At 42.4% G+C, this 103,916-nt stretch overlaps 2 protein-coding genes and 1 long non-coding RNA gene across 5 annotated transcripts; all 3 read left to right on the top strand.

The window, feature by feature from the left end:
- The first annotated feature begins 8,239 nt into the window (after positions 1-8,239).
- CUL3 (cullin 3) lies at positions 8,240-57,683 on the top strand. Its single transcript, XM_069864805.1, has 16 exons — positions 8,240-8,640; positions 27,673-27,870; positions 34,795-34,908; positions 40,922-41,082; positions 42,339-42,453; positions 43,741-43,969; positions 45,584-45,729; positions 47,490-47,666; positions 48,482-48,652; positions 50,073-50,180; positions 50,995-51,119; positions 51,453-51,549; positions 51,885-52,019; positions 54,183-54,369; positions 56,045-56,190; positions 56,869-57,683. The coding sequence occupies exons 1-16, from the start codon at positions 8,575-8,577 to the stop codon at positions 56,998-57,000; spliced, it is 2,307 nt and encodes a 768-aa protein (XP_069720906.1). The 5' UTR covers positions 8,240-8,574; the 3' UTR covers positions 57,001-57,683.
- Positions 57,684-68,939: 11,256 nt separating this feature from the next.
- FAM124B (family with sequence similarity 124 member B) lies at positions 68,940-75,427 on the top strand. 3 transcript variants are annotated; one of them, XM_069864746.1, is made up of 3 exons: positions 68,940-69,133; positions 69,596-70,335; positions 73,335-75,427. In XM_069864746.1, exons 1-3 carry the CDS (start codon positions 69,079-69,081, stop codon positions 73,968-73,970), a joined length of 1,431 nt encoding a protein of 476 aa, XP_069720847.1. In that variant the 5' UTR covers positions 68,940-69,078; the 3' UTR covers positions 73,971-75,427. The 3 variants fall into 3 exon arrangements, with proteins under 3 accessions (XP_069720847.1, XP_069720846.1, XP_069720845.1); XM_069864745.1 differs by having other exon boundaries at positions 68,963-69,137; positions 73,335-75,426; XM_069864744.1 differs by lacking the exon at positions 68,940-69,133 and adding an exon at positions 69,233-69,369 and having other exon boundaries at positions 69,462-70,335; positions 73,335-75,426.
- A 24,111-nt stretch (positions 75,428-99,538) lies between these two features.
- LOC138724542 (uncharacterized) lies at positions 99,539-101,910 on the top strand. Its single transcript, XR_011338068.1, has 3 exons — positions 99,539-99,622; positions 100,714-100,906; positions 101,383-101,910. It is a non-coding gene; the product is annotated as an uncharacterized lncRNA (long non-coding RNA).
- Positions 101,911-103,916: the final 2,006 nt, after the last annotated feature.

Here is a 103,916-nt window from a genome sequence, read left to right on the forward strand (position 1 = left end):
TGGTTTTGATCTTGTTTCACTTTCCAACCACTTTCTCAAGCTGTCTTTTCCTACTTGGTTCAAATGGCCATAGTCTCAAAAACCACTTTCCCATGTGTGTGCTTTGTCCACCAAGATCAGGTCACTCCCAACCTTTCGGTAAATGCTTGTGCAGTATGATGACACTGGTGCAACCTTTTAACTTTCACTCAGATTTGCACATGATGTTTTCTGTGGTTTGTAACAGAAACTATTTTTTTTCTCTTCTGAAAATTTGCCTTGAGCGTTTTGAAGCATCTGGCTCTTTCAGGCCATCTTCCGAGATGCTGTGTACACCCTTCTTCCCCTCTGCAAGCAAATTGTTGTGTTGCGGTAGGAAAAGTTTCTGAACCTGAACCATTTGTCTAACCACACCAGGGCAGCTTTCACTGTTGGTTGCAACTGCTGGAGCATGGTTGGGTTTGTTTTTTTTTTTTGTGATGTAAGCATTGTACAAAAGATGTGTCCAACCAAATCTTCTGTCACACTACTGACAGCACATAAAAACTCTCCACTTGGCAGTGAGGCAGTGGTGCCACAGCTAGAAAATGGGGTGGTGACAGAAGAATCTGCCTTTTCTCAGTGTGATAGCACCCCCTGTTCTGGCAGTAGCAGAGTAGTGAGGACACAGGCACTTACATTGTACTGCTGTAGGCCTTGTTTGACATAGACCAACATAGAATGTGAAAGTAGCCCATGGTACAGTAGCTACAGCAATTGCTGCCATAAGAGAAGCTGCAGTGCTGGTGAATTACAGGCCATCAGCTGATGTATTTTGCATTCATATTGTGCAAGATGACTGTTAATAGCATGTATTAGAAATGTGAGTTTGCACTTAAACTGCAACTGGACTTAGTCTGTTAAGGGCTTTGTTATTATTCTATGTATTATTCCAACAATCTTGAAGTGGGTCAGGTGCTGAAAGGGAAGCCAGTGCTGGTTGGACAGCATTAATTTTGGTTATTATGTGCAGTGTCTGGTTAGACCTGTTTTTAAAATGTGCCACTACATGATGCGCTCATTACAGCAACCTCATCATCATCTCTCCTGCCCATCCTCAACATGCTGCCTGTAAACAGTCCACGCCAAGTCTGCCAGTGCTAGGGGCAGATCTTGTGCAACACATGGTGGTGCAGTCTGCTGTTATGTTGGTTGATGGGATGGAAAGTGATACACAAAGCTCTAAGGGAGAGCATGGGTTAAGCTGTGCCCATCAGCAAGGGTTTTGTCTGTTAAGTCAGGTCAGCAGTAGAGAAAAGAGCGTTGAGATAGCACCTTAGCATCTCTTTTTCTTCCTCCTTGCAAGAATAGTTGTAAGTACATGAGTCTGTTTTAATTTTGCAACTGTTGGGCTGTTTAGACTGTCATATTTTAGTATTTTCTCTATTTGTTGTGCATTTAAATGCAACAGAAATTAAATTTAAACACAGCCCAGTGAAATGTTTTAAGCAATGTGTTTCTATGAGGGAATAAGCAAGTAACTTTCTGCTGCCTGTTTTCCTTCTTGCCTTCCACTGCACCCCCACGCATCTCAGCCACCCCCTACTGCCTCCATCATGTCAACAAAACCTCAAAACCAAACAAACATTAAAACCCAACTGTGCTGCTTTTTGAGGAAAATAAAATAGTATTTACATTACTTCTTCAGAAGGGAGAAAAGGAGAGGAAAAAAAACCCAAACCCTTCAAAATTACAGATCTACCTGATACACTGGTAGCTTTCCTATTTTGAAATATTCATCTCCCTAAAGTCTTCTGAAGCAATGATGGAGGAAGATTGGGAGGGAATAAAAAAAACAAAAAGGTTTTTCTTCATCCAGGACATGCAAGGGAAAAAAATAGGCTTAGAGTGGATAGAAATGATGTGAAACAGTATAGCTTCAAATTATTCTGTTTCTTTGAAGAGAAATGTAATAGTGCCCTGGTAATTCATGATCCTAACTATTTATCATGGTTCTACAGGACCCTATTGTCATTGTACCTATTATAATCTATGCATCTTGTACACAAGGGAGGAATTGAGGCACTAAAAGTATAAATTTATGTGGTTGTCCTGAGCTTTGTTGTTCTTCCAGTAATTTTCCCCATCCCTGGAGGTGTTCAAGGCCAGGCTAGGTGAGGTTCAATGCAACCTGATCCAGTGGGAGGTGCCCCTGCTCATGGCAGGGGGTTGGAGCTGGATGATTTTTATGATCCCTTCCAACCCTAACTGCTCTATGATTCTGTGATTTGCAGTAAGATTCTGCTTTTGTAGAACTACCTTTGGAAGAATCCTCAGTGTGATGCATTCAAAAGCACCATGTGGTTCGTTCATTGGATGCTTGTTTTGCTGGTGGGTATCTCTCTGTTGTTACAAAAGAAATATACATTTTTTCCTCAAGTTGTAGAAACTGTGATGAAAAGGATGATTTGTTTACTGCATCTCCCAAAATAGTCGCATGGGAAAGTGAGGAAACTGCCTTATACATATGGTTACTGTGACACACATCATTCATGCAAATCTGAAAGCCACCACCACATGCAAATTAATGCAGGCACTTACAAAAACAAAATAAAAAAACAAAACCCTCCTGCTGATGCTGGGCTTTAAAGGGAGAGAACTCACTGTTTTCCCCACCACAGTATGCAAATGATATTTAGATTCTTTGTGTTTGTTTTTTTTTTCCTGCAGTGGGACCTTACAGTGAAGCCAGGCCCAGAAACACTCACCGCTGTGTTTGCAGTGAGGTGTCCAGGTGCTCTGCAGACTAGGATGTGGTCATACCTGCTATGAGAGAAATACATCTTTTTCTTCATGCTTGTGTATTCTCATAGATACAGAGAGAAGATTTTTCTCTAAGTTAAACAAGCACCATGTTCAGCTTCTAAAGGTCTGATTATAAAAAGGTAAATTGAGATTGATTCTAATGTAAGGACCTCTTCACTTTCTTCTAAAATTTCTACTACCTTTCACGTGATTAATGTATGTCCTAAATCAGATCATAAAAACAGTGTTTAAGGAATTGAAGATTTGTTGCCACCTTCAAGACACAAATGTCAATAAACAGGGTCATCCTTCTTGTGCTGACAGAAAGACAGCAACACGTCATTCAGATGGAAATATCTGGTATGGATTAGCAGTTAGCAGCAACCTGAGCAACTTCCACTACTATTTAGTGATAACATCAGTATTTAAAAATCAGAGGACTGATAAGACCTCAGGAAAAAAAAAACAAATACACTCTGTAAATAACAGCTTTGGATAATGCTGAGCTCTTCTCTGCACAGTGTAAGCTATTCTGGGGGCCTTCATACCCTTACATGTTGAGGTTGGTGTAAGGTGTGTTTAAGGCTGCTACAACTTACTGGTGTGAACTTCCCACAAGTGACCATCCTTCTGCACCAGAACTGTTACTTCCCTGCTGGACTAATAGAAGATAGATATGTATGTGAGATAGCTGAGATGACCCAGTTAAGCAACAGGGTGGCTCACTCTTCCTATGCTAATATGTCCTTCTGCACCTGCCTGTCTTCCTTCTGGCTTTGACCCACCTAGAATTAGCATTATAAGCATTTAACAAACCCCTAAATTCATTCTTTGTGTTAGCTCAAAGGCTAATTTCAGCAAAACTTCGTTTTGCAAATTATGTATGGAAATAGAAGTTTTGCACTATAAAACCCAGTAATCATCTTCATCTTGGACAGTCAAAAAGAGACCTCAGACATGAAGTGGGGAGCTATGGGTGGATTTCTATAAAGCAGTGTCCCCACTGGGTCATAAATCTGCACAAGAAGAAGGCTCAGACTGTAAATTCAGCTTTCGGTAATAAAGTCAGAACTAGCAATATACTTATGCAAGTGTCTTGTAGTTATAAGCTCACAGCGAAAAATAAAGCTACTGGACATGAGAAATGAGATCACTTGGTAGGAGAATAATTTTATTTTCAGTTGAGTGTACTATGCTGAACTGAACAGTGTCTGAGGGTGACTCGGCACTTTTCTGACGTTTAGCTAAAAACATGTATTATTAGCAACTTAGCTGAAGAGAAGGCAAGAGGCTGGTGGCCCAGGGTTGCTATAAGGCCAGTATCAGATGAAGCACAGAAGCAGTAATTACAGAAGTTCATCTACAGCAACGTGCAGTAATGGATACAGTAAAAGTTGTCCTTTTTCTTCTTTCTTGAAAGAAGAAATGCTAGTTTCTCAAAACCAGTTTATGGGAAAAGTTTGGGGTTTTGAAAACAGCAATAAATTTGTTGAAAAGTACTCTCGTAACAACTTCAAAATGAAAACTCTGGCTTTCAATCCAAATTTACTTTTTACTTTAGTAAAAAGTACTTTAGTACTATTTTTGCAAGAGTCAAAACTAAGGTTTTCCAAGTGACTTGATCTTAGCTGTCACAGAATAGAAAAATAAGGCACATTAACATAAGAGGTTGCCCTCATTTGGTGGAGGAAGTACTTAAGAGAAATAAGGCAGAAATTACATTAAAAAATGTGGAAGCTGTGTTCTTCATATTAACAAATGGTGCTCTTTCCCTTCTCATCGAATCTTTGTTTCACATGCATTTTGGCTATGCTGTAATTTTGAAAAGGACTGGTTCATATTGCATACTCATGTTGCAACCATCATTTATTGTGTTGCTGTTATATAACTTCTTCTCTAGGCATATATACTTAATTCTGATCAAGAGATTAAAAAATGTGGCGTATATCAACATGTGTAGTTCCAATGGGAAGTGGTTGTAAGCAGGTCAAGGGAGGTGATTCTTCCCCTCTATCCTCCTCTGGTGAGACAACACCTGGAATACCGCATCCAGCTCTGGAGCACTCAATATAGGAAAGACATGGACCTGTTGAGTGGGTCCAGAAGAGGCCACAAAAATTATCAAAGGTGGAACACCACCACTATGAAGACAGGCTGTAAGAGTTGGAGTTATTCAGCCTGCAGAAGAGAAGACCCGTGGAGACCTTATTGCAGCCTTTCAATACTTAAAAGAGGCTTATAAGAAAGATGGGGAAAAACTTTTTAGCAAGCATGTAACAACAGGACAAGGGGTGATGCTTTTAAACTAAAAGATAAGAGGTTTAGACTAGATATTAGAAGACTTTTTTTTTTCACTGAGCGTGGTGAAACACTGCACATGTTTCCCAAGAGCTGGTAGATGCCCCATCCCTTGAAACATTCAGTGTCAGTTTGGATGGGGCTCTGAGCCACCTGATGTAGTTGAAGATGTTGATGATCCAGTGGGTCTCTTCCAACCTGGTTATTCTATGATTCTATGTCCCTTCTCACTGTAGATGGGTTGGACTAGATGACCTGTAAAGGTCCCTTCCAACCCAAACCATTCTATGATTCTATGAAAAGCAGTGAAATTACTTTTACGGAAAGTAAACCGGCTCACAGAAGGTGTGTTGTGTCTGTCCTGAGGGCACATGGAGGCATCTACAGAGAAAACAGTAATAGCAGCGGTAAGCAGAGCTGGATGCAAAATGTATATCACAAGATGTCCTGGTATCCAGAGTCTGGTTTACAATTCATCTAAAAGAAATTCCCTTCCTGGCTAAGCCACCTACTTCCTTTGGGGGATCTTGAGCAAGGCATGTTTTGACTCAGACTGCGATTCCATCCACTAACTTCTCAGATAGTCACCTGGCAAATGGGACCTGTCTCTGGCTGACCAGTCAAACTTTCAGAGGAACTATGCTACTAGGAGCATAAGAATCTCACATTTTAAAATCATTCTTTCCTTTTACAGCAACTGCCCTTTCCTGAACAACCTATATTTAACTCTGGGAACACATAAGCCTGGCCTCAGGTGGCACCCTCATATCTCAGGCATGCATTGCAACGAAAACATGAAACACAAGTACATTGAAACACCTTGCATCATGCCACTCTGTGAGCTTCCACAGAGAGAGTTGGGATTGTTCAGCTGGGAGAAGGCTCCGGAGGGACCTCATAGTGGACTTCCAGTACTGAAAGGGGCCACAGGCAAGCTGAGGAGGGGCTTTTTACAAGGGCATGGAGTGATAGGATGAGGGGGAATGGCTTTAAATTGGAAGGGGGAACATTTAGACTAGACATTAGGAAGAAATTCTTGACAATGAGGGTGGTCATGCACTGGCACAGGTTGCCCCTAGAAGTTGTGGCTGCCCACTCCCTGGAGGTGTTCAAGGCCAGGTTGGATGGGGCTTTGAGCACCCTTATCCAGTAGGAGGTGTCCTTGCCCATGGCAGAGGGGCTGGAACTGGATGGGCTTTAAGGTCCCTTCCATCCCAAACCATTCTGTGATTGTATGATTCCATGGTTCTGTGACATGATTCAGAGGGGCACGACTGACATCTGTGAGACTTCAAAAGGCAAGGAACAGGAAAAGGAAGAAACTGCCCTCCCTTTTTGAGCAGTGTGTGGCAAGGTTGATAGCAGGCAGTGAAACTTTGGCAGGTGCTGTCTGTCAGGGGCCAGGGCTAAGGCCATGCCCTGTTCCCCACAGCCTGGTGGGGCTGCTCAAGCCACACTCAGTCCTGCGAAGCACCCTGAGAGGGTGCCAAAACCCACCCTTTAATCCTAGCAGAACATCTGGGACATTGCAACCCTAGTTGTCCATACAGACTAGGGATCTATGGACTGGAAAGCAGCGCTGTGGAAAGGGATCCAGGGACTCAGTTTGATGGCTAGTTGAACATGAGCCAACAGCGTGCCCTGGCAGCCAAGAGGACAACCGTGTCCTGGGGTGCATCAAGCACAGCATCGCCAGCTGATCAAGGGAGGGGATTGTCCTGCTCTACTCTGAACTGGTGCAGCCCCATCTCAAGTATTGCGTGCAGTTTTGGGTGCCACAGTATAAAAAAGGTCTCAAGCTACTGGAAAGTGTCCAGAGGAGGCCACAAAGTTGGTGAAAGGTCTAAAGGTGAAGTCATGAGGAGTGGCTGAAGTCACTTGGTCTGTTCAGCTTGGGGAAGAGTAGGGAAGACCTCATAACAGTTTACAGCTTTCTCACATGGGGAAGAGGAGGAGCAGGTACTGATCTATTCTCTCTGGTGACCAATGATAGTGATACTGAAAATGCTGGCAAATGAACTAAGACACATTTTGGAGTTTTAGAAACCGAGCATTCTTTATCAGGCCTGGTCCACATGAGGGAGGGATCTCCATCAATCGTGTGCAGCCAGACAAGGGCTGGGACAGAAGATATTTCCCACTTACATGCATATGTGTAAATTTTCCCAGAAATCTTATGCATATTCTATAACCTTCCAAGGTCTAATTGTAGTGTTACTATGAACTTCACAAGAGTCAAATCTCTTGCTAATTTGCAGCTGGCTCCAACTCTCCGCTTGACCTTGCATTTGAGATGGGGAAAGACTGCAGAGGTCCTACAGTAGAAGACACCTCTGTTCAGCACAGATCACACGAACACAAGGCGTTAGCATCTCCAAAAGAATGAACAGCGTCTGCAAAAACACTGCTCGGAAGAAAACCTGGTCTCAGAGGGACATCCCGCCTAACTTTCAAAAAATACAATTACTTCGATGAAACTTAACTCTGCTTTAGCTTAAGTAAAAAAATCTTCTGCTTTTTGTAGTAGTAACTACTTATTGTATCAAAAGGCTCAGAAGGAACGGCAGGAAGATGTCTCAGGAGAGGGTTAGGTTGGATGTGGGGAAAGGTCCTTCCCCCAGGGGGTTGTGGAGCACCGGAGCAGCTCCCCGGGGAAGCAGTCACGGCGCCGAGCCTGACAACATCCCAGAAGCGCTTGGACAACGCCTCCAGACACACGGTGTGGGTGCTGGGGCGTCCTGTGCAACAACAGGACCGGCACTCACCTCACCCGCGCCCCCCGCAGCGCAGCCCCCGAGACCGGCAGCCTCAAGCTCCGCCCCCGCCCACAAGCCCCCGCCCCGGCAATCAGCACCGCCCTCTCCTCCCTCGCGCCCTCCCCTCTGCTGACAGCCCGGCCCCGCCCGGCCCCGCCCACCGCTGAGCGGCCTTCGCGACGCACGCGGAAGTCTCGCGAGAACCACGTTCCTTCCCCCCTTCCCCCGCCGGGCCCCGCCCCGCCGCTCTCCGCCAATCCGCGCCGCGCTCTTCTCCCGCGCGCCCTCCCCGCCCTGCAGGCAGCTGGGAGCCGCCCGGCCCCGCCCACCCTCACCGCCCCCTCCGCTGGCGTCTCGCGAGAGCGGCGGAAATCTCGCGAGATCCCTGCTCCGCCCGCCTCCCGCCCCGCCCGCCGCCGCCCGCAGCCGCCGCCGCCGCCCCCGCCGCGGCCGGACCCGTGTCTCTCTGGCTGGGCGGTGGGAAGAGAAAGGAAGCGAAGGGAGAGGAGAAGAGGAAGAGCGGGCGGGGGAGGCTCCCGGCCCTGCGCACTGAGCGATGTTTGTCCGCCATCGCGGCGGAGGAGGAGGCTGAAGGAAGCGCCCGGCCTGCGCCGCCGCCTCGGCCTTCGCCGCCGCCCCCCCGCCCCCCCCGCGGCCCGGTTCAGCCCCGGGGGCCGCAGCACGCGCTGAAGGTCGCCCGCGGCCTCTCCAGCCCGGCCCCTCCTCGCGGGAGGCGCCGCCGCCGCCGGCCCCGAAGATGTCGAACCTGAGCAAGGGGACGGGCAGCCGGAAGGACACCAAGATGCGGATCCGAGCCTTCCCGGTGAGGGCCGCGGGGCCGGCCCGGGGCGAACCCCGGAGGGAGCGCGGGGGCAGCGCCGGCCCCTTGAGCGGGGTGGCCGGGGAGAAGTGTCAGCCGGGCACCCTGAGGGGGTGCGGAGGTAGTGCGGTACCGGCCCCGCGTTGGCGGGGGGCTGTCAGCCAGCACCGGTCCCGGCCCCCGAGGGAGCCGCGGGGCGGGGGGAGCGCGGTACCGGCCGCGGGGCGAGGGGGAGGAACTGGACCCCGGGGTTATCGCCGCCGTCGGGCGAATCAGTGATGGAAATCCATGCACGGCATCGGTTGGGGGGGCCAGGCTGGTTTCTTTGTTTTCAAGGAAAAGGCCTCTAAGAAGGAGTCGGAGGTTATACGCTTACATCAACAACATTTGTGAACCCCGGAAGGGGGAGGGAGGTATTTATTTATGTCTTCTGGAGAGTTTCCTCTCGGTTAATTTATTTCACTCGCTGCTTGTAAGAGAGGCTGTAAGTCGTGTGATTATAAGATTTAGGTGGCACGATGCCAGCTGTTCGGGAGATGTTACTATAAACATCTAGGTGTAGGTAACTTTCATGTTTGGTAGAGCCATGAGCATGCTGTCTCTTTGAGTTATAGAGAGGAGAGACCCAGGTTATTAATTTATACTGCCATAAAACTTGCTGTGTTTTGACAGTTGGTTCAATTAAAACTTACAACAGAACAACTACAGTGCTATCAATGGCATTGAGGAAGGAGAGAAATAGAAGAATTTCAGTCTGCCAGGAAGCGTGTGTGTTCATCCGTGTATACGTTAAAAAGAAGATTGTTAGTTGAGTCACTGGCTTTTAAAGTTTAGCATCAATTTTCTGATGTTAGGTCTGCTCCCAATAGGCAGTCGTGTAGAACTAATGTGCTTTGCCTTTATAGAGAAACTGGATGTACCTGTTTATCTTATTTCACTGACATGGATTATATCAATATATTTGCTTCATCAAAACTCTCTGGTGAAATTAGAGAATTCTTCATATTCTCAGCAGATGGCTTAATCATAGCAATCTGACTTGTGCTGTTTTCCTTTTACATGGACAGTTGCATTTAGTGTTAAAAGTCAAAAGAAGGCTGTGAAATTATGAATTTTAGCCAATGAAAGGTTTTTGATCTCCAAATTGCATTTGTTCCTTTAAACAGCCTTTTCCAAGAATGTTAGTTTTGTTAGAACAGGTTGAATTAGAGAAATAAAGAAGATTTACTGCAACATGGCTTGGGCTTTACTAACAAGTAGTAGGAACACCTGTACAAAACCAAATCATGACATAAACAATAGTTATGTTTTGTAACAAACTGCACCAAAACTATAGTGGTCTTTTAATTTGACAGACAAGATTCGGGTGTTCCAACCATGAACATGTAGATGTGGGTCAGCTAACAAAGGCAAACTTAGCAATGGGGTAAACTTCAGTTTGTGTTTGACTTTCTTATTTCTGTAAATGAGCACTTGAAATTAGTTTGATGGGTGAAGAATGCTGATACAGGGCCCTGCTATTACATGAAGTTAAGCACCATCATCAGTTTTTTTTTTCTTTTGAAACTTTTTACTAGCATTGTCTTTTCACTTGCTTGAAGAATATCTAGGTTAAGAGCTTAAAAAAGTATGTATCTCGCCTCTCTAAAATAATTCAGTGAGTAAATAGGCATTAAGGCCTGCAGATATTAAGTGTTTGGTTACATGTCTTTGACAGCAAGATTTTTTTTTTTTTCAGGTGTTGTTTTTTTTCTTTGCTGAGACATTCTCTTGACAATCTTGTCAATAGAGTGTTTATAGAAAAGAAGCATATGGTTGGTTGAGAGATTCAGAGGGGTTTGTCTTTAATAATTGCAGAAGGCAACAGCCATAACTCATGTAAAAATCTTAACGTGAATTTTGTGGAGGCCAAATCGGTTGTATGGCTGTGGTCCTGTGAACAGTGCCAACGACTGCAGTGGGATTATTCATGTCAATGAGGTTGCATTTGTGTATGGGATAGAGTCTTTATTTAGAAAGTATGCCATTTATACTTCAGCTACTGATAGTCACTCTTTATTCCAAATTTTGGAGGTTCTGCTTTTCAGTTCTGAATTAAATGTGCTTCCAGAAGTGACTTTATGGACTATTGATCAGTTGTCTTATTGATCGTCTTTGCTCAACAGGTCTACTTGGTTTAGGTTAGTTTGCTTCTTGCATGGAGATAGCTATTTACTGTTGTATTAAACTAGAAGTAGCCAAATTGCAGAGGTGAAGTTCCTGGCTCGTGGCAATGTTAGAGAAACTCTCTCCTTGTAGGTTCTGTCTGTCTCATAGTTTCTGGTTTTTTCAAAACGTTTTTATTTCTGCCGTTGTATTTTACAGGAGCTAAAGGAAAGGAGAAATAGTAATTTGTGAGTTGTTACTACTCCAAAATTTTCTTTTTCTGCCTACTAGAAATTAAGTAAAAATTGACCAAAAAGATTTGAAAACCACCGATGTTGTACCTAGAGATCTTAATGTTCTGGAATTAGTTTTATTCTCTATCTTTCCTTATTATTTCAAGTGTCTGTTAATACTTGCTAGCTCCTAGTATGCACTTTCCTGTGGTTTTTCTTACCTCAGGGGCAGTGACTTTGAGTATGGGAGGTATTGTTTTGCTGAAGTGGGTTCTAGAGTAATCAAAAATAGTTGAGGAAAATTACATTGTATACATTTAACCATTTTTTTTCTGTTCAAAATAGAAAAAAATGTGGATTTTTTTTCCCAAATTTAAAAACTACCTTATGGCAGATAAGTTTCTTGTGTTCTGTTGTTGGGCTTGACTTAGATAATTCTTATACCAGCAGCAGTCTGGATGAGGATGCATTTTTTTTTTTTTCCAGACCTGGGTATTTTATTAAATCTAGAGAGAATAATAGAAATGCGTCCTTATGAAGGTTTACTCTGTATTCAGTAGAGCAAATTCATGAGGTTAAGCTTGTGCAGTTAATTAACTTTATATACCACCGTAGAAGACTTCCTTTGTGCTATTTTTGATAACTGCTTATGGTGCTTTTAACAACTTCATTATATTATAGCTGTTGTATACTTTGCATAAGGTTTATCCAGATAGCATTCAGAGCAGTGTTAGAGTTAATGCTAGAGATGGAATAGGTAGGAGGGCTTTTGAGGGAGTGTAGGGTATTTTAAACTTTCAGATTCATACACAATGCAACAAATGGCAACGTGTTATGGTTAGACACTAAAAATAACAAAATCATTTCTGAAATGTTGAGTAATTGTAAGTGATGTAAGTTGGACGTAATTTGTAAGTATTTTAATTGTTTTTAATTATTTGGAGGGGTGTAATATTTTTGCTGAATACACAGTATGTGCATTATGCAAAAATGCTGGTTTGCTACTCCTATAAAGCATGAATCAATAGCACCTGTTTTTTTGCAAAATGTTGTGGGTTGTTTTCCCTGGTTTAAAGTATTCTCAGGGTCTCAAATTGGCTCTTGTTGCTTAACAGCCAGTGGCTAGTGGAATCCTTTAAAAACTCTCAAACAAGCTTGCAGAAAATCTAATTTTAAGGTGATTTAGTTGATCTGTGAAAAGTGGTGACAAAGAATGCTATACTTGCATTTAAAAATGGAGATGTAGCATGGATAAACTGTCTCCTGCAAGTCATTTGAGATGTTTTGCTGTGACTGTTTACATAGAGGCAAAATAGTAGTCTTAAATGTGTGTTGATGGAAAAGTTGTACAAAGTAAAGAATGCTCATTTCTTACAGCTGGAAACAGTGTGTAAGAATTCAAAAAGCATTCTGGTAATTTATTTTCAACATTTATGAAATTAACCTGTATTGAAGGAACTTCTTTGCAAGAACTCATCCTTCTCTCGATGCAGTATGTCAGTTGTCACAAGAAAATTTGTTGGACAGATCTTCCCGAAAACCAGCATGATGCGATGTAGGTTACTGGTTTGATCTTTAGAGTTCGGGGAGTGTGTATGAGTGCTTTTAATCATTTTAATTTCCTGCGGAGCTGTCTTCCCTCTCTAGAGCAAGGCTACAAAGCAATGATTTGTTCAGAACTATTTTGGTGGATCAGTATTATATGGTTACATTATGATTTCTGGAAAACATTTGAAGAGATCTGACACATGCGCTTGTGACAGAATGTGTCTTGTCAAGTGTGTGTGTGTGTGTATATATGCTTCACTGCTTCATTTTATTTGAAATGCTTGTACCCAGGAAAGTTCTCATTTCATCCAGCCTGATGCAGAAAGGCAGACAGTCTTTTGTTTCTTTCAACCCCGTTTATCAATTCACGTTACTTCTGCCTCAAAGAAAGTTCTGTAAACTTCAACTCCTCAGTTATAAAGTACTAAGGCTCATATTTTCATTGCCACTGCTTCATTCTCCCTAGCTCTAACAGCCCCTCATTTTGGGCTTTGTGTAAGGCGAAGGCGTGCTTTTTTTTGGGGGTGGGGGGTAGGAATGCTGACTGTGTCTGTGGTTTGTTTTGAATCTTAAGGAATTGATGCAAGCTGAGATGAGGTTTTTAAATTTGCTCTCCAACCTGTAATGTATAAATCTATCAATTCAAGAAGTTGATATTAACTTGGTGTCTTGAGCATCTTGCAGGGGACAGACGAAAGGGAACAGATTGAATTGTGGTTAATTTCTAAAATGTTCAGATTATATAAGCAATGCATGTATTTCTGCTTTGGTTTATGACCCTTAGAGCATGCGTGCTGTGTTGATGAGCGAATGGAGAGTCATGGAGAATGAAATGAGGGTAGAATTGGAGGATGGTTTACTACAGGCTTTTTCAGCTCTAATTAAGGTAGTGTAAGCCCACTGAGTGCTGCAAGACTGCGTAGGTAACCAAATGTTTCACATGATTGGCTTTGTGAATCTTGATTGTTTTATATTGTCAAACATCTCTAAGAGCATCTTAGCTATGAACCCATACAGTCTATACAGTAGTGATAAATTAATGTTCACGAACAACATTTTAGTACCTTTAAAACCTAGGAATAAATGGGACCAAAATACTAGGACCCTTTTTACCTTATTCAAAGGGAAAAAGGTGTTGTTTTGATGTGAATTACAGAACAATACAGAAATACTTGATATTTACTGGGTAGCCTTGTGAAGGCCTTTTAGTTTTCACGGATATATTTTTTTTTCATGAGATGCTGTGGTCAGACTATATGCCCTAATACTGCATTTAGAATTTGTAAGAGATAACACTAATTCCAGGGCAGACTTGGAGTAAGTTGTCAGTGGTCTTTTGTTCACTTGAGGTTTTTAACAGACCGTACATACTATCTTCTATTTGTGTTCTAACCTAATTTTTTAGGAATTTGAGTTCTGCATATGTTTGGGGTTCGGTTGCAAATTTTCTTGATTTTTCCTTGTTACTTGAGTTTTAAGTTCTGAGCCATCGTTCCACTTGGTGTGAGTTTTGAATAAGTGCCATGGCATTGGAAAGAGTACTGCAGTTTATGGATGTTGCCTGAGCTTGGAGTTTGCTTGATTTTTGTGCAAGAGCATAAAATAACACTGCTAGCATTCTGTTAAGATTTTTATACTGGGTAATTAAATCTGATTTTTTTTGAGTGGCTTGGTAGGTTTATCCACTCCTTCATTCTTATTTTTTTATGATAATGCATTATTAAATAGGAATTACTATTTTTCTCCTGAAATGGTAGGTAGAAGGGCTTTCTGAGAGCTGCTATAAAACCTGATCTAGAGGCTTTGGCATTCTACACGAAGAGTTGTAATAATGGTAAGCTTATTTTTTTCCTAGAAAAAATTGTTAACATTTTTCAAAATATTTCGGTTTTTATCTCTTCTGGGCAGGTGCACAGGGCAAAAGGGGCAGCATTTCTCAGAATTTCAGGTATGTGTTCTGAAGTCCTTGGCTTTGATCTGTAGGAGAGAGAGTCTCAGTGCAGGTGGTTTTAAGTTTTCGTCACCATGACTGACCTGTAATGTCTGTTAAACTCTCTGTATGTGGTGAAAACATTTTGTGATAGACTAGGATGGATTTTCTTAAGATAGTTCAATTGAGTCCATTCATAAAATGCACAGTGATTCTGTTACAGCCCAGAATAGGTTCTTGACCTTGTGAGTTACCTGGTTAAGTGGAGTTAACTGGATGTCATCTCTGGTTTCTAGTAGCTATATGTATGGAATAACAACTCTTGAGAAGAAATGAGCTCTTATTTCTCATTCTGAGGCAATTTCTGTAGAAACAAGGAGTAAGAAATACTGTAGTAGAAAACTCTAGCTTGGCCCAGCATACTTTTTGTCATATGAGTATTTTTCTGAAGTTGAGTTAAAGCCAGTAGAATTTTTCAGTCACTGATGGTTCTGTTGTGAAGGTGCAAATGCTGGTATATCATAAGTGGGTACTGTGAGATGACTTGACAAAAGAAATTCCATTTCAACATTTTAACATATACTTTTTAGGGAAGGGAAAAAGTGCCTTTAATACCTTAGTACAGCAAGGAGGACAAAATGGTAATAAACATTTACATTTGGATGGTGCTTGCTGTGGAGTTGCCAAGATTCTTTAACTAGTTATGCATAAAATTAGTGTTCGAGGGCTGAAACTGTCTTGCTTGTAGTTTAAATAAGGTATAATAGTATGCAAAATATATGCAGATAACTTGCTTTATTTGTTTATGGATGAGGGACACTTGTAGAAATGCCTTTTTTGTTTAATATTAATAAGAGTAAACATAAATGAAGACAATAGTAATTCAAATTATACATGTGAATTATATAAAATTGGACCAGCTTAAATAATCAAAAATTCATAACATTCATTTCTTCTGTACTGCATACAGTCTGACTACAGGCTGTGCGTGTCTGTTTCCTGCATTTTGTATGTGAAGAATCTTTATTGAAATAAATTATTTCTTTTTACTTTCACACTGCTTTTGTTTTTAAAGTGTTGGTAGCAGCTGAGTGGAGCTTATTTTTGATGTTATATAGGTAGATAAAAATTCTCCTGTGTAGCTCTGGATTTGTTTTTCTGTTGCACTCATTTCGAGGTTAGTCTTGCTGTCCCAGGCACTGCTGGTCTGTGCATCCAGTCATGGTGTACACACTGAGTTCCCCCCACTCCCCCACCAAAAAAAAGCTATTGTCAGTGTGTAGCAGTATTGATTATGTGTAAGTGTCTAAGTGATTTGTTAAGTGTATGCCTTCCCAGAAGTAAGCTGAGAAAAAGATTATCCTTGTTGGCTTCTGTCTACTATGAACTTTTATCTTTTATTTCGTATGAGTAGTTGTACTGCTGTTATTGTGGAAGAGGAGTTGTCACCAAAGCCTCTAAAGGCCCTTCTATCCCCCTTCCCTTCTTCCTTTATTCTACTCAAATCGTTCATTGTGTTCCTTGTTTTGAAAAGACTTCAGGAAATGTGTCTACAATCTGTATAAATGGGTGTGTATTTCACAGATTTCCTCTTTAAATAGTGTTGATTTTTGAAAAATTGTGAAGTATTGAACTTTGTGGCATAACTGAAAGAAACACAGGCATAACTCTTGTGGCATTTGCATTGGAATGGGCAAGGAGTAGGCTGCTTGTGGTTCAGGGAAGCTTGCTGAATCCAGGTCATCGAAGCTGGGAAGTTAATGAACTAATGAATTTTTTCACTTGAAGAGATTATATTCCTGAGGAGATTCAGTGCCTTCCACAGAAGGTATGGATGTGCAGAACAACATTGCTCCTTCCCCTGGCAGTTCTTAATGGCGATTGCACAAAGCATCATTTCTGTTGTGCTTTAAGGTCTTTATAATGTTAATATTAGACAAGTCATCAATATAAAAGACTTGCAAAAAAACATATGGATTCCCCTCTTAATAAATTAATGCTGTTTATTTCTACTTTGTAGCGTTGTGATCATCACCGTACTTCTGTTAGTTTTAAGACCACGTACTGGATCGAATTTTTAAACTGTTTTGACTTGAGGTTAAAAAAAAGAGAACTATTTCTGTTGCTTTAGAGTTAGGGGTGATGTGAGTATCAAGCTGGGCAGTAACAGCACAGTTCCTGCCGACTGCTACCTGTCGCCTGTTGTGGCAGTTTCAAGACAACCTACTGCATGTTAATGGGATGTTGCAATCCTGAACCTTGGTTTTAAAAGGAAATTAAGAGAATCAAGGACCTCAGGCCCACTGGAATTTGAGAGTTCTAGCAATTTTAATCTTTGCTACTAAATCTTGTTAGGCTATAGGTAAGCAAACAACTTCCTTTTCTGCTCTTAAGTCTTTAGTAACTTAGAAGTAATTCCAGTGGAAGAAGAAGGAGCCACTGTCCTTCTACTGCAATGCAAGAGCCTGCACATGGCCAAGTGGCCTGAGCAAGTTGCTTTAAGGAAATTCAGAGTCATACTGCCTTGGTGGTGGTTTGCTTGTAGGCATGTAGTCCTCCAATTTTGAAAAGCATGTCCTTGGCTCTTAAGACTTACTGCAGTGGAATGCTAAATGGCTTGAATGAAATATTTAGTATTTGGCCGTTGTTTGTAAATTGGGAAAGACATGCCTAGTGGTTTATAAAATTTTGTGCCACTGTTTCCATTGTCAGTGATTTCACCTTTGATAAGAGCCTGTTTGACAGCTACAGACACACAGCTGAGCTCCTGAAGCGCAGTGCTACCCGTCTCTCCCTGCCTTCTAGACCCCCAGGAGCCTGCTGATGAGGGATGGTTCACTCCCAGAAGTTCAGCTCTTCTTCATTCCATTTCTGCTGTTCTAATTAGATTCAAATATTTTCATTTAACACCAGCTTTGTTTAGGACAGAGACCTTAAAGCTATTGTATGTCTTTTAAGAATGTATTTCCTGATGTTACACGAGCCTTTCGAGTTGTTTTTTTTTCCTAATAACACTAATTTGAGGAAACACGACTTATGATTGCGAACTTCTGAAGTGAGTCAAGAGAACTTGAAGCTTCTTACTAGTCTTCAAAATATTGACGTTAATTTTTATTCTTTTGGGCAGGAGAGAGGAAGTAGACAGAGTTTTGTTTTCAAATTCATTCAGAATGGATATCTTTTTTTTGAGTTAAGGAGTCCTGACTCGATCCGATCTCTTCCTATGGGTGTTGTTTGCACCTTAAGTAATTACTGCAACTACTGAAGTAAGGTAGAAACTTGTTTCATGTCTCAAAATGCTTCTGTTCCCTTGCAAATTTAAACATGGAAGATCAGACATTTTTAAATGAGTGTGAACATGCAGTTTCTAAATGAGTTAGAGAAGTTTCAGAAGTATCAACAATTCTTCCTTATTATTGTTAGGTCTAAATATTCCTAGGAAATAAGCAGTATCATTACAGGTGTTTTATAATCCTCCTCCATTTTCAGGCACGATAGTAATGAGGGCTGTAGAAATGTCACTGTTTTTAAAAGAACTTTGGTTAATAATACAGACAGCATTGCTATTTTGGCTGTATAAGCACTTCCATTCTATAGCATGGACAACTATCATTTGAGCTAGAACTTCCTATATTTAGCTTCTTACAATTCAGTTTTTCTAGAAGCTTGAACAGACTGAGTTAATTGTTGTCTTTTAAACGCAAGTATTTTTTTTGAAACAAGTTTCATAACCTGATGGCGGGTGGGCAGATGCTTGTACCATGACAGGGGGAGATGTACTGATTTATAGGTAATGCCTTTTTGTATTTGAAAAGGCATTCATGTTTGTTTGCAGATGCTGGGGAAAAACAAAAGGTAATTTAACTTGGATTTCTGTGTTTTTAATTAAATACTATTCTGCCATCCTCTTTGGGCAAAGCATGTAACTCTAAGATCAAGCCCCTAGTGTAATTGGTAGCATCTTTGAAAGTTTATGTTGAAAAGAAGTTCATTTTGGTCAGTCTTCTTTGTTTTTCCCCAGTATCCAACCCTGCTGAAGGGCAACATCCTTCAGGCCTTGCTGTCTAAAGCTAGGGCTTTATGAAATGTGTTTCAAGAGGTTTGAGTTGTATGGCCGATAACCAGCAAGAGAGATGTGTAAGAGGCAGAGTTAAACTTTGTATAAATGACTTTAGGTAATGTTTTTACTGTGTTTGATTATCCTATTTTTGTTACTTAGCTTGAGGAAGTTTTTATACAGAACCTTAAAGACTGGTCTGTGTGAATCCACGTACACCAGAAAGTGAATGAAAAAGGAGGCTGGTGAGCTAACAATCATTTTTCATTGCCTCACTCAGAAAAGAAAGAAAATCTGTATTAATGAAGGTGACTGAAGGTGTGTTTTGCAAGCTGAGCATTGTAAATTGCAAATTGAACCCTTAAGTAGCTTTTTTGACAGTGTGACATGGTTTGTGAGTTGCTCTTAAAGGACCTGCAGACAAGGAATGTCAACGGACTTAAATGTGTCCTGCAAGATTCTGCGTCTTTAATAGGAAAAATTGAAAGAGTTGGCAAATTGGGGAGTATAGATGGTATTTCAGACTAGAGAATACACTTGTATTTTGTTCTGAATGAAGCAGGTGCTGTTAGGTACTGCTACAGACTAAATATGTTGTCTTTTACAGTTGGGATATATTGCAAAACTGTTTTATGAAAGAACTGACCTTAGTCTTTGTGTATATGATGCATTCTTATAGTTGCTCATTAGCAATTACAAACACTGAGTATGAGTTAGCGTTGGGAAAGTGTGTGAAGATCTGTAAAAGGAAAGATGTCTCTTCACAGGATCAGCACTGTGTAATTTTGTGTTTCGGTTTATGTTTAGTTGTGTGCCTCTCCAGACTATTTCCATTGCTTTGGCATTTTTTTTAAAGAAAGGAACCAAAAAGGTTTAGATTATCTTTAGCTTTGTGGTTATTCAGTGGGTGCTCAAGTTTACATAGTTCATAGTCACAGCTCAGATGAAACAGGTGTTGGGGAGAAGTTGTTTTTCTCAGTTTTTGCCCTTTCCTCCGGGATATTATGTTCTGCGGATTTGCAAGATTGAAGTTGAGGAGGGGCATTTGGGAAAAATGAAGAAATTCCATTAAATAGAAGTTGAAAGGATAACTTGAGGTATGTTGGCAGTTCAGGATTAGTCTCATTCTTTTGAATTAGTTCTTAAAATATGAGAGAGAGGAGTCTCTGATCTTTCTTAAATTTGTTCAGTCTCCAAACATGTCAAAACTGTTGCTGCAGAATGACATTTTCTATTAAAAACCTGTCTTAGACTTTCCATATAGCGTATTAAATCGCTGTTGTGTGGTGAAGCTCCTGTCAGGTCTACCCATAATGCAGTCAAATGTTACCTTTTGAGAGGAGGAGCAAGTCTTTTTTTTGTTTTTCATGGGTTTTAGGTTTGCTAGAGAAGGAAGTTCTTAGGAGGATATTACTTTGGTGGAAAGCTTCTCAAAACCAAACAACCAACCCTTTCGTCTTCAAGCCCCCACCTCAAAGCAGCACTTATTTTGTGGTGAGAGCAGCAGTGCTCTGAGACCATGCCTTGGAGGTAGACCAAACCTATCAATCACTACACAGGAGGTACAACTCCATCTTTTAAGGAACAATGACTTTCTAATCTACTTAACCTCTTCCGCTCCATGCTGGCAGAGTAGCTTTTCATTGCTGCTGAACTCAATTAGGCAAAGTGGAGAAGGAAAGGGTTTTGGATAGACTCCTGCAGCTCTTGGGTGTTTCAATTGACAAAGAGGATTCCCATTTTTTACTTAATTGCATGTTATGCTTGCTTCTGCTGAGTAAAGCCTGACAGAGCTGGGAAGGGGAGGTGAATATTGAAATTCCTGCATTTCTGCTACTGACTGAGTATTGTCATGGAACTCTATTCTACAAAGGCTCAAGCCTTTTTTGGAGTTGGGCTAGAGTTGATATTTCTCTTGGCCTTTGTAGGATTACGCTCAACACTGGTTACTCAGCTCATCTTCTGAACCTGGAATGGAGCATGGTGCAGGCCATGAATATTCCTTGCAGGAGGAATTAGGAGAAGTTTAGTGTAGAGATTAACCACTCAGACAAGGGTAGGGCTTGAATGTCAAGGGATGAGTGAAGAACAAAACAGAATGGGTGTCAATATTTTAATATTGTAAATGATACCAGGCAGATGCTGTAAGCAAACTGAAGGCATAGTTTCCCCACCACCACACACACCCTCTGAGGGAGTTTAATAGTGTAGTAGGCATTTCCTGACACTCCTAGAGATGTGGGCAATACTGCATTGGTATCTCTACTTGTCATCTAGGAGCAAAAGCCAAGTTAAATAACAAAATATTATTAGGACCGGTTTAGGTAGTATGTTGCTATGGCTTCCCTGCAACTCTTTCAGCAGGTAGCCTAAGTGGAGTAGTAGCCCAGATGCGGAAGAGCAGCAGTAGGTCAGGGTGCCCCTTACTGTCTTCATGCTCCTTCTTTTAGCTTCCAGTCATGGGTTTTGGTGTATAACAGTCAACCTATTTTGATAACGCTTATTGAGGAATTTTGTGCCTGCTGTTCTTGCTTGTTCAGAGATGAGTTGTTTCTATTTGTGAGGATGTGTTGTGGAATTGTTCACTTCTTGCCATACTGATGTTTCTTGGGCAAGGAAGCCAATGTATCCTCCTTGAGGTATGCTCATTGCTACCCAATGATGAAAATGTCAAAATTCAGAGTATGAATATTGAGCTCCCTATTTCTTATTAGTAGGAGTACATTTTATCTGCTGTGTAGTTGAAGACTATGTAGTTCCATGTCTTGATATGCCATTTTTCAGAGATATTCTTGGAGCAAACACTAGACAGTACATCTCTGACGCTATAAGTTCTTGTCTTTTAAATTAACAATATTGGTTGGATTTAAAAAAATGGAAGTAGTGATTAAGTTCTGAGGCAGGAAATGTGCTGCTCTTGCCCTTTTCTGCATAACCTCAGCCAAGCTTCATCCAGAATGGAAGATCCAGGCTAAGGATGCTGAGTTATCGTGTAACAGTATATTTAATACCATCTTGATGAATGCCCTGTCTTGAAGCGGAGGTGAAGACTGATAATTTTGACAACTTCCCTTGCTTCTTGGACTGTGGGTCAGGACCCAGGACACCTGTGGTGGCAGTTTCAGGTGACAGCAGTCAGCCCCTGCTCATTTTGTCTGCTGAGGGATAGGAAATTGGGGAATGATAACAGGCTGCTATTACAAGGTCCAAGTGTTTACTCCCAGAGCTGCTAATAACTTTAACTGTTGGTATCCGCTTGCTTCCTTCAAGGTAGGGAGCATAAACACTGTAACTTCAGTCAGTCCTCAATCTAATGCTCTGGGCTACCAGACCTAAAGGATGTCAGGGAAAGGAATGGGGCAGGGGATGGTTTTGAACATTTTGAGAAATATCACTCTGTAGTAATCCTTTCCAAATTGCTCTGTTTCACCTGATAGTTGGTAGAATTGTGATAAACCACTCTGCAGCTAGTCTGTACATAAAGTGAGTAGTAATGTTTGACTTTGTAAAGTAAAAATATCCTACAAGTATCTTTACAGTCTGTTAAAACGTCTGAAAATTACCAGTGACCAGTTTGGCCTGAGATCTTTGTGAGAACCTTATAGACTTGTCTAGAAACTTACGCAAGAAGGATGAGAAGCTCTGTCTGTCTAGTCACTAGCCTTGTGAGTACCAGTTCACGTTCTTCCTGTTCCTGCTGCTTGGTAAACCCTGTGGATACTCCTTCTGAGATTCTGTTGGGCATCTGTTACCTCTTTCTCACTTCTCTCAGCCACCTCTTGCTTAAGAAAGCTAAGTAGCTACTTTCAGTAACAGTCAGCTGTTGAAAACTGTAAAAAATTCGGCAGGTTCTTAACAGTTTATTGCTCTAACTGCTCTACTTAGAGTTCACAGCACTTCCAGCACAGGAGTAAGAGGAGCAAGTTCTGTAGTGTTAAGGGCAAAATGACTCACCAACAAGAATATGAAACGAAGTTGTGTTCAAAGGAAGCAATGTTGTAAAAGCTTGATTGTGTAGAATGGAAAGTACACACCAAAGCATTTATTTCTGTGCAAAGTAATTTGTGTTTCCAGCAGTGGATCTGTTTGTTCTACATGAATCTGGGAGTTCTAGTGCTGTTACTTGTAGTTGGTATAAGCTAGGGAACAAGTGCCTGGTTCCACTGGCTACCACAAGCGTGTTATTGCCAACCTTTTTGGTCCTGCACTGTGTTTCTGTTGGAAGACTTGTACTGTTAGTTTTAGTAGGTCACACTTATTCCGGGAGCTGGTTTTCTGGCTACCTGGGTGTCCAGCTGTAATGTGTATCACCACACTGCAGAATTGTTGAGATTGGAAGGCTCCTCAGAGGCCAACTTCTCCAGCTCTCATGCTCAGGGCCATGGCCAAATGGCTTCTAAATATCTCCAAGGATGGAGACTTCACAACCTCATTGGGCAACCTGTGCCAGTGCTTGGTCACCCTCACAGTAAATAAAGTTTTTCTGATGTTCAGAAATTACTCTTGTGTTTCAGTTTGTGTCCTTTGCCACTGGTCCCATTGCAGGGCAGTACTGAAAAGAGCCTGGCTCCCTGTTCTGTACACCTTCCCTTTAGGTATTTATATACATTGATTTGATCCCCAAGGCTTCTCTAAGCTAAACAGACCTGACTGTCTCGGCTTTTCCTCATATGAGAGGTGCTCCAGCTAGTTATTGCAGCGACTCTTTGCTTGACTCTCTCTAGTTTGTCCATGTCTGTCTTATAGTGGGGAGCTCAGAGATGGACACAGGATTCCGCATGTGTCTCACCAGCGCTGAGTAGAGCCCTTGACCTGCTGGCAACACTCTTCCAAATGCAGCCCAGAATACTGTGAACCTACTTTGCCTCAAGGGCCTGTTGGCTCATTTTAAATTTGAGTTCTACCAAGAACCATGGGTTCTTTTCTGCAGAGCTGCTTCCCAGCCAGTTGGCCCCAGCATATGTTAGTGCGGGGGGTTGTGCCTCCACAGGGACAGGAAGTTACTTTTCCCTTTGAAGGACTAGAAGGGAAATGATAATACTTTGTATAAAGTTATTTGTTAATACCAAAACTGTTGTAGTTTTGCTGTTTGCCCCTCTTGGTTTAAAGAATGCCAATAAGGTTATTCAAAAGAGTAGCGCTGTAGCAGTAGCTTCTAGGAGGGATGCACAGAGAAGTATTTTCAGGACTGCTTTACCTGCTGGTGTCACACTCTTCAGGTGATAATGGCAATAGGTTGCTGACAGTGATTGTTTATTTGGTCTTGGAGATTTTAATAGGATAGACAAGCATTATTAAAGAAAGGGCTCACGTATATCTGATCCTGCACTGTCAGTACTGTGGAATGAAGACCTTTTGAGCCCTTTTCAGATGGAGGGTGTTTTGTGAAATGATTGCACTTTCATGTATATTGATATTTTATCTAATTTCCTCAAGATGTACTTCTGCTACACTTTGGGTTCAGATGTTTGTGTTCAAGCTGCATCTTTGAATCATTAGCATTTGGGCAGTGGTTTGTGGAAGCTTTCCAACTAGCGGCTTCTTATAAACAGCCATCTCTTCTGCCAATAACAGACTTGATCCCTCTCCTATTCCCCAAGAAAGGTAATGTTCAGATAAACTGGACTACATTAGCATATTTCTTTTCTTTGGATGCTGGATTCTTACTATCTTGGTGAATCTGGGAGTAAACACTATGGAAATTATTGAGATTTTGCTCCTGAAAGGTTTTCTGAACCTGATTGGTTTGTTTTCCTTTTTCAAAGCAGCAGCAACAGGAATCTAGCTAGCTTCTGCTTAAATCTTTAGGAATAGAATACACAAGTAAGGCAACTGTATTACAAATGTGGAGTTCACTTTTAAAATATAACCATTAGAAGAAACTGAGGAATAAGCATAGGAGGAAAGCATTTGGGCTCTGATCCTGTGTTTGTATTTGTGGAAGTGGATCACTTAGAGACTTGGTTGATGGGGATCTAGAGTTGCATAAATCTTCACTGTTGGGTCAGATGAGGGGATTAGGATCACAGTTCTCTAACAGTGTTTTTTTGAAATGCTTTTGTACTGCATTCTGAAGGGTGCCAAAATGTTCTAGTAGCACCACAAGCACATTTATTGCTTAGTTGGTTTGTATTTTTTAAATCCGTGTACAAGCCTGACTTAAGGCGGATGAAGAGAGATGAACCTGTGAGTTAAATAATCTAAGGATAGATTTAGTCATTGCAATTCTTACATAACTTTGAGGACACTGATACAGGAAGATTGCTTTTGTTTGAAAGCTAAACAACTTGTCAGCAGTGGAGAGGGAATAATAAATTTTTTCTAAAGCTTTACTGCAGTGACTGTCTAATAAAAGGGGGGGTATTTAAAGCATTAGGAGTCTTTGCTTTGTTAGACAACACTGCTGCAAATAAGCTACCTGCACTAGGTGGTTTTGGAAGACAGTGCTCTTCTAACTTGGTATCCTGGAACTTGGGCAAATATGTTCCCACAAAACCTTAGAGATTAATCTAAAGTCAGTCAGTAGCAGAATAGGAAGCTCCACTGGGATGCAGAGTCCTTCAAGTCCTTCATGGTTAATCTTAAAAGGTAATAAGTTTATAATACTAGTTCAATGATTTCTTTATCCCATGGAGATGTGTGCTTCTTAAAGTTACCTTTTATGGATTTTCTTTGTGCTTCCAGAGCAGCTCGTGGTGTGTCAGTTGTTGAGTGGCAGAAAGCTGTGTTCATGTTTGTATTCAGTGAGTTTGGAGCAAATAATGTTACAATCATTCCTCTCTTTTTTTTTTTTTTTTTTTAATAGAACTTGGATTAAAAGTAGAAGAATTAAACAGTTCACTTCTAGCTTTTTCTTGAACAGATCCTAATATTTAGATGTACTGCTTATCTGTTACATACAGCAATGTTTATTGGCTGACACCGTCAGAAACAGCAATGCCATACAACTCTTCAAACTCACAGCTGGGGACTTGCCTGTTTTATACAGATCACTTTTTTTTTTTAAACACAGCAATTAAATTGCGGTCGAGATTAAAAAGGTTGTCACATTGACTGGGAGAATTTTTTATTAGCAGTGGGAGAAAATGGCACTGGGAAGTATTGGTTTTAGTCTCTGCTTTGTTTGAAAACAAAACCTCATGGTTTTTGAAAGGAAAACTGCAAAGCTTTCACTTGGATTGGTGTCTCCAATTTTAAGTGGTTGCCTTCATTATCAGTACTTGTGAAATTGCTTGTTCAGGAAGGCTTTAGAAAATAATTTCCCTGAAGAGGCACCAATGTAGCAAATGCAAATTAAAAAGAAAATAACTGATTGTTCAATATTGTACATAGAAGAATAAGCAGAAAGTGGCGATGAATAGTATTCCACTGTTACTTTTTAGTTTTGGGAGATAGGTAGCTGAGAATTTGTGGATGTGTTTTGGGATTGTTTGGTTTTAGACACACAATGACATTTCTTTTGAGTTTTGGGTATGTACAGATAAGTAGGCCGGCAGGTCTCATATCACAAGTGTGGGAAAAGTAATGATAGAATTATCATGAAAATCTTTGTATTTAACTAAAACTCAAAAAGACAAAGGGGATGGAGGAGCACGTGTCTTCTTTTGGTTTTGTTCACCAGCCCATTTCCTCCCAACGCAGTGCATGGTTTATCCTGATTATAAACTGTATTTTTTTTTTTATAATGCCTGGATGACATGATATTTTGAAATTGCATGCAAAAATGTATTCATCATGAAAAAAGTTCTGCTATTCATTCTTTTGATGACAAATGCAGGCAAATGTAGTCTTCCCTCTATTCACTTAATGGGTTTTGAGTGGAGGAGGAGAGGAGAGGTGGACCAGAGCTGGCCAGGATTTTCTTTTATAAGGTCATACTATTATTCTCTAAGTTCTTGCTACTTCCAGCTTTTATTTTCAAATGTGCTTTGACAGTATTGATGCTCGGGAGATATTTTCTTTCTCTGCAGTGATTCTGGGAATAGTGACTTTTCTCCTTCCTTCAGCCTTGATATGTAAAATGCTACATCAGTTCCTTTTTTTATAAACTAAACCAAACTTAATTTCAAACACTGCATTTTAAATTTGTTCAGTTAAAAAGTGATTTTATGTTAGGGGGTTTTATTTTTTTTTAGTTGAATGAAACGGCTAAATCAAACTTTAAGCAGTACTGACACATTGCCACACTTATTTGCGATCTCAGATATTGCTCTGTCTATAAAACATCATATTTTGAAGCACCTTTGCATTGGTAAAGGACAATTGTAAACTAATTCAGACTAAGCACTACGTAGTAGAGGATGAAAGTTGGTTTGCTGTTACATTGAGACTGTTCCTCATAAAAGTTTCTCTTTGTCTGAATTTTTCTTTGCTGTAGTTATTTGGTGTATTTACTGAAGCATATGTTGTCTCAATAACAGATAAAGAGGCTGCGTATTCTACTTAGTGCTTGATGCATATCCTGTGGCAGGTTATTTAACCCTATTTGTGCTGTGGAAATGTATTCAATACAAATGCTAATTTTGGACATTTGTGGAGTTGTTCATTAACACCTGTAACTATTTAAGTTCTAGGCAAAATATTGGGCACAATTCTTTGACCATTAGTACGTTGCCATAAAGAAAGGACACCTGTAGTTAGCTCATGCAGATGGCTGTTTGCTAACTTTGTCAGACGTCATTATTTTTTAATGTACAAGTTGATTTGGGGTCTGGTTAAGCAGATCAGTGTTGCAGTATGATTTATGAGGTGCTAAGCAGCATGTTAATATCAAAAGAAAGCCAACTGACTTGCTGTGGAAGAAGAGTAGGAAAGAGACCTGTGTCCTTGGTTACTGTCTTCCCACCTGCACAGGCTGTGGAGTTGAGTTCTGTGATTTGCATCTCTGAAGCAGGAAAATATTAAACTTGGGCAAATTATAATTTATGTAACTATTTTTTGAAATTCCACTAATTTAATAAATTTTGGTTTTCTTTTAATGAGGCTTGAGAAACCTTGTGATAATGGAATCAACAAAATGTGGCAGAAGCAATTCATGCTCCTGGAGTTACAGCTTCTAACAATAACTTTCTGTAGTGATATTTGTTGATTCTAAACAATAATATATTGTTTTATTTTTACAGATGACTATGGACGAGAAATATGTGAACAGCATTTGGGATCTTCTGAAAAATGCAATCCAAGAGATCCAGCGTAAGAACAATAGTGGTCTCAGTTTTGAGGAATTGTATAGGAATGCATATACAATGGTGTTGCATAAACATGGTGAAAAACTGTACACTGGACTAAGAGAAGTGGTCACCGAGCATCTAATAAACAAGGTATGTCACTGTATGAATGAAAGTTGAAGTGTCTTATGCGAAAGAATTCTGACTAGTTTATTTAAATGACAAATCTAACTTTATGATGCTGTTACATTGCGTTGTGTTGAAATTGTATTGCTACTGTCAGAAATGGTAGCTTAGAGCTAACATCGAGGTTAAATGACTTCATATTCTAGATACCGTTGTTTGTAAGTTACTGATGGAGGCAGATTGTGGAAAGTAATTGTAAGTATATTACAGGAAATGACTTTAGCTGAAGTGTAACTGTTGGGAGCTAGGAGTTTGTGAAAAAAGGTTTGTGGCCTTTTGTGACTTTCACAGAATAAATTTTGGGTTGTTTTCCAGTCAGGTTTTTCATCTGTGCACAAAATACTGATGTAAGAACCTGTTTGTTATGGGCTAATGAACTAATTCACAAGTTAACGAGAGAGTTGTGCTAGGATTACGCTATTTAAAGGGGCTGTAGACAATGTACAAAAACATCATCAACTCAGCAACAACAAAGGTCCTGAGTAGTTTGCATTCTGTCATTTCAGCCTTTTCAAAACTGTGATTCAGTCCAAATGACATGCAGAAATGTCTTGTTTCTGAAGATGTATGATCTGAGAAAGTGTCTCTTCGCATCTTGTCCTGTTATTACAGCATTTGAAAAGTAAAGTCATGCATCCTCATGTGTCTTGGCTGATGACATCTGGCTGAATTACAGAGTGTGGATTGGGAAGTTTATGTCTAAATAATGCATAACGCTTGGGGAGCTTTATGTGCATTCTAACTGGAGCTACTGCTGTGACAGAAGTGTTTTGTTTCTTTTCTGAAATCTTCATTTTGAAAGGTGTGATCCAGACAAACGTCACCTAAAACTGCTTTGAATATGGGGCTTTTTTACTGTTTGCATGATAGGAAACATCCTGTATGAAGTGGCTAAATGACTTCACGGCTCTATTGTATAATTGTAACACATCTGTGACTATCAAACACTTCTGTTTCCATAATCTGTGAATTCATAATCTGTACTAGTCATATAAAAAGTGACAAATGGCTGAGGCTGTGCCTTGTTTTTGTGTTTGCCTATGGTTACAGTCTATACTTAATAATAATCATGACACTAAACTTTCATTCTTCCTAGGCTTTAGTTTATACCGGTTTAATTTGAGGAAACCTTCTTATCTTTGTTCCTAGCTATTCTGCATATTAAAAACTATCTGTATGCAAAATTAATTATTCTGAAGTGCTGATTGTGGCAAACTGACAGGAGAGAAGATCCTGTGAGTTTGTACTGTCATTGCACTGCCTGAGAGGGCTGCACAGATACCAGCATAGAGAAATGTCTTTTGGACACTTAAAGATCTTGTATCTGATGCTTAAATAAGAAAAAAAAAAAGAAAAAATTCTGTTCCAGTGATCTGGTATTCTGCTCTTTAATGTGATTTATCTGATTGTTTCCATGGGTAACAAACATAGATGATAAAAAGCATTTTAAATAAAAAGGCTAACTACTGAGGTTTAGTAGTTAAATGCTGTCAAGTTTAGAAGGCTAAATTATTCAGAAGTCTCGTGATCCTATCCTAGAAAATAAATAATCCCAGGAAAAGATGTGAATTTTGGTCAAAAAGTTGTGAACAATAAAGGTGAGTTCTGTAGGCTCAAAGTTACTGCTTGTCCATGCTGGTGGTTTGCTTAAGAGTGTTACAGTGAGTCACTTATAGATGGAAGTATGGCAAAACGATGCATTGTTTATTAAGAATAGGGTTGGTTCTATAACGGCATTGTATGATTGTACCATCAGTATTTGTTGTAAGATAGATAAGGTTTTGTTTGACTTCACACTTTACGTAAGAGCAATTTTAGAGGAATCTTATTTCCAGTGTCTCTTTCCAAGAGCAACTCTGTTAAATGAAGTAGCTGATTAACTGTAAATGCTCCCATTTTAAGCCCTTGTCAACTCCGTTTGGAGAATGGATGCTGGGATGTAGAAGAAGGGGGGGTTGCCAACTGACATATTTTTCATGAAATCTGTCAACTTGTATCAAAATGAAGATGTGCAGCTATTAACAAATTGTAGTAAGGGTATGATCTCAGTTCAGGGAAGGCTCCTGAGGAGCCAACCGTGAGTTTTGAATGGCTGGAATCCTTGAAGGAGAATTGCCTGTTGCTGTCCGCTTCTCCTGGTTATGTTCCTGTAGTATTCTGGTCATGCTGGTTAATCAAGAGTAGATGAAGAGACTAGGTAGAGACTATGTATTTGTTTGGATGATTTTACAAGTTGTTTTCACACTTGGCCCAAAGTTTCCTTTTGGTGTGGCACAGCTAGGCATAAAGCATAAATATAGCTCTTATTTAATTGGTAGCTGAAAGTTGTGCCAAGTCGGCATTTTTATTAGAAAGAAACAAAATAATTCAAAAGAAGGAAAATTATTTAACTTTTCAACAAGAGAACATAATACTGTGTGCTGTCTTTACAGCCTGGTTAATTATAAGTAAAATAGTAGATGGAAACATGATCAATACAAGATTCAAGCAAGTTAGTATGAAGTATCTTGTCTTTGAACTTGCTGACCCGAGTGTCCTGTAGTTCTCATGGCTGGGTTCTGTCTGCTTGATGAAGGCAGTGGTAAGCCAGGTAGCTTACTCTGCATCATGGACAGGAGTCAGCTGTCTTGAACTACCTTATTTTGACTGCAATATAAGGACATGCTAAAACTTGCCTTTGCCTGTGGATTGTCATCGTTATTGAAGTATAGGAAATGTAGAATTGAATTTAAAAATACAGTTGAATAAAATGTGCCAAAACCTTTCATCTTGATTCAGGCATTTAATTCATGTGCATCTGGTACTTCATTGATTTCTCCCTTTCTTGTGCTTTGACAAGATCTTAGTTTGATGTGGATGCCCTTCCTTCACACTTCTTGAGCCTGATCTGTCACTTCTTTAACTAAATGCTGTAAAAGTGTTTTCAAGAAACGGCATGTAGAATGGTTTGAGTTGGAAGGGACCTTAAAGGTGAAGCTTAGTTTACAGCTGTCTAAACTGTCTGATGATAAGCAACATCACTTGTGCTAGAATAAAAAAAGTCTTGACATTAAAAAGTTTGCAGGGTAACATTTTTGAAGTTCCGTTGTTTTAACAAACACTTCTTAGTCTGGTAAAATCCAAACCCATGATGTGCGATGTATCATAAAGATTCTGTAAATTGAGTGTGTGTGACCAAGGAATTGATTGATTCGTTGGCCAGGCCCAGTACAGTTTTATTGGTTTTCCTGTGCATTGTACATCAGATTCAGAGATGTAAAGGACTGTCCTAAACTCAGATGGGCTGAAACATACTGGTTTTGAGCAGTACTGGAAAGGAGGAGGTGCTTGGGATATTCTCAAGGCCTATGAGGTTTTTTGATCTCTCCAAACATGTCTGCTGCTGGCGTGCCAGAATGCCGTACTATGTGGTGGTCTTTGCTGGTGTTCAGTAGCGACAGTGCAGGCTATTTCAGAATTATAATAAAGGCAGGCATGCAAGAAAGCCTTTGGCAAGGAGGGCACGGAGCCAGTTGTTCTGGCAATGCTGTTAAGTGCGGAAGGAGTTCTTTGAGGGGCTGGTGCACAAGGTGCGAGGTGAAGAAAGCACGTCTACTCTGGGACTCGCAAAGGTATGGCAAGGACTGTTGGCAAGATTTATAATTTGCTATCATGTTGTTGTAGAGAAGGGGAGCAAGAAGACAGGAGCCTCCTACAGGAACTTGAAATGTTTCTGTAACATCTATGAAATTGGAAGGAAGGACATGAGGAGTTGTGTAGGAGACTGATCAGTGAGCATTAGGGTATACTGTAAGCCTAACTTATTATGTAGGAATTACCTGCCTTTATCTTAATGATGTTTTAAGGTGATCTTGTGCAAGTCTACAGTTATATGGAGGGCAAAAAGATGTTATGGAATTGCCATAAAGTAAATGAAATTTGAAGTCATCAGTATTCAGTGTGTTTTTTTTCTTTTAGCCAAAGGATAGCAGCTGCAGGGCCGAACAGACATTTCTGATAAAGTCATAGTTAATCTGCTGATACAGTTGGAACTCCTAAGAATACTGTCTTTTGGACTGCTTGGACTTTATACAAAAGTGAAGACACTCTGTAATAAACATTTTGAGACCTTGAAGCCACTGCTGTGTATGGCTGCTCTGCCCAGAAGGTTCTGGCTGCCCTTACGGTAGTGGAAATTACATAATTGAACTTTTTGTGCTGCTGCGTCAGGCCAGGCACTGTAAGAGAGAAAATACTGGGCCATAAGTCTTTGTGTATGCTTAATAGAGAGTTATTTAAAAGTACTGAAAGCTTGTGCCAACGAACTGTTCTCAAGAGACTGATGGGGAAGGGTGCTGTATTTCCTTGAGAGCTATATCCAGTATAAGATACAGCTCAGCCTGAAGTTACATACGAGATTTCATCCTTGCAAATATAAGAAGACCTTACATAGATACTGAAGCTGCTGATTTATTTTTGAGCCTGTATATGGTCAGTCCTGCTTGTTCTGGATGTGCCTGCCTATTTACTGCATGACCGCAAAGGTTGCCCGAGAAATCACTACAAGCTCGGCTCATTGAAAGTCACATCCTGCTGATCAAAATCTTTGAGACTGAGATTTTCTTAAGGCTTTGGAAGAGCAGTGACTGTGCCTCTTAAGGGCTTCCTTCTCCACAGAAGAACGTAGATACAATTTTTTTTTTACTACAAATCATTTATTCCACCAAAATGGTTTGAGTCTCCACCTTCCTGTGTCTAAGATATTTTGTGCATTATAGTAGTTTTCCTGTACTGTTGTTGTATTCATGGCCTGTGTGACGAATGCGTTCAGTGCTTATTAACCAGGCACCTGTTGTAAGCAATACAATGGTTGGCTTTTGCAGCAACTGAAAGAATGGCTTCCCAAACCTTTCTGCAGCTTAAACCTAGGAGAATGTCACTGAGAAGCTTCAGAGAGGTTCTTGGAGAAGTTCCATTGTACAGTGCCCATTCCTGGATTTGAAGCACACTTCCGAAGAGCCACACGGCATATGGTATGGAACAGCAATGGCACAGATATGAGTGTTCCCGTGTTGGCTTGGAAGGAAGTTGTCATTGCTGCCTGGTGGGAATCACCCCCTTTTGCTACTGTTTGGACTGGGCCCTGGCTGGGCTAATAGAACTGTTGTGATAGGAGTGTAAAGACCAAGTGCTGCATCTGGGTTGTTAAAAACAATATCTTTGATCCTTGAAGAGTTCTGTGACGGCCTGCTACAATTGGGCAAACTTGATCAATCCCTACCCTGGTGATCTTTGCGTGTAAGCTAATCATGCTTTGGTTGGTGTTGCAAGTGTGGGTCACCTGCCAAATACTGATTCCAGTGGTTTTCCCTGTTGACTAAAGAAATGAAAGCAGTCATGTCTTGTTGCCTCTCTTGTTCTGGGAGATTCTCTGTACTCCTTGCAAGGATGGCTGGTGAAGATTTTAATGTATATTTATATTTTAGCTGAAAACTACATAGACTGGATTCCCTATCAGAAAGAATGAGGTAGTTAAGCAATACTGGTTGTGACTTACAGCTGCATACTGTGTATTGCGAAAGCAAGGAGAAGAGGCCTTGCTTAGATCTGGTCAATATGGGGTTAAGATTTCAGAAAGGTTTCAACAATCTACAAGAATACCAATATTGCTGACATTGGGAATATTAGGGAATAAGTTTCCACAGCTTCTCAAGAAGAGACTGTTGTGTTTGTATGAGATGCTGTGCTGTGTTCCTGATCTGCTTGCCTTATGTTTACGAAGAATGTATCATAATGTGGCAGACAAAGTTTTGTTATGCTGGTTTGCCTAATGACTTCATAAAACTTAAATGACAGAATGAAGCCTGGTGGATTGCATTTGATGTTGTAGCTTGTGGCTGCTTGTTCGTATGTATTTTCTTTTCCTATTTGATTTCTCTGTACTGAAACTTACACTATCACACAAGTATAAATGCAAATCTGGAAATGTTAAATTAAGTTATCTTTGGACAAGAGGGCCGGATGTATTCTGTGTGTTATGTCAAAAGTTGATTCACATGTTTTAACTTTGGAATAAGTTTTTTTACATTAAAGCTTGAGTGCTGCAGTTTATACCTGCTGCATGGAAACCAAAGTATCACGGAATCATAGGATGGTTTGTGCTGGAAGGAACCTTAAAGATCATCCAGTTCCAACTCCCCTGCCAGGGACAGGGAAGCCTCCTGTCGTATCAGGTTGCTGAAAGCCCCATTCAACCTGGCCTTCAGTGTCTCCAGGGAGGGGGCATCCACAGCTCCTCTGGGTAACCTGTGCCTCACCCCTGTCATCGTGAATAATTTCTTTCTAGTGTCTAATCTAAATGTTCTTTTTTATTAGTAAGGAGTAGTAGTGCCAATAAGAAAAAAACTGAAGTTGATGGGACAAACATATCAATTAGTAGATATGTTTGTAAGCACTATTATGACTTTTTTGTTCTCTGGAAGCCTGTTGTTGGCAATTATGGACAATTAGTGTAAAAGTTTGGTCTTTACCAAGTGATTGTTTCCTTTCAGAACTGTTGTTTGCTGTAACTCTGTGCTATCTCAGTATCTTTCTAAAAGTCACTGTAGCAAATCGTCCATCTGTACTTGTTCTTGTTTAACATTTAGCAGTACTCTCCAATATTGTGAAATTATTTTTGATGGTAAAATTGATTTTCTTGCTTGTAGGAAGTCTTATTCTTCTGCAGAGGTGAAATGCGAGGTAGAGATAGTCAGTACCCAGGAAAAGCAAGAACTTTTTTGTAATACTCAGGTTCATAGAAGGAGGTGGTGGTTTGTTTGTTTTTTTTTTTTATCAAAGCATGTTAAAATGTAAATAATGCAGGAGAAACTGACTTGGGTTTATGACAATATTTTATTTTTTTTGCTTCAGGTGCGAGAAGATGTGTTAAACTCCTTGAATAACAACTTTCTACAGACGCTAAACCAAGCGTGGAATGATCATCAAACAGCAATGGTGATGATCAGAGACATTCTGATGTATATGGTGGGTGTTACGCTTTATCACATGTTTACCTTGATGCAGTAAGTTGTCTTTTGACAAATATAAACAAATGAGCTGCCGGAGTGAAAAGCAAGGCATGGTTACCAGTCCTCTTCCTAAGATGACTCCATCCCTTGTTTTGAATTTCCTACGTGCATGCAAGACCTATATTACAGGTTTGTGACAAATTATAATTGTAGTGTTCTTTCAGGTTCTGATGGTGTAAAGCCTCCTCAAACTTCCAATGTAGTTGTTCTTTACACTTAAGAGTTCAAAGAGGATAACTTTGCTTAGGTAAAGCGTGTGTCTTTGAATGTTAGTTTCCAATTGAATCTTCTGCTGTTGGTGTAGAGATAATTGGGTATAAAATGAAGCAGCGTACAGGAGAATATGAACTTCAGTTGTACAGTTGTAATTTAAAATGGGAAAAAGTGTTCCTCGCCTGATAGCTAACAGAATTGGCCTACTTTGGAGAGAGGGCCTTGTATCCCCTGGAACGGTGGGCTTGCTGCAAGGATGCAGGCGAGTGTATTTTTGTGGAACTTCTAGTGAATAGCTTTAACTTTCTTCTTTTAAAGGAAAAGAAATGTGTTGAGATACTGTGGGGATTTAATATATCGACCAATATGTTGTGGACCAAGAAGTCCCCTTCAGTTAGCACTTCTGGGGTGAGATGACAGCTATCTCTTCAGTACTTTTTGTGCTCAGAGAGCAGTGCCTGGACTTTCTGTTTGAAGCTTGTGGGTGCTGCTAGAGCAGCCAGCCAGCCTTCTCTCTTTCCACCAGAACTTCAGAACATGGAGACCTGCAGCTTACATACAAGTGCAAATTGGACTTCATTGGTTACATTTTAGATTCAGAACAGAATAATAAAGTAATAAACTCAAATACCTCTGGGATATGTAGTCTTTCATAGGCAATTTGACAGTTCCTGATTATTTCAAGGGTGAGCAGTTGAGGCCTCTAGTTTACTGTCAAGTATTTGCCTCCCACAGGCTTTTTCCCTTGTACCAAAAATAGACCCAAAGAAACAGAAAAGGTACTTCAGCAATGAAATATTTTTATAGTATAACAGTAAAAATATAAATTTTTCTTTCAAAATGCTTTTATAAAACTCTCGAACTTTTGGAGCACTGATGTCTGTTGAACATCTATAATGGAAAATAGAACTGTCTGCCAGGAGCTGATAGAATGGATAATTTCCCTCCCTTTGACATAGAGGGGCATAAAACATTGTTGTAAGAGAATACATGCTTTGATTACAGATTAAAGCATAAGCTATGGTTTAAAATGACTAGGCTCAAAGATTTGCAGATTCACATTTCTTGCTGGGGTGTCCGGTTGAGGCAACCATATTTCTATTCATTTGGAAAGAGACCAAGAGCAGGGAACTTCCAGTGTTAACTCTGTATTAATTCAAAAAGCTTGAAAAAGCTGCTAGTACCACAAAATTATAAAGTAGAGGAGCATCTATCAAAGAGGAGGCCTGACAGCTCTTCAAAGAAACAATTTGAAAGAACTTTACAAAGCAAGGAATGATTTGTTCTTTTAAGATGTTGAGTCTGAATGACATGTAGTTTTCTGATGCTATGCTCATGTCAGAAGGTGTTTATACTTTTTAATTCAGGCACAGCTAATATAATTTACATTAAAATACCTTATTTTAAAAAACCCAAATGCTGTCTAAACTCAAATCACCAGGCGTTGTTAATTGATGTACTTATATTACTCCAGGAGAAGTACATGCAATTATATCTTTATAACTAAAAGATAACTGCATCCTCCTTTTTTTTGTAGGCCATCCCTGTTACTTACCCATCTGTTCAGAAAAAGTACTTGTTGTTAACCAACGGTCTCACTGGTGGCAGCAAAAGTAAAACGTTTAACATCCTTTCTGATCACACTCTTACATTTTTGCTTCAGCCTAGTGATTGTACATCCTAAACTAAACTATATCTGGTTTAATGCCGTGTTTGTTTCCCAGCTTGTTTGCACCCATTAGCTCCCGTATAATCTTAAGTCAAAACAACATCTCTCCAACCCACTTCGGTCTCTTTCCTCTGTTTAATTTGGCCACTTCTAAAATAAAAATGAATTAAAATAAATATTTTTTTTAGAAATGTGTGTATTTTGTTTAGTGGGGTTTGTGCATTATGATACTTAAACCTCAAACTGCGAGTATCCTACTCATTATGGCAGGATTTCATTCTCCACAAGGCACTTTGAATGCCCACCTTATAGTTGGACCTTGTCTTGGGGTGCTGTCTGGTAAAAGCTTGCTTGGTTTCGGGTCTGTTACAAATGATACTTCTAGGGCAAGGTTTTGCAACCTGGCATTGCACAATAAAGACAAATCTGACTCTCTTGAGATATCACAGTTTCCAGCACTGAATTTCAAGTTCATGTAGCTCCACTGTGTTTTGTAGTAGATGTGCACTAGCTCTCTTTGTCTTGTTGTACGTGTTTAGGCTGCAGGAATCAATGCCAGAATAGATGTAATGCTCTGTAAAGTCATGGCAGTAGCTGCAGCAAGCAGTGAAGTACTGCAGCAGTGAGGTCATGTCCCAAGCAACATCCTCACTAAGTCGGGTCATGTACCGAGACATGTTGAAGTAATGAAGTAACATACTGCATTCAGAAATATTTGAAATTCGGGCTTGCTTTCGGCTGTGTTATAGGTAAGTGTGCCTGCAGTAGGTTCTGTTGAGCTACTGTAACGGTAACAGCTGAGGTGCAGTTGTTCAATCTTTTCTTCAAGTTACGCAAGCATGAATTTTCTTGGAATGTCTTATGGAAACTGGGCTAAACTAGATTCTGTGCTGTCCCTTCTTCACTACTTGTACTTGATAAATTTAAAGCAATTTCAGGTGTGTGAGCTCAGCAGTCACATCCCTAGCAGTGTTATAGTCGTATGGGTAGTGCCAGTGAAACACTGTAGAAAATGAGCAATTCCTTTTGCCAATACAGATACGTGTTTTGCAGAAGGCAGAGAATTCCCTTCTCATCTGTGCAGTGTGCAAAGTCAATGTCTCAATTTAGGCCAGCACCGACAGATCGGCTATGTGAGTTTCGACCTCGGGCATGATGACTGTAGTGGTTCATGGCTTCTGCGCAAGGTAGTAGGGAGAAGCATTGTGTTTGTTTTCAGAACTAGGGTCAAAGACACTTGCTACAGATACACACAATGGTGTCTGAAGGCCACATCATCCAGGCAGGGCATCCATGCGGAGATGAGGCAAAATGTAACTGCTGATGTTTTACAGCAGGTAACCTGCTTCAGTTGAGACCAGAATTATTCTGCAGTGTCAGCAGCACTGTAGTTGATGAGTAATTGCTGTCTGAAACTCCACCCTTGTCTCCTGAGACTTATTCTTACCTTTTAAGCACCTGCTGCTGCTCCCCGTGGGAAGTGACTGATGCTCAGTAGCATGCAGCCCTGTCAGTCAAACCTGTTCCCAAATGGGGCTTCCTGTCTCCAAGATAAATTTTTCAGTTTGGGAGAGCTTCCAGGAAAAGTGATCACTTTGCAATGGAAAGCAAATCAGCAGTATCAGAAACATGAATGCTTCTGCTCTAATTTAAGTAGTGTAGAGCAACCTCGCTCACCGAAGAGGCATTGTGGTTACACTGCCAACAGTTTCCAGTGCAGTTTCTATTTCATTTCCTAATGGCAGTGTTTAGCGCTGCCACAGCATAAGCTCTGCAGATGAGTCATGATCAGGACTTTAATCCATTTTGATACCCTGCTGCCTTTACTTCAGAGGCCTGTGAATGTTCTTTGGAAAGAATATATGTATTAATTCCGCCTCAAGTTATGCAGCATATCGGACACTACTTTTTAGTTCTGTCTTTCATCTGTTTGAAAGTGGTTTTGAAGCTTGTCTTCATTCTGAATCATATTTACTTCTATTGCTGATGCAAGTGTGTAAATAAGGGAGTGAAATAACCCTGTTCCAAAATACCAGAAAAATTAGAGTAGCATACATGTATCTTGACCACCATGCGCTGCTGAACAGACTTCATGAGACTGATTAGTAACCTTCTTGGATTGAGGAAGAACTGAGGTTGCTTCATGATCCATGCAGTATGCCTATCTGACCTGCTCCCATTTTGTTTTTTCCTTTAAATTAAGTGCTGCCTGTCTGAAGGATGGGATTGGGAAATTGTTCTCGAGTTGTGAGGACCCAGTGTTTCACTTCCCTGTGGTCATTAAGTGGCAATGTGGAGTAGAGTCAGTATAGGAGTAATTTTGCCACCTAGGTTCAGCTGCTAAAACACTAAAGGGTGTGGTGGCTGTTCCTTCTGATTTCTTCTAATTGCAGATTTTAGATAAACTTAAAATTTTGTAATTTTTTCCATAGTCTGAAGGATATTGGATTTTTTAAAGTTTAGTTTTCTAGGTGTTTGAGAAAATTTACCCTTCAGTTCTGAGTGTGGTAAAGCAAGATAAATGTTGCAACCACTGGGGAAGGTAATCTTTGTACTCTATTTCAAATGTTGATTTTCATCCTTTATAGAACTTGATTATGTTTTTATTTTGTTATGGCTATGTAAATTCTCAAAAAACACATCACGCTCACATTTGTGAGTGGGTACAAAGCTCTTACCTTTTTCTAACAGTGTCATCCTGAGGCTTGCATGATAGTAAAGCAGTATTTTTAGTAATTACCTGAATTATTGCATTAGGTGAATGAATTATGCCCTGAAGAATAATCAGTGCTTATCTCAAACAGTGTGTAATAACTCACCTTTTTTCTGTTCTTAATATTGTTTTAAATTGTCTTATCTGGTACAGGACTACTGGATATTAAGTGAATACACTCATTTTCTGTCTGCTATAACTTATTAATAGTCTTCCTGTTCTGGAGAGTGGAATAGAAAAGAGGAAACGAATTTTCGAAGTGTGTCCATGGCAAGCATTAAAACTTGGGGTGTCTGCTCAGCAGAGATCAGCTCTGTATGGTAGGGTCTGTACTGTGGACTTGGAATGCTGCTGTGGGGGTTGGCCTAGGTTTGTACACATACGTAATGTAGGGCTGGTAGATGGTTGAGGAGATTAATCCTTCATGTGGACTGAGGTGGTGCAGGGAGAGAGAATTTAAACCCATATTGAAACATAAAAATTATTGTTTCTTCACTGTGAGGGTGGTGAGCTGCTGGCTTAGATTGCCCAGAGAAGTGTAGCTGCCCCATCCCTGGAGGTGTCCCAGGCCAGGTTAGATGAGGCTTTGGGCAACTTGATCCAGTGGCAAGTGTCCCTGCCCATGCCAGGGGGGTTGGAACTGGGTGGGCTTTAAGGTCTCTTCTAGCCCAAACCATTCTGTGATTCTTGTCACTGTCCCTTTTATTCTTTGGGAATGTGTGTGATGGTTCTAATGAAACAAAACAAGATACATGCTGAAGTTGAATGGAAGTGATGTTTTTATTTTTTTTTTTAATGCAGGTTCAACAGAAGTCCTTATGTATAATTGCACAGTACCAGACCATAAATGTTTTGATTGTAACTACTATATTTTTGGCTTTACTTTTTCCTCTGCTGCTATTTCAGCAGATTTCACTGAATGCTGAGGGGGAACAGTCTGCCTTAAAGGAGTAGTGGGAGGATACGTGGGAGATGGAGAAAAAGGAATTCATTTTTCTTAAACAACAAGAAGGGGTGGGTGGAAGGGGTTTGAGTAGATGGATAAAACCTCTTTCAGCTTGTGATATGAGATTTTTTTCAGTATTTGGGGATTCTCCTGCCCCAAATGAAAAAGTGGCAAGGCTGTGGATTTCTTTTGACGCGCTTTAGTCATAAATGCTGTGCTTAGACTCTTGTGCAAAATAGACCTTCTGTGTAAGTGAAGCTTTGGAAAATGAGACTGATGTTGAATTTTGACAGTATTCATAATTTCATTTTCTGAAAGGAGAAAATGAATTTTCTTATTTCTGTACTGTGGATATACAACCAGTCTCTTGCAATTTTGAGTAGCGTGAGCGTACTGAATTGAATGAGATACGTATTCCTTCATTGCAGGACCGTGTGTATGTGCAACAAAATAACGTGGAGAATGTCTACAATTTGGGCTTGATTATTTTTCGAGATCAGGTTGTACGCTACGGCTGTATTAGGGATCACCTGCGGCAAACTCTGCTGGATATGATTGCAAGAGAAAGGAAAGGAGAAGTTGTAGACAGGTAAGGTGTTTGTAAGTGGCTGTCCTTTGTAAGTAATAACTGTCAATTTTTAAAGACTAAATCAGGAACATACACAAGTAAATCATTACCTAAGTTTGCAGTTCTGATCACAAAATTTCTTCGTAATCTGAAGTAACGTATTGCTTTGTACATTAAGATTCAGAGTAATGGTAAATGGGGAAGCTGGTCAGTGTATGTTTTTAGTATTTATCTTGTATTTTTTATTATATCTGTCATTAAGTCCCTCCGTTACTACCTTGTGCCCAGAGCATTTGGTTACAGAAGTGGTGTTTTGACAGTTCTCTGCCTCTTGCTACCATTGTTTCCTCTGTACTGAGAGGTGGTTTAATTTTCTTCTACCTGTTTTATTGGTTTTGAAGTTTTCTTTTTTTTTATTGTTTTCCTTCCTAATATTTTGATTCAACTGTTTCTTGGTAGTTCAGTTGCACCTCTGAGCTTTTCAGTCTGTTCCTTGTGTTCTCTGGCCAGTCCAGCCGTTGTGAAGTTCTGTGCCCCACACCGCAGGCGCTGCAGCTGAAGTAACTTCATATTTGCAAGTTCTCTTCTGCTGTTCCAGTTTTAGAGCAGCTGTTGGGTGTGGAGATCTGTAAACTCCATGCTACTTTGGCTGCAGTTCTGTGACTGAGATTGCCTAACACACAATTTATGAAGAGAAAGTACTCCCTGGCAACAGCTGTGTGTTGTCCCCTGCTGCTAGAAAGTGGAATTTTTTCCTGGATGCAGTTCTTTTGTTTTCATGTGTTATTGCTGTGTTTCTGAGCCTAACCAAATGCTTAGCTTGCTGATGCGTTTTCATTTTGTGTTGCTTTTTAAAACAAGCAAACAACTCCCCCCCAACTTTGCACAGCAACTTTCATCTGTGCATTTGTTTTGAATTGCTCAATTCCAACCTACATGTGCAGTATTCCCTTTTCTTTGAAGTAGTATTTTTGGTTATTTTCTTGTATGTTGAAATATATTCTTAATAGTTTTCTGAATTAGCGGAACTTGACACCTGCTTCCCTATCACTGCATTTAAAATATTTAATAAACATTGTAAGCTCCTTAGTTTAGAACAGAAGCAATCAGTCTGGTTCCTGTAATCATCTTGAAAACCTGTCACGTACCAAAGGATAGACTTTTGATTCCTGTATTTGATTTAAGTTGCTTATGTGTTTTAAGTTGTTGTTCTGCTGTGTACTCTGTCTTACAAACATGGAGATTTCTGAAGTTGTTAACAACTTACTTTTTGGCAGAGGCGCAATAAGAAATGCTTGCCAGATGTTAATGATTCTAGGTCTTGAAGGAAGGTCAGTCTATGAAGAAGACTTTGAGGCTCCATTTTTGGAGATGTCTGCAGAATTTTTTCAGGTACAGCAATGTTGTAATGATATATTTGGAATGTTATAACTGATTGGAATTGCGAGAACTGGTGATACTTTTAAGTGATTGCTACTTATTTGATGAGTATGTCCATCTTCCTTAAACCAAATAAGAAAAAAACATACTAGCTTTGCAGAAAAAGTAACAAATTTAAATTTGAAGGTAATTTTGAGGTATGGATGCTGAGAGCATGTGAGGTAATCATTGTGCTCATTTGTGCCTGCTTTGGGCCCTTTCATGCAACCTTGTGTTGCAGCCAGTCTTTTTGAAATACCAGTGCAGTGAAAGGTTCACATTGTTTTGGGCAGGGAATGGAGAGGGGAGACTGCCTGTCAAACTGCCTTTGAGGAACCTTTGTTTCCTTCATAGCCTCTAGGTTCCTGATTTTTATATTTTGTAACAAAATTAACCCAGTCAAGGAACTAAGTGTATCCATGTGGCTCTCCAGTTGTTACCCAGCCACTGAATAGCTGGTATTAAATATTTCCATAGTGTTTTAAAAAGGAAGCTTCAGGAAAAAAAGCCAGTTGAATGGTTGTGGAGGGCAATTGTGCTCCTCTGTTGTTAGAAATGGGTAGAAATTGTAAAATGTTAAAAGATAATTTGTCAGTCTCCCAGTTCTTCTGCAGGGATCGACTATCTGTCACACCCTCTGATCTCCAAGCTGATTTGAAAATCAGAAGCATATGTTGCACAACCTTGTAAAAGTCATTGCATTCTGCTTTTCATTGCTGCTATGTAAAATTAAGAAAAATAACTACTTAAGTTCTATTTCTTAGCTCTGCCTTAAAAAAGAAAAAAAAACTTTCCTCCAAAAGACTGATGACTGGTATGGACAGAAAGTTTGACATGGAATAATGTGCTCAGCATTGTCACTAACGAGAATAACGAACTGTTGCTCCTCACAACTCATAAATACACTATAAACTGGTGTTTAAAAGGAATCTTTGTCTCGTCCCTCTCCCCACCTTTTTTTTTTTTTTTTTTTGGAGCTATGGCTAAAACTCTAGTTGGGAACTGGGTCGGCTTAGATTGTTTTAGTATTAAAAATACCATGTTCATATTGTACATATGCCCTTATGCATGGCACACAGCGTCACAGAACTTGTGTTTGTGTTAAGCATATTGTAAATCTTGGGGATGTGATGATCTCATTTGCTGGATGTGCTAGGTTTCATTTGAACTTTCTTATCAATGCTGATCTGACATAACCAATATGTTAACTTTTTCCTCTTTAAAAAAAATGTCTAAAGTATTAATTTGTGTTCCTCACAGATGGAAAGTCAGAAATTTTTAGCTGAAAACAGTGCTTCTGTGTATATAAAGAAAGTAGAAGCTAGAATTAATGAAGAAATAGAACGGGTGATGCATTGTCTGGATAAATCAACAGAAGAACCAATTGTGAAGGTTGTCGAGAGGGAACTTATCTCCAAGCATATGAAAACGATAGTGGAAATGGAGAATTCTGGGCTAGTTCATATGCTGAAAAATGGGAAGACAGAAGGTAAGACTGCATCATATGGGATACAAATGCCTAGGATGCTGCTTGTTGTTTTGAAACATAGGATAAGCAGAGTTTGACATTTGTGTTCCTGTGTAATCATAAAAATGCTTTGAGCCTGTTCGGCAACCATCGGAGAATATTACTTAAGACTTTGAGAGGGCTCTTAAAACAGTGCCTGTATGGGTAACTCCTTTCTTTTATTAACAGATACAAATACTTATTGGTAAGACAAGTATCTCTTAAAAGTACAAATCTATTGTAGTGGTCTTGGTTAACTGTTTTCCATTTTATTACTTTCAGTCTTCTAGGGTGTAACTGTCAAAATGCACTGAAATTTTTGGCCCCCAGGCAGTGATTTAAGAAGTGCTGGTGTAAATGACTGGCTTGATAGAGGTATTGCAGGACTAATTCCTGGGGAAAGGGCTTTGCAGAAAAAGAGGTGGCTGTTTTTGAAGAATAAGCAGCTTATGATAAGTGATGGAAAAAGAAGGGCTTGGCTTGATTTGGTTTTCCTAGTAGAGATTAATGTGGGACAGAATGCCTGAACGAATGTTGCAATGGGAAGAGGTAGAATATAAGTTTCTAAAGCAGCATAATAGGGTGATTGTAGTATCTATATTTAGAAATCGATGCTCACTCTAAAGCTGTGAGAATGGGGAAAAGGCTCACTGCTTTTATTAATGGCCTTTGTTAGTTAAAGCAGCTTCACATTTATGAGGTGATAGAGTGACAAAGTGAGCAAATTTCTTAGCTGCAAAAAAAGAGAATTACTGTAGTGAAAAGGGAAGTGATGATGCTACACTTAATATTGTTTAATATCCAGGTAAGGTAGCCTTTGGGCTTGAGGGTACATGGATGTGAAAGAGTATTCATAAGATATGGGAATGATATATCTATAAAAGCCTATAAACGTTGATAGGTCTTGGTTTGATTTCTTTGAATGCTAGAGCAAAAATACTTGCTGTATTGCGAAGATAGCTTCACATGGTTGTACAAGGGTGGGCTCCTCCTTTGGAAAGCTATGGTTAAGCTAAGCCACTTCTCATGATTTTTAGATGAATGAAACAAAATAGTGTAAAATTATACGGCTGACTTTAAGACAACTCAATTTTGAATTTGAATTCAATGAATTCAACTCAAATTTTTGCTTTTAATAAAGAAACGAGCACATTAGCATTGTCCTATTTGCTTCAACTTATTTTTTTCTTATTTTTACTACAGTATTTGATTTTTTTGGAGATGATAATTTTGGAAGCTACTTTCTTAAATACTACTGGAAAACACAATCTTACTGAAGCTTTAAGTGCACTGTCATTCGGTGCAAGCATCAACTTTTGCTGGCCTGGAGGTCAGCAACAGGAGATTCCATGCTCTATAGACAGCCTAGAATAGTTGAATATGGTCTTTGTGTTTAATCTTGTGTCCATTACCTTCAGCATGTTGTCAGGGGTAAAGACAAGGGAATGTCAGAAGTTTCTAGTGCCCTACCTGTTACCAGGATGTTTTTTGTGGCTCAAGTGGTTGACTTTTTACTGTCATCTTTTGCTATGGAATGAATGAGTTACAGAATTAACAGGCGTGTTTTCCTGCATAATATGTTGTTCTTGTTTCCAGATCTTGCTTGCATGTACAAGTTGTTTAGCCGTGTACCAAATGGTCTGAAGACAATGTGCGAGTGCATGAGCTCATACTTGAGAGAGCAAGGCAAGGCACTAGTTTCTGAAGAGGGAGAAGGAAAGAATCCGGTTGACTACATTCAGGTAGTTACAGCATTTTAATGTTCTTATCTCCCTTTTTTCCCCACATACCCCAGAGTAACAGTTAACTACATGATTGATAAGGTAAACCTTAATATAGATTCAAAAGGGATTATTATTACAAATGTATCTTATTAATTTTGCTTAAAATTACATTTTCTAAATTTTCAGACTTGTTTAGCACTCTTCTTTTACCTAAATTGCTTGGAAAGTACATGCCCAGTTTTCGTGCTCTTGGTAGCTGCTTTTAGGCAGCATATTCAGCTAACTGTGTGACTGATGGGAACCTTTTCGGTTTTATCTCAAATTACAGTTGCCTCCAGAGTGAGTTGTATGTCTACTGGCGAGTAGCTTTATAGTAGCTTTTTTGTTTAATTTTGTTATGTTAGCTGTCAGTGTTTGTTGAGACAAAAATCACATGACAGTATTACATGGCAAGATTAACTATGACTGAAAGGTGAATGTGTTATCATAACAAATTATTTTCTTCGTTCTTGGTCTCCCTGAGAAATGGAACAGTTCTGCATGTTAAAAGGCATAAGTATTCTTTCTCCATCATTCACTAAGAAGTAATATGTACTGTTAATTTATCAAGATCACAAAATACACTTCAGGGACGTCTCTCATCTTTTCTCTCCCATTGTCTCTGAGAAGATGGTTTTAATTTTGCCCATAAGATCTTTAGAATTCCTTGATCCTCAAGGAAATGCTTCTATAGCTGGAAGAGGTTTTACACAAAATGTGAAAATGCGTAGTCATTAAACATTAAGTTGTTTGGGTTTTATTAATGTGTAGTTGAAATCCTAGTATCTGATCCTTGAGAAATATTTAATGCTGGTGTCTCTTAATCTCCGCTGGTTTGTTTCTGGTAGTAGTGGTTCCTATTATAAGAAGCCATTTGAGTGTAACAATATTTTTGATTGGATTATTAGTTTTCTGGCAATGCTGAAACGAATTTCCTGATGAGCTTGGGCAAGAATCACCTCTCCAAGGACTGTTAAAAAGCAAAGAGAATACCCTTTGAGATGTATTAGGTTTCATTATTAAGGGCTGTTATGCTTTTTGAGGTGGTACAGTTTTGTGGGGTGGGGGGAAGGGGGACAAATGATGTGAAAAATAAGTGTCTATGTAACTTTGAAGTTCTTTTTACTCCTAGCTAAAGGGGTATTGTAACAAATTTAACTGAGACTTAAAACCTTAATTGTAAAGATGCTATTGATGTTTCCTGCTACAAAGGTGAATAGCATAGTGAGGCTGAGGAAGATTTACAGCCATACTGCACACTGTTTGGCAGAGCTTGTCCTCAGACCATTAGTGCGTACCCCAACCATCTCAAAAAAAAGTTCCTAGGGGAGGGATTAATCTATGATTACTGCTAAGCCCCCAAAAAGGTTTATCCTCTGCTTCCATTGACACAATGGAAGAAGAGAAAAATACCAATGACTTGAGAAATATCAAGTTCAGTTTAGACATCAGGAAAAATTTCTTCACCGGGAGCATTATCGGTCACTGGCAGGGGCTGCCCAGGGAGGTGGGTGAGTCCCCATCCCTGCAGGTGTTTAAAAGATGGGTAGATGAGGTGCTCAGGGGTATGGTTTAGTAGTGGGCAGGTACAGTTGGACTTGATGATCTCAAAGGTCTTTTCCAACCAAGCAATTCTATGACTCTCTGCTGGCATGGTCTTCTCTGTGACTTCATCTATTATTACTATTTTACAGCTTGCAACTTCAAGTCAGTGAAAATGTTTTTACCTTTTTTTAAAGGGTTTACTGGATTTGAAGGGTAGGTTTGACCGCTTTCTTCAAGAATCTTTCAATAATGACCGTCTCTTCAAGCAGACGATTGCGGGTGACTTTGAGTACTTCCTCAACCTCAACTCTAGGTCTCCAGAGTACCTCTCATTATTTATTGATGATAAGCTGAAAAAAGGAGTCAAGGGAGTAAGTATGAATTAAAGGATCGTGCCCTTTGCTGAATAAACTTGGATGAAATTAAACTAGGCAGAATTATTTTTATATTAAGATAAATGGCAACACTGCATTAAAAAGTGTATATGTAACACATCTAAGCTCATAACACTTCAGATATAAGCTTATAGAAATATAAGGTGCAAAGATCTCAAGATGCTGTGTGGTTTATCTCCCATCTCTGAAGTCATACGGCTGGTTTGCCACTGGCAGAGCATTATGAGATTTTTTTTGAGGGTACAGCACCTGGAACGGATGGTTCAACTGAGGCTTCAGGGGCTCTGAATAAAGCTGAATATACCATTATATGCATTTTATGCTTTGGGAATCAAATAGTAAACTCTATTTATAAAATAAGTAATTGTTTTATTTGTTGTGGCACTAGGCAGGCTTTGCAAAATGAGTCTTAACATTTAAAAGCTTTCATTCCAAGCCAACTTGGAATTCTCTTGTCGTTCTCCTGACACTGATTTCCATCTGTGCTTTTTTTAAAAACACTTAACTTGCCTAGGAACTTTTCCTATATTAATGCCTTGAGGTATTCTACCAATCCATCGTCACAATTCTCCCTCTCAATTGCTTTTCCCTCCATTTTAGAGGTATTTCTTTCTCTACTCTTGAGTTTGTGCACTGTTCTGTTGGCTCTGTTGTTCACATGTGGACCAATTTTGTTGGCTTCTTTGTAGGCTACTGTTAGATCATATGCTTGCTGTGAATTACTTTTAAGTACTCAGGTTATATAAGAAGTTTGGGCTGTAAGGTTAAAGTCAGCAAATTTTCTTTTACAGCTAACAGAACAAGAAGTAGAAACTATATTGGATAAGGCAATGGTTCTATTCAGGTTTATGCAAGAGAAAGATGTTTTTGAACGCTATTACAAGCAGCACTTGGCAAGAAGACTTCTCACAAACAAGAGTGTTTCAGATGACTCAGAGAAAAATATGATATCTAAATTAAAGGTAAGAGAGTATCTACATACTTTATACTTCATTTTTGTCGTAAATATGTTTTCTTCTGTTTTGAATTAAGGAATATATAGAGAACATAAATTTTGATTGCTGTTAAATACAGATTTGAATATAAAGTCCTCACAAACTATGAAAGGTTTTTCTGAATAATTCTGTGGAAGAAAAGAGAAAGGAATACTGGAAAGCACCTGTGATGAGAGCAATCTAGAAAACAAAGCTCTCTTTATTTCAAAATTTTGAAGAGTTTCCAAATAAGAGGACAACTCCTGTTACCCAGTGACTGCATTTGAAGACAAGACTGTTTTATCCTGTTTTATCCTGATATTCACAGTACAATTTTTATTGCCTGTGTTGTGTTTTAGTTGCCTATTGATAATGCTCAGTTCCTTTTTGATTAAGTAGTTTGAAATAGATTGAAAACAAAAAGAACTTTTGATCAGCATTTGGAAACACATTTTCATTAGTTGGTTCAATTTATGGATTCAATAGACCAAAGTAGAAAACAAAGCTTTGGAGTAGAAAACGAAGCTTAAAAATGAACAGTCCTTCAAGCAAGTTCTAATGCAGCTTCTTGAGTGGTATGATGAATGGCTAGGAAGCTTCTGAACCTGAGTGATCTGATCCTAAAATCAAACTTTACTGACCGTGGTTTTGACCTTCATATTCTATCAGGTAGCAAAGCCTGTTTGCATCATATTTCTCCAAATCATCAATATTGATTCCAGGTTGTCAGTATGAATTCCTTACCAGTTTCCTCTGCCCCTGCTCTTGCCTGGTGATTTAGAAGGCACAGGGCGTACGTTCTCAGAATGGAATCGGTGGACCGGAACTTCCCTCTTTTCTCACGTCTTTGCACAATGTTTAGGATGCTGAAGCTAACACACTTGGCTTTGCTGTGTGTATTAAAATAGGCAGCAAGTCCTGTATGTGCAACTCAAACGTACGTTTGTATGCACATGTATCTGTATATGCTTATGTTCCTGTTTCTCAAAAGGTCTGGTAATTTCACTTAGTAATCTGTGGTAAGCCTTCAAAATTAGATGCTCTTAGGACAACTGGGCTATTTTTCTGATAAAAATAAAGATTTTTATTTCCCTTTTCAGTGTGAGGCTGAAAGGCAGATGCCAGGGTATACCTTGGTCTTATAAGCTGTCACAGGTATTTTTAAGGTGACCCAGGAGGCTAAAAGAAGAGAAGGAAAGCAGCATTTGATTTGTGTAGGATTAGATCCTTATGTGAAAAAAATATACTTATTTCAAGCACTGAAGGTAATGTTACTGGGATTCCCATTTTCCAAATGTACAGAAATATCATTTTTGAGATGTATGAAGTACCTATTAGTCTTGCAGTTTAAATTTCAGCAGCTTTGTTTTCACTGTGCTGGCACAACAAGTTGTTCTGTTTGTTATAGACTGAATGTGGATGTCAGTTCACATCTAAACTGGAAGGAATGTTCAGGGACATGAGCATCTCAAACACAACAATGGATGAGTTCAGGCAGCATCTGCAGGCAACAGGGGTAAGTGGTGGTGGTGGGGACGGGCTCTGTGTGCTTGTCCTTTTACTTCAGTACAAACCCCAGATCTTTATCAAGTCTTTTGGGTTTTAATTTGTTAGTCCACGCATGTGGGAAGGAAGATTTTGCTAATGTGCTCAAATTACATTTCTTTGGCTGCTTTTCCCATTTACAAACTTTGTTGCTATTTCCCTAAATACAAAATTCGGTTCGAAGCCTCATCCACAACTTAAGCAGGGCCAATTTCATTTCATAAAATCCTGTTTCAGCTTCTATTCTTTATCCTCGTTCCCTTGAAGGGCTCAGGATCCGGCTCCAGCTGCAGCGCCGCTGCCGGCCACCAGGAGGCGAGAGGCTGCCGCCTACCCCTCCTTCTGCCTTCCTCCCCTGCCACCTTGTCATTCTTTAAAAGTAATCTTCATCATGACCTGTATTTTATGCTAACAGCCAGAAAAATATTGCATGCTGCAGGTGTTTGACAAGCACGCCATCTCATACTTCCCCAAAGCAGTTCATAGCTTTATTAAAAGCAGGAGTCCCAATTTTTGTTCAAATTGCCAAATATAGACCTGATTGTTCAATCAAGTAGTGTGTACTCTTAAATGCCAGAGAGGAATAAAGTGAAAGATTTTTGCTGTACCATCTACTCAATACTGATTAATTCATTTGTCTGGCTTTGTAAAAATGATGTTTATAGACTATGTCTATTTTTTTTTCTTACTCTCTGAAAATTCTGTGCAGTCTACACTGATACAGAAAAATGGTGAAACGTGATCCTGTTTTTAAAAAGTGGATGTTTTCTTCCAATTGTCCTTAGGTCTCATTAGGTGGTGTTGATCTTACAGTGCGGGTCCTCACAACAGGTTACTGGCCTACACAGTCAGCCACACCAAAGTGCAACATCCCTCCAGCCCCCAGGCATGCTTTTGAAATATTTAGAAGGTATGTATTAAACAAGATTTTTAGGTAGAGGTTTTAAGAAGAAAATTTCTAAGCTTCACTTAAAGATATGTTTTACCATCAGAGTGAAAGATATGCCAGCATCCTGCTCTTCTTCACTTTGTGTGAATATTGGAGAATGCAATAGCTGCATTGTGAGATTTCGGGAACTTTTAATTAGAATTCTAACAAGATTTAATGCTTTAAAAAGCAAAAGTTAAAAAATTCTTAGTGTCTCTAATGGCTATGAAAAGTCCATGTAACTCTTTAAAGTAATTGCCTCTTATATATAAAATATAACCAAAGTATTAAGGTTTTGGTTCAATTATGTTGCAGATTTTATTTAGCCAAACATAGTGGGCGACAGCTGACACTCCAGCATCACATGGGTTCTGCAGATCTCAACGCCACTTTCTACGGGCCTGTTAAAAAGGTAGAGTATCAAGACTGTGAAAATATTATCTTTCTCAAAAAAATATATTAGCATTTGTAATAACTGCAGAACTTTGTAAAATGGAAGTTTACCCATTGATATAATTATACTAGAATAACAAAAAGCTGCCTACCATCGGCTTTATAGTCTGTTTCTTCCTTCACAGCAGTTTTGTTTTGACATTTGTTCCCCTCTAAATCTAATCTGAATGCATTACTTGGCATTATCTCTTTGATTACCTTGTAGAAAAGCAGTAATTTTGATCTTGATTCTTACCAAGCTGAAATATTTGCAGTGAAGAATAATCTAATAGTAGTTTTATAATTTTAAAATAGGAAGATGGCTCAGAAGTTGGTGTAGGAGGTGCCCAAGTAACTGGCTCGAATACACGGAAGCACATATTGCAAGTCTCCACTTTCCAGATGACGATATTAATGCTTTTTAACAACAGAGAAAAATATACGTTTGAGGTAAGTGTTGTGGTTTTTAAGTAACTGTTCTAGGCACTTGTCCTCTTGAGTGCCTATCTTTCTATTTGAGTGTGGATCAGGCCAATAAATACAGGATGCAGATCATGAGCAGTGCACCTGGAAGCAGTCCTAGGGAAGGAGATTATTTGGACACAGAAGTTTTCAGACATTTTGGAGAGTTGTGTGGCTATTCCTAGGCTGTAGAGCTATAGAAAAGCTGAAGTTGGAATTCAGCAGGTGGCCCCATTTGCTCATTTTATCTCTGAGAAGCTGCACTTACATGCCAGAAGGTGGAGAAGGGTTTGTATCCTGGCTTCTTAAACACTGAAGTGCTTAAATTGGCAGGCAGGAGTTGAGGTGTGGGCTGAATCAAAACTTTCATCCCTTCTCTTAGCTGGTGAGCCAGAAAGGACAATGAAGAAAGTCCAAATAGATTCTCAACAAGATGCCCAAGGGGGAATTGCTGGGAAGGGTTGAAGTGTGCAGCTGATAGACGATGATGGAGACAACACTGGAAGTGGAGGGAGGATTCTGTGCTCTGAGGTTTGAGCATTGTGTTGTTGATGTCAATTAATGTTTTAGACACCTTCTCTTTGAGAGAGCACTGGCAGCCTTAAAAGCAGCGTGGGAGCAGTTTGAAATGGAATTAATTTCTAGGTTCCTTTATCTACTTTTGTGCTGTGTATAGTAACCATTTGCCTTTTAATTTGGATTTTGTTTCCATCTTATTTGGCAGGCTTCTAGTGTGTTAATACTGAATGTCTCTTTGAAACACTCCCAGCTGGGATCAAGGAAGGCAGGGTTTGATAAGAAGCTTTTAAACTACTCATAGTTCAGAAAAAGATTATTTAGAGCACAGAAAGCTGTGTGTTGTGAAATCTATTGCCGGAGCATTACAGCCTGAGTACTTTCTCTGCAGAATACTTAAGGCAGGGGGCAAAAGAGGAGGGCTTAATTTTTTCTTGAAGTTGTTGTTGCTGATGACTACCTTATTCAGAAAAGCTGTAGGCATTACGAGTAGTAGATCCTCACTCACATATGAATAAATAATATTTTGTAGAGCAGTGGAAAATACAGGTTTTGATATGTGCTCTTAATCATAGTTCAGATGATAGAGACATAGATCTGTGAACTTCCAGGTTGTGTGTGTTGTTGATTTCTGGTTTGGGAGTTCTTAAATTCTTACTGTGTCCCACTGTAACTAAAACATTAAGAAGGCATATTTGTTTTGTTTGGTTTCTTTGAAGTGTGTGGGAGTTGTCTTAAACTCCAGCCAGGAAAGCTTATGAAGACTTGAGTAGAATGACTTCTCTCTTTGTTCATTGATTATTGAATACCATGATTAATTGCTGAGTGCTGGACAACTGTTGTTTCTCTGTCATATCAAATTATTGCTTTTACTACAACGTAGCATGAGTGATAACTTGTAGTTTGTGCTTGTCAAAGCATAAAACTCTGATGTGCAAATATTTCTGCCGATTTTCAGCTGAACAAATTAATTTGAAGTTGCATTCACAGTTGAACACTTTGCTCTTTTCTTTTGCAATTAATTATCATACTGAATACAAATTTGACAAGATCCTCGCAATAGTCCTAATAGCTGTTAAGCCATCTGATTGAGAGAAAAGTGAGATAATGATGATGCATAAGATGCTGCAGAAACTGAAAGGATTATTGCGTAGCAAAGTTCCCTCACAAAAATGCATGAATTTATTGTATTCCTAAACAGCAACATTTTAGTTACATGTGCAAAAGAACTGGCGGTCATATGGGTCCAGGTTAGTGCTCCTGGAATCCAAGAGGAAGGGTCTTCATGCAAGCCTTCAAAGCATGCTAATTTTTTCAAAGAATTCAGTTTCTTCTAATCTGGTCTCTTCTATTACTCAGCATGTTTTTCTACTGGTCTTTCTTTTGTCTGTTTTCAGCTCGTGGTGACCATTTACTTGACAGAATTCACTGTGTGTTGACCCAGGGGGATCATTTTGTGTGGTACACATTGACACTTAGCTACTTCATTATTCCTAACCTTTTAAGCCTCAAAACTGTCATAGCAGCATTATTTTGCATGCTTGAAGGTAGACTTTTTAAGCCATCACTGCTGTTTGTGAAACATAATACTTGCTTCTGCCATAGCCATAAAGTAATGAAGTTATTTTTGTTTAGGAAATTCAGCAAGAAACTGATATCCCCGAAAGAGAACTGGTTCGAGCCCTACAGTCCCTTGCGTGTGGCAAACCAACACAACGTGTTCTCACAAAAGAGCCTAAATCAAAAGAAATAGAAAATGGTCATATATTTACAGTGAATGATCAGTTCACATCTAAACTACACAGAGTCAAGATTCAGACGGGTAAGGGAGCTTTATATTTTACTGTCTTAGAGGCCCAAAACTGCCTTAAAATGTCAAATTAGCTTTTGCAGGTTTAATGTCTGTACAAGTAAAGGTCATAAAATGAAAATTTTACTTCCATGCTTTTCTTAGTATTTATACTTAAACCTTTTACTTTACAAAGTTTGTAATTATCTCTTTAAAGGAAATGTTGAAAGAGGAAATTCAAATTAAGTTGTAAAATACACTACTGATTGATTCAGAAATCAGAAAATTGCCTCAAGTAGCTGTACTGCTGTGAAATTGAGTGATGTCTTTAGGCTATGATAGAAGAGCTATTTCCAAGTGCCAGGTAGCTATAATGTTTTGGGGCAGGGTTTGGGGTTTATCAAGGAGAGAAGCTCATCAGTACAACACCACTTCATTATCTCATCACAGTGCTGATTTATGTCATGTGTAAGTAACGTTGATATCTTTTGTCTAGAAAGCTCTGTGGAAATCATTTGAGTTGTAGCATTGCTGCAGCTGTTTTGAAAGATTAATTCTTAGTTTTAGTACCTCTGAAAGTATTTTCTGACTTTGCAGATCTCTGTACATAAAATACACAGCATCGCTGGCAGTGTGTTAAGTGCAGTGTTGGTAATTCACATGCTTTTTGTTGCACATATTATTAACCTGTTGGGCTTCTGTGCAGCCCGCTGTGTCCAGGGATATAAGTGTGTAGAACCCAGTAGTACCTACATATGTTGCCTTGCACGTACCCCTTGTGCATAAGCGATAGCTATAGGCTGTCTCGGTGTGCATGCAAAGTGCTGTGGTATCAGCACATTTTCCTTGTCTGGAGAATATTTCTAGGAGCAGGAGTGCAGCAGCCAAATGAGGATGTTGAGAACCCTCTGGTCATGGCCCGTGGTGTTTCCCTGGCATAATTAAAGTGAATTCTGTGACAGCTCTTGGAGCTTTAGTGGAATTAAGCTTTTTCATTTCCACTCCTCAAATGTCTGTGAACAAGGAATATGATTTGGGATTCAGGATGGTTTTAGAGCAATTTGATACTTGTGGGTTTGTTTCTGCCTTGCGCAGAAGTCGTCTTATGTGTGTCTCTTTAAAACCTGGGGCTTTTTAAGTGAAGAAGGACTGGGGGAATGTGCTGTAGCAGTGTGGGAGTAGGGCTTGGTTATAATGGAGCTTGGGTGAAAGACTAAGAAAAGCTGCACGTAAGGGCAGAAATAAAGTAGAAATAGAGGGGAACAATACAAAAAACTTAATTGTGTTGAAGGGCATAAAGTGGGACTATTTCTTCTGACTGATTGACTTTTAAAGTATTTAGCTAGTTGTGAAGTAAAATTTTCCATCCTTTTTCTATTTTAATTCATTATTTCTAAATTAAAGACAAAATATTTAATGTGAGTATGGGGTTGGTGATGCCTGTAAGCAGATTTGAGTACTGTTCAAATTTTAACATTGCAATAATTAAATAACAGATTGTTACCTTGTCAGTTGCTATCAAAATATGCCAGAAAGTGTGAATATATTCCTGTGGCTGCTTCTCATTAAAAAATTGAGTTTGAGAATGTCAAAACTCGGGAAAATATTACTTGATGTCTCGATGAAATAAATAGTGAAGCTATTGAAAAGCAATGAAATTGCTTTTAATTTTGCTAACATACTTTACATTCTCTTTCTTTTCTTTAAGTTGCTGCCAAACAAGGAGAATCTGATCCAGAAAGGAAAGAAACAAGGCAGAAAGTAGATGACGACAGAAAACATGAGATAGAAGCTGCTATAGTTCGGATAATGAAATCTAGGAAGAAGATGCAGCATAATGTGCTAGTAGCAGAGGTATCCTTGTGCTCAGTTTTGATATGGGCTCAGGAGTTTGCTTTTCCTGTTAACTTGTGAAGGTTGCACTGCTCTCACTAACAAATGGCTTTTGAGGAATGCTGCATTTTATCCATCCTTTGTTTTAATTCCTGTCTATCTGAAGACATCTACATCCTTATCCTTCAGTTTGGGATTACTCATGGGTGTAGCTAAATTTCCTTCATCCTTTTATGTTATATATTTGGTATATAATACATCGTATTATATGTTATCAAATTCCTTTAAACCACAGTTGTCAGCAAAAAACACTGTGCTTCAATTCTTGTTTACTGACTGTTGGGTCTGGGTTTGAGAGATTTGAGCTCTTAGCAGAGAGAGAAACTCTAAACTCCTAAGTTCTGATAATTTCAGGACTAGTGCAAACTTTGCACTCTTTATCTCCCTTAGGGTTGTGAAATGGAGAGGATTCTCAGGTTGTGACCTTGTTTCTGTAGCGGGTCAGTGCTTTGAATTGTACCCCAAAATGAGAAAGCAGCCGATGGAGGAAGAAACTGTTGGAAGTTTGCAGGCTGCTAATATCATGTTTCATGGTTGTAGCCAGCCCTGTCAAAATGTGTTTATTTTGGTCAGTTAGGATACTTAATGATATTACTTGTCCTGTGATTTTACATTACTGTTTCTGATCTTCTGTTCTAGGTAACTCAGCAGCTGAAGGCCCGATTCTTACCAAGTCCAGTTGTTATTAAAAAACGTATTGAAGGACTTATTGAGAGAGAATATTTGGCAAGAACACCTGAGGATCGCAAAGTATACACTTATGTTGCATAAAATGCGTTCAGAAAATTTGATTTATTCTTGGACTGTACTCTTCGCATGAACTGGGAAGTTCTTTTAAATCATTAATATTAAGACGACCATCTCTTCTATTAAATTACAATATATGTTCTAGACCATTCAGATCAAGCCTTTTACTCCTTTTGAGAGTTTTCAACATCAATTGATTGAGCTTCAGGCTTTTCAACGTTATCCCTGTAGAGATCATCCTTACAATTCTTCGGGAAAATGTGAATGTGCCGCGTTTGTTTTCAATACTGTATGAAAACAGAAAAATAAAAACAAATTTAGAAAATACAGCTCATTTAAAAAAATAAAATTGTTGGAATTTCATTTCCCCCCATCTTCAGTGTTGATGTAAATGTGTTTCTGTAGTGTTGCTTAGCACTTTGCGCATTGTATAAGTTGGGTTTAAAAGAAACCGCAACTGGTAAAGCAGAATTCCCAATTATATTGCTCTGCTTCCAATGTTTCTTTAACTAGCCATGTTTAATTTAAATATTTGGTCCTTTTTTGAAGACCCAAGAAGACAACTTGAGCATGTTTCACTCTTCCAGCTGCACTCACTGTTTCAAGAACATGAATCAGGACCTTCTCGGGGCTCTGAAAAGACCATAACAATTTTGGCTTTCCCTTCTGTAATTTGAGTTCTTCTAAATTAAACTCTATATTGATTAGGTTTGTTCTGGTTTCTTTATAGGAAAAAGGAAAAGATTTTAGTGTGTATAAACTGTATAATAACTTTTGCTGTTGTACTCACTGCTGATGGTGGATTGTACAGGGCAATGTTTTTATTTCACTAAATGTAGACAAAATAAATTTAAAATAAATGGATTTAGTGTACACAACCAACTAATTCAAGTGTGTTAGAGTGCAGGGTTGACAATCTTTTGGAACTGAAGTCTGTCCCCTGGGGAACGTACTGGGATTATATTTTGTTAATAAACATCATAGAGGAATCTATAGCCCCAGGGCTTCCCATCCTAAGCGCATTTTTCAGGAGATTACAGTGAAGCCAGTGTGCACTATTAGTTTTTAAAAATGCATTTTAAACATGCAATAAAACATTGTTACTGTAATGAATTTTTAGTTCTTACCCTGGAGCTTTTTTTTTTCTTGTCAGCATGCTGTGAAAATAGATTAAAAAGTGCAGTTTAGTGGCATCATCATTCTTACAGTAAGGAATTGTTTGCAGTGTTTTGAGCTGCAACAGAGGTTTTATTAAACAGTATTTCTGACGTTCCCATGCACATATTAGTTTCTCTGGCATAGCTATTTTCCTGTGGTAATTCAAAACAATAATTTTTTTCTTGTTGGTTCACATTGCTTTCATCTATATGAAAAATACAGTCTGGATGGGCTTCCTGATAGGCAGAGCTGGAGCTGAAACAAAAAGGAAGACTGGGTTGTAAAGCACAAAGAAGGTGCCTAACATTTCTTGATGATCTGCATTAAACAGGCGTGGTGGTGGTATGATGTAGCGATGCAATTGGAGAATATTTCTCATACTCTGTCCCCGTTTTCACCTCTCTTCAGCCTGTTAAGAGACAACTCCTGGCTATTGTTCAGTAATAGGACATTGCCTCTAAAGAGGTACTGGAATTGGGGCAATATCTTAGCTTGACTTATTCTGAAGCTTTTTTTAATGAAGCTTTACTTCAGTTTAGTGCATGCCCCAAACATGCACACACGTGAGATAAGCTGTTAAGTCATCAGAGGGGAGGTGGCTGATGGGCTTTCCTGCTGTTGTATGCCAAGAATTGAGCCCCAAAAGAGAGCAGCTAGGCTATAGCTATTCTCAAAATGTATTTGCTGGTGGTTATTAAAGCACCTTTCTATGGTATATGCAGACCTTCAAGAGCAATGTCGTTATTGTTCAGCCGTAGAGTGATCTTAAATACTAGCTGGATGAGAGTCTGGATTTGGGGTTGTGTCTTGAATCATCAGAAGCATCTTCCTTGAAATGTAACTCACTCTTCAGCGTGTCAGTATGAAGGTTTTCTTTTATGCCTGTCTTACTCTCTCAGAGCATAAGTGTTGATAATTGCATGTTGATGGTTTTTCATGTGCTTTTTGGGGAGAAACGTGTTTTCCTCCTTTTTCCACATGGAGCTTACAGAGGTGCTAATGTTGCTATCAGTGACAGGAGGACTCTGTCCTTACTGCTGCAATTGTACTTCTGTGCATCAGCTGAAGCTTTCTGCCTCTGGTGGCTTTGGGAAGTGCTGAGCCTGAATGTCACCTGAATGAATGTACAATGATGTTTTTTAAGGGTGTTTTTTTACTAGCTGTGTGGCTGTGAGTCTTTGCTGAAAGAGTAATAGGTGGTGAAGGTTCACTTCAGTCACAAATACTAAAAGTGTAGTTTCCATTTTAAATTTAATGAACTTTGAGACACTAGTTCTTCAGGAAGGGACTTTTGCTGCTGCAGCCACCTTTTGGAAATGTGCATTTTACAATTCTGCAATGGGATCCTGATACTTGAAAGATTGGGGAATGTGAAAACTGGTCGGAGAGCGTGAGACATCGCCAGGACTCTGCTGAAGGTGAGTTTGATGCTCATGCATTTACGCTGTTTGTGTATGTTAGTGAGCTTTCTTTTACAGTCCATGGTAGAATTCTGTGATGTCTCATCTAATTTCCTTTTTGCTTCCTTTAAGTGCCACTTAAAACTTTCATTTAAAATTATCTCAGTAGGATTGTAGCTACATGTATGAGTATAATTAGTACTAAGTTTGGTTTCTTTGCATTATTGTGCAGTTAAATGCAGCAACGAGGCATAATAAACACTTTAATTCTTCAGAATCTTTGAACATAAAAGTAAGTTTTGAGTTTTATAGCTATTTGAAGATGCATAACCATGTACTTTTCTTTTAAACAAATTTATTTTAAAGGGTCAAGAGTATACTTCATCTTCCATCATAATAAAAATTACCCTTGTATTCATGCTTTAGTTCTTGCTCTTTAATGTTAGCCACCTCTACAGCTTTCATTTGCTCTCTTGGTATCCTAGAATTAATCTCTACAATCTCCACATTTGCTACTCAACCATGACTGTTGAAAATGTCTGCAGACTGGGCTGAGTCTTGGATACAAAGTTACTCCTGAATGAAATGTCTCTCCTTGCTGCCTTTCCTGAAGACAGACTTTCCCTGTTGAACCTAAAGCTTTGAGTATAACACGGCCTGTTCCTGTGACCTTTGCTCACTGCGAATTGGCAGCTGCCATAAGATTTACTTTTCTGGACCTGTAAAACCAGAATCTTTTCACTAAATGCTCTGGGTGAATGAAGTATTTATATTCACATATATTGTAATAAAATTGTACAGGTGGCATGTCTGTATACAGTAACAGAGCCTGTTGTGGTGCATGGTTTGGGGGATAAGCGTGCACGGAGATGGGATTCTTGTTTTGTCAAAGGCAGCAAAAAATAGAATTACTTGTGGATGTCTGTTGTATGTGTTTTGAGCTCTGTTCCAGCATCTGGTCTGCACTTAAGTGATACAATTGCATTTGCGCTTGCTGGTAGTAGCCTTCACAAGGAAATGCATATTATGGAAATCAGGGAAGGATTTAGCTCTCCCAAAAGGAATATTTCTTGAGCTCTTGGAAAGGCACAGCGTCTCCTGTGCACGTTTCATGTTCTGAGTGATGTGTTTTAATAATGAACTACCATTTTGCAGTTTATAGAGGCTCTTGGCATCAAGCCCTCTGTTGGACAGAATCACACTGATGCAGTTTCTTGGGCTGCACAGTGCCTGTGTGATGCTGACTGGGCAGTGTGTGAAAGGCAGGGACAGCACCAATACGCTGAACAAATGTGCTGAGAACAAAGGTATGTGCTGCTTCCTCTAGCGTTGAGCTTTTGTAAGACTTGCAGGCCTGTTCACTGCAAGTGTTTTTCTCCTAGTGACACTGTGCAACACTGACAGTGGTGTAACGATAGCATGTTGATCCACACAGCTGCTGTGGTTCCATTTATGTCTCATAGCCTTAACTGGGTAAAACGCCTGTTGAAATCTCTGGGCATTCACCCCAAGTCCCAGGCTGCACGATTTAGCACTGGGTGCTCAGCAAAGAGCAAGATCTCAGTTGCTTCTTGCCTTGAAGGACTTGTTATTCCTTGTGCTCTTGGTTGAGGTTGGGAATGGCATTTCTCCAGGTAAGCAGATTTCACAAAGAAGCAAGCAGAAATTCTGGTTCTAGGAAGCCTTGATTGAAATGAAACCTACTGTTAGTCTTCTTTTGCACAAACCTGGGTGAAGGAGTAACATCTGAAGCTGCACTGCTCTGCTCCTGTCTGAGGTTTGGTCCATGTGTTGTGATACAGCATAGTATCGACATGGAATAATATCTTACGCTCAACCTGCTCTGGCAGTAATGGCACGAGAACATGAAGCACAATAGAAAAATAAGGAAATGAGATTTTAGCTGGGAATTGGTGAACAACTGAGAAGAATGAAAATACTATTCCAAGGGGGGTGAGGTACACTTGTTCCAAATCACCATGCTTCTGCGCTTTAAGCATCTTTAGTGTCTTTTGCATCTTCTGCACTTAAGTTGCAGTAACAACTGTGTTCTGAAAATCCAGTCTGATTTTCAGATAAGATCCAGTGATCTTATTATCTGGGGTCAATTATGTTTTCTCTTTAGGTGGGCTGTTACGATATCTTTAGTCTGGTGGGTTTTTTTACCATCTTGTTTTTCATCTTGTTATTCCCGTGAGGTTGGTACCAGGAACCTCAGTTGTGGTCACATCGTATTTATCCCGTATGTGAAAAGACACGGCATTTGCCCTTGCTTTAAGCAGCTTATCATTGTATTTACATCTAAAGTGAATGGTTTTATGGCCTTTGAAATTAAACCTGATCTTTCAAGGCCAGCCTGGTAGTTTTAGGGAATCATGCTCACAGGCTACGATCCTGCAGTGTAACATTTCTGCCTTGTGCCACAATAAGGCTTGGGAGGTTTGGGCAAGTCCTTCTGGTCATTGAGTCTTCTAATACTGAGCACAATCTAACATTTATTCTCATGGATTTTGCTTGAGAAGATGATATTGTGAGTGTGATGTGACCAGAGAATCATAGAATGGTTTGGGTTGGAAGGGACCTTAAAGGTCATCTAGTTCTAACCCCCCTGCCATGGGCAGGGACACCTCCCACTGGATCAGGCTGCCCAAGGCCCATCCAACCTGGCCTTGAACACCTCCAGGGATGGGGCAGCTACAGCTTCCCTGAGCAACCTGTGCCAGTGCCTCACCACTCTTGTGGTGAAAAAATTCTTCCTAATGTCTAGTCTCAATCTGCCTCTCTCCAGCTTATATCCGTTCCCCCTTGTCCTATTGCCACAAGCCTTTATGAATAGTCCCTCCCCAGCTTTCTTGTAGCCCCTTTCAGGTACTGGAAGTTTGCTATAAGATCTCCTTGGAGCCTTCTCTTCTCCAGGCTGAACAAGCCCAACTCTCTCAGCCTGTCCTTGAATGGGAGGTGCTCCAGCCCTCTAATCATCTTTGTAGCCTCCTCTGGACCCACTACAACAGCTCCATATCTTTCTTATGTTGAGGATTCCAGAACTGGACACAGTACTCCAGATGAGGTCTCACAAGAGGAATAGAGGGGCAGAATCACCTCCCTCGACCTGCTGGCCACGCTTCTTTTGATGCAGCCCGGGATACAGTTGGCCTTCTGGGCTGTGAGCACACATTGCTGGTTCATGTCAAGCTTCTTATTGACCAGCACCAGGTTCTCATTGATAGCTAACACAGAAGCATCTGCCTGGCCCTCTAGGCAGCTGTTTGTCCTAAAGTATGAATGCATATTGCTGTTGAGGAGAGAGAGAAGTCTGTGTCACCTTCTCCTGGATTAACAATGGCCTAGATGAGGAAATCTTCTGGAGAGATGATGATCTGGAAGCTGTTTGCCTGAGTTGCTGCTGGGAGGGAAGGAGGATCCACCAGTAGGTGCAACTTCCTTCCATTCAGGGTTGCCTTTAGCAACCCTGTTCATGGGAAGAAAAAATCAGTGGGAAGTCTTGAAGGTCACTTTGAGGCTGCACTAAAGCCTAATGGTGCCTTATTATGGCCTTTGAGTTATTGTCTGCATTTTCTAGGCAAAGTTTGCTACGGGGTGTCCCAAATCCCAGTAATGCATGAATTTCTTGGCTCTTGTGAGCCACTTCTGTTAATACTTGTTCAATGTTTGGATATTGCTTCTTCTGAAATTCTGTTAAAGATGAGGCTAATAATCCCCTGCAGCTTGTCTGTCACAGCATTTGTTGTCAGCTTAATTATGTAAATCTACAATTCCAACAACATGGGATCCAGGCCAAGGCTGTTCTTTTAATTAAAATTTGGGGTGTATTGTTCTGTATCTGGGGAGGGTTGTCCTCAGGAAAGGGAGTAATTAGAAGCCTTCCTTCACACCACATAGGTCTGATTTGTTCTTTAAGCTGGAGTTCGAACCTGTTGGTGAGCTCACCATCTCCTGGTGACTCATTAACACTCTGCAGTTTCTCTCAGCATCTGCTGTTGGCCTTCTAAGAATTTTGCCTTGAGTTGTCTTCAACAATGCTAAATGTAAGCTGATTAAATAAACTCTTTAGTGGGCCCTGCAAGTCTCAGTTTTTCTCAGATGTGCCTGTTTTCTTTTTCTGGGAAGCTTTTAATTGAAGTGTAATTCATATAATGATCCCTTGGCTCAGTGTTTCAGAAATGAGTCCTGAAGCTGGGCACTTAAATTCACATGTGGGGAAGCTGACAGCTGCCTCATCCCACAACGACCTGGGTGGAAGTGCGTTTGCTTCTGGGGGTGTGGGCAGAGGGCTCCTGAAAGTACCATCTTGGGTCAGTGCTGATTTCGGCTCTGTGTGGTGTTGACTTGATGTCGTTCTCTACCACTGATATCTGATGTGGTCTCCTATTGGCTCGTTATGTTTCGTGGGTCTTGGGCTGTGTCTATGGAGGGCTTTGGGGGTTTTTTGAAGTATTTTAACTGAAGTGGAATGTCACAAAGAATCTTTGTTTGAAGTGCCCTGTAACTTGCTGAGGACACATAGCCAAGTTTTGGGTGACATTAAGCACAAAAGCTGCCTCAATTAAGTTGTATAGTTCCAAATCTCACCAACAGCACAGGAACCTCGCTGCCAGCACTGAGACCTGAGCCATGTGGGAGTTTCTGCAAAGAAATATTGGTATCTTAGAATAGTTTGGGTTAGAAGGGACCTTAAAGATCATCTGGTTCCAACCCCCCTGCCACAGGCAGGGACATCCCACTTCATCAGGGTGCCCATCTTTGGTTACACACGCTTAATTGGAAGGCTTTCTACTTTTCCCTGTGTTCAGACTGCTTGGGAAGCACAACTCAAGAAAACAGTCTATCTGAAGGACTACAGCCAGCCTTCTGCTGGCTCTGCTTTCTTCAAGATCTTCCTTGCATGTGGCTGCAGGGGCCATCAGCTGCATCACTGGGGGAGGCCAGTGTGTGTCACAAGCGTCTGTATAACCACTTGTCTCAGGTGATTTAGGGCACAGGCGGGAAAGCGCTCTCAGGCTTCAGGTTCACAGAGGTTCTTTGTTCTTCTCCCTGACCTTCATCTTGCTGCTGGATCCCAAACACCCCATAGGGTGCAGAAGAGGGGCTGGAAGGAGGGTGGTTCTGCTGCGCAGTCAGTGCTCTCAGCAGACTGACTCTCACCTGACACTGTTACAGACTGCAGCAGCCTCTCTCCCCATTGCCCTTCCATCTGCTTAAGGAGAAAAAGAATTTGTTTGGGTTTGACAGCTGTAATACCAGCCTGGTTTGTAGAACTGCAATGACTCTAGTTTAATATGAGGTTTCCAAGATCCTCTTTCATCGGAGTTCTCCTTTTCCAGAGAGATCATCCAGGTACCAACGGTAAAAGCTTGATTGTCTCAAAGGATACAGCAGTTTTAACAAGGGCTTCAGGAGGGCTGTGGTTTGGTCCATTGTCAGCAATCTCCCCTGTCATCTGTGTCTCAGTGTTGCTCTCCCAGCCTGTACTCACACCAAAGTCCACGTTGCTCGAGGAAAACTTTTGTTCTGCTTCCTTAAACGTAATCATTAAGGGGTGATGTGGTTTAATCCTAATTGTCTCTGAGGGTGTGCCTTACTGCTGCAAGGATGCCCGTGCCCCTGGCTGATGGTCAGGAGGAACATCTCTCATTTTAGTTTGCACTTTATCTCCCGTGAGTCCTGAAATTCCATCTTGTTCGTGCATCTTCTAGCACAGTGTTCCTCGTGGCAGGAGTCTCGAGTTGCTGGGTCCCATCAAAGGGAGGAGTTGCAGCCTGTGGCTCCAGCAGCAGCGAGGCCAGCCCTCCTGGTAGCTCTGCAAGGTAAGGCGAACAGCAGCTTGCCTCGAGCTTCCCCGTCCTCTGTGCTTTCTCACTGTATTTTTTTGGTTTTATATTTTCTGCTTTTCTTTTCTGCCTGTGTGTGTGCTCATATCCTGATTCACTGAGAGTGGTGGTGCTCTGTTTTCTGGACTTCTGCTGAAAGACCCTTGCTGGCTTCCTCCTCTTTGTTAGCTGGTTAAAAAGAATAAACAAGAACTATTTACTTAAATAAATGTAATAGGCTAGATGATTTTTTTCCTCTTTTGATCATGAGAGTTCTAATTTCCTCTGAACGAATGATGAATTGGGGACACAAGGTTTGGAGCAAGAGACAAATCCTTTGAGAACTTTATTGTATTCAAGACCTTACACCTGATTTTTGTCTCTGTACTGTCTAAGCTGTAGATAACTGTTGTCTAGCAGGTTAATTTAGTATTTTTGTCCTTGTTAAAGGAAAAGCTTTGAGAAGTTCTTAAGCCTACAACATTTCATGATTGTAATGGGGCCTGCTCCTGAGAGGCTTAGGTCATTTGCAGCCAACCTCTCTGAAGTTAATTATGCGCTGCTTTAGGAAGCCTAAATCATTATAACGTAACCTCCTTGCAGATGCTACTATGAACCTACTAAATCCTGTGGTGCCTCATCACTTTTACTGGTGTCAGCCAGAGCAAGGGGCTCTGTGCACCACAGAGGACCAGGTACATTGCAAGAATTCATTAGGAAAAGGAATTTTTAATCATTTTGCTGTGCCTTAGTGCTGTAAGGTTTTGAATATATAGCAAACAGGATTCTCCAAGCCTTCACACGGTAATGTGTTTGGTACTGGTTTGCATTTGGGCTTTATTTTATACCAGGCTGACTGCTGTATATATTGGGATAGGTACAATTACTCCTGACTGAGCGGCTCTTAGGCAAAGCTTTGCCCCCCAGCTCTGTGGCCAATCACTAACATGTGGGGAAAGGACTCTGATAGATTTTTGGAATATCAGAATATTTCCCCCAGCCCTCAGAAGAGTGGCTTTTCATGTGAGATTGAATTGTTATTTTCCTAATCTGTTACCAAAATCTTTCTTGGCGTGTTCAGTAGGTCACTATGAATAATGTGCTTTTCCATTTGGCAGCCAGACAGAAAAGCTGGGGGAAGGGGAAGCTGAGAAACTCATTACATTCAGGAATCAGAATGAAGCCACGCTTTCCTTTTCTGACAAGACGCAGCAGAAGCCAGTGCTTTGTTCTGTTGGCAGTCATCCCTTTCCTACCCAATACTGCCTTGGTGTCTCTGAGAAAAGCAGTGGATGAAGAGGTCTAATCTCACCACACTGCAGCAGTGAGGGTCATGGCATCTTGGCTTCACCCCAGGGGCCAAATACACTGGGGACAAAGTGAAGGCATGAGAATATTCTTGTCTGAGGTTGGGGAGCCCGAGTTTGAGCCCTTCCCCAAGGATATGTAGATGTCAAAGCAAAGTGGTAGAGGAGCAGAGCAGTCCTCTACTGCACAGTGCTTCGCTGGGGTGGTGGGTCTGCCTTTCAAAGGAGGAGTTTGGGTAAGGCTGATGTTTGGTTTGTGTTATGCTCCTTGCGGTAGGAATGGTGGGTAACCCTGACCTGAAGCTCCTGGAGAGCTTACAGGTCTGAGAATCAGGCCTAGAACTCTTCTCCAGGCAGCTCTATCAGATGGAGCTCATGGGCGAGACTGCCTCCCAGTCCCACCCCAGCAAGTACACAGCTCACAGAGGAAACGCAGCATGGTGGCAGGCTTGAGGATTTGCAGAATTCCTATTACCAGTACTTTATCTTTTTTACTACCATGCTGCTGCCTCCATAGGATTTTAAACAGTGGGGCTGATGCAGTTTGATTAGGGCTGTCTTCCTTCTTTTTTCTTCAGTCTCCACACATTTAAGTAAGGGCAGCTGGAGCAGCCTACTGTACCCCTGGGTACCCCGTGAACGCAAGGGGAAGATTTCTTTCCCTCACCACCATGTTTATGCTCATTCACACTTCACAGATGCACAGAATGATTTGGTTTGGAAGGGACCTTAAAGCCTATCCAGTTCCAACCCCTCTGCTATGGGCAGGGACACCTCCTACTGGATTAGGCTGCTCAAAGCCCCATCCAACCTGACCTTGAACACCTCCAGGGATGGGGCAGCCACAACTTCCTTTGGCAACTTGTGCCAGTGCCTCACCACCCTCATCGTGAAGAATTTCTTCCTAATGTCTAATCTAAGTTTTCCCATTCCCACTTGTCGTATCACTCCATGCCTTTGTAAGGAGTCCCTCCCCAGCTTTGTCATAGTCCCCCTTTCAGTGTCCCCCCTTGTCAGGCCACTATAAGGTCTCCCCGGAGCCTTTCCTCCTCCAGGGGGAGAAGCACTCTGAAATGCAGCTCAGGCTTCCAGATACAAACCAAGCCCCAATGAACTTTCTTAGATACAGTGGTTTCTTGTGCAGGCAAAATTCCCCTTTTCCTCACATGCAGGAAGGCAGGTGACTGCTTGCCCTGCCCTGTAGCAAAGAGTTGCTGAATCATTTCCTCTTCCATATTTTAGAAGAATTGTGTTGTTCAGAGCTCATCTGAAGTGTTTTAATCTTTTAAGCATTTGCACTCTTACCTCCACACCCTTCCTGCAATTGTCCGAGGGCTGGATTTTTTGCTCTCCCTCCCAACATTTATTTGCTCTGAAATGTTGCAGGTGGGTTTGTCTCTATCAGGGGAAATGATTTTTTTCTCCTCATTTTCTAGTCAGCCTTTTTATTTTTATTGTACATTGGTCCCAGTGGGGTTTTAAGGCATGAATGTGTGTTTCTGCCAGCGAATTATCTTCACAAAGAAAACCAAGGCACCACTACTTGCACCTTTAGACCTTGCAGATTTTGCTCAGTTGAATATAAAGCCAGGGTTATATTAAAAATAGTTCAGTGTTTTCAATAACAGAATTAATGCTGGAATTTCTGCACAGTGCACTGTTGCTTTGTGTGCTTGGCTCTTGGAGAGGGGAACTGGTATGTCAGCAGAGAGAGGTGTGTCAGAGGCCCTAAGTTTGATTTAAACACTGACTGTGTTGGGGGCAGTTCTGTATTGCTCCTGGGTTGGCAAAATAAGGAGATGAAGTGACAGCATGATTTATCGTGTAGATACTGGAACAGGCCAGGGAAGATATGTGTTTTCAGCGTTCAAGATATAGTCTACACAATAAGCTAAAGTAAGTACCGGTATGTAAATCCAAGGAGCAAGGAAAGAAAACTTGGAATTTGCTAAAGGGTGCTGACTACGTGAGTATCTCGGCGCTAAGAGGAGGAGGAGGACAGAGGTAGACAGGGCACTGAAAGGAGGAAGCCTGGTACCCAGTTTTTATGGGCTATGTATGATAACCCAAGACATGGTTTCCATCTAGGCTGCGAGCTACCTGTGTTGTGAAGTGCGTAACTAGGAGTAGATTTTTTTTTTTCCCAGACCTCCTCTTTCCTGAGGCTGATTCATATCTGCCCTTATTGTTATCTGTTGTGTTCACAAGGTTTTTTTTCTTTTGTTAGTCTGTTTTCCTTCCTTGTTTTTAAAGCCTAGCTTATCTGTATGCTCCAGAAGGGTGTGACTCACAAAGATCACAAGCTTTTTACAACAAGCTAAAGACAGCCTGCTGACTGCAAGCAAATATGCTGAGGTTTTCAAACACAAGTGCTATACCGCCTTTGTAAAAGGCAGCAATCACACTGAGATGTGCACTGGTGGGAGTCGGACAGATCTGGAGCATCCCTTTCCCCTGCTGACAGGCAAGTGTACTTCAACATCAACTTCTCTTGGAGAATTACTGCTTTTGTGTTTCAGTGTTCTTCATCTCTGCTGCCCTGTGTTGTGAAAGGTAGGAGCAGTTGGACACAGAAGTCTTTCTAGTCATGGACCAGTAGGACACGGAGGTGTTTCTGGACACACTGGTCACGTGTACAGGACAATCAGAGTGCAAGTCTTGGAGTTGGAAAATGAGCCTTCAAGTGAGCTCTGCTGTGAGGTGAGTGACCTGGGACCAGTCACAGAATGCCTTGTCACTCTTTCCCTGCCTCCCCATGTGCATTAATTGTGCATTCCTGCATATTTCAACAGGTTATTGCAAAGCCTATGGAAGACTGAATTCATTCTGTCAAAGCCTTAAGGTACAACCCTTTTGTTACTGAGCCTCCAATGGTAGGAGAAGGAGAGGAAAGGCGCTAGTCTGTCTGGTTTTATTTTTTGGTCAGGAACATTTGCAATGGATAACAGAGCAGACTCTCCAATGACTCTGCATCTTCTCACCAATTCGGGACACTCATTGCTTCTGCAGCGAACTCTGGATCGGCTTTTGGAGTGGATCTGCCCAGACATTCAACTTTTCCTGGTATCCGAGCGAGTTACTCCATTGAAATACTATGAGAGATATTGTAAGAGAAACTATGGCTTTCCTGGAATATCTGTTCTTCTTTTTCTACATGAGGACTTGGGAGAAGAACGGATTTTCCAGGTCCATGAGCAATTCCAGTGTCCACCCTGGCACTATAAGTGTGCTCAGATTGCTAGTGGGCAAACCCACCCCTACGCCCCAGCTCACCAGGACTTCTACAGCCTGGATGACCAGATGCCGGTGTGGGGCATCAGGCGGGTACACTGTGGCCCCGAAATCCTGCGTGTCACCCTCTACTGCAGTTTTGATAACTATGAGGATGCTGTGAAACTCTATGAGATGATCCTGCAGAAAGAAGTAACTACACAGAAAAGTAACTTCTGTGTCTTTGTGTTGTACACAACCCAAAATGTTGCCGTGCAGCTCTGCTTGAAGCAGCTGCCCATCGGAGTAGCTGCTGAACCGAAGGAGTTATCAGCCTTGCAGTTCAAGGTGCAAGAAATGGGGCAGCTGGTGCCTCTCCTGCCTAACCCGTGCGTTCCTATCAGTAGCACCAGGTGGCAAACGCAAGACTACGAAGGAAATACAATTCTGCTTCAGGTATGTGTATGTGATGCTCTGAGAGGAGGGGATTTAGTATTTATTTTTCAAGGAAAGCAGGGCTGGTTCCAAATATAAATTAAGAATTTGCTTTTTAATGTTTTCTTTTGAATCAGTATCTGCCAGGGCTGTGATGCTGTTGATAAATATAAGCACAGATCCTTGGAATGTTTTTATATCACTAAATTCACATTATTACTGCTTGTGTGAAATTGGAAGTATTAATGCTTCTTCAAGCTTGTTAGTCTAAGATTTTCCCCTCTCTGCTCGAATCAAATGATGATTCTTTCCCCGGTAAGTCATTGCAGGGGAATTGGAATGAGGTGATCTTTAACGTCCCCTCCGACCCAAACCTTTCTATGATTCTATGATCACAAATGTTTCTGAAAGCTGACTTTTAGCATCCAAAAACAAGATGTATTCCAAGTGTAGTGTTGACCTATTGCCTGTGATAGATTTTGTGAGCTCTTAAGTGAGTTGCAGTTGATTAAAAGTGCTGAAGAAATGTACCATTGGAAACCTCTGCCTTTTCTGTTCAAGTGCATGGTGCTGGGGTTGTACGAATACAAATGACCAAAAAATTAGAAAAAATCCTGTGCCAAATTGACACAGAGTGGGAATTACACATGTGAGCAAGAAGGCAGTTTATCTCAGTGTACTTTCTTTCCATTGTGACAACCCCTCCCATCTCTGATTATTTTCTTCTTGTAATTTAAATACTTAAAGGATTTGCCCATCTTGTGTTTTTTCTTTCCTTCCAGAGCTCATTTGTTACAAATCAAGTTAATTACTGTGTACAACCTATTTTTGTGTGACTCTGAATGCTAATTTTCAGGGCAGCCTTCGTGTACTTCTTGTTCAGTATCACTTCATAAACTGATTTGCCACCCACTTGGACTGGACAAGGCCCTGAGCATCTTTCATGCAGCTTTAAAGTTGGTCCTGCCTGGAGTGGGGGACTGGGTCAGGTGGCCTCCAGAGGCCCCTTCCTAAATTTCTCTGTGGGTTTTCCTGCTGTAGATGCAAGATCTTTAAGCTGACAGATGTACATGAATGCAATGGCAGAAAATCCTGAAGCTTTTCTAGGTGTGTAGCTGTGCTGCATTGTGCTTCTGTGAAGGGAGCTGGAGTCTGTTTGAACTTGAGTGTGTATATCATGAGCTTGTGCACCACACAGCAAGCTGACAGCCTAGCACGTGGCATTCTATTCTGCATTATTCTTTGGTTCATACTTTAAGTCTTTGTTCTAAGTGTCTGCAAATGATTTATTCCAGCCCTCTCTGACTTTCTGCCTTATTGCAAATGAAATCCAAGGGTCTGCTCGTTGACTGCCACCCACACAGAATTGTAATTTGCCCCTGAGCAGGCAAGAACTGTTTTCTTGGATTTATGGAGGAAGAGATAACTGAGGCCACTTAGTTTGATTAAAGAACTAAATAAACCACATCCTCTCTTTTTTTTTTCTGAAGTTACTAATTTCTGTTCTATTCCATGTCCTTTCTCTGAGTGTTTACAGGAGAACACTGTTGCTCAGATTTTACAAGTTTAGCCTTGAGATACAAGTGGAAGTCTTCAGTAGGAGAGTAGGACCTATCCCCATGTGCTGTTTTTGAAATAAAGACATGAAACATGTCTCTATTCTTGCAGAGGATCAGTGAGGTGGGTGCCTTGCTTTGGGCTGGTGTCTCCAGGGGCGACAGGCTCCACGGGAACCAGTGGGACATGCTCAGCAGGCCCTGGTCACATTGGCCTTGCTGGTCTGACATACACCTCCTCCCTGGTTGAGTGTTGGTCCATGTATTGCCCAGCCATCAAAGGAATCCCATTTGATCCAGAGCTTCCCGAACAAGATCATTTCGAAAAACAGCCAGTCAGAATTTTCAGATATGAAGGAGCTCCAGTAGATCTGATGTTTCCAAGAAGGCTTTGGGACAGGCGCAGCTATTTGTGCCTGCTGTGTTTAGGTCACCTGCGGCAAACTTGTCATGAGTGTGCAGCAGTCCCAAGAGCCCCCTGAAAGCTGCCACAAGCACCACAGGTTGTGCGTGCTGCTAGCAGGAAACTCCCAAACCAAAGTGTGAATAGTGAATACTACGATTCACATTTTTGGTCTGGATGGGGATTTGGCCATGAATGGCTGCCTTGTCAGGAACAGCAAGAGGACATGTACATGTTAAGCCCACCAATACACTCCTGAGCTGCCCATTTTAAACTCATAGGTCTTTTGAAGCCGGCTGGGGTAACTTGCAATGACTCTCCAAGTGTTTATCTAGTCTCCTCTTAAATCCATGTGAACCTTTTGGATATACAACATACTTTGGCAGGGACTTCCCCAGGTCTACTGACACCTTCCTTTAATTGAAATGGGCTCTACGTGACTGCCTCTACTTCTTGCATTGCAAATGGCAGGGAATAGACAATACTTATGTGCTTCTCCAGGTGGCTTATGGTGTTTTAGCCTTTTATCTTCTTGCTCATGAACTGTACTTTTTTTTCTCCCCAAGTTTAAAATTGCCAGCATACATTATTGCTGCTGTACTGTACTTGCAGTCATTCTCATTGTCCATTCCTGAGCAACTCCAGCTCCATGATACTCTGTTGTGTGCTGTAGGTGAGGGACAGGCACCATGCTTTGGGACCAGAGCCACACTGTGCATATTGGTGTTCTCAGTTTTGTTTGGAATAATTCTTAAGATTTCATTTGCTGCTATCAGACACTGAACTGATCTTATGTCACAGAAATGAGACCCTGGCTTATGGTCAGCTCTCAATCTAGCAGTTTGTATGTGAAGCTAGGATTTTTTTTATCCATGTGCATCTACATGAAGTTTCATCTGCCATCAGTCAGGCTTGTAAGACTCCTCTGCTGTTCTCTAGCAGAGCTCTGAATCAATCATGCTGCAGGCAATTTCAGTGCAGCAAGGCTGGGTGAGAGCATCATCATTTGGTCAAGCAGGAACAATATGATGATGGGATTATCTCCAAATTTTCTTCAACAGGTTCAAGACAGCTCCAAGCCCTGTGAAACAAATGTTGGCCTTTCCCATCAGCATAACAATGCAGGCAGAGAAAAAATCCTGCGGGAATCTGTCCTAGCCCCAATCCCTGTAAAGCGGGGTAATCCTGGGTGGAGAAGCCAGGAGGTCAGAGCCACAAAAGGTAAAACCACATCTGACCAAAGCAGAGTCTGTACTCCTGCGCAAGCTGGGACTGACCTCCACAGGCACTTCTGGTCTTCTCCCAGTGGTCCAGCAGTCCGGTCGTGGTGGGATGCCACCTCCCTCCACAGGCAGGCGAGCCGCAAGCTGCAGGCTTCTCTCCGGGAGACGTGCATTTGTCTGCAGGCAGCAGAGACCAACGTCGACACCGGACTCGCTGTGGCGAACCCTGCGAGTGGCCGCTGCGTGCTGAACCACTTCTCCAGGGACCTGCAGAGCAGCCTCCTCCAGCCTCAAGCACCCACAGGTGGGGCTGGCAACACCGTGGCCTCCCAAGACAGCACCCAGTTGCCATTTGCTGCAGCCAAAACAAGTAAAGGAGCAGGGCCGAGAGCTTCAAGATTCTACTCAAAAACACTATGGGCCAACCCCACAAGCCGAGCAGAGGACGAGGAAGAGGAGGAGTTCTTTATATGACTGTAAACAAACATGTTGGAAGGACTCATCATTTCTAAATGGCAGCAGAGCGCTTTTGTGTGTATTGTGCCTCCTTGTGCTGTGGCTACCGGTGCTGACTTTCCATGGAGCAAAGCCGCAGAGGGGCAAATCAGGAAAAATAATGGTATTTACAGAAAGATTGGTTTTTTTTTTTAATGCAGAATAGATTGGAGGATTATTGTGCAATGAATGGGATTAAGCCATATGACTCCTAGATCTGTTTTAAGATGTTAAAAACAATTGCCAGTGGCATGTTCAGATAGGATTAGAAGGTACAGCTTGCCTGAGAGACCTGGGTGGCAGGGTGCCCCCAGCCATGGGGGTTCACCCATCCTGAGAAAGGCCTGTTTCCCAAATTAACGCAGTACATGCAAAAAAACAACACTTGTGGAGAATCATTTGGTGGTTTATGCCCCAGTAAGACCTGCTGTTGCTTATTTGTATGACACTTAACAAAATAAACCTAGCAAGAGGCCAGGCTTTTAGACTAGTGTGCAGTTATCAGCAGGCGATCCTAGCTGGGTTTTAATTAATAGAAGACAAAGGGAGTTAAGTGTCTTGGAGAGAAATGTTGAAGAGTAAAAAGAACAGGTGAAACAAAGGAATGGTTCAGCAGCAGATGCTGGAATAGCTCCCATCCTGACCAGCAGCTTTCTTTCTTCAAGTGGGATTAAGTAAATCTCAAAGGGAAAGAGATGAGAAAGACTTGACAGAGGAATGAAGTTATTAAAAGAGAAGTCAAATCTGATCATACGTACCTTCCAAGTAGTGGGAACAAAGAAATGTTTTCTCCTTGAATATAACTGAACTGTGCTTTACACGAAAGTATGAATTTGTTTAGAAAGTGTCTTCTCGTCATCCCCTCTTAATTCCTCACTGGGGTTTGACCTGTGGTGCCTTCTTGTGGCCCAAGAAGAGAGAGGCAGAGGGTGGTGGGCAGCAGCAGAGCCTTCCTGTGGGGTGGTGATGAGGTGGAAGTCAGCACAATTTTACAGGTGTTCAGCACTTGCATGAGTGCCAGCTGAATGCAGCTCATGCTGCACCGTCACAGCTTTGTTTCCAGGAAGGTCCAAAGCTGCCCTGCTGCTGCTGCTGGGCTGTGCAGCCCAGGGGGACTGGAGGGCAGTGCCACTGCTGGATGTCACCTTGGGCTTTGGGAAGGCCTGGCTCTTTGGGAAAGTTTGGGGTTGCAGCCAAGTTGGGATGAAGAACTGCAGGTGGGGAGAGGGCAGTTCCTGCTCTTTGCCTCCACACCCTCACAGCCAGTTACCCTGGAAGTGATGCTCTAATACCCTTTGATTAAGGGACCTAAACCTGCAGAAAGCTGCACACAACACCTTTCACTGGACATGTGCACCATCCCCTCCCTGCACCCCATTTTGATAAGGTCCATAAAATTTTGGACATTTTAATAAATCGTACTGTGATTTTTTGCATCTACAAGGGTGATTATTTAATCTTACCTATCATGCTAGAAACTTAGCCACTGCTTTCCAGAGCTGGAGAAAATGTTTGGTGAACTAGGTAAGCAGCAAAGAGGAGAGCTTGCAGGTGGGTGAGCTCTCTGGGTTCGCTGTGGGGTGTTGCAGGGGCAGGCTGGGAGGGATGGCGTTACAGCCCTGGCAGGGGGAATGGACAGAAGAATAGTCATGAACCCAGGACTAAGATGTAAATGAGATTCCTGGGACAAACAGCTTTAAAAAAAAACAAACAGGGGAGGTTTAGGCTGAACATTAGGAAAAAATTTTTCACAGGAAGGGTCATTGGGCTGCCCAGGGAGGTGGTTGAGTCACCTTCACTGGAGGTGTTTCAGGCACCAGTGGACGAGGTGCTGAGGGGCATGGTTTAGGGTTTGATAGGAATGGTTGCACTCGACGATCCGGTGGGTCTCTTCCAACCTGGTGATTCTATGAGATTTCCTGGCTTTCTGTCTACTGTTGCGAGTTACTTGAGTGTGACTGTTTAGCATACTCCCATTTCACCTAAGAGGAAGAAGTTAGGTTGTCAATATCAGTTCGGGAAAATATTGCATCATTTCAAATGAAAAAGGAGAACAAAATGATATGTGAGGTTCACTTGTCTGCAACAGCTCACAGAAGAAGAGGAATTCAAATCAAAGCAAAACTGCTCTGAAAATACTCTTTTAATGGTGAGTATAATCCATCTTTTTCAAGTTCAGGGTACACCTTGTGTAAATTCTGTGTTACATAGGCAGCTGTAAGGTTAGAGGGTGCTGTTTCTCCCTGGATGGATTCAGTAGTGGGCAGCAAAGTTTTACGTTTTCTGTAGACCGATAGCTCTGCAACTTTTATTTTACATTTCTTCCTTACACACTGTGCTGTTCCTTTTGGCTTATTTAAAAAAGGACCAGTGAAAGGGTCCATGGGTTGGCAGCAGTTTGCTGAAGCTCTGTGCCCCAAACAACACAAGAGCAGCTCACAGATAAGCAGCTAGACCTGGCAGATGTGCAAGGTGTGGGGGGCTGGCAAGGCTGGCTGTGGGAGGAGCTGGGGGCTTCTCTCTTGCCCAGCTCTTGTCCCACATGTAGGTGCAAACCAGGCATGGGAAAATGGTCTCAGTGGAAAAAAGAAGAGGGAGTTTTGGGAAGTTTTATACTGAGGGGTATGAAGGCATTGCAATCCTGAATGAAGGAAAATGAGGGCTTTTTACCATATTTGGTGTCATGCTTGGGATAAATGATTTGGTCCTGTAGATATGGTTTTGACTTGTCTTGTGAGCATCAGAGTGATGGTGCTATGGATGCTGAGCTGCTGGTTTCTCTGGCGGACACCTCAATGGACAACATCCAGGGTGATTTTTGTGGATGGCACCCAAGAAACAAGGCTTTAATTTCCTAAGATGTGTGCACCCTCATGTCTACCAGGTAGTGTCGCACCTGTGAGCTTGAGCACAACCCACGGTCTCCTGTGAGTCTTATAGTGAGTGACCCCATTCCCAGGAGAGAGCAGAGATGCTGCTATGGCAGTGCTCAGGAAAGAATGATGGTGAACAGTCCCAGATGAAGGAAAAGGCTTTTCTCCTGGGCCAGCTGCATGGTCTGGACAGTGGAGGGAGAAATCCATCCTTGCAGTGACAAAGCAGGAGCAGAATGTGTGCTAAGAGCTGGAGCCACTGGCAGCAGGAGTTGGGGAAAGCAGGAGAGCTTGCTTTGGTGTTGCCTTAACCCAGCCTGCAGAGGCAGCTGGTGGTGGTGTTGTTTCAGCCCCTGGCTATAGAAATGTCTTCTGTCTTCTGTGAAGTGGACAGGGTGGTGTTTCTGAAGGTGAGTTGCTGAGGAGGAGTGGGAGCACTCCCCACTACCTGGATACAAGCACAATGTTGGGGTGCTCCCCCACTTCTCACACCTGGCAGCTGCTGTGGTGCAGGCAGGCACACGGGCCACCTGGGGTCAGTGGTGACACCACAGGCTTGGCCTTTCATATAATAGAGAAGTTGGCAAACTTGATCCTTTCAGGGAAGCAAATGCTGAATGCACTCTTCTTTCCTGAGTTTTGAGCCAAATTCAGCTTTCCTGAACACCTTGGTTAATCTGGAGGTCATCCAGCAAGCACATCTGAGCAAACCTGATTTACGCTGGTGGGTGTGGAATGGGAGTTTTCCTTAACTCAGGCAGGGATATTCTTCATCTGTGTTGGCGCTGGGCTCTGTGCTGAGGCCCAGGAGAGATAAAATTTCCCAGCCACTTGATGGAGGAAAAAAATCTCACATGTATCAGAAGTTCTGCTTGTAATTGGAGAACAAAAATGATGTTGTCCCCTTAGCCGTAGAAGAGCGTGGCAGCTACAGCTCCTCTGTGGGCTGTGCTCTGGGATGCTCCCGGCACCCGACCCACAATGTATAGGCATCAGGTCTCCATTGCTGTAACTTGCATGGGAAGGGCGCAGGGTCATTGTCTGATGGGTTCCTCCATCAATCTGCAGGTAGCTGTAGCAGTAATGTAAACTTTCATAGGATAGTTTGAATCAGAAGGGACTTTAAAAGTTCATCCAGTTCCAACCCCCTGCCATGGGCAGGGACACCTCCCACTGGATCAGGTTGTTCAAAACCCCATCCAACCTGGCCTTGAACACCTCCAGGGAGGGGGCAGCCACAACTTCTCTGGGCAACCTGGGCCAGTGCCTCACCACCTTCACGGGAAAAAACATCTTCCTAATGTCTAATCTCAATCTCCTCTCTTTCAGCTTAAAACCATCCTCCCATGTCCTGTCCCTGCACTCCCTGATCAAGAGCCCCTTTCCATACTGGAAGCAGCTCTAAGGTCTTCCCAGAGCCTTCTTTTCTCCAGGCTGAACAATCCCAGTTCCCTCAGCCTTCCCTTGGATGGGACGTGCTCCAGCCCTCGGATCATCTCTGTGGCCTCCTCTGGGCCTGTTCCAACAGATCCATGTCCTTCTTGTGCTGAAGGTTCCAGAACTGAACGCAGGACTCCAGATGAGGCCTCACCAGAGCAGAGAGACAGAATCCCCTCCCTCACTTGTTTTGCCTGTCTGCCATAGCATTTTTGTGTTGCTGGGTGCCCTTTCCCCTCGCCTCTAGGTCTTTCTAGTTTGCCAGATCTCCTTTTTTTTTCCCCCTGTTTTCTTCTCTTCTTTCCCTCTAGCCTGGCTGTGGTGACTGGGGCAGGTCCTGGGGTGTGGGTCCCAGCACCACCCATATGTGATGCACCAGCTCCGCATGGTGCCCACACACTGCACCCTTCCTCCTGGGAAGCTGCCCTCCTCGGGTGCTGTGTCCCCCTGGGCAGCAGCAGCAGTGAGTGCAGGGTATGAGGGTGTGTGTTCTCCAGACCTTCATGGAACCACCTGGAGGAAACACACACCAAGTCGTTACCACAGAATGGTAGGAGTTGGAAGGGACCTCTGGAGGTACAGAGGAGGCCATGAAGATGAGCTAAGGACTGGAGCACCTCTGCTATGAGGATGGGCTTCTTCTTGGAGAAGAGAAGGGGTTGTTCAGCTTGGAGAAGAGAAGGCAGGCTCCAGGGAGACCTTATAGCCACCTTGCAGTACCTGACAGGGCCTCCAAGAAAGCTGGGGAGGACTTACGATGAGGGTGTGTAGTGATAGGATGAGGGGAATGGCTTTAGATTGGAAGAGGGAATATTTAGATTAGACGTGAAGAAGAAATTCTTTACAATGTGGGTGGTGAAGCACTGGCACAGGTTGCCCAGGGGAGCTGTGGCTGCCCCATCCCTGGAGGTGTTCAAGGCCAGGTTGGATGGGGCTTTGAGCAACTTGATCCAGTGGGAGGTGTCCCTGCCCATGGCAGGGGAATGGAATTAGGTGATCTTTAAGGTCTCTTCTAACCTAAGAATTTTATGATTCTATCATCCAGTCCAACCTCCCTACTAATGCACTTTTGCCCAGAGCAGGTTGCACAGGGTTGTGTCCAGGTGGGTTTTGAATATCTCCAAAGGAGCAGATTCAACAGCCGCTCTGGGCAGCCTGTTCAAGTGTGCTGTCACCCTCACAGTAAAGAAGTTGTTCCTCATGTTTGTGCCCATTGCCCCTTGTTCTGTCAAAATGACAAAGCATTTAACCAATCACTTTTATTAAATGAAACTGCAAAAAGAATTTCTAGGGTTTTTTTAGCACTCGGGAAATTTTGCAAATGTAGGTTTGTTTCTTTTTAGGGGGATTTTTTTCTCAGAAATAATATCACTTAATCTGAAAACAAAACAAATACCTTCTGTATAATGAGCATTATGGAAATGTATTGTTGCATCACTAACAAATGTTTGTTTAGACATTGAAAGTGCTCTTTGTAGAAAGTGAGCTCTTGTTCATGCTAAACGAGTGATGACATTCCTGTGGGCACCGTGGCATCAGCAGGGAGGTGAGCAGCATCCCATGACCCACCATCGCCAGGACTCCCCCCACCAGGCTTTGTCTTGCTGCAGCATCAGGTGTCCAGGCTCCTGCTGTGGTCCAGTTCATCTGAGCTCCTTATGGAGCTTCTTGCAAATCTCTTCGGTCCTCCTGCCTTCCAGTAGTTGAGGTTTTTAATCCTCATTTTCATTAACATTAATTTAACCTGATAGATATAGAAGAAAAACAATAGACACACTGATAAAAAAATATTGCCAATTTGTCTTTCACTCATTCATTTTCTTTGCCAGCAGGGTAGTTAACTAAGGAGATCTGTCATGCAAGAGACAGGGAAAAATAAAGTCCTTCCTTCGCATGTTATATTCTTTTGATGACACACTCGGGCATCCGTGCTCTCTGATTTCATATGCAGTTGTTGCTGTGTACCACTGAGTGTGCAGAAAAATTAATTTATGGTACTGGCATGCTTGTAACAAAGACATTTTGGTAGAAATGCTACTGCAGATCAACTTGTAAGCTGTAATAAAAGAAAAAAGTAAATCCCGTAGTTTTAATTATGGATACTTTAATTAAAAAGGTTAAAAATAGATTTCTCCCTTTTCATCAATAGTCAAGCACCAAGGGACTGCTCTTGGGTTGTGATGTATTAATCCTCTTCCCCTTTATGGAGGTGATGGTCCATGGCGCAATGGAGCAGGGCAGGAAGAGGGACCTTTGCTTTGGCTGGGCAGAGGGGGAGGAGCTGCAGAGTGCTCCAGGATCATAGCTGCAGTCACTCTGTGCCTCGCTTCCAAAGTGAATCATGAAGCCCAAAGGCTCTTAGCCTTCACTTTTTGCTAGTAATGAGCAACAGAAAACAACTGCTGAAACCAAAGGAAAGGTGAGGAGAGGTCTGGGCTGTGAGAGGGAGGCAGAGGGCTTGTGGCACTTATCCTTCTCTCCCCCACTGCCATGCTGTGTAGGTCACCTGTTCATCCCTTTCCACAAAGGAGCAATGAAAGGGTTTCAGGGTTAGGAGGATTCTTTGTGGCTCCTTTTACCTGAGGTACCACAGACACTGCTGGAGAGGAAAGATGCATCCTGGAATCTTCCTGCCCATCCCTCCTGGCACACCTCCTGCACCACCTGCCCAGCTTTGAGGCAGCTCCCCGGGTCTGCACGGCAGACCTGGGAGGTTTTGCTGCTGAGTTTTGGAAGCAAACCCTGAATAAACCCCCAGATGTTAGTCATGTCAGTCTGACAAGCTGGCAGGCATGTGGAAGTGGAGTGGGAGTGAGCACGTGTCAGGGCTGGGGCTCAGGTTGTGCAGAGCTCACCAAGCTGTGTGTATGTTCCTAATGAGCTACTTTTGTCCTCTTCTTTAGTAAGTGTTTTTAGGCAAGGCTTGCCAGGACCTTTCATTTGTCCTCAGGGAGGTGAAAACTCATTCTTCCTTCACTCTTGTGAACCCTGATACAGTAAGCACAGGAGGCACATCCCTGCCTTGAGGTGCTGCTCAATAGCGGGCATCGGGGACTTGGAGTTTCCCAAGGACAGGACGGGTTGTACCAGAGTGACCCAAGTGTCCATCCAGGCCTTGGAAATAAACCTGGAAGGAGCATGATGTGTTCCCATTCAGCAAAGTGCTGATCTGGCTGTGGATTTCCTCCCAGCATGAGGCTGGTTCATCCCTGCTCAGTGCTGTCGAGATGTTCTGCTGCTTTGTAACCCCTCCGGCCAAACACACGTGAAGGGGAAAAACTAACGAGAGAGGACAAAACCCCTTTTAAAAGACCTGCCTAAGTGTATTCCTCATGGAATACATTCCCAATCAGGGCCCTCTTCTGCCAAAGGCAGGTGTGCCTGTAGCCCATACTTCAGCAGCGAAGTGGTGTCCTGGATCTGTCCTCTTCTCAGTGTTTGGCAGTCTCCATCAGCTTTATTTTCCAGAAGAGCTCCTTGGGTTTAGTGCTGCATCTCAAGCTGAAAGTGTCAAATCCTTGATACCTCATTGAAAAGCAGAGGTACTTCCCTGACCCTGAAACGTAACAGCAGTTATACAGAAAAAAAAAAATAAAACAATAGCTGTTACCATAAGTGATTTCTTTCCTGTTCACATGTAGTGGTTTCACTAAGCACAGAGGATGCACCTGATAAGCTCGGATTAAAAATTCAGTTCTTCTATATTTTACAGGAGAAATGGAGATCATGCCAAAGATTGGGAGAGTGTCTGGAAGGAAAGATTGGCATATGGGGAAGTGGTTGGTACGGGCTTGTGGCCCTGGGCATTACTAGGAGGCAGTGATACTTCCGTTCTATTTCTCAACCTCATCTTTCAGCAGACTTCTTACGCCACAACTGCATTGCAGTTTGCTGTGCTGCTCTAATGTTTAATTCTCATAATTTGAGAGAGGTTTTGAGAGGTTTCCATCTCCCATGGAGCACTTGCATTAATATTCCAGTTCAGGATCTCAGTTCTGCTGCTGATTACAGGCAAGGACAGATCCGATTCCTATTAGTGTGAATTAATATTCTTTAAGATTCCCACAAGCTTTCTTCTCCCCTATCACCCTCCTTCAGGCACTGGCAGCCTGGCTATGCTGAGAGGTGATTAGGTTTGTAAATTTGTTCTTGCAGACACTTGGTGACACCATTAGTTTTCTTGTCTCACTTGCGCAGCTGAAATTGTGACAGCCTTGCTTCTTTAATTGGGATCATCTTGAGTTGTATCTTGGCATCAGAAGGAGCCTTGTAGCAAGCAGACCTGGGTAGGCACAGAACACGCAGGAGCTGCTAGGGTATTTCGCTGTCGCAGCTAGTAGAAGATTGGTCCTCACTTTCCAAAACTTGAAGATAGGATGAGAAATGCCCTGACAACTGACGAGATGTGGGAAGATGTCTCTTGCTCTGAAGCAAAGCCCCTTCTGTTGGCATAGCTGATTCAGTGCCATGGTGTGGAAGAAGAGGAGAAAATCCCTCCTCCTTTTCTTGCCTTATGTTTGACTGATTCCTTTAGGAGAGGCGGTAAGAGGTGGTGACCAGGGGCATCCCAGCCCTTGCACAAGTAACTGGCCGTGATGTACTGATGGCTGGGTGTAGCGATGGGGACAAGGGCAAATCTTGCATCATCTGTCTGTACTTGAGTGTTTGGGGTTGGAAGAGGTGTAGTTGGAGCTGTGACTCCTTGATGATGGCTGCCTGGTGCCTAGGCTATCTTTGTCCCTTTCTTCATGTAGTGGCAGCAAGTGTGCCAGCTGGGCTGGGGAAACCAAAGGTCCCTGCAGAGCTCCACGCAGCCCCGAGTCACCCTCAGTCCCTGCACGGAAGGGCAACATCCTTCTGCCACTGCAGTCGGTGCCCATCAGCCAAGCAACTGCCTTTGCTCTGCTGGATCCCGAGTCAGTCGTGGGGAGTGGGCACTTGTGCAATGCTGGGCTGCCCTCACCGCTGCCTCAGAGAGTGCTATCAGAGTACCTCTTCTTAGCCCCAGCTTTATATTCCAGCATCACCACATCCTCTACCCTGTCCTCTCCTGCGCTGTCCTGCAGATGTTGCTCATGGGGTCTCAGAGCCGGTGTGCAGGAGAACAGTCTGCCCAGGACTGCAGTATAAGGGGCAGGAGGGCATGATCCATTCCAAAGAACAGCACCCAGCCACTGCTGTGCTGTTTTCAGGAGAAGGGAACGAGGTGATTTACTTGGTTGGGAGATCAGGCTTAAATCCCAGTGTTTGTTTGAGCAGAAAACCTTGGAATAAGCAACAGCCTCTGCAGTGCCCCTTTTGATCTATATGGAAGTATTTTTCTAGGGCCTGAGAATTACCAGCTGTGGGATGGGTGACTGTAGCTTAGAGTGATGTTATATTTATATGAAACAAAATTTTAAATTGCAGTCTAATCTATCCGTGGGTCTCTTAGTTTATCTGTTCCCATTCCCCAGTGTTGTGCTGCTTAATTGAGGCTGCAGACAGAGGAGGGCTGCCATTGGCTGTCATCTGGAGTCCACCGCACTCGTAGCCTTCACAGGAGCAACTGAATTGGGTGCCTGGGCCATAAATTCTTGTTTACGGTCCTTTCTCTGGGCTGACTGGAAACTCCGTCGTACCATTGGCCTCCCCATGCCATCCATTCCTTCAAGTCCATCACATGCAGGGGTAGTCAAGGCTGCCTGGGAGAAAGAGGGGCAGTTGGGAGGGCTGGGAGCAGGGAGGCCACAGAGGAGAGCCCTGCAGTGCCAGCAGGGCTGCTGGAGCTCTGCTGGGTTTCCTTTTCCATGTTTGTTGTTGCCGAAAGCTGGAGCTTGGAGTGCGTGTATCAGTGTTTGGGTGGCCGGGTCACATTAATGGTTATTGCCCACTTATTTTGGCAAAGAGCCTGCCTGGTACATTGGACTTTCCTCTTCAGCAAGACATTGCAGCTGAGCAAGCACCGCTGCCCCCGGTGTGCTGTGTGCTGTGTGCCAGGCTAAACCAGGATTGGACCAGATGCCAAACAGTGAAGCCTGGACTCAACTAAGGGTCCTGCTGGGTTCCCACTGGCCTTAGTGGGGGTGGTTTGGCCACCAGATTGTTTCACCTGTATGGTCAGTGGCTTCGTGCTGAGGAGGACATTGGGCTCCTGGGTCCCTAAAACCAACAGCCCTGACCTAGGACAAGCTGTAAGGGTTTCCAGGTGGTCCACATGAGCTGAGAGACCAGGGGAAGGGGTGGGATGGAAACAGGGGTTCCCTGACAATTTCAGTGTTGTCAGAGCTGGGTACACAAATCCCATCCGGCTGTGGTGAGCGTGGCTGTGAGCTCTGTCCTGCCTCCCCGTGTGGGCAGCTGCTCTCTCCTGCCTGGCAAAGCAGCAGTGCAGCACAGGGGCTGTTCAATCACTGATGACGGAGTGAGATACCTGAGCCAAGAGATTCCCATGTTGCTTTTTCACTCCAAAGCTTCACCAGCGTGTGTAGTTGAAGTGGAATGGTGGTTTGTGTTTTTGCTTTACCAGAATTGGCTTAAAATGCCTCCGGGTGCTCAATTAAAACAAAGGAGATTACATTCAAGGAAACTCCCAGGACAACATAAGAGATGTAATTCCAAGTGTACAGTGAGTACAAAGGGAACATGTTTTTACCATACTAGCAGCTGGAAGTTTTGTTTCCAGCCTGGCAGTGGATCTAAGAAAGTGGATCTTCGTTGCGTTTGTTCCTCTCCCTCCTTAATTTGTTGGTGGTGTTAGATGGAAGCATCCTCTCAGGGCAACCACATGTGTTGGGAATGGCACTAAGAACAGCTTCCTTTGAACACAGCTGTGGGGGAAAACTGTAATGGTCACTGGGATGGGTGTAAGTAACTGGGATGAAGTAAGAAGCATTATGAAATCTTGCACTGTGGATCAAATGCAGCGCTTTGTGGCATTGACATCTGACTTTCCAGGGCCTTCCTTTTACCCTGCATTGTTGTGTTGGCCTGAATGGTCTCCTGTCGGTCCAGCCAGGACTTAAAAATGTACTTAAAACTGAGCTGAGTTCTTGGGAGATAACTATCAAATTGCGTCTGGCACCACCAGAAGTGTCTCAGTGGATCAGATGCTGAATGTCAAAGCCTGGACTCTGCTGAGGGTCCTATTTGGATTCCCACTGGCCTCGGTGAGGGTGGTTTGGCCACCAGTTAGTTTCCTGTGTATGGTCAGTGGCTTCGTGCCGAGGAGGTTGCTGGGTTCCCAGCCCCACATTCCAGCCCCCTGAAACCCACAGCCCTGACCCAGGCCAGGCTATGAGGGTTTCCAGGTGGTCCACGTGAGCAGGGAAGGGAGAAGAGTTTCCCTGACAATGTCACTGGTTTTTTTATCACAATTTAATTCAGAGCTACTGGGCTTCATGGAGGGAATAGCTGATTGCAGAAATGCCTCATACTGAGAGATATTCTTCTGAGATGGGAAAACAATTCTGCATCACAAGAAATTTTGCAAATGTAGTTTTGGTTGCAAATCAGAGTGAAACCAGATTTCCAGAGGTTTAAACTTCTCACAAGCTCAGAGTTTTGGCCACCCTTAGCTGCAGCTCTCTGACAGCCTGCTTGAGCTGTTGAGACACCTCATTCTGTAGCATGCGGCACAAGGTGTTAATATAGTCAAGACGAGATATGTTCTGTGAGAAATCAACAATTTTCTGTTAAGGAAGAGCAAAACTTTTACTTCTTACAGCTGTTTTGATTCAGCAACTCTCTTAGTGGAGACTTCTGCGATTTTTCAGTCTCATTGTTCGAATCTGGTAACAACCACTGTTGTGTTTGCAAGTTTTGAGTGATGACAGTCCAAATGCCTCCCCAACATCTCATTTCTCCCTGTGTCAGTGTGCTGGCTTTGCCTGCCTTCATTGGCACCAAGGGCTTTCTCTCCCTTGCTCTGCTTGATGTGTAACTGAGCTGTGGACAAGCCCTACCTTGTACCATGGTGGCAGAGGATCATCATCTCCTCGAGTTGCCTCTCATTCTAGCATCAGAGAAGTGAGTACTCGGTGTAGGCATCCTTAATGGGTTTCATGCTGCTTCTGTGCCCTGTGATGTACTTGGTTACTGAGTTTAGTCTGCAAACAAGGAGGTGCTACCAGGTGGGAGCAGGAAGCATGTGGGCATCTGGGGTGCCATGTACTCACCAGTGGACTCGTGTGGAGGAGTTACAAAAAGCAGCACTTACTCCTGGAGCAAGGATGGTGATGAGAGGACATGCTGGAGGTTGAAATTGGTCCCATTCCATGCACCAGGACAGACTGGCCATTGCACGTGCTGGGAAAGCACATGTGCCTTCTCCTCCTCGTTGTCCACATGTGCTGTTGGTACAGCCTGTCCTCACCAAATCTGGCGACGGGCACACAGCACAAACAAGCCCAGCAGCAGCAGCCAGCACAACCCAAAAGGCAACACACATGGTAGCTGGGAGTAGAGAGCTCCCAGGATTCAGGTTTCAGGGTGGGAGCTGCTGGGTCACAGGCTGACGTCAGCCCAGCGGCCCCCCGCAATTCCAGACAGCCCTGTCATGCTCAGGCACACAGCCGCTTGCACAAGCTGGGTTATTTATGCTCACAAGCATTGTGGAAAGCCATGTCCCAAGGAAAACCTTGCGTGTTTAGCCAAAAAAAAAACCAAACCAAAAAAAACAAGGGAGAAGAGGAAGGAAGTAAGACCCGTAAAACATTTTCCTCCAACATCTTGCAGAGGCACAGCCCTTGCACCACTTATCTGACTGCTGGGATTTATTTTCAGCCATTTGATTCATGAGAGTGTGTCTCAGAGTGTTTGGAAGTGCGTGGATTACTTCCCATCCTGCCAGTGACTCAGGCCATCTGCGGTGAGCCAGGTCACCCTTCTGCAGCCTTTCTCCCTGGGGAGTGGAGGAAGGGCTGCTGGCAGCTCGGGGGCTGCCTGCACCCCACAGCCACTGCAGCATGACATGGGGTGGTGCCCATGTGATTTGTTGTAGTGGGATAGCACACAACTTAGCAAAGACAGAGACAGATGCGATTTTTCCAGGTTTAATTTGAGCTTTTGTTGATGCTGGTGTAACTGAAATTTGAGGGATTCCTGTGTTCTCCACATTCTGCTGTGCTTTTTAGCAGGCACAATTACATGCCTCAGACCATCATCAAAACCTGGGATTGAGTTCTTTATGAAGGGAACTGTATTGACAATGAAATACTTGGGAATTATTGCAAGACCAAGGCTGGGTGGAGCCCTCCACACCCACCACAGAGAACTTGGACCTCCAGGATGCAGATGAAGACAGTAGTGGTGGCTGCCCATGGGCAGCATGGTACATGGAGTGGGTGGCCTCCTGGATACTTGTCTGGGTTTCTCTGTTGCTATTCTGGGTAGGATTTGTCTACAAGTAAATCTGTCGTGGTTTTGGTTCAATACACACTGCTTGGAGAGTGATTATTTGAGAGCATTTGTTCTATATGTTTCTAATCTGTGTTCCGTCTTGCTTGACCTACTCACAGAAATGCACATTGGCAACTTCAGCCTATCCATCTATTATCATATCCAACATGTGGTTTTACTTTGCAGGGATTGCACTGTGTCAATGACAGTAAAGGGAAAGGAGATGCTATGGGCATGTAGCAGCACTTTTTAACATCTACTACATCTTGGCCAATTTTTAAAAGCCAAAGCAATTACTCATTCTATGTTCTAAAAGCTATTTGTCTGCAATCTTAAATTGTAATAATAATAATCATCATCTTGATAATGCAGAGGATGTGTGGGAGGAATAGATCTCCTTGAAAATTTCCTACAAGGCTTTGCCAAGCTTGAAGTGATTTTTTTATTCCTTTTTTATTCCTTTTTTTTTTTTTATGACTTATGAAACCCATTTCTCACAGTGGTGGCTAGTAGTTCCAGCTGTGACGCATCAGAGCCAAGCACAGGATCAGGCTCTGGAGGCAACGTGGCTTCCTGCTACATCCTTTTGCAAACTGAGTAGGAGGCAGCACAGTAATTTCCCTGGAAACGTGGGAAACGAAACTCTGAATATGATTGCTCCAGTCCAGCAAGGCACAGCTGAGTGGTCCCATACCTTCCCAGTCCAGCTGTGCCTAACTCCTGCACATCTGCAGCTCACAGAGCTCGGCCCTGGGCTCAGCCTTTCCTCAGGAACGCTTAGCTCATCCAGCTGCTCATCTCACTGGAAAGGATGCAACGCATCAGCTTGCTCCAAAGAGGTGACTGTTGAAAACTTGGTTGCCTCTATGGGACTCGGGAGGTCTTGGCTGCAGAAATGCAATTTGATTCATTGAAACTCAGCATGCAGAGAAGGAGTGTGGGAGCTGGCGTGGGTGTAGAGCATGCCCGGGGCTCCAGCCGCCCCTGGGACACGGTGCCATGGCACAGAATTGATGAGATTGTCACAGGTGCAGCCATGCAGTCACGGTTGAGGAGGTGGTCTCATCCCCAGTCTCTTCTGGGGTTTCCAGTCTCTCCAGAAAATTACCCTGTAGGGTTTCATTTCTCACACTTATTCTTAACCTAATGGTGTGTAGGCAGTTTGGGATTTGGAAGTTGGATCAAAGTCAATTCATTTGAGTTTAAAAACTCAGTCAGTTGGATGTGGTTCGTTGAGTTACTTCTTTTTTCCTTTCCCTGGTATGCTTCATAGACCCTTGAAGGTAGGCATTGTGAGCAGAAGGGCCCAAGTGATCTAAAACTCTCACCAGGTAGGAAAATAGTTTAATTCTCATTTTATTCAGAGGGATATGAAAATAAAGGGATTTTATACAGCTTGCCCAACATCACAGGGAGAGTCCTTTTAATAAATCCTGATCTCTCATCCCTTAATCTTACACATTAACAGCAACATCATCCTTCTTCCTCAATCCTATTTTCATACACTTCAAAACTTTGCACTGTTTGTTTTTATTGTGCATTTCCTTGATAAGTGATTTCTTTGAACAACAGCCAATTCACTGGTTTTTGTTCTGTGTTAATGAGGTGGCTTAGCATAAATTTAACAGTGTGTCAAGAAGTTACACCTGAATAGGCATCCAGAGGTCTGAACCTTATGGCTGATATTTGAAACAAATCCTCATTATGGTTTGGAAAGAAGGATGAGAACAATTAGGAAGAGGAAGAATGCATGTATGGCATAAACAGAAACTGCAATGATCTCAAATATTCAGGTTGGTTTCTTTGTGTTCTTTTGCTGTACCACCACTCCCTGTTTCAGTTTTTATAAATCCTCACTGTCAGAAGGGTGGTGAGATAATGAAGTTGCCTTTAATCAGGGATTCTGGGAGCTGAGAATAGCTTTTTGAAGGCTGGTCAGTGGTAGGCAGAAGGGAAGGAAGTTTTGACATCTTTGGGAGGAAGAAGGGCTTTTGGATGACAGTGAATATGTCCTCCTTGCATGGAGGAATAATGAGCTATTTAGTGCACCTTTCTTCCATCTAAAGTGGGTGAGGCCAGCTGGACTACAGTTAAGGCACTGCTTGATCAATCTGTGCATTTCCAGACAACAGGGCATCCTGGAGGGATGTGAACGGTGGGATCAGAAATAACTTATGAATGTTTTTACCTTCATGCTCCTTGCATGTTAATGGAACTACTTTTGTCTTTTTCCTGTTTTGGAGGTGCTTTGGAGGGTACTAAAAGCTGCTGGAGGATCTGGGGAAGTAGATGGTCCTACTTTGGCAGAAGCATTGGTTGTACCTGGAAATTAAGTTGTAGCAGCACTTGGAGTTTTCACCCTTCCCCTAGTCAGGAAATGATTGTTACAGTTGAGTACTCTACAATGATTTGGGTACTGGGGAGGTGGATCCTGATATATTTGCTGTGCTCATCTCTTGTGGATTTAAGTCAGTCAGCTAAGGTATTGTTGATGTTGCTTTTTGGAAGTTATACAACTGCAGCAGACTTGCCTCCTCCTTCAGATGCTCCAACGCTGAGGAAACCCCAAATCCACCCATGGTTTCTCTCCTTGGTGTGCAGGCTGAGAGTGCTTGTTCCCTGACTCCTACCTTCTGATCCAGAAGCACTGGTTATGGGGAATATTGGGGCTGCCCCTGCTCACGTGTTGCTCTGCAAAGTTGTGTTGCACTCCTGGTTCTGCAAAGCATTGCCATAACCAGTTTTTTTTGTCGCTTGCAATAATTTTCTCCTGAGGTCATAGATTAGGCAGCTTGGGTTTGCTTTTTCTTTTCAGTTTGGTTTTAATTACAGTTTGACCTCCTTGCTGCTGGTTCTCTTCCGCACTTGTTGTATTGTAGCTGTTTTGCTCTGGGCTGTATTCTGAGAAAAACTAGGACGTACTCAGTGCCTTTGGTAGATGTTATGCCTGGAAGGTGGCCCAGTGCTGTAAGAAATGCTCCTAGATATGTAATGGTAGCCAAAGAATAAAAAATTATGATAGTGTTCCAGTTAAAACATGGCAGTGCCTTGTACAGTTTCAAAGAGGCTTAGCCTGTGTCATCACAGTACCAAAAGAAAGGTGGGTCCAGAGAACTGCTGTTTCCAGGAGATTGTTGGTTGTATAAGTAATCACTTGAATTCTCCAATTAGGAGTTTTCAGTGGCAGCCTAAACCCATGCCTTCTGTCTTGCTGTGTGCTTTGCTAGTCTGGCTGGCAGACAGGGCATCCCTTTTCTACAGGACTTACATGTGAAGGACATCACTACAGCCTCAGTATTTATCAAGAGACAAGGCATTGCCGCACTTTAATGTTCTACTGTGCTTTCTCTGTCTGTGTTTGTTCAAATCTCTTCGGTGTGTGTTTCACAGAGAGATAAGATCTCAGTGGCACAAGCTCAGCAACAACAGTTGAATTTATCCCATCATCTTTCAAAAGCCTGTGCTGTCAGCAGTAGCCAGCAGTTCCTCCTCGCCTGATGGAGGAGCTCCCTGAGAGAGCTGCCTGCAGGGACGTGCTCTGTGAGGAACACGCTCAAGCAGCAATGCTGGAACAGGCCATCCGTGAAGGCAAACAGCTGAGAGTGAGTGATGGAAATGTTAAATGAGATATGGTTGGGGTTTTTAAATCCTCAGCTTTGTTACGTGGAAGGTCAAATGTTTGTACAAGCTAAACAACTACTGTTTCTCTTAATCTGTGTTCGGAGGGTGAGAGGGCCATTACCTCAAATCAGAGTTATGGGATATGCAGCAACTTATTCTAGAGCTCTTGGTTTGGCTCAAGAGCTGGAAATACCCACCTGGTATAACAAGGATCTAGGTGGGTAAAGAGAATGGTAAGAGAAACTTCGGTGGAGATGCTTACTTTAATTGGGATTTGCAATAGGTGACTTATTGCCTAAATCAGCCAGGCTCCAATGTGTTCTTGTCAGTGTGACTTCTCTTGGCAAGAACTGAGTCTTCTGCTGTATGTTTGTAAAGTTCTTCATTTAGCAGGACTCTGACTTACTGTTGATATCACTATGGGACAGGTGAACATTGAAATTCTATTGTCTAGGGCTGAACAGGCATAAACTTGCTATTTGTCATCCCTACTGAATTATCCTTAAAATGTTGTTGAATAAAATACTAATTTGTTAGGACAAATTCATTTTTATTGTATTTGTGCATTGAATCTAACCTACTGGCAATGGTGAACTCCATCCTGTGGAAACACTGCTATTCTTTGTCTTGTGCTCTTTTAAACAAAGCAATCTGTGAGGTGTTCATCTACAGGCATAAAAGTTCCCCTATAAATGGGTACGTATTCCAACTTTATAAGACTTGTGTATTAATTTGCCTATTTTCCATCTGAACAAAGGATCTCAAGAACCTATAAACACAATCAGAATCAACTTGATCCAATTTGCTGCATAGTTTTGCTTGACTCTGCAGATGTTCTCTGTGTGTTTGGCAAAAGAGGGGTCAAACCTTGTATCTGGGCCTACTATTTTTGGCAAAAGCCCTGATGTTCTCAATACTTCTTGAACATGAATCTTCTCGGTACTTATTTTGGTTTATTAACTCAAATGCTTGAACACAGAGGAAACAATCTGGAACTGCAGCCTTCATTCAGGAAAATGCATACTCAAGTATTTCTACTCTGAGTCCCTCCAAGCTCAGTGCAAAGTATACAAAGGACCCTGATGCGCACAACAATGCTCTCCAGAGATGCAGGTAAGCCTACGCGTCTCCATTTGCAAGGTTTGAGTATGGTTTGCTCTTACGGTCTTCATGATTTAGTGGAACCTGTACTGTGCAGAGGCCCAAATGAGGTCTGATGGCGGGCTCTGGTTGTATTGACAAACCACTCCATGCCTGAGAAGTTCCAGCCCAGACAGTGTCACATGGGGGTCTCTGCTCTGGAGCAATGTTGACACAGCCTGAGCTTGCTTGGAAACTGCAACACGGTCTCTTCCAACCTGGTGATTCTATGATTCTATAGGGCATTGCGCTGCCCATACACACCAGCTGTTGGCGAGGTGGTTGCCTTATAAAGAAAGCCAGGTTTCACAGGATGTTACCCCATGCAGTTTAATTAAATAATCCTCTCTGTCTCTCCAAACAAAACCTGGAGATTGCCTCTTCCTATGTGCCTCGGGAATGTATTGTGACACAGCATCAGTACAGCTCCTATTCCCCATTTGTCCCGTGGCAGTATTTGAGGGGTCCCAGCACAGGCGCTCTAAGGGCATGGCACAGAAAGACAGATGATGTCCCCCAGTGCCTTGCAGTGATAGTGTATTTCCCCAGTGAGTGGCAGGATGAATAATGTGCTTAACATTTTCTGCAGGGCTCCACAGCCTGTGTGATGAGGCAGCCGTCATCTGGGTCATAATACCTCCCTTCCTGTTACTCACAGAGTTACTGACTAATTCACACATTTCTGGCCTATGTTTTTCCAATTTGGCTGCCTCAAAGAAGGCTCCTCTGACAGGAGCGGATGGGTTTCAAGAGGTGCTAGGGAGTCCCTGCTGCCAAGCAGAGTCAAGTTCTCAATTGCTGGCCTGTGTTTTCTTTATAATTGCAAACTCTGCAAGCATTATCATTGCAATTGGAATCAGGTATATTTTTCCATCCTGTGGAGCTGGGCTGAGCAAGCAGCCCAGACAGACTCAGGAACTGTGAGCAGTCTCTGCTCACATGGCAGAGCTGTCTCTGTGGGGCAGATCACAGTGCAGTTGCTGCTGACAGAGTAAAGTGTGCGATGGGTGTCTGCGAAGGTGTCTGCTGGATGCGATTAGTGCTTCTTCTGCAATCTGGGTGTGAGAAAAGGAAACCAATGGTAGCAATAATGGAAGCCAATAAACAGCCTTGCAGACAACAAACTTTTAAATTATGCATTTCACAAGAAACAGCAATTGTTCAAGGCCAAGATTGTAAATGTCCATCTCAGAGTGCTGCTCGCCATGCTGACGATGACCAGATGTTTAGTCCAAGCTGCCTAACCTTTGTTTCACAAGTTCAGTCTTTTTCTGTGCTCTGGGCCGAACCCAAGGCTCACAGGTGTGATGGAGAGTCTCTATGGGCTGCAGGGGCTTTCAGATTTTTTCAAAGCTGTTGTTTGTATAAATATTGGAAAGCGGTTCTGAAGCAGCTCTCACTATGTTTTGAGTGGTGTTCACTTCTGGACTTTGAAAACTCATCAGATGTAGACATCAGTAAAACCTCACCATTGTGAGTGACATTGGAGTGAAACCTGGGGCTGGGGAAAGAGGGAATTGAAAAAGCTCAGCTCACACTACTTGTATTACGTCTTGAATACATTTCTCTCCTTCTTCTCTCCAGAGAAATCTCAGTGAGCATCGCAGAGGCAGCTGTGTTTCAGGCATAAGCAAATGGTTTTATGTGCTTACTTAAGGAAAATTAAATTTTGGGCCTTTGTGCTCTTTCCCAAAGCACATGCTGTAGGTATATTTTTTTTGTGTAGTGATGATTTGCTGTGGCTTTTAACCATCAGTCTTGGCCGATCTTGATTTGGCTTTGTTACCTCAAGAAAACCTTTTTTTTCTTGAAATTTGTCTCCAAGGTACGCCCCACAGGCTTGTGAGTGAGGTCGAGAGAGGTAGCAGGTCTCATGGTTTTTCCTTCTTGTTTCTAATCAAGAAGAGTGGAGCTGGCTGCTTGGTGGCATGGGGATGATAGCTGCCTTTCGTTCCCAGTGACAATAAGTTATCATGCAGGTAAGTGTTTCTGAAAACCCTTTTTCACCCAGCAATGCTATGGCTGGTGGAAGTAGCTCTGTTGGATGTAGATCCTCCTGACTTGGATTCAACTCTGTTACAGCCTGATCTGCCTAATGGCCAACATTGAGTGATCCTCAGCTGGATTGAGACAGAAGGCCTGGGACAGATGCTGCATTTTATGCGTCAGTTGTCTCCTGGTCAGCATACAGCAGCACAGTGCAATTGGCTTGGGCTCAGAGCCTGTCAGGCAGATTTCCCTTTTAATCCATAAATGCAGGGCATCTGTCAGATTTATTCTGTTTTCGCTTATCCTGTGGTGTGTACTGTAGCATCTTTGATGTGATAGTGTGGCTTGGTGTTCCTTTGACAATTGTCCACTGCGTAGGTGCCTCCTGGACACACACAGTGAAACAACAGGATATTTTAGCCCAAAACTCCAATGCGTAAATTTGTCCTGTAACTTTCCTAAATAACATACTCATCTAGAAAAATCGTCAAATATTTCCACTTTATTCTATCCCCTTTCCTGTCCATCACATGATCTTTTACACCCTACTGTAGGAAAGCTCAGAAGAGTCAGTGGAAAGCTTATCTGTAGCCTCTGTGAGGCCTGGGTCTTTAAGAGTGCCTGCATTGTCCTTCACCCATCTAAAGTGTTCTTAAACTCTGAAGTACTGCATATGCAAACCACACAGTGCCTTAAATTAGTTCCTTTTCTATTAAGCTCTGATAGAGGCAATTTTGGGGGTCATATACATGCTTTTCTGAACCACCATGTATTTTCCAGAATTGCAGCCTTCATGGCTACAGTTCATTTCCAATGCAGGAGAGCCACGTCCAGAAGTTCAAACTGTGAAGTGACAAGCAGAACCCTCCCATGTGTTTCTTCCTATAGAGGAAGATCCACACCATGAAGCTGGCTGGTGTCTCCAGGCAAGCTAAGGAAGGGTTTAGCAGGTCAATAAATAGCCATCTGTTAGAGAAACGTGTGGTGGAGATCTTCGTGGTGGAGATCTTCATGGTGGAGAATGAATCATGCACTTGTGGATTACCCAGTGTTCTTGTCTAAGAAAACAAACAATTTATTGCCAATCTGGAGAAACAGTGGGTTTTTTTATTTTTGTTGTTGTTGTTCTTTTTCTTGAGCAGGGCTTGTTCTAAGCCAATGATGACAGCGTGTCTCATCCTGGGTTATTATAAAAAATCCTACATTCAATTCAAGTCTCTTAAGAGACTACCTACTCATCTGCTAGGAACAGAAATGATAGTAAATGCTTTCTACCATTTTTTCCCCCAGTAGTTCAAATAACAGTACCAGTACTGATAGCTTGCATTCCTAAATCTCAACTGTAGAAGCAATGTGCTGTTATTGATATTGATGCTAGCAGGATTTCAAAGGCTGGTTGTTGTTTTCCTGGCAAACTCTTTTGGATCTCTTGGTCTCTGTGTACCACCCTGTCCCCAAAAGTCCAGGTGTTTTCTCTTGGACACACAAGACTGTACTGAGCAGCAGGGGTCTGAGGGGACCAGAGCTGTGTCCCCTGCCACCTTTTTCAGCACCGCCCAGCCTATGCACTGAGATGCTGCAAGGCAGGCGAAACCTGACCTCAGCAGCCACTCTTGTTCTTGGGCAGTGATTCAATGTGGACCAAAACACCAGAATTGTGCGATACCAAAACTTGCTGACAGCACAAGTCATCTCCATGTACCTGATCAGTTGATTATCAGTGGTCCTCTGGGACGAATAAAGTTATCTCATAAGTCTGGCCCAGCCTCTCACCTGATCCTAGCAAAGGGGATTGGAGCCATGACTACCTGTTTGGTTTCCATGGCTTTTGTAAAACTTGATTTTACTTTGAATTTACCTGTATCCTATTGGGAGGGAGGCCTTTGTGCGCTCCTGATGTTAGCTGTGGTAGGACGAGGCATTAGTTTTACCCCTGTCTACTTCCAGGTAAAGTTCCTGCATGTGGGCAGAAGGAAAGCCTGTTTGGGGAATGCTCTTCACTCCTCAGGCACACATGCTGGGATGCACACTGCTCCCTTGTCCCTGTGAGAGGGTGATGTATGAGCTGTGTCACACACAGCTCTCCACTTCTGTCTGTGTGCCTTCCTCAAGAAGAAGGATCTCTGCTTGTAAAAATTAGGAAACATTGATGTTTTATAACTTGGCAGGCATGAAAACTGGGGCTTGACCGCTGCACCATGAGGGGACAGCATGTCCTCCCTTTCGCTGTTTAAAATAGGTTGATTTGAACACTACAACATATTAAGGCACTGTGGGTGTTTAAACTTTCAGGATGATTGATCACCTCTCAGAGAGAGGCAGATGGTACCGTGATGAGTTCCAGATCCTTTCAATTGAGCATCTCCAGGGAAAGCTTTATGGACCAGCCTGGGGGAGGGTGCTCTTAATTTAATCATTTTTTTAAAAACAATGTAGGATTTCATATTAAATCCTCTTCGCTCGTAAGCAGCAACTGTAAAAATTGATTCAGCTTAAAATAAACTGCCTGATCACTCTAGGACATGGGCCAGGCAAAAAGTCCTCAGTTTACAGCCCCCTATAAAGGCATTGGGAAGGCTTGGAGAGGGTCAGGCTTTATGGCATGTTCTTGCCTGAGTGCTGCTGTGTGGATCTTGATGGGAGACCAAGTGTCCTTCCAGCCATGTGGCTTTGGACAGTGACCACTGCCCGCTCCTGGGCTCTGCCAAAGACATCTGCATTGATGCCACTGTTTCAATTTATCCCACTTACAGGTCCCTGAAGTAGGAATGAACTTTTGGGCCCACTTAAAATATTCCAGTGGCTGTACTGATGCTTTTAGCCCAGTAACCCCACAACAGGGCTGATGCTCAATGAGCCATCATTGATCTTCATTAGTAAAAAACAATAAGCAAATAGTGAACACAGCTCAGCAGCTTCACAAACACAACCCACCTCTCTATTAGCCTCCATTGTCTGAGGAGTGGGAGAATTGATTAGAAAATGTCATTTGATTTCTTGTTTTCTGGCACAGCCTTTAATGCTTTTCAGCAAGTGTGCTGTGGTGCATCAGCCTTCCCCTCATCTGAAGCAAGTTCCCCCTGAGCATCCCCTGCAGCTCAGAGCAGAAGCGCCTGTCTCCAAGTTGGGGACTGCACCTCCACATTCCCTTTGGTCTCCACAATTTGCCAGGAAGACTGCAAAACACACATTGGCTTCAGTTTATAAACCATTAACTGTATGAGGTGGTTAGTTTTTTGAGGGCAGTTTCTGGGCTTTACAGTGATGTGAAGTTTCTCCATAAGCCAGTTGGCAGCGCTGCCTGGGTAAAAGCCCATGCTGTGTCACTGTTCCTTGAAGTGCACTCCCAGCCTGACCAAAACCCAGTTCTCTGCCTGTTTGGGATGTCTGGCTTGACTTCTGCAATTAGTTAAAGGTTATTGTAGGTTTAAAATGTTGCCTGCTTTGGCAGTATCTGCAGTCCCTTAAGGCAGAGATGCCTGTTTATTGTTATAACACCGTCTAAGCACAACACAGAAAATTCCCTACAGAAAAGAGCATTTCAGTGAAGCAGACTTTTCAGAAAGAAGTCTTGGCTGGCCTCTGAAACTTAAATGCTCTTGGAAACTAAGTTTATTTTCTTCTCCATAAATCACGTCTCAGCGCTTTTGTTATTCTGTTCTCATCCTGTCGTATCTTCCCGGCACTGATAAAGAGCATTTAGCTGCTGTCCTCAATCCCTGAGGGGTGAGCAGAGCTCCCAGGGCTGCTGGCGGGTTTCCCAATGGCTGAGCAAGGCCATATTCTGGTTCCCAGGCATCTCCTGAGATCCACGGTGCTGCCCGTGAGGTCAGCCCATGCCACAACAGCAGCCTGGCATGTGGTGGTGCTTTGCCAGTGCCGATGGCTCCACCTCTGCAAGCGTGTTTATTCAGATGCGGTGATTTTTCTGTGTGAGGCTGCTTGCAAGCAGACATTGCCAGCATTCTGCTGGGCTGGGAAAAAATGCTGGCGAGTAAAAAAAACGGCTTTCCACTGACTGCTGGTTGGTCTTCACTAGGGTCTATCAACTGTGTTTTGTGCTTTGTCCGAGCATCAGTGGTGTCAGGACAGTCTGCCTGTGTGGTCTTGTGTCTCCGTGTTGGAAAATGGAATTAAAAACCTCTAATCATTTCTCTTTGCTTCTACCCTTAGTTCTCTCAAGCATAGCTGCCGGGCAGCCAGGGCTAAACATGTGGGAGAAGAGCTGTGCTACCACGCAGCCCCACACAAGGCCATAAGCTGTGTGGGCTGCTGAGCTGCCTGTGGCTACCTGATGTGGATAGGATGTAAAGGAGATAGCATCGCTTCCCAGGTGCTGAGGGCTGGCCTGCTACCCAGCCTGCTTGGGGCTCCCAGGGGTGCCTGTGCTGGGAGTCACCCATCCCAGACTTTTGGGAACAGCTCCACCAGTGCTCAGTCTTTTTAACACTAAATATCCAGCCACCAAATGAGCCATCGCCAAAAGGAGAAAATCCCACTGTGGGATGGGCTTGCATATGAATTAAAATAAGCAAATGCCCTGAAATCTTTTTTGGGTTTATCTTCAGAGGAACTGGAATATCCAGTTTAGTATGAAAATCCCTACATCCCTCAATTTGAAGTGAAGAATGGCTGAGAAGCAAGAGTGCGTCTGTCAGGTTGTTTCGAGGATTTGAATTCTTGTGCATTTTTATATGACAGAACAATACCATGTATATATTTGGGGTTTTTTTTCCCTCCAGCACCCATCTTAGAAGCTTTCCCCGCACTCCACCAGGGGGCCTTGCAGAGGACCAACCAGTCCAGCATTACTGTGTGCCTTGGCATAGAATCATAGAACTGCTAGGTTGGAAAGGACCCACTGGATCATCGAGTCCAACCATTCCTACCAATCACTAAACCATGCCCCTCAGCACCTCATCCACCTGTCTTTTAAACACCTCCAGGGAAGGTGACTCAAGCACCTGCCTGGGGAGCCTGTTTCAGTGCCCAATGACACTTTCTGTAAAAAATTTTTCCCTGATGTCCAGCCTGAACCTCCCCTGGTGGAGCTTGAGGCCATTCCCTCTTGTCCTGTCCCCTGTCACTTGGGAGAAGAGGCCAGCTCCCTCCTCTTCACAACCTCCTTCACACACACTCAGGGGAAGATGCCAAATGACAGAAGAATTCAGCCCTCTTCTTGCTTGCATGCAGGTGGGTGCAGTTGGCAGTCCTGCTGCTCAGCAGGAGCAATCTCGCTGTCCTAGACCCCAAAGCACTAGCTTATTTCTGTTTACTCCAAAACCAGGTAATTCTGGATCATTGAGGTAGTGTGGAATAAATACTGAGGTCTTTTTAGCTCTGCAGCTCGCTAGAGAAGACACTGATGCATTATTCTGATCCTTTCCTACTAGGCACCTGCAGGGCAGCCACAAGTGAAATGGGAATATACCTCTGTATAGATAATGCCCACACGCTGCCTGTAATATCTAACGCAGATTTTTCAGTGATCTGACACATGATGAACTGGAATGATTTCTGATTTAATCCTGACCCCCCTCATCACACATGCATAATTTAGCAAGAATAATTAGCCAGATCATCATGTCTGCTATGATACAGCAGCTGATGAAGTGCCCTATCATCTCTGCAGCTAATAGCGCATCCTGGTGCGAGTGGTGGTTTGAATGTCTTAGCTTTTACTGAGAGCGCTGAAACTTCTGAGTGGATTTATCTCTCTTTTCTCCTCGCGTTTGATGTGAACTTTATGCTAATGCATTTCAGTTCTCTTGATGTTCCTGTCAATATTCCAGCTTTCACATCTTTGCCAGCGAGGAGCAAATCAATTAGGTTCTTAAAACTTCACAGGAGTGAGGGTTTCAAAGCAATTGCTTGTAAACACATTCCTCAAGGAAGACTGTTAGCAGATATTCATGGTATAGGTTTATTTTCCAGAAGGAAAAAATCCAGGCTGCAATATCTCTGTGTGCTTTGTCTGCCATACTTTCCTTTTTGGGCCTCTGTAACTACTATGTGAGGTTCTAATATTATATAAAATTCATCTTTTTTAGGAAAGTGATATAGATTAAATACCTGCCTGAAATCTGAACTGTATTGGTTTTTTCTGCTTTGTTAAATGGCATTTCTGAGGATCTGGTTTTAATAGCAATGTATGTTATACCAATGTTTTCCTAAAAGCATGAAGTGGAATTTATACTTAAATTCTAATTTGATTAAAAGTGGGATTATGTGAACTTGCAGTAACAATCTCTCAGTGAGAAGAATTTCTCTCTCATCTCTCCAAGGATAAGCTGGGAGGAATCCTCCTGGAATAAACAGGCTCACAGGGTTATGGTAAGCCTCCCATCATTTTGAGAAGAACTTGGAACAACATTTATTGAAATACTGTGCTGATATATGCTTGGAAATTTACCAAGCATCCATTGCCCTTCTTTGTGGTAGGCTGCAAACATCCCTTCAGACCTCTTTTTGATAAAGGTAAGTCTGAATATTGTGACTTTTAAAAAAGACTTTTTAAAAAGACTTTTTATAAGGTTTTAAAAAGACTTTTTATATGGTTTTAAAAATACTTAAACCCCTCTGCCAGTGCTCAGCTGGGCAGGGAGAGGTGGATTTCCCTGCAGCCTTCTGCTCCACAGAGCCCTGCCACTCCACTGCTTTCCCTGTACTGTCTTTGGAACCCAGGCACACCTTTTGTCCCTCTGGGCGTGCAGTTTACCAGTGCTGTGCTGCAGTCCAGAGCCACCGACGTGATGCTGCGGAGCCTGTCAAACCACTCGAACAAGAAACAGCGGCTCTGCTTTCTTCCCTCTCTCTGGGTTTAGAGATAAGTTGGTTTGTTTTCTCCCAGCTCTGTTCAAATGCTGTCTTCAGAGCTTCGCCCCTGCCTGAGAAGACACTGGAGATGGACACCGGAGATGGACACCTTTCTGGCATTTCCCCTCTCTCTGTAGGATATGGATGTGCTGCATTCCCCACGCTAACAAAGCTTCACTACTTTGTGCTGTGCTGAATTTTAGGATCCTTTGCCATTGTGCACACTGTCCCTGAAACTCCATCAGGTTATCTCCATCCCACATGCTGTTAATCAGCCGTGGGACCAGTTGGCATTTTACAGGCAGCTGGGGGGCGAGTACCCTTGCAGCTTGTCATTCACAGCTCGCTGGCGCGTGCTCAGGACATGGTTTGCTGAAAACATAGCAACTTCTCTGGAAAGAATTTGGCAGGTTGTGTCCTTTGAGAATTATCATTGTGTCATACACTTCGTAATAGATTAACTTTGATACAAATATTATTTTATTGAGCTTGATGGGAGAACTAAACAACATGTTTTTGGGGTAGTTATGTCAGTGTTAAGTTCCTTTCCCATGCTAATACCCCATAAATTAAAAAAACAACAATATATTCTTTGTTCAGAATCATACACAGGCTGTTGCACAATATCCTTGCTTACTGCAGATGACCTTTTTTGCCTATGATTTTTGACTCTCCATGGCTTGAGTATGAGCAGCCAGGAGTAGGTTCTGAGCAGAAAGCAGCCCCCTGGGAGCAGGGGAGCCTGGTGGCTGCAGCAGGGGTGGCCATGGTGGCCGAGGAGGCAGGCACTGGCTCTGCTGGTGGTCACTGCTCTGGGTCCATGGTGGGAGCCATGCTGTGTGAGAGGAGATGCAGGTCTCGGTGAAGGTGCTCCCACCCATTCACAGTGGGTGATGGTGTGTAGTGGAAATGACTGGCAAGTGTGGTGTTTCCTATGTTGAAATTGGAGCTGGTGGCTTAGACTGGGGATCAGCAAGAGCTCAGCAGGATGGGGACATCTCTGTGCCCTCACCAGCTGCCCAGCAGACCTTGGTTGTATTACAGTCCCAGCCTGTCAGCGTGCCTCATGGTCCCCAGAGTTAGCTGGCAAGAGCTGTTTCCATCCACTTGCTGCAGAGGTTGCTCACACAGGCTTGCTGTGCCATGCCAAGACGCACAAGAGACACAACCAGAAGTGGTCAGCAAGGGGCCGTGAAGTGAGTTGGGTGCCAGAAAGCAGGTCTCCGGTGAGGACGTACTGCTGATGAAACCTCCCTGCAATGATTCTTTGGGCCCAATGATTTCTAGATTTACCAAAATTAAATCATACGCATGGAGCTGCTTTTGCAGGCAGGCAACAAGCTCTGCTCAGAGTAAGTGTCCGTGCAGAGCTCCTTAAGTCCATTAGTCAAATTATTTCCATACTCAGCATACAGGCACTGAAGTGATATAAGCACATTTGGGCATGAGAGGCAGCCCTAGGACCTCAGGTAGGCTGTGACCTTAGATGCCACTGGTGGCTTTAGCTCATTTCTTGCGCTTCAAGCAAATGCCAGAATTGCTGACAGACATGGACAAAGCACAGGAGGATGCCAAAATGAGCTGCTGTCACCTACGTAATGAAGTTGAGAAGGGGCAGCAGGGCGTTTGCTCTTCTTGCAGGATAGTGCAGCTCTTACGAAGGGCAATGTCCCTCCCTTTGCTCACTGCTGGGCTGATCGCCTGCAGCTTTTGAACAGCCTTCAAGTAAAAGTCGAGTAAAGCTGCCCTCCTTACACAAAAGCTTCCAAATTGTCTCTGCCGGCAGCATGCTGCTGCTAACAGGATCTGGTGATGCTGTGTACCAACAGATCTCATGGCAGTCCAGATGGAAAAGTCCAACGGGGGAGTGAGCACGTGTTCTGTGTGTCGCTTTCCAGCTCCAAGCTGATGCGGTTCAGCTGCCAGCACCGGGCAGAAGCCAGAGAGAGCCTGTGGCTCTGGAGAGGCTGAGCCGAATTTCCACAGGAGGGATCCAGCAGGCTCTCCTCCAGCTCCTGGCACCACAGAGGCTCCCCAGATCTCAGTTCCCTTCCTAAGCTGTTGCTCATGTGTTATCCCAACCCCACAGGCTGAAATGCAGTTCATGTGCTTCATATATTTGGTGCTTCTCACTGTCCTTCAGCAAGGTCCTGGAGTAAGCAGTAGCAGAAGACTCCCAGTGTTTGTTCTGCCAGCAGCGGCTGGCAGGGATGAGATGCTGCCTCGTCCCCGAGATGTTGTGGGCAGCTGTGAGACAGCCAGTTTCAAGAAATGGCTCTGTGTTTAGGGAGACTTGCAGTGATGACAGCTCCTCCCAACCCCACTTGTCCCCACCTGATATCCCTGTGCTGCTTTCCTGTTTATCTCTGTATCCCTAATTTCTCCTCCTAACTCACCATTTCATCCCCTGTCCTGTAGCCTGGTGCCAGCTGTGGTGGTGTGACCAGGTGTTTTTCTTCAAAGGCACAGGACATGCTCTGATTGAAGCAGGTACTCGCAGAAACACTTGAAGTCAGCTGAGACCACCCCTCCACTGTGTCAAAGCACGGCTCCACATCTTCATAAACTCCTGTAAGGTTTTAACTGAGTCAAAACAAAGAATTTATTTTCCCTTCCCACCCCTGATGCAAACATTCCCACTAAAACCTCCTTGAAAAACTCAGCCTCAGGC

This window comes from Phaenicophaeus curvirostris, chromosome 10, assembly GCF_032191515.1.
Source record: "Phaenicophaeus curvirostris isolate KB17595 chromosome 10, BPBGC_Pcur_1.0, whole genome shotgun sequence".
Lineage (NCBI taxonomy): Eukaryota > Metazoa > Chordata > Aves > Cuculiformes > Cuculidae > Phaenicophaeus > Phaenicophaeus curvirostris.

Excerpts from the sequence above, each read along its gene's own strand:
- CUL3 (XM_069864805.1), top strand. The coding sequence starts at position 8,575 with ATGTCGAACCTGAGCAAGGGGACGGGCAGCCGGAAGGACACCAAGATG. Across the intron at positions 51,120-51,452 it reads GCTTTTGAAATATTTAGAAG|ATTTTATTTAGCCAAACATA; the intron begins GTATGTATTAAA and ends ATTATGTTGCAG. Across the intron at positions 52,020-54,182 it reads GAGAAAAATATACGTTTGAG|GAAATTCAGCAAGAAACTGA; the intron begins GTAAGTGTTGTG and ends ATTTTTGTTTAG.
- FAM124B (XM_069864746.1), top strand. The coding sequence starts at position 69,079 with ATGTGCACTGGTGGGAGTCGGACAGATCTGGAGCATCCCTTTCCCCTG. Across the intron at positions 69,134-69,595 it reads TCCCTTTCCCCTGCTGACAG|GAACATTTGCAATGGATAAC; the intron begins GCAAGTGTACTT and ends TTTTTTGGTCAG. Across the intron at positions 70,336-73,334 it reads GAAATACAATTCTGCTTCAG|GTTCAAGACAGCTCCAAGCC; the intron begins GTATGTGTATGT and ends TTTCTTCAACAG.